The sequence below is a fragment of the Camelus dromedarius genome, chromosome X, assembly GCF_036321535.1.
Source record: "Camelus dromedarius isolate mCamDro1 chromosome X, mCamDro1.pat, whole genome shotgun sequence".
NCBI lineage: Eukaryota > Metazoa > Chordata > Mammalia > Artiodactyla > Camelidae > Camelus > Camelus dromedarius.
Window position 1 is genome coordinate 28,501,794 of NC_087472.1, and position 144,179 is coordinate 28,645,972.

Here is a 144,179-nt window from a genome sequence, read left to right on the forward strand (position 1 = left end):
TTCATATTCCCAGTGTTAAACCTTCAGAATTCCACCTAAAACCAAAACCTATATTTCAAAAATAAACTTTAAGGTTGTTTGATGATCAAAGAGTTCTCCATCAGCCATACTGACATGATGAGAAGAAACTCAAGATATTTTGGAGGTCTTGGCATAACTTCAAAGACCGATAGAACAGAATGCAGAGAACTTTTCCAAGTTTTGGAAGGCAGCAGTTTGGCTGAGACCCACACACACTGAAACGAGAGGCTTCCTTGAAAACATTTAAAGTCTTTTTCCTATTTTGGAATTCTAAATTATGGCAAAATCCATATATGCTTAAAACTCAATTCTGCACCACTTTTTTCTCCCCAAGTTTCTCTCCGTGTTAACACTTCTAAACGACTCCTGAGGCATTTGCAGTAAGCATTTCAATCAGGTGGCTGATAGTCCCTCTAAATGCTGTTTCAATATATTCTGAAACGAATCCCTTTCATCTTTATCTAATATATTTGCCTTTGTTTTGCAGAACGCAAAAGGTGAAGCAATTTAGAGATTTGGGGACATATCGCCAAACAACCTATAGTTCAACTGGTGTCGCTTTGCAAGATTTTGGTACCCAAAGCAGCGGAACCGGGATTTAGCATCCTTCCTCTGATTCATACATTTATCAAAGCAAGCGTTCTGCACGTTTGAACGTCGTCTCTTCTCTACCCAACACCTCCTCCCAGCCCGCCCCCTGGTTCCTTCCCACCCTCTACCTCGCCCCCCCCCCGCCCCCAGCCTGCGCATGCGTCCTAAGAACCCCCTACACTCGCGGCACAAGCTGAGAGTATTGTCGGGGGCTATTCTCTCTCCCAGGAACATGGCGGCGAGTCAGGGAGGTGGTGGTAACAGTGGGGGCGGCGGTTGTGGTGGAGGTGGAAGCAGCGGTGGCGGTGGCGCGGCCGGCGGGGGAGGTGGCGGAGCAGGAGGGGGAGGCGGCGGCGGCGGCGGGACCCTGGTGGTGCCCATCCCGGTACCGAGTCTTTTCGGTCAGCCGTTCCCCAACGGGCCGCAGTGGAACCCGGGGAGCCTGCAGCCTCAGCACACCGTGAGGAGCCTGGACCGGGCCCTGGAGGAGGCGGGCAACTCAGGCATCCTGAGCCTCAGTGGTAGGAAACTCCGAGACTTCCCGGGCAGCGGCTACGACCTGACGGACACCACCCAAGCAGGTGACAGGACGGGGAGGGGGAGGGGCAGCTGGGCTAAGTAGGGGGAGGTGGGGGAGTGGGTGGCTGCGTGGCTGCGTTGTTGGACTCTGCTGGCCCCGGCGGGTGCGCGGGGGCGGCGAGACTGACAAAGTCGCAGCAGCCAGTTCAGAATGTGTGGGGCAGGGAAGAGAATGATGGGGGGCGAGGGGGGCGGGAATGCTGAGTAAAGGATGTATGAAAACCGGGTGGTTTGTGAGGGGTGAAAAAGCATTATTGTTAAAGCTAGTTTCCCCAGTAAGGGGTGGGGAGGGAGGTATTGACACCTTCCTGAATGCACTTCTTCCAACTCTCGTGGATGTTCCCATCTTTCCTGGAGGGAAAAAAAGAAGACAATACAGAACATCATAATCTTTACATATTCCTTAAAGGCATAGGTGCCTGCAAGAATGATATATCCCTTTTTCTAGTACAGCAGCAGTATTGCCGCGATTTTTTGTGTCTGTTGCCTTATTTTGTTGTGTTTTAATCATCCTGGAATATTCTTGCCTTCTTACCACCTATGTCTTTAAAGACTGAGAATTTTCTTTTTCCTGATGTTGAGGAGGTAGTGGTGGCAGTGGTGGTTAAATTAGTATTTGCTGCAGTGGCAAATTAAATCATCAATCACTTATGTGTCTGGTTACTAAGGAAAAGAATCCTTGTTTTGAGATATGTTAGGGTCTTAATTTTTATAGCAGATACAGCCAAAAATTTTAAGGGCATTTTTGAGAGGAAAATTAACTCCATTCTGTTTGGAGTTGTGGGTTAATGGTTTATCATTTTGGATGAGAAATTGGCTATTGTAATGTTCTTGGTATACTCTCTGGTATTCTTTGTTTTGGATGGCATTTTTTGTTATGAACGAACACTCTTTCCCCTCTTCCTTATAAGCCACTGCTGATTGTTTTAGATGTGTTTTGGTTTGATGAAGAGCTTTTTGCTTTTCATAATCTCTAAGCGTGTTATTTATGTGCGTGCTTTCATATCCTTTGCTGTAAGAAATCATGGATAAATTATTTTAATAGATTTAGTGATTTTGAAACAATATAGTAAGTAAATTCGCTCATAATGAAAAGTAATAAAAGATATTTTCAGAATAACACTATTTCATTGTATTCTGTTTCTAGATATTAAATCAAGGTATGTGTTGGATGAGTGTAGGCAGAGGAGGAAAACCTAAAATTGAAGCCTTCTGTTCAATTATTCTCTTAGGAATCATCCTAAGAACTATGAATGCGTAATTGATCAATGATTTTGTATTTTGGAAAGCATGTTTGAGTATTTACTCCTTCACTCTGAACAGATTTCCTAAACAATATGTTCACATATTCTGGAAGGATATTATACTACTTGGTATGTTCTTCAAAGGCGTCAAGAAAAATGGTTTCAGACTGCATCATTATAGGGATATATTGTTTTGTTTGTTGTTCCTTTTAACCTATGAGGGATTTCTGTATCTGTAGGACAGAGTTTAAGCATCCTGTCTTGGCATTCAGGGCTTTCACTGTCTGGCTTCAATTTATTATTGCAATGTTACCTCCTCAGATGCTCCTATGTAGAACCCTCTGTTCCAGCTAGATCAAATCCCTGTCCCTCAAATGTATTTTATGAATTTCTGCCTCGTTTTATAGGTCCTCCATATGCTTGAGATCTCCTTTTCTCCACCTATTTAATTTTGTTCAAGCTCCAGCTTTTCCAAGAAGCTGTCTCCAGCTCCCTTAGGCTACAGCAATCTCCTGTTTCTTTGAATTCCCATGGTACTTATTGTCTTTACTGCTTACCTGCTAGTGCTGGCTTTATTTTCTTTTTATATTTTGCTTGCCCTGAGAAGACGGAGAGCCCCTGAAAGACAAGGAATAAGTCATATACTTGTTCAGTTTTCTCATTATACATTGCTTACATTGTACTTGATAATATTTTTCATAAATATGAATATCATCTTATGTGGTTATAACCTTTAGCTTTTAAGCCTTCAGTTGGCTTTTTTAGGCAAGTTTTAACACAAACCAGAGCCATATTTGCTCTTAGTAAACATTCATTCATCATAAACTTTATCAGTGTCTACAGTTACACAGGATTTTTGAAATAATTCCACCTCCTTTTACCTTTTTTAAAGTTGAATGTGTGTTCCTTGTGAGAACACTTCAACATTTAAATGCGAAATCTGTGGGTGACTCATTCACCATTCATTTTTGACCAAATTCAGCCTTGAACTAGTTAGGGGCAATATTCTTTTTTTTTTTTTTTTTACTTTTTTTATTGAGTTATAGTCATTTTACAGTGTTGTGCCAAATTCCAGTATATAGGGGCAATATTCTTGTTTGTAAAGAGACTAGTATCCATTGTATATAAATGAAGGTAGATACACTGAAACTGAAGGAAAATAGAGCATGTTTGAGATTAATACATACATACATATATACACACAAACATACAAATATGTATACACAATATATTCTCCGTTTGATGAAAACAGTTCTGTTTGTTGATATTGTTATGCTTAAAATGACTCTCAGTGGGATGATGTTTCAGTACCAAACTGATTAGTTAGACAAGAATATAATGGTTTATTGGGTTGGGAAGAGGCTGGAGGAAGGGAAAATAAGTAGAAGCTATTTGTTAATCTAGGTGTGAGGTGGTGAGAATCTGGGTTAAAACAAAATGATATAAGAAGGGGGAATTGATAAATTTCAAAGGTAGTGGGAAGGCTTTTTGTATTGTTTTGCTGTTCCGTACATACACATAAGACGAAAAAAACCATTGGTTTTCCACCTTGTGTGCATGTTAAAGTCGTGAGGGATTTTTTTTTTTTTTATTTAAACTATGCCTGGGCCCCACCCTAGACCAATTAAATCAGAATCTCAAGGGCCAAGTGAGCTGCTGCTTCTTTTTTTTTTTTTTTTTTAAAGTATTCCTAGGCAATTCTAATATGCAGTCAGGGTTGAGAAACTCTAGCTCATTTTTTAGGCACTGAAGAAATATTTATTGTTTGAGTGAATGAGGACATTGATAAAAGTTTAGTGACTAACCTAAAGCCACTTGTCAAGAGGGTCAAAACCAAAGCTAAGAACTAAGTGTTCAAGTTCTAGTTCAGTATTTTTTTAATAGGCTTCTGTGAAGCAGAGACTTATTTTTTTCATCACATTATGTCTGTAGCGACTAGAAACTTATCAGGAAGATATAGTTTCTCCAGTTCCCTTCAGTAACGCTGGTTTACATTTAATACTGTTCAATAAATTTGCATTAAGAAAATAGTGCCCTTAAAACATGTAGCAGCAAAATCTTGTTTTCGTTATTAATAGTCGTCCAGTGAGGGAAAATGGATAATAGGTAGCTGTTGGCAAAGTTTATCTTTGGTATCTTTTTACCTCTCTTTGAATTTCTGGTGTTTGTTCTTCACCTGTCCCCTCTCTCCTGCTGCCTCTTTATTTCTTTTTCCTTCTTCATCCTCATTCCCCTTCCTTTGCTGGGATGGGAGCAAAGCTAACTAATTATGGCAGCCTTTCCAGGCAATTAACATTTAAAAGGGAGAGTTTGCTAATTTACTTGAATCTCTAATTGGTGGTTTGTGCTCGCGACCTGTTTTGAATTGATATGCCTTCTAGATGTTTCTTGATTAAAATCCTCACCCATATAAAGACATAAAAACATGGATCAGAAAGTTGGTAACCCATTTCAGGAAAGTAGCTGACTTTGGTTGTGATGTCTTGTCTTTGATGGTCTGTAGGTAGACTTGGCAAGACAAAGGGGAACTGCCTAGAACCTTTTAGTCTGTCTGATACTGTGATAATTTATTGACTTTAAGAGAGCGTGAAAATGATTTTAATGGCTACCCCCAACAAAGTCCTGACTTTGTCACCAGTGCTACAAATAAGTCTCAGTCTACTTAGACCGCTGTTCTTTCTGCTTCTTCATACCTCTTTATGTCTGTAAACAATAGGTCTGTGAAACAGATTTAGGAATTCTTACATACATCAGATTGTGCTGTGCCCTGGTTAATCACATGTTTTCCTGTAAACCTGGAGTCAACTCTAGCATTTCCTACATGTGTTGTTTCACCTCTTCAACTGTGGGGCATGGTGCATTGTATCAGCTTGTAAAATGGAGCCAGATAAACTTCACAGCATCTGATTTTGTTACATAGGTGAAGGCCATCTTAGTGCATTCAGTGGAATAAGCTTGTGATTTTGTGGCCTGATTCAAATATCTGTCTTGCTTCATGTGATATCTTACTGAAAAACCAAATGTGAAGGTTTTTGATGATTGACTCATTTTAATTGTTTTAGTTGAATTTGAGTTGCTGAATCTTGTAGTGATTTTATTCAGTGATGAATTCTTCTATAGCATAAATAGTTGGTTCTTAATTCCTTTCTTTTGCAAGTTCACATTTTAAAATAAAATGTCATCTTAAGTTGGAGGGTACACTTCTCATTAAAATAATACCATTTATATAACTCTTTATAAATTCTTAGCACTTTCATATATATTACCTTATTGTAGCCTAATAATAACCCTGTGAGCTTGACAGAGTGCATAGTAATTACTCCTTGTTGTTGAGAGAGGTTGAGTGATTTGCCCGAAGTTAAACGGCTAGTATATAGCAGAGTGTGGGTCAGAAGCTAGGTTTTCCAACTCTAGCAGTGTTTCAGAGTGATTTCCATTGTAATACTTTCTCTTCTAATAACAAAGCTATTATGAAAAGAAACACTGCTAATAAATAGTTCATTTAATCTGAAAGATGGATGCTTATTTAACTTCATAGATTATATAGTTTTTGTAGTGTAGTGTGTTTTGTTTTGTGCATGGTTGTTTGCATAACTTGTCTTCATGCCCCTCTGATGGTTTTAGTATAGATTCATTAAGCAGGCTTTTATTGAACTCCCACTTTGGAAACATGATTACAGTCAACAGGAAAGAGACATGTTTCTTTTTCTTGAAAGGTTTATAAAATAGGTGGATATGTATAGTACTATGTGCAACAGTTAGAAAAGAGCTATAATATATAACAATATTCAAAACTGTATACATTTATAAACTGTACAGATAAGTGATATGGAACTGTGGCATAAGACTTAATATTATTGGGGGTTAAGTTAGTTTGAGTAAGTTTCCTGTAAAGTTAGGTATTTGCTGAATCATGAGGTGAATGGTCAGTATAGGATCAGGTTATGATTATGCAGGAGGGACAGTTGCAGACTTTCAGGGGAGAAATTGTACAGATACAGAATTAAGAATGGCATTGTGTGTTAAAGGCCGATGTTAACTGAAGGTTCACTCTTATTTTCTCAAACATACTTGGAGACTGAAAGGAGGGAGCTGGTGGAGAGTTCAGTGTCAGAATGCAAGAAGTGGAGGAAGGATCTTCATGGATGGGGGGAATTGTGGGGTGGGTAGGAGGGATGGGGAGCTGTTAGCAATGGGAGGGAGGAGTTACCTGACTTTTGCTAAGGTAAAGGGGACATCTAGGGACGTTAATGTCTTAAATTTTAATCTTAAAGATGTCAGGCAGTGTCATCTGGGAAAACAAGTTTGCCACCATAGGAAGAGATACTCAATAGAGCAAAATGCTTTAAGGAGTCATTATGGAGAATAAGCCACAGTTTAGAATTATACTGTGTGATAAGCAGCTAAATTACAAAAATTGCTTTTGAAAAATTTGAGCTTACCATGTTTTCTGAAAAAAAAAATCATGTATACTGCATGACAGGTAAAAGAACAGAGTAGTTTATTGGAATATTTTAAAATTGGGGTTATAGAGACATTTTGCTTAAAGTTTAAAATTTAATATTTTGATTTAGATTATTTGTATTATACACTCTGAAGCACTTGTTTAATATCAAAAGCATAAAGATGAACAAAGTCTAGAACCTTATTGACAACATGAGAGATGATATTAGGGACACTTTTCACAAATAAAAGTAATTGAAGACTTAGAGCCTATTGATTTCTTGGGAGGTGGTGTTTAAGTTCCAAGGCATACAGTGAAACTTTGCAAAAGGGCATATCATCCTCCTAGCCCATCCCAGCAGCGCACTCTAAGGGATACTTAAACGGTGTGAGGCCCACCCCCATTGTACAGAGGCTGTTTATCATCATGACCTAGAAGGGGAAATATTTTAGTTTTCTCTACACTTTGTGGGTATTTGGGTACTTCTTGAAGCATTGTAGTACTCTTATAATCAGTTCTCTGAGCAGTTCCAGAAAGTTTTGTTTGCTTCCCTTTTACAGAAAAAATAAACAAACGAAAAAACAAAACCTTATACTCCAGGGAACCATTTAATGTAATAAAAGAAACCTGTACAAGTGAGTTTTATAACAATAATTTGTATTTAGTCTGTTAAGGGTCTAACTTTTAATCTTTACATTTCTCCTGTTTCAAATAAATTATAAATTGATAGCATTCCACATACAGAATACCAGTCAATGGACTGTTATGGATAACTAAATAATGGATATTATCTAATATATTTTTTGATATGAAACTTTTTAAAAAAAGTTTTGTTTCCAAATAGGAAAGTAAGTCCATCCCTGTTTGTGGACATTGTTAATCTGTGTACTCTTACAATTTGTGACAGACAATGTTGTCACTTTTAAATTAATTACTTAAGTGTCTTTCAGTAGAATTTTATGTATTATATTAAGGATTCAAGATGACAAGAAACAAAAATAAAATAACTGTGCCATAAACTCTTATTTGAACTCTGTGGAGACTAGCCAGTTCTAGAGTGTTTATGAATTTGGATTTCACTCAAAAATGGCTTTGTTAAATGATTATGTCCCTAAGAGACTAGAATGTATAGCCTAGAATTTTCCCTGTCTTAAAAAAAGTTATTACAATATGTAAATCCTTAATACTTTGAGCTAATTGGTTGGCATGTCTATGTCAATGGGAAATCAGTTACTTTTAAAGATATTTATAAATTAAAAGTAGTAAATTGAACATAGGTAACTGTCTCCTTAACCTATCTTGATGAGTATGTAAGAATAGATTTGTTGTATCTATTTTATGTAAATGGACAGGTGGTAAAGTTTCTGCCTTAGAGGAATTTATGATTTCATAGTGGTATAAAATTAGTACTCCTATCTATTAAATAGGCTAAGTCAGTGGTTCTCAAGGAGTGGGAGGATTTGCCCCCAGGGAATATTGGTAATATCTGGAGACGTTTTTGATTGTCCCAACTTGGGGGACATCTTAGTGGGTAAGGGCCAGGGATGCTACTAAACCTCCTACAAAGAACAAGACTGCCCCACACAACAAAGACTTGCCTAATCCAAAATGTCAATGGTGCCAAGACTGAGCAATGCTGGGCTGCAGTAAGGTAAATATCATAAGTGAAAACAAAGCAATGTGCATGAGGGAGAGATGACATCGATCATGTTGGTAGAACATCAGAGAGGGCTTTATAACGAAGATAGAGGATGGGCCTTGAAGGGGAAAGGATCAGATTTTATACTTAATCATAAAAGGAGGAAACTGCATGAATATTGACATCCCAGAGTCTCTTCAAACTCAAAATGTCAAAAAAAAAAAAAATCAAGTCTTGTTATTGACCCTAGGCCCCCTGGTCTCCCAGACCAGAAATTTAGGAATTATTCTTGACTCTTCACCTTCCCTCATGCTCGGTATCTGGCTAGGAGTTAAGACCTCTTGATTATAGCTCTTTGAATAGCTTTCAGATCTGTTTCCTTCCCGTCTATTCTCACTGCCATTGGTGTTGTTCACGTCCTCCTCTCCTCATCTCTAACTGGGCCTATCAGCAGTTTTCCCAAATGATCTCTACCTCGCTTTCAGTTTGCAAGTCCAGTTAGTCCTTCACACTGTAGCTAGAGTACTCTTTCTAATATGCAAATCTGATTGTCACTTGTTCCTACTAAAACACCTTCAAGCCAGTAAGTCAGCTCCTTAATAATACATTGCTTATTCCTTGTATTGAACATTAAAAAAATGTAAAAAAGCTAACACATAGCTCTGCTTTATATAACTTTATGTATAAGTAATATTAATTACTTAATATTAGGTTGCTAAGATTCATCCAAATTGTTGAATGAAGCTGTAGTTCATTCTTTTTGATGGCTGCATTATGTTTCACAGTGTAGCTGTACCACACTTTATTTATTCACTTTCTCACTAATGGCCATTTGAGTTGTTAACATATTTTTGCTTTTGTGAATAGTGCTGCTATAAGCATTATTGTACATGTCTCCTGTTGTACACGTGCAAACATTTCTCTTGTGCATATACTTGGGAGTGGAATAGCTGGGTTATCTGGTATTTCAGTGTTCAACTTAAAGAGATAATGCCAAACTGGTTTACAGTTTATATTTCCATCAATGTGTATAAGAGATCCTATGAATTCATACCTCCTCGAACACATAGCATTGTCAGATTTAAACATTTTGGCCAAACAAGTTTAAGATGGTAGTTCAATGAAACCTTTCTTGATTTACATTTTACTGATCACCAGTTTTGTTAACATATCTTCAAATGTCTTGGCTACCTGGCCATATGTGTTTCCTATACTGTGAAATAATTTATTTTACCTAGTTTTTATTGGGCAAAATACTAATATTATACTAATCATTTGTCGATTTTGTATCTTGTGAAAATCTTCTCCTAGTTTATAACCTGTCTTTTTGATTTTTAAGGAGCCTTTTGCTGAACAAATGTTCTAAATTTTAATGCAAGCAAATTTATCAGTCTTTTATAGTCACTGTTTTTTTGTGTCTTGTTTAAGAATGTGTAAAATATATTCATCTATGTTTTTCACTAAGAGTTTTAAAGGTTTGTTTTCGGTGTTTAAATTCCTCATCAATATGGAATTGATTTTTACGTTTAATGTGAAGTAGAGGTCCAGTCTTATGTTTTAGCACATAGATTATCTTTTTCCAGATCTACTCCTGCCTACTTCTTTTCTTTTTGACATTTTATTGAGATATAATTTACATGCCAAAAATTCACCCTTTTAAAGTATATAGTTTATTGGTTGTTTGTTGTACACTCATTGCAGAAATAATTTTGGAATATTTATATCACTTCAAAAAGAAACCCTATACCCATTAGCATTCCCTTGTCATTACCCACTCCTCCCCTCCCAGTCTAGACCTAGGCAATCACCAGTTTGTTTTTTGCATTTATAGACTTGTTGATTCTGGACAAGTCATATACATAGATTCATACAATATGTGGCCCTTTGTGACAGTCTTCTTTGATTTATCGTAATGTTTCAGAGTTCATTTATGTTGTAGCATGCATCAGTACTTCATTCCTTTTATATCTGAATAATATTCTATTGTACATTTTGTTTATTCATTCATCAGTTGATGGATAATTGGGTTGTTTTCATTCTTCGGCTATTATAAATACTGCTATGAACATTATGCAAAAGTTGTTGTGTGGATGTGTGTTTTCATTTCTCTTATGTATATATGTAGGAGCAGAATTTCTGGATCATATGGTAATTCTGTGTTTAACATTATGAGGAAATGCTAAATTATTTTTCAAAGTGGCTACACTATTTACCATTCCCATCAGCATTGTATGAGGATTCCAATTTCTTCATATCCTTGACAACACTTGTTAACTGTATTTTTGTTTATAGTCGTCTTAGTGGGTATGAAGTATGGTTTGGATTTGCATTTTACTAATGGCTAATGATGTTGAGCATTTTTTCTTTTGTTTATTGACCATTTTATACCTTCCCAAGAGAAATGTCTATTTAGAATCTGCCCATTTTCTAATTGAGTTGTCTTTTCATTACTGAGTTATGAGTTTTTTTCTTTTTTTTTTTCTTCTGTACATAAGATCCTTGTGACATATATAGCTTGCAGATATTTCTTTCCTATTCTGTGGGTTATCTACTTAGAAACACAAAATTTTAAAATTTTAATGAAGCCTGTTTTATCAGTTTTTTCTTATGTTGCTTGTAGTTTTCATGTCACATCTAAGGAGCCATTGCCTAACTCAGGGTTCTGAAGATTTACTCTTTTGTTTTCTTTTGAGTTTTATACTTTTAGGTCCTACATTTACACGTATTATCCACTTTGAGTCTTTTGTGTATGGTGTAGGATCAGGGTCCACCTTCAGTCTTTTGCATATGGATAGCCAGTTGTCCCAGCACCATTTATGGAAAGTATCTTTCTTTCCTTACCCAGTTCTCTTGTTGCTTTTGTTGAAAATCAGTTGACAATAAATGTGAATGTTTATTTCTGGACTCTCAATTCTATTCTGTTGATCTGTATGTCTGTTCTTACCCTGATACCATTCTATCTTGATATCTGTAGCTGTGTAGTAAGCTGTTTATTAAGTTTTGTAATCAGGAGGTGTGAATCTTCCAACATTGTTCTTTTTTCCTGATTGCTTTGGCTATTATGGGGCCCGTATGAGTTTTGGGATCAGCTTGTAAATTTCTTCAGAAAATGCAGCTTGGGATTTTGATAGGATTGTGTTGAATTTGGATCAATTTGGGCAAGTTTTGCCATCTTAACAACATTAAGTTGTCTAATCCATGAGTATGGGATTTTTTTTGATTTATTTGTATTTTTAGTTTCTTTAACAATATTTTGTAGTTTTCCTAACTTTTTATTTTTTAATATACTATTGTAAATGCAAGTTTTTTCTTAATTTCATTTTTGGGGTATTCATTGCTAGTATATAGAAATATAGTTGACTTTTATATAGTGATCTTTTTTCTTGCAACCTTAACTTGTTTCTTTCTTCAAATAGTTTTTTAATGGATTCATTAGGATTTTCTGTATAAAAGATCATGTCATCTGCAAATACAGTTTTACTTCTTCCTTTTGAATCTGGATGCTTTTCATTTCAGTTTCTTGCCTCATTGTCCTAACTAGAACTTCTAATATAGTGTTGAGTGGATATGGTGAGAGTGGACATTCTTGTCTTGTTCCTAAATTTAAGGAAATGCATTCAGTCTTTCACCATTAAATATGACATTAGCTCTGGTTTTTTCGTAGGTGCGCTTTACCAGGTTGAAGAAATTCCTTAAACAAATTTTTTTCATTGAAGTATAGTTGATTTACAGTGTTGTGTTAGTTTCTGATATACAGCATAGTGATTCAGTTATACATATATAGTCATTTTCATTATAGGTTATTACAAGATGTTGAATGTAGTTCCCCATGCTATACATTAGGACCTTGTTGTTCATCTTTTTTATATATAGTAGTTTGTATCTGCTAATCCCAAACTCCTAATTTATCCCTCCCTCCGTCTTTCCCCTTTGATAACCATAAATTTGTTTTTTATGTCTGTGAGTTTCTTTCTGTTTTGTAAATATGTTCATTTGTATCATTTTTTTTAGATTCAACATATAAGTGATATCATATGATATTTGTCTTTCTCTGTCTGACTTACTTCACTTAGTATGATAATTTCTTGGTCCATCTGTGCTGCTGCAGAAATTCCCCTTTATATCTATTTTTTGAGTTTTTTTAAAGTATAAAAGGCTGTTGGATTTAATCAGATGCTTTTTCTGTTTCTGTGTCTATTGAGAAGGTCTTATGGGTTTTGTCTTTTATTGCATTAGTATGGTACATTACATTGATAGTTTTTTAGATGTTATATCCACCTTGCATTCCTGGCCTACCTACTTTTCATTTTAGTCTCATACTGCCCCTAAGCTTTACAATCCAGCCTACCAAACTACATGCTGTTCCTTGAAAGTGTCATGCTGTTCCATGTTTTCATGTTATTTCCCCCCTTATTGTTAATGTCCTTCTCCCTCTTTTCCACCTTGTGAACTTCTGTTGATATTTTGTATCCCAGATCAGACCTTTCTTTATTATCTTTTCCCTTTCCCCTCATCCTCTACATATAGTGATTACACTATACCTCTAATATAGCATTTGTGATCCTTTATTACAATTATTTCTCCTGTTGTAGCATTCTCCATCAATTTAATAACTTTTCCAGAAAAAAAGAACACTGCCGCAATAAGCACATACATGGATCTTAGAAATGTTAACAGAAGAAAATGTACATTGTAAAATCAAAGAAATGATAGTTGTTTACATTTGTCTTTTTATTGATTTTGGCATTCTTTGAGTGTAGTTGCTTTGTTGCCACTTCAACATTTCGTACAGTGTGTGGTACATAGTATGTGTTTAGCACATTTGTTCAATTCAGCCTGCTTCTTAGCCTGGGTGCCTTTTCAGTTCCCTCGACAGTTTGTCTCTTTCCTTTTCCTCTATGTTTTCCACTATTTCTCATGTATGTACCTGTTCTCCAGTCACATTGGACTTCTCATTGTCTCTCTTTTTGTTTTTATTGTTTTATTATATTATTTTAAAAAAGAAAAACTATCAGGAAGAAAAAGAAATAACAGCTTTATTGCTTCATAAGCAGAGATATGATTATTAAACTTTAACAGTTGCAAATTAGCTGTAGTTTTTGTATATTGTTATATCATTGTATATACCTTTATTTTAGGATAGTTGACTGCTTTTAAATATTTAGGTTAATTACTAAAATAGATTTTTAAGTAGTGTTTATGACATTAAATAATATGTTTGGCATTGGAAATATTAAATTATAGAATGTTTTGAGGGTTAACCTGTTACTTTAATCAATTCCATCTTGAAAATCTTATTTGTAGGTGAAGTCCAGGAAAAACTGGGAGATGAATGCCCTTTTTGTGATTGTGTTTAGCTCTAAACAGTTTAAAATTGTTTTCACATGTCTTGGTCTAGTTTTCTTTTCTTACCTTGGTCTGCTGTCTTCCATTTGCCATGAGCCCTCACAAACGATTGCTCTGTATGTTCACTGTTTCTCTTGTGAAAGGCCTCATCACTTCCTGACTGAATATTTTCTCAACATTAATCTGTGTAATTTTGTTGCCTTAAAAATCTTTCCATTATAGTCTTTTGTAGACTCTTTCAAGTTGTTCTTCCAGAGAGTTTTCTTTATGCCACTCTTCCGCTGAAGAAAAGTGTTTTATAACATGATTTTTAATGACTGCCTAATAGTCTATTTTAAGTATGTACCATGTTTTATTTAACCATTCCTATATTGTTAGATGTTTAAGTTACTATTTAATATGAATATGCAGCCAGGTGCAGTTGTGCTCCTAGCTTTACATTGCTTCCCCCAAGAGGAATTGAAACTCCTTGAGGGCAGATAATGCTTTCTATACAAAAATACCCTATAGTGTTTGGTTGACTGCTGTGTCTCTCTGCAACAGTTAATAGTAAAAGCTTGTCAAATTTCTAAACTTAAAATTATGGGAAGGTGCATGACAATTTTATATACCGCCTTCTTGTTCTATCTCTGTGACTATAAACTAAGAACGATTTTGCCACGGTATCTTGGTGATCTTGCATATCTCCACATAGGCCACTTAGGCAAGGCTCAACTGCAGTCTGACTTAAATCTTGGAGAAAGACTCTCTGATCCTCCCTGATACAAGGCAAGATAGATAGGTGACATAAGGTCATATCCTGTCTACCTCCCTATCTTGTGGGAGGCTGCCTCAAGGCAGTCTATTTTCTCCTTCCCTCATTCTGCTGAGACATGGGACATTCTTTTGGGTACAGCTGTGAGTTTAAAATTGCAAAGCTGCAGTCTAGAGTTGACTCCTCAGTGACAGAGCAATCCATTGTGCATGCTGTCTGTCATTTGGTCCCTCCCTCCAGTTTGGTTTTGTCCTGTAGGACTAGGGACATGGGGAACTGACACTGTACTGGTCATGCTTTCTCTGTCTGTGTTAGTAATACACTGTCTGAATCCATTTGGTCTCACTGGTAGCTGCCAGTGTGCTGCTGTGTTGGAGCCACTTGACCACTAAGATAAACTAATGGGGTTTTCTTTGGTCTGGTTTGTGGGATTTCTCATTACTTTGTAATGAGTTTACTGTAACTTGCTTTTAATTTCAGCATCCAATATTTAGTGCTTTGTTGTTAAATAGCTCAAGTAAGGATGATCCTTGCTGTGTAAATACAGTATTTTTTTAAGAGGCATGGTATACTGGCTATAAAATTTGTCTTAATCTTGATACATCAAAGATGAAGCAGTTAGTTTTGTTTAGCATGGTAGCTTGGACTTTTTTTTTCTTTTTTGTTAACCCTCCTCCAGGACTACTTTTGTTTTGGAATCCAAAGCCTACTAGAGTTATCTTGGAAAGTCAATTTGATGCAGACTGCCCTCATATTACATTAGACTTTCCTTTCTCATGCAGTAGAAAGGTACTAAGGTATCATAATTAATGCAGATAAAAGGTATACTATGTAATCGTCCTTTGGTATCCACGGGTGATTGGTTTCAGGACCCCCCAGTGGATACCAAAAATCCATGAATGCTGAAGTCCCTTGTGTAAAATGGCCTACAATTGGCCCTCCATATTTGTGGGTTCCCCATCTGCAGATAAGGGGGTCTACTGTATAAACAGATCCATTTGATTTTCAGTGACTAGTTGACATTGACCTAGGCAGAAAGAACATCAACATTAGATTAATCATGCATCAATTCAGATGTCTTAGAGATGGTCAAGGTAACATGTTTTGTCATTGCTTACTTCATTAATCAGACTAATTATAACAATTCAGATTTTATAGTTTTTGTATTTTGCTTTAAGGAAATAATTTAGATGAAAGCTTGATTTTTTACATTTAAAGTTGCATACTTTCACAGTAGTTTGTATTTAAAAATTATGACATAGAGTAGGAAAGCAATAAAACATGACAGCATAGTGATAGATGTTTGGTAGCAGACTGAGTTGTACCCCATAAAAACAAAATAATTGTATACAATACCAACTTATAATTAGCCTATAACTGTCTACAGATGTTATTCTTATGAATGGGATATATATCTTATGTGTGTATATATATATACATATACATTCAGAAATTTACCTTCTGAAGTATAATACTTTTAAAATAGTATACTATTAATACTGTTTTCTTAAAACAGAAGCAATCCTTGCTTATTGTAGAAACTTTAGAAAATAAAAGTGTAGAGAAGAAAATACAAGTCATTCCTCACTACCAACCTTGAGTAAGCATTAACATTTTGGTATGTTTCCTTTTTACTGCCACACTCATCATCTTGTACATACCTGTAGGTCTTTATATGTATATATATTGAATGTATAAAGTGTACACTTTAAAAGGAAACAATTGGCTCATACTGTGTATATAGTTTTATATTTTGAGTGTTCTGGTTATTACCCTGTGAGCATTCTTATTTCTATATTAAGAAATCAAGTCTATAATATCATTTTTAAAGGCTACAAGATATTCCACCTTGAGGGTATACCATATTTTAGTCTTTACTTATTGTTGGACATTTAAGTTATTTCTAATTTTTTCCTCTTTTAAATAACTGAAATGTACATACATTTTATGCATCTTTATCTGGCTTCAAAGATTTCTAAATATTGACTTATTGGATCAATGGGTATGAACATTTTTAAGGACCTTGATTCATATTGCAAAATTGCTTTCTAGACAGGTTACTTCATTTTGAATTCCCATCAGTGGTATATGGGGAAGTGCCCAATTCAAAGTTGCTTTGCCAACACTAATATCTTTAAAAACCCTTGTACTTGATGAGTGAATTATAGTGTTTTATTCTTTACATTTATTTTGATTAACAGTGAAGTTGAACATATTTTCATATACAACTTGGTCATTGATAATTTTCATTTTAGAATCTGTTTATGTCCTTGGCCCAGGTCTTATCTGTGAGTTGATGTCATTTTGCTTTTTAACATACTGTAGTTTTCCTTTCTTTTTATGTAGCTAAACCTAAAAATCTTTTCATTTGTGAGTTACTCCTTTATTTGATACTCTGAAAGTCTTTCCTCATTCTAGTACTGAGTGACTAATCACTAAAGTGTTTTTCCAGTTTTTTTATGGTTCATTTTTCATGTTTATCTTTTTCTTCCATCTGGAATTTATTTTAGTAAAAGTTATGTGATGAGGCTATAACATTTGTCTTTTGAAAATAGAAGTTTTTCAAGAACTACTTAATAAATAATACTACATGGAGTCAAAATGCCAAATTTACAGTATAATAAATTTTATAGGGGTTGATATATAGTACCATTCTCAAACATCACTTTGATGTTTGAATGTCATTACACTGCATTATTTCTTGGTGAAACTGAAGCACTTTGTAGAATTTCCTACAGACAACTGTACATAGAGCTTCCCTCCCCCCCTTTAAAAAAATAAAGTCTTGTCCTTCCGTGTGGCTTAATAGTTGTGTGACTCAGAGTCCTTTTCTCACTGAGCATGCATGTAATCCGCCCTCTGGTTAGCAGCTGTGGTTTCTCCTTGCAGCATCTGTTTTTGTTTGCACCCTTGCTTCTCAAAGTCCCTGTGCTCAAAAAGAGCCTTCCATTATTGGTTGTTGCAGGTCAGTGAGGTCTGCTTTTATTGTTTCTCATAACTGTTGGCTTTGAAGCAGTTTTTGCACTTTTTTCTCTCCACTGTACTTATGGTTAGTATTTTAACTCATCATGGAGTAGCTTAGAAATTCTGTGGGCTGTACATCTTACTCATTCAACAAGGCTTCAGTGTTATAGATTGACTTTTCAGTATCTTGTCCCGAATGACAGCACAACACCCTTCTAGGGAGTACTGAATCAAGAAATCACCTGTCTTTGCAGAGGGCATCTGTTAAAAGCAGATGCCAGAGCCATGGGGTTGTCATTTCACATCAGGCTCCAACATCAGAGTCTAATACTTCAAAGACACTCTCCATGCTTGCAATGGCAGACAGCTGTGGTGCCTCCTGTTTTCTTGTTGCTTTTGTTTCCAGTCCTGAGATTTATTTTAGATGGAGAAATAAGGAAGCATTAGTTTTTGAGAGCATATTAATCCGATTTTTACACAATGTAACTGCTCACATTTGAGTAATACCAGTTACTGAAGAGCACAAAAAGTTTAATATTTTATTTTCATGTTAGGAAATAAGTATTTTAGTTGGTTGTTTTTATGCACTCTCCTAAAGAGTGCACTCTCTGGCACATATTTTCCATGTCATAAGAACTGAATACAATAGTCAGTTTCCATCGCTTTATTTTGTGCCTTTATGAACATTGCATATCATTAGGTGCAAATTGATAATTTTCCTTTCATTTCTGTTGCTTACTTCCTCCAGGGATTGTACGTTGTTGCAGAATGTTTACTCTTTTCCAATAGCTCTCAGGTAGTGAGGAGCAGTAATTAAGTGATTTTGGCAATGTTTTATAGGTAATCATCAGTAGAATTAGCATATAGTTCAGATACAATCTAGTGCTTATCTCCTAAATAAATTATCCCTCCTTTTCCCGTCTGTAGGAGTCCTGTAAACTCTGGGATATACCCCAAGGATGATGAAGTATTGGTCCCATCACAACAGCTTTGTAAAAATCCACAATTTTAGTTAAACTAGGTAGGGATGATTTTTTTTGTGTGTGTGTACATAGTTCCTTTTGCTGAAGTGTTATTATCTAAGCAGAATAGTATTTGGTGCTAGAGTGGAACAATAATTGGGATTGCTTAGGGTTGGTGCCTGGCTGGCATTTTACCTACCTTAACACAGGGTACCTAATTCATGGGACTTAATGGAACTTTGAATGAATGGCACAGGCTGTGAGTCAAGTCAGAATGCTGCTTGGGAAATAAGAATGAGACATAAAGGTGAGAATCGGGATTTGCCTCCCTCAGTCCCAGACTCTTAAGTTCAGGACCACAGAGGATATGTTGCTTATGATATTTAATTATTTTACCTTGTATATTTTCTGCGGTGAGGCTGCAACTTCTAATCCCTACTCAATAAGGAAGGTACATGGTATGATTGGGAGGTTTTCCATGGGTCTCATGTTTCTGCACATCTTGCAAGTGAGGTACTAACTGTCCTTTGTTCAGGACTATCTTTTGAAAGAGATAATTTCTTTCTCCAGAGCGAGGGACAACCATGCTTACTATCCAGTAAAATAATATCTCCCTTTGAACAAAGTGCAGACATGTGTACTATCTGCTATAAAAGATCTGGGTTCTCTCAGCTCAGAGTTCCTTTCCTATAATGTGATGTATTGCATGTGCAGGTATCCATCTATATCCATATATGTTGCTCCTCTGGGATTTGGGGGCCAAGGGGATCTGATACAGACATGCTGCTCATGCCACTTGCTGTGCTGTGAGTAATAAAGTGACTCACAAAGGAGTCTCATGCCTTCTACTAGCATCCATACAACTGTGTTAAGCTAACTTGTTGACTCACAAGTAGGCTAAAGTCTCAGATCCTTTAAAGTTCTTGACAGGTACTCAGCACAATGGTTTTGCCTATAAGATGTTACAAGAAACTTGTTTAATTTTCTTTAATCTTTGTTTATTGGCTTGGTTAAAAATATTGAGAAATTAATAAGGGTTCACTGTTTAAGAAGCCAAGAAAGCTGTGTGTTGGCTTAGACTAAACAATTCTGAAATGGTAAATTGGGAACAACTGAGAACTTTATAATGGTGTTCATTATTTTCTTAACTAAAAATTGGGACTTGAAGTTAGATTTATGTTCTGCTTCCTATTGTAGGAAGAAACCTACAATATGAATGTAGTTACGAAATTTAGAATTTCTCTGACCCTGCTTTGTGGTTCGAGTGGAACAGAATGTTTGAAATCTGGGACAGGAAATCACAATAGTGTATTGAAGGAATGGAAAAGCACACATAGAACATGGACTTTGAAGTCACATCTGAGTTTGCTGTCAATTATTACTAGTTTTTTTTTCAACATTGGGCATACTGTTCAATCTGTCTTTGATTCATATGTATGAGGAATAATACCTCCTGTTATGAGGATTAAAAATTATGCAAAGCATGTGGCTTTCTGATCTAGCATATGTGGAGGGTGTATGTTTGTGTGTGTATGTGTGTGTGTGTATCAGTTGCTTCAGTTCCACTTAGGTCATTGTAGATGTGAATTTAAAGTTCGGATTTCAAATTATTTCTCCACTTAACTTCCATGTTTCTTCAAGCAGAAAATTCTGTATCTCTGTTAATGATGAGGCTGTGTTCCAACAATGCATTTCATTGTTAGTTTTTCCATAGGTGAAAATGTGACAGATTTTCAAACATTATCTAGGATTTTCTTTAAAATAAAAGGGACTATAGCTATCTATATTAGTAAATGTCACCCAAGTAAGACTCACATGTCTTTATTTTAGCAGTTTGTGTCAGAAGCCATACAGCCTTTTGGACACTGAATAAGATAAAACTATAATTAGTACTATAATTAGTAGATATAATAGTATACTTTCTGAAAGTCTTTTCTATACCTTGGCAGAAATGCTAGCCAGTGGACTAGGAATTTCCCTGGGCGACAGATGGACCTGTCTGTGGCTCTTGTGGCTGCAGCTTGGGAGGCAGCAAACATTTCCATTCCATCTGACTCCTTTCCTCCCTTCTCTAGCTTCCTTGACCTCTGAAGCTTAAGAGTGATACAGAACATAACTTAGATCAGATTATTTAAAATGATCTATTAATGTCTCTAACAGCTCCCAGCAGTTTTACAAGGAGCGATTTGAAAGAAGGCAGGAAACAGTTTGTAATAGTCTGTCTGCTGTTGAGTTATTGCCAATACTTTTTGATATGATTTATGATAAAAACCAAGACAAAAGAAAAACAGTTCATTTTTTTCAGGAATAAAGATGCTTATCCCTAAGGATACTAATTAACTGAGTTATCACCTTACTGCTTAAGAAAAAAATACACAACTGCTTAATTTTAAAAAATTTCATTGCACTATACACCAGAAATTGACACATTGTAACTGACTGTACTTCAATTAAAAAACATTTTTTTGCAAGCATTCTTTCATTAATTCTGACAAACTATTTTTGAGAAATATGTTTGTTTCCCATGGCTGCTGTAACAATTGACCACAAACTTGATGGTTTGAAACAACAGAAATTTATTCTTTTATAGTTCTTGAGACCAGAAGTCCAAAATAAGTCTTTTGAAGCTAAAACCAGGTTTCAGCTGGGCTGTAAACCCTCTGGAGGCTCTAGGGGAGAATCCTTTCCTTGCCTCTTCCAGCTTCTGGTGACTACTGGCCACATCACTCCATTGTCTGCCTCCATCTTCATGTGATCTTTTCCTCAATGTGGCTGTGTCATCTCCCTCTGTCTCCTATAAAGATAAATGTGATGGCATTTAGGGCCCACCTGGATGATGCAGGATAATCTCCACTGCAAGATACTTAATTACATCTGCAAAAATTTTACCAAGTAAGCCTACATTGACAGGTTCCAGGAGTTAGGACCTGATATTTATGAGGGCTACCATTAAGCTTACTACAGGAAGATAAGGAGCAAATTTTAATTTCTTTTTGTTATGTGTGTGAGAAAGCTGAAACATCTTTATAATTGTCTTTTCCCAAGTCCTATTTGTCCCCAAAGAAAGCAGACTTTAAAGGTGTTGTGAAATGAATCTCCCCTTAAGTAATAAATTAAGTTTGTTTTCCCATCTTTAGATGGATTCATATTAAATGAAATACCAATTTTGCATGTATTTCTTGAGTATAATATGTTCTTTATCAGTCATATTATTCTAGTTGCTTTAGTGCATGTTAATTAAATGATTTTTAAATACAAAATCTTCCTTATGGTTTAATTGTATATTACAAGGTAAAAAATTTAAATCAGAGTTTAAATTTTATCCATTATATCTATATAAAAGTTAATTTTCACTTTTTTGAAGGAAAATATGAGATGCTGTTAGTGTAAAATAGTTCAAGAAACTAAAATGCAGATTGTTTTGTGTTATTGCCTATCTTTGCTTCCATAGATGTATTTTTCTTTTGACAATGTTATTCTTTTTTTTTTAACCCAATTCTTAGAAAGGATGTTTATACAGATTTAAAATCTGAAAAAATTTAGAAGATTTCCTTAATTAGAGGCTTTATAATAGCTTGAGTTTTGACTTTATTATGCTTTACTTGATTTAATTCAGCTAAATTAGAATAATAATTAATTGTGATTTTAAGTGGTGTTTATTAAATAAATATAGTAACTTATTCAGAAAATAGTTTATGAATGCAAATTTAATTAAATTCCCTAAGGAAACTCATAATATTACTTTGTAATTTAACTAAATAATCTTGTTTTGGAGGGCAAAGAACATAAAGCATCACACAATAATATATAAATTATTAAATTAATATATTGATATTACTTAAATTATTAAAACCACTCATTATTAATACTGGTATTTTGGCTTTTTCTCCTGTTACTTCTTTGAGCACTCTCTTTACTATGGTTTTTGTGTTTTCTCTTGACCGTTATTTTCAGTCTTCTCTGCTTGCTGTTTTTTTCTCTATTCAGCTTGTAAATGTTGGTCTTGTGGATGGCCCAGTCTTGAACTTTCTTTCTAACTCAGTAAATACTCTGATTTTAGGTAATGTCTTCCATTTCTGTGATTTTTATGGTACTAACCATAATCTCACAACTTTCAGTTTTATATATCCATCCCAGAGCTCATTTCTGAGATCTAGAATAATCTGATTAACCAACTATTTCACAACCCCCGATTGGATCTCTTTCAGATATCTCAGTTTATACAAATATAAAATTGAACCCTTGATTCTAACCTCTGGTTCAAAAAACAGAACAAAACCCCACCAACAAAAACAAGAAGAACAATCCTGTTCCATTCCTCACTCTTCTGTTAAGTAGCATCATTTAGTTGTGTAGGCCAGAATCCTGTGTGCTATCCTTGATTATTACCTCTTATTTATCCCACATAGACAGTCACTTGTCCAGTTCCTGTAAGTACTAATATTAAAATACATTTCAAATTCTGTCTACTTTTTTTATCCCTATTCTTTTAAATCTTATTTATTTATTTATTTTAAAGTTGACATAGTCAGTTACATTGTGTCAATTTCTGGTGTACAGCATAAGGTCCCAGCCATATATACACATACACACATTTGTTTTCATATTCTTTTTCATTAAAGGTTATTACAAGGTATTACATATAATTCCCTGTGCTAAACAGAAGAAATTTGTTTTTTACATAATTTTACATATAGTAAATATTTGCAAATCTTGAACTCCCAAATTTATCTGTTCCCACCCCCTTTCCCCCGGTAACCATAAGATTGTTTACTTTGTCTGCAAGTCTGTTTCTCTTTTGTAGATGAGTTCATTAGTGTCCTCTTTTTTCTTTTTTTTTTTTAGATTCCACATATCAGTGATATATTGTATTTTTCTTTCTCTTTCTGGCTTACTTCACTTATAATGATGATCTCTGGGTCCATCCATGTTGCTGGAAATGGCATTATTTTATTCTTTTTTAAGACTGAGTAGTATTCCATTATATAAACACACCACAACTTCTTTGTCCAGTCATCTGTCGATGGACATTTAGATTGTTTCCATGTCTTGGCTATTGTATATGGTGCTACTATGAACATTGGGGTGCATGTATCTTTTCAAATTAGAATTCCCTCCAGATATAGGCACAGGAGTGGGATTGCTGAATCATATGGTAAGTCTATTTTTAGTTTTTTGAGGAAGCTCCATACTGTTTCTCATAATGGCTGCACCAAACTACATTCTCACCAATAGTGTAAGAGTATTCCTTTTTCTCCACACCCTCTCCAACATTTATTGCTTGTGGACTTTTTATTGATGGACATTCTGACTTGTGTGAGGTGATACCTCATTGTAGTTTTGACATATGGGTCAATGGAACAGAACAGAGAGCCCAGAAATAAACCCACAGACCTACAGTCAATTAATCTTTGACAAAGGAGTCAAGAACATACAATGGAGAAAAGACAGTCTCTTCAGCAAGTAGTGCTAGGGAAACTGGACAGCAGCATGTAAATCAGTGAAGTTAGGACACTCTCTCACACCATATGCAAAAATAAACTCAAAATGGCTTAAAGACTTAAACATAAGACAAGACACTATAAACCTGCCAGAAGAAAATATAGGCAAAACATTATCTGACATAAATCTTAGCAATGTTCTTCTAGGGCAATCTATCCAAGCAATAGACATAAAAGCAAAAATAAACAAATGGGACCTAATAAGCTTACAAGCTTTTGCACAGCAAAGGAAACCATAAGCAAAACAAAATGACAACCTATGGAATTGGAGAAGATATTTCCAAATGATGTGACTGAAAAAGGTTTAATTTCCAGAATATATAAACAGTTCATACAACTTAATAACAACAACAAAAAGAAACAACCCAATCCAAAAATGGGCAGAAGACCTAAACAAGCAATTCTCCAGTGAAGACATACAAATGGCCAATAGGCACATGAGAAAATGCTCAGTATTGCTGATTACCTATTCTTGTAATCTTAATGCAAGGTACCATCATCTATCTCTAGGACCACTGTATTTTAGGAGTACTTACTAGATGTTATACACAATAACAAACTGGGTGTACTTTTGTTTTTAGAATTTCAAATAACTGTGAGCAATAATTTTCAACCTCCGGGAATCCCAAGTTACAAGAATAGGAGATATAACCTAGTTGTAAAAGAAATATTCTAAAAAGTAAAAAAAAAACCAAAAACCCTATGACTTAATTTTTCCCCTTCGGTACCTGGTTATCTCTCTTCTTTTTTCTTTTTTCTTTTTTTTGGGGGGGGGGATAACTCAGTTTTTATTTATTTATAATGGATGTACTGGCGATTGAACTCGGGACCTTGTGTATGCTAAGCACATGCTCTACCACTGAGCTATAACTTCCCCTGAGGAATTTTTCCCCTTCAGTAGAATTGCATGGTGCTTGGGTGTCCAGAGGAGGTGAGCCAGGAAATTGAGAAATTTCTGTTTCAAGTTCAGATTTTGGTTTCTAATAATTCTGTCTATCCTTTTATTTAGTTACTCGGAATCTTATGATAGGAAGAAGAATCCAGATTAATTTTATATTATGTAGTCATAACTAATGTTTTCTTTAGCCAATTATAAAATTTTGCATTAGGTGAGTGTGCATGTGTATACACACGTATGTGTAAAACATGTTAATTTATATATATTAATATTCTGAATAGGGAATTTACTATATTGCTAAATAAATAGATTTTTATTCCTCAGAGTGAGGAAGTTGATTATTGATAGGAAGCTGTTCTAATGAGGGCAGACCAGATGCTAAATGAGATATAGTGGGCTAAACTATACCATAGATGTTTTCCTTGACAGAGATAAATGACATTCTTTTTAAATTTTCATTTTATTTATTTATTTTTTAGCACACATATAGATATTTTATTGAAGTATAGTCAGTTTACAGTGTTGTGTCAATTTCTGGTGTACAGCGTAATGCTTCACTCATATTTGAAGATACATATATATATATATTTGTTTTCATATTCTTTTTCACCATAAGTTACTACAAGATATTGAATATAGTTCTCTGTGCTATACAGTATGAAATTGTTGTTTATCTGTTTTATAAGATGACTGGATAAAGAAGAGGTGGTATATTTATACAATGGAATACTATTCAGCCATAAAAATGACAACATTATGCCATTTGCAGCAACATAGATGGACCTGCAGATTGTCATTCTAAGTGAAGTAAGCCAGAAAGAGAAAGAAAAATATTGTATGATATCACTCATATGTGACATATAAAAAAAGAAAAATGAACTTACTTACAAAACAGAAACAGACTCACAGACATAGAAAACAAACTTATGGTTACTAAGGGGGAGAGGGTAGGAAGGGATAAATTGGGAGTAAATGGCATTCTTATGTTTTTAACCAAAAAGGTATTATGTAGCATAAGCAGAGTATATTCCTATGACAAGATAGCTAATTTGACAATTGTTCAAGCAGTGGTTCTTAACAGGAATAGGGGGATTTGTACCACAGGAGACATTTTTCTACCACAACTAGAGGGTGTTTACTGGCATCTACTAGGTAGATGTCAAGGATTCTGCTAAATATCCTACAATGCCCAGGATAGCCCCATGTAACAACTAGTTATACAGCTCAAGAGGTCCATAGTGCTTTGGTTTAGAAACTCTTTTAGGGTATTTTTTAAGCGTGCCACATGTGTTCTAAGTATTTTTCAAAATTTCATGTAACAAATAAACCTTTAATAAAGGTATAATGGTCATAATAATTCCATTATTTTATTTTTGTGAAAACTTAAATGAATGGAAGTATATTTGTGTGTACTTGGAATAATTCAGGAGAGGAAGGAATCAAGGGTGCATGTCAGCTTTCTGGCTTGAGCAGCTCACCAGAAGGATGTTGGTGATATTACCTGAGATGAAAGAAACAGATGTATGGAAGAGCTTCAGTTCAGATTTTACACTTGTAGAATTTGTGGTGTCTGAGAGATACCAAGAGGAAGTCCTAAAGATCAGAACATACGTGTTCAAATATATCTTTAATTTGAAATTTGTTGATATATGAATACTAACCCTGGTATTGGAGAGAATCATGTATTAGAGTGTATATCTTAAGGAAAGAGTACCTTATGTCACAGCCCGTAGGAACACTAACATTTGCAGTATGGGTAGAGGAGAATCTAACAAGAGACTAAGAAATAACCAGGGAGACAATAGGAAATGATCCAGAAGTGTAGTCTTTCAAGAGAAGAGAAATATTTCCAGATTGATGAGGGGTTGTTAATAGGGAGGCTGTTGGTGACCTTGGTGAGGGTGAGAGTGAATAGAAACCAACTTACAGTGGGCTGAGAAGTCCATGGTAAGTAAGATATTTAGTTATGTTGTAGATTTACTAAGTTTGGCTGTCAAGGAGGAAGGGATGAATGGAGGGAGATATGGGATCAGGGGAGGTTTTTTTTGTGTGTGTTTTTAAATATGAGAGAGAATTCCTTAGTGGTATTTTAAAAGATAATTTTTAAATATGTTGAAGTATATCAAGTACAGTTTGTTATTAAAACAAACTTTCTGTGAGTATATTTCTGTATATTTTTTTGCCTTCAAGGTCACGGTGGATAATATTTTAAATACTTTCTTTAGTTGCGTGGATTCCAAGCAATTCAGCAAAAGTATGAAAGTAGTTCTGTTAATTATCATAGATATAGGTGTATGTTTGACACTCAAAAATTACTTTTGTTTTTCAGATCTTTCAAGAAATCGTTTTACAGAAATTCCTTCTGATGTCTGGTTATTTGCACCTCTTGAAACATTAAACTTGTATCATAATTGCATCAAAACCATTCCTGAAGCCATTAAAAACCTGCAGATGTTAACATACCTTAACATTAGGTAAGGAAACAATTTTGGGGGAGTAAATTTTAGTTTGTTTGTTTTTTTGTTACAATTATAATCCTTTTAGTTGCAAAGGACTGTGTTTGGTTTAGCTATGTAGCCTGTATCGCAACAGTATCTTATTTGTATTTTTTATATGTTCCCATTACTGTATAGGCTTTTGGTTTTGCTCTTGAGAGCAGTGCTTCTCAAACTTTAATGTGCACAGGAATCAGATGCAGATTCTGATTCCATAGGTCTGCAGTGAGACCAGCATTCCTAACACTCCCTCCACCCCCAGTAATGCCCATGTCTGCTGGTCCTTAGATCACTTTGAGTAGCAAGGCTTTAGATCAGAAGTATTTTACTGAAATTATAGCACCACAATAAAGATTTATTTATGTGCATCCTCAGTTAAAGTAAAACATTATAAAGACATAGTTCTTTATTGTTCACACTCTTGTGACTTCTTGTTGCTACTTCAAGGATGGATAAATTGGGATGGGAGTATCGGAATGTTAGGAAGTTGATGACAGTTGATGGTAATAATAAGCTGTTTACTGTGTGCCAAGCGGTGTTACAGATACTTTACCCATGTTACCTCATCTCATCTTCACAACAGCATTTTGAGATATGTGCCATTATTATCCCTGCATTGCAGATGAGGAAACTGAAGCACAGAGAGGTTAACTATTTGCCTAAAGTTTATATATATTGCAAGTGGTAGAGCTAAGATTCATATCAAAGCAGCAGTGTGGCTGTAGAACTCTCATTTTTAACTATTACCCTATGTTTATAATAGAGGGAACATTTAATAAGTATAAGGGAAAAAATTGCCCAATCAGATGAGTAGCATTGAATGGAAACTCATATATTGTGACTGAATTTTAGAATCATTTTCTTACTTTTCTTTTTTGTTTTGAGTTGTAAGGGATAATTTCTTCCACCCTCCTTAACAAAGTTACTTGTCTAAATTCTCATATAGGAAAATAGTAAATATAATATACATAAATAGTAATGCTCCTTTCTTTCTGTGATATATTAATTCTTACATATGTTTCCCCTAGTGGTGTCACCTGGCAGTACATACAATTTTAACTGAAACCATTTTAAACCTTAAAATGTGTGAGAAGAATTTCCTTCCATAGATGTTGGTCCTTTGGGTTGCTCCTTTCTCTGATTGGGTACATGTCTCCTTGGCTGGCTTGGGAGAGGTTTAAGGAAAGTGAGGTATTTTTAAGTTTTTGGCTTTGTTTTTGTTTTATTTTGTTCTTTTATAGAAAAAATGATTTGTCAAAATTGAATTGCATTTGTATATTAACATGTATGGTATATCTTAAAATAGTTTTTCTAAAACTTTCTTTGATTCTTTCCCATTTTGATATCTAAAAGTTGACTCCTGATTTTTGTTTACTGTCATGAAATTTCTGAACACACTGTATTGAAATAGCATTTGTTCTAGTGACTGACTTCCTTTGACTGTTTCTAAAACGTGTCATAAAAGTGAAGATTGATGTCTTATTAGCTATGTATAAAGAAATCAGATTCTGGAGAAAGCTGGCTGCTAACTCAATGAACCTGCTTCTTAAGGGAAGAAAAGAAGCCAGTTTTAAAACTTTTTTTGGTCTGAGGGAGATTAAAATGAGTTTGTTTGTGTCATTATTTTTCCTTTTTATTTTATTTTTATTTTGGTAAAAATATCTTGAGAAACTTGTAAGGTGATTTTTCAGCTCTTTCTTTCTTCTTGTATACTACCTCCTTTTTCAGTAGCATCTGCAGGAAGGTCCCTGTGTGCCCCAGACAGACCACTTTCACAAGGATCCTACTTGGTCCATAAAGTGTCAAGGGTTGTGACAAACTCCTAGCATATTTGACGTCCCAGCAGTCTGGCCAGGATTGCTGGTCTAGGGGTAGTGTCCCTTTTTTTTTTTTTTTTTAAGGTCTATATCATGTGTTTAAAGCCAATTTAGTGTTTCTGGACCTCCTCTGCAGGCATAAAATGAGGTGAAAGATCTTGAAGTCCCCCATTGGGGTAACATTGGGCTTTTGTTGCTGTGCATGTTACACAGAATGCTGGGTGCAGGTCTATAAATGTCACTTTGAAAAGCAGGAAAAATAATAGCTAATTGCTAATGAATGCTTGATAGTATGTAAATGTAATGGTAAATTATATATTTTGGTAATAGGATTGTCTTAGTCTGTTCATGCTGCTGTAACAGAATACCATAGACTGAGTGGCTTATAAACAACAGAATTTTATTTTTCACAGTTCTGGAGGCTAGGAAGTTCAAGATCAAGAAGTGCCAGCAGGTTTGGTGTCTCAGGAGGACCTGCTTCCTGATTCATAGATGGCTGGCTTCTCACTGTGCCCTCACATGGCAGAATGAGCAAGGGAGCTCTCTGGGGTCTCTTTTATAAGGCCACTGATCATCTTCCAAAGGCCCCACCTCCAAATACCATCACATTGGGGATCAGGTTTCAATATTATAGTTTTGGTGGGAAGGACACATTTAGTCTATAGCAGGGATAATTTGGATCAGTCTACTCTGGGATATAAACTTGACCAAAATTAGTTTGAGGGTAAGGGACCTAGAGCCAGATTGCCTGAATTTGAATCCTGGCTCTCCCACTTACCAGCTCTGTGACTTTGAGCAGTTTACTTAATCTCTTTTAGACTGTTTCTTCATCTGTAAAATGGGCATCATGATAGTATCTATCTTCCTAAAGTAGTTTGTTGTGAGGGTTAGTCGAGGTAATTCACATGAAGTGCTCTGAACATAGCTTGGCACATAGTAAGCACTCAATAAATGTTAATTGTCCTTATATTTAAATGTATCCACAGAGACAGGAATGTTGTATTAACTTTGAACTGAGATAAAGGTGCTAGTAGGCTGTTCTACCATAAACCCGTAACAAAGGGGAAGGGCTTAGGGTTACTACATGTTTTTAAAGATATAATCTAAATTCTTTCATAAATTTGAACAGAGTACATGCAAGTTTATCCATGAGCCTTTCCCTAGTTAGAGGCACAGAGATATTGAATACAGTAAAATTACGCCAGAGGGGAAGGTTCTGGCATTCTCTAGTTTAGAAGAATGATTCTGCCTTTTGAGGATTGGTGGTACGTAGGACAAGATCATGGGTCTGCTGTGCCTGGGCTTAACCAATTTTAACCTTCGTTTTTTAATATGTATAATGGAAATAATAATACCATCTGTCTTGTGGGGTTAATGTGAGGTTTAAATGAGAGAGTGCATGTAAAGATTTTAGCCTGTTACAAACTCATTAAATGATAGTTATTATTTAGTGAAAACTTCTTACTTACTTTTGAGGTGATTTCTTCTTTTTCAACATAGCATGTCACATTTCAGACATATTTCTCATAATGAGACTTTCTTATTCTTTTCAGTCGAAATCTTTTATCAACATTGCCAAAATACCTATTTGATCTTCCCCTTAAAGTTTTGGTCCTCAGTAATAATAAACTGGTATCCATTCCAGAAGAGATCGGGAAGTTAAAAGATTTAATGGAATTGGTGAGTAAAATAGTTGCATCGATTGTGTATAACATGCATAATACATGCCTTTATATTTTAGAAGATTAATTCCTTTATGGAATTTAACTGTGATTTAAAGAAAATAACCTGGTATATGCCTAAGTTCACTTCAGTAAAATTTTGAGGTACCATTGCTTATGTCCGATTTTAGCTCACAGCTACAATAAAAGCCTGGTTGTTCCTCAGTCCTAGTGAGGTCAGAAGTCTTGTTTACAAATCTTAAGAAATGCTTTTGAAACGAATGAGCATTTGTCTATCCATTGCGTGGGCAGTAAAGGTCTTAGACCAAGAAAAGATAAGGGTTTTTTAATTTTTTTAAGGTTTTACAGAGCATTTATGAAAGCCTCAGAGAAAGGGGATAAAAGAAGAGAGTACAATGCCTGCAAATTAAGTAGAATTAAAGAAATAACTTTTCTGTCCTATATCTTCATGTGATTTTCTTTTTTTTATTGAGTTACAGAATCTTCATGTGATTTTATAACACTTTCGGGACCAAGATAAATGGAAAGAGGCCATTATATATAATTGATTATAGAAATATAGGAATAATTTAAAGTAATTTCTTTGAACATAACATTTTAGTTATTAAAGGATATTGAACTCTGAGAGGAATATAATCAAATCTTCAAAGCATTGAGCTATTTTCACATCTGTTACTTCTACCTCACACAGTATATACCGTGCTGTTTATTTTTGTTTTCTGTTTTATCTTGAGTAATGCTTTCCAGATACATAGATCTTTAAAACTGTTCAGAAGTATGACTTTTGAATGTGTGGAGGGACAAGTTTTCTTGAGGAACTTATGTACAATTTTATAATGGGAAATTAATGTGCAAATAGAATGTAATGAACAGAAATTTCAGGAATGTCTTTTTAAAAATTCATTAGAGAATACCTGCACGTGCAATTGAACGCAAGGAAACTTTCTTGAACTTGGTATTGTTATACCTTAGAACCACAGAATTTTAATGTTGTCAGTGATCGTATAAGTGATCAGATATAACCACTTCCTAATGCAGGAATCCCTGACACATCTAGTTGTATATTTTCAGTGATGAACAAATCTTTGTGTGTGTCTCTGAGGCAGCCCTAATTCTCTTTTGCAGAACTCTTATTTGTTTTCTTTCTTACTTTGAACTAAAATACATATCCCTACCATTTTTATCTCTTGGTCCTAGGACTGCCACGTGAAGAGGTATGGATAGTGACATCTTTTCTTCCTTCAGATATTTGTAATCTCTTGTGTATCTGCTTTCCATTTACCAAACCTGTTTTTTACCAGACCTGTTTTTCTGTAGCTTAAATATCTTTATTACTTGTATTTCTTTCTATACTTTCTATATTTCTATTCTTTATTCTTTTTTATTTTTCACTATTTCCATCTTGAAAATATCCCTTTTTATTAAGGTCTCTTTTAATGTTATACTCACAGCTGAACAGAAGATGCCAGATGTGATCTAACAAATTCATAATAAAAGGGGACCATTACTTTCTTTGACCTGGACACTTAATATTTTTAAAGATTTTATAAATGTTATACTTTGAGTCTATGGCTCTGTAATTTCTTTTTCTTTCTTTTTCATTCAGTTTTTGGCCCTACGTTCTAAATTATATTACATGAGATAGTTTTTGGATAAATGAAATTTCAAAAATATTTAGGATTTTTAGATTTAGTCTAGTATTTTTAAATAGAATACTAAAAAATATAGAAAATCATTATGTCATTAGACACTATAAAATTATTGTTCTTTAAACTCTCAAAATCAGTAATAGTGGATAGATTCTGTTAGGAAGGCTAGTTGACGATTATAAACCACATAATGAATTTGTTTGAGTATTACCTGTCACTGGAACATTTTTCCCATGACACTCTTCTATAAGAATGTGGTAGCCAGCTACAGTGAAGTTCTGTCATTAGACCTAGGAGATACTCTCAAGCCTCTAATCTCCAGCAGAGTGTTTTGTAGAGTACCCATTGGTGAGTGGGTCAGTTTCCTGTGCCTGGGTTTATTTCTTCTGGAATGTGATAGCTACCTATCAAATTTCTATGGGTTTTCTGTATAGAAATCTTCAGTATTAGACACCTTCAGAAAGAAGCCATATTATTTATTTTAAAGGGCATTTTCCCCAAATTTTATTACCTATCTTTTGGATAATAACCTATACTCAACACAACAGCAAAGGTGATCCTGTCAAAACGTAAGTCAGATCATATTATACCTCTGTGTAAAAGTTTCTGGTTCCTGCCCACACCTCTGAGTAAAAGACAGTCTAACCCCACCCTCCATCCTAGTCTTCCCCTTGCCCACTTCCCTCTAGTTATATTGGATTCCTTCCTGTTCTTAGTACGTCAAGCATTCTCTCCTTAAGAGCCTTTACGTTTATTGTTCCTTCTTTCTGGAATATTCCTTTCTTGTATATTGGAAAGACTCATACTCTCACCTCTGATAATACTGCTCAAATATCAGCTCCTTTATGAAACAATCTAAATTGCTCATGTCCAGCCACTACTACTAGCACTGCCATTGTCGTTTATCCTGCTCTTTTTTTTTTTTTCCCATGACACCTGGCAACTTCTAGCATATTATATAATATACTCCCCTTGCTGGAATGTAAGCTGCATGAGGAGCAATGAGGGTGGGAATTTTTGTTTGTTTTATTCATTGATGAGTCCCCAGCACCTAGAACAATGCCTGGCAAATAGTTTGTATTTGGTAAATACTTGTTGAATGAAGATGCCTTAGATATAGCTTGAAAGGAGTATGTAGGATACATTTTTAAAATCATCTGTAAGTTAGATGATTAGATATTCTTTACTATTCTTTATCTTTTGAATTTGCCCTCTTGCCTTTCTTACTTTCCATAAAACAATATATGTATGTGTCATTTGTCTTCCTTCAAGCTAATGTCATTTCCACTGAAAGTTGGAAATTGGGGGCAGTAGCAGTAGAATATGAGTATCATTTGCAGTATGTCTGGAATGACTGCTGCCAGAGAGAGATCTTATTGCAGATTTTCCTTTTTTGTTGATGTGATAATAAGAAAGGGAAGGGAGAGGAGAGCACAGTTAATTTAAGCTCTTCTTTATCCTCTTATTATGGAAATGTATACTGTTTACCTTTAAACCAGGGCTTACATTTTAACTTAACCCTGAGACATTTCTGATTTACATCTCCTAGAATGTCTTTGGGTTATGATGTGAGCCACACAACATTTTGAGTTTGTAATTCCTCATATTTTGTATCCCTATGAGAAAGAAATTTAGTTAAATCAATTCTGACCATGATCCTTGGTTCTCCATCTCACGTCTGTAAATCCTCGACTTTCTCAGCTTCTGCCGAACCGAGTATCTCAAAACAACTACTGTAATTGACAAATTATCACAATTGATAGCTGTCTTTTATTTTACCTCTGAATGAAGAGCACCTAGATCATCCTTACTTCTAGTTTTAGTTGGTGAAAGGGGTCTTTAGTTAAGATTTTCCAAAGGCTGACTTACGTAGTACAAGTTATAACCTCACATTTTTGTGCAAAAAAATTCGTGTTACCTTTGCTGAGTTGATTTCATGATGTAATATAATTAGAAATCTGCCAGATAATCCATGTTTAGAGAAACAACATTAGAGGTAACTTGCTAGCTATTAGCCATGTGCTTTAATTTAAAAATTGAAATATATCTGTATTTCTCAGTTTCTTATAATTTTATTTTCTTGTTTTCCATAGGATATTAGCTGCAATGAGATTCAGGTTCTTCCCCAACAAATGGGGAAATTACATTCACTTAGAGAGCTAAATATAAGAAGAAATAATCTTCATGTGTTGCCAGATGGTAAGATGCTCACTATTTCTACTGACATGAATAAGAGAGTAACTATGTAAAATTTAATTTAATTATTTTTCATTTCTGAACAGAATTAGGAGATCTTCCCTTAGTCAAGCTGGATTTCTCTTGTAATAAAGTGACCGAAATTCCAGTTTGTTACAGGAAGCTGCATCATTTACAAGTAATAATTTTGGATAACAATCCATTGCAAGTACCACCAGCACAGGTTTGTAATAAAAAAATGATACTTATTTCTTATATTTTTATTCAGAATTATATGTTACTGGTAAGCCAAAAAACATCAGAATTAGGAGTCAGTTTGATTTTGAGGTATTATTGTTGTCTAAAACAGTTTTTCTGAGAAGTGACTTTTTTCACCTTGGTAGGTGTTTTAGCCTAGCTTCTAGAGAACAGGATTTAGAAAACACAGACATCAACTTCCTGCTTGTGAACTGATGGTTCTGGTTGTCTATGTTATTTTGAAAGGATAGACTATGGAGTCTCTCTGCTTCTGTCCTACTCAGGTATATATCCACTTGAGATTTATTGTGTGATTGATTGGAACACATTTTTAGCACTGATAGGTGGGATCATAAGAGAAAGAACAAGATACAAGTGGAAAAGTATTAATCTACACTTTTAGTTTGAGGACTAAATCCATGTGGAATCCACTAAAGTGGTAGCAAAGGAATGCACTGTGCTCTAAGCCCATAAGGACAAAGAATGACAGAGAAGAGGACAGGAAGGGAGGGATGGCAACAGAATTTTGGAAAATGGAAAATAGGTGGAATAGTGGTGATTAGGGTTTCTACTTGCACTGGACAGGAGTATCTGGCTGAGGAGGCACATGGTAGTGAAGTGCCAGCCTGAACTCTACTTCCAGGCTGTGTGTCCTGGCACTGGGTTTGTATACATCCAGAAGATGAGTTACCTTTTTCTTCCTACAAGGGTACATTCCACTCATTGCAAAGGAGGTACCTTTTCTAAATTCAAATAAAAACTGGCTGGGATCCTGATAGTAGCTGCTTTAGTAGGATGAGAAAAGCTGAAACTTGTGTCTGCTATAGGAGAAGGCAAAAAGAAGCAAATTGATTTTACTGTGTTAAATCTGGTGATGTCTTGAGTATTTCTTCGTTGATTATTGGAGGAAACACGTAATTCTGAATATAGGGATGAAAGACTGAAAACATGAAGGTCTGTTACAATATCTAAGGCTGTGCTATCCAGTAGAACTTTCTGGATGATGGGAATGTTCCATAATCTGTGATGTCCCATACCATAGCCACTTGCCACGTGTAGCTACTGAGTACTTGAAATATGGTTAGTGCAGCTAAAGAATCACAATTGCAATTTAATTTTATTTTGATTAATTGAAATTTAAATAGCTTTGCATGACTAGCGGTTAACATATTGGACACTACAGGTATAAGATTTACACTCTCAGATTCTTGCCCTTAGCTCTGCAGCCGCATGGCTTCCCCTCACTTGCCTTAGCAGAAGCCTAGGGTTGACTCTGAGAAGTAGGTAGATTTTCTCAGATTCCTTTCTTCAGCTTAGTAGCCAAATGAGTATTGCTCCTTGCCTCAGCATACGCCTGGAGTTTACTCTAAAGTAGCTCTGTCTGCTAGCACTTTCTGTGGTGATGGAAATGTTCTGTATCTTCACTGTCCACTATGGTAGCCACAGGTGGCTATTGAGTACTTGAAAGTATATAGTGTGACTGAAGAATTGAATTTTTAGTTTTATTTAGGTTAAATTTAAATTGAAATAGCCACATGTAGCTAGTGGCTACTGTATTGAACAGCATAGCTGTAGAGAGACTCAGCCAGAGTCGAGGACTCCAGGTATAGTTATGGGCAGGTTTGAGATCCCATACTGAAAACTGAATGCGTACACACTGAATGTTGGGACCCTTCAGTAGACTTCTCTTGCTTGGCTCCCAGAGTGCTTGCAGCCTGTCTTATATATCTCAGGCAGGATTGGTGGATTTCTCTCTTGGTTGATTGAACTAGGAGAAAAAAACCCTATAGATACACTGATCATTGGCAGTCCCCTGATGAACTGTGTAGTCCCTGTCTGATCACTAGACAGTGAGGCTCACTATTTATAAACTTCCATCTCACATACAGAGCTTTCATTTGACTTCTTATTGTTTCACTTTTGAAAATAAACAGACAGCCACGGATCACTAGACATTGCAGAAATAATCTCTAACATGAAAGGCAGAGACCAAAGCACTGAGAGGCTTCCATTGAAACAAAATGGGTCACATTCATAGCAGTGGTAATCAGAATGACTTCTCAGTAGCAGTGTGGAAAGCTGGAAGTTGTTAGAATGATGCAGTCAGAGACTGAGGGAGTATTTCCTACTTTATACACTCAAACTATCAGTCAAATGTAAGGTAGGAAAAAGATAGTTTCAAACATGCAAGTTCTCAGAAATTTTAGCCTCCTGCACCCTTTATTAGGAAGCTAGCAGAGGGGTCCTATAAGAGAATGAGGGAGTCGATTAAGAAAGAAGAATTCTTCATGTCCAAGATTGACAGGTATGCATAGACCTAGAGAGCAACCAGTCAGTTTGGAATGGGGGATTGTCTCCAAAAAGAAAATAGAAAAAAAAGAAAGAAACTGATAGGTGATGTGTTTATCAATATGGAGAGAGATGTTTTACAGTTCTGTCAGAGTCAGGAATGAATTAGTAATAGGCATACAGAAGATTATGCAAAGGGAAAAATGGGGCAATTAGTCACTTCAGGAAAAACAAAAACTTACATGAGAAAAGAAATGTAATCTCACTAACTTATGTAGTTCATCTGTGAATATTTTCTTGGTCATAATATTATAAATATGAGATTTTGATTTAATGAAAAATTATGACCTACTTACAATAATAGCAAAGATTTATATAGCACTTACCATGCTCCAGGCACTATGCATTAACTCTTTTCTTATAGCAACCCTATAAACAAGTACTGTCATTATACCTCATTTTATGTAGGAGGAAACAGAGGCATAGATGTTTAGTGACTTGTCCAAGGTCACATGGCTAGCATCCTTGGCTTCAAACCAAGGTAGTCAGACTCCAGAGTCCATCCTCTAACAACTATGCTATGCTTCTGAAGAAGTATGTTTATATGAGTTGATGAGGATTGGCGATGGGAGGATGGTAGTGGTGGTGTTAATGATATGGGATGGTAGTTGTGGTGATATGAGAAATCTAAGTTCTCATCTTGCTTAGTAAGACCTCAATAAATAAAATCTATAATTGAAAAATTAAAAAAGCACCTGAAGCATATTATTTATAAACATGAAGGTATATAGCAGAAGCCAAGTAAAAGATTTGAATATGGGGACTGCATCTTAAGATTGAAAGAGGTGAAATGGGGGAATTAACTTTTTGTCAACAGTTTTAGAATTCTCTTTGATTTTTAAAACTATATACATGAATTATTATGATATAAATTAAGTTTACAAAAGAAAATAATTTACCAGCATTTAATTCGGTAATGAACCATAATTGTTTTAATAGGATACATTTTATTGGTAATGTATTTATATTCTAATAGCTCAAAAGTTTTAAATTTTTCTTTTAAATGCAATTTTTTAATGGTCAGATCAGATCTGCTACCTATTAGATTTAGCTAACAAACATTCTTCTTTATACCTGGGATGATAATTACATTTTAATGTACTTTTCCTACTGCTTTCTTTGTTGATTCTTTTTGTATGTGTTGCTCAGTTATGTTAGGCCATAAAATAAAACATTTTTAATTCTAGTTTTTAAGAAATATTTATTTGATAACACGGTGACTGCAGTTAACCTTTGGAAAGCTGGCTTTTTGTTTCCCTACTGCTCATTGTCTATCTTTTTTATGTAGAGTATTTTCTTTCACATAGTATTTTTTTCCCCATTAATCCTTTTCTTTATCACCAATGAAAATAACTTTCAGGATATTATCTTAGTTGAGTTGAGTGTTCAAAAAATTGTTTCATTCTAACTGACCTGCTGTCACACCTTTGAACAAACTCATTTTTCCTGTATTTAGATTCTTTTGATTAGCTTTCTTCTAGTGTTTAGACCAAACGACTTAGTGGTTCTGATGAGATTACTTTTAAGAATTACATGGATTTTTTTTTCTTTTCTCACCACTACAATGAATATATTTCTTTTTGCTTTTTGTTTTTTTTGTTTGTTCATTTTTATTTATTTTTTATTTTAAAATTTCTTTTGTTTTTTATCTCTTTGCTTTTTTTTTAAGGCAAGTTTCATGAATTGTAAGTTTTATATTGTTTAGTGGTTTGTACATTGTTCTTTTAACACAAATACTTTAGTGAAATACAGAAAAATGAACTTATTTTTTCTAATAAGAACAGAGACCATAGTAGAATTTTAGTTGGTGTCAGTGTTGTCAGTTATTTTTCAACTGGAATCAGAAGTACAAGTTATTTAAATATGCAAAGTATCTATTGTGATTGTGGTGTCTCAGAATAATTAGAGGTCATTAAAATGTAAAAATAAATTGGTAGATGACATTTATATTTGGACCTATATAATTTAATCTTTTTCTGTTGTTTATTGACAGATATGTTTAAAGGGTAAAGTACACATATTTAAATACTTAAATATCCAAGCATGTTGTAGAATGGATAAGAAACCAGATTCTCTGGATCTTCCATCGAGTAAAAGAATGCCCTCCCAGCCTCTCACAGACAGGTAATGTAATATTCTGACAGTCTCATTTCATCATGATTATGCCTTCTCTTTCTATAAAAGATATTGATTAATCTTGAATGTACTGAATATATTTAGGCTGATTGGCCTAGCGTTAAAATCAGTAATTGAAAAACAAACAAATAAAAAAGTCAGTAATTGGCTGAAATGAAATATCACCATCATACAATGAACTTCTGGTATATTAGGATAAATTTGGAATTTTCTCAGAAAATGTATTATTAAAGCTTTTAATAGTAAAATGTAAACATTTGACATTATAATGCAGAAACACTATAATTTCTCAGCACTTGACAACTGTTAATTCAGTCCTGCGATCACTCTATTGTACATTTGTAATAACAAGTAGAATTTGACTTTGAACTGAGGTTAGTGGAAGAGCAAGACATGTGGGGTTACCTTTCACCTTCATGTTCTTTATGTCTGGATCAAAAATGATTTATCATTGGTGTTCTATATGATACTGGTGTTTTTCTCCTTGTGAGATTTTGAGATGTTAGATTTAATGGTCTGTTTTTAATTCATCCTTTTGAGATGTAGGTTGATCTGAAAGATTTTATGAAAACATAATTCCATCCAGTAGTAAGGAAAATAATTTGAAGTTGGATGAGACTACAGAAAGGGAGACTATGCTCCTGCTTAAAATATTTAAAGGCTTGCCATTGTATTTATGACATAGTTTAGACTACTTGGAATGGCAGTGTAGTAAGCACTGTTGTTAACAGTACAAGTTGTTGAATTCCCAAATAGGACTTTTTTTTTTTAATATTTCTGTTGCCTTAGTAGAATTAAATATCTGAACATTAAATTTAGTTACTAAAGATTATTTTGTTTAATATTATGAATGATAGTAGACCACGCAATTCTATAAAAATTAGACAATTCATATACTAATCTCTATTACTCTGCTTTATATTTATTTAAAAATTAATTTACTTTAGTAACAGCATTCATTATATTAGGCATTCATTTATTTCGCAAATATCAGTTGAGTGTCTACTGGTAGGTTCAGGGTATGTTTTGTTGAATGGCATACACATTGGTCTTGACCCTCGTGGAGCGCACATGCTAGCAGAGGAGGAGTCAGTCAGTAAACAAAGCAAGAAAATACACACACACCACACACACATGTATAATTTCAAATTGTGATGAATGCTTTGAAGGAAAGGGGATTGTTTCAGAAGTATGGTCAGGGAATGTGTCTTTGGGAAGGTGAGGTTTTAAATCAGGATCTGAAAGGAGCAAAGCCTGCTGTGTAAAGAGGGAGGGGAAGAGCATTTCAGAATGAATGACATGTGCAAAAACCTTAAGCTAGGAAGAAACTTGGTGTGTTAAAAAAAAAAAAAAACTGAAAGGAAGCCAGCATCGTGGTACAAGTTCATTTTGGAGAGGTAGTCATGGCTTAAGTCCGTGTGGGGTCTTTGGAGGCTGTGATAAGGAGTTGAGTTTTACTTAAAGTACAATAGAAAGTCATTGGGCAGTTATAAGCAGGGAATAACATGATTTGAAATATGTTAAAAAAAACTATTTTGGATCTTATAGAGAGAATAGATTGGAAGTAAACAAGAGTAGAAGCACAGAGTTAAGTTGTTGTGGTACTGCCAAGAGATTGAGCATTATTGCAGTGAGATGAAAAGGAGTGGACAGAGTTGATATGTATTTTGGAGATGGTCTCTACCAGTGCTGACGGATAGAAATGCAATATGAGCCACATAAGTATTTAAAATTTTCCTACCCATTAAAAAAGCAATAAACAGGTGAAATTGATTTTAATAATACATGTTATTTAACCCAATATATTAAGTCATTTCAACATATAATTAAATATAAAAATTAGTGAGTTATTTCATATTTGTTTTCTTCCTTTTAAATCTTTGAAATCTAGTGTGTATTTTACATCTATAGCATGTCTCACTTTGGGCTAGTTACATTTTAAATGCTCAGTGACTATATATGGCCAGTGGCTTCTGTACTGGACAGTGCAGGTCAGTAGAGTTTATTTATGAGTTGGCTCTTGGGTGTGCTAATCTTACCCACAGCCAGTATTGAATTACTAAGAAAGTTCTCATATGTACTTTCTAGTTTCACATTCATGTCCTTGGCTATATGGTTCTTATTAGAATACTCTTGCATGCCTCGACTACTTCGTAAACTCTTTATTCTACATAGATAAGCATTACAGTAAGTATGCTTATCATCAGCTTTTGGAGTCAGACATAGTATACCTGTGAAGCTCTTCTCCAAATCTTAATAACTGTATGTCCTTGTGTCACATCGCTGGCCCTCAGCTTTCTTATATGTGAAAAGGAAAATAATCATATGGATGCTGTCAAGATTAAACAAAATAATGTATATGGGGTACTTAACACAATGTCTTACCCATAATAATTCCTCAACAAATAGCTTATTATTATAATTGTCATCTATTACAAACACACCAGTGTATTTTAATATAGTACATGGGTGTATTATTGTGCAGTGGAGTCAGATGGATTTTGATTCTAATCATGGTTTAACCTCGTAATTCCTCTGTGGCCTTGTGTAAGTTATTTAATCCCTCTGAGCCTGTTTCTTTATTTAAATGTTAATAATACCCACTTCATAAGCTTGTTGTGAGAATTAAATGTATGCTTGGCAATTAGTTCAATAAATGATATTCAGTAAATATCACATTTCCCCTTCAGAAGTGAACTTTTATAAGCTTTATTATTTTCATTTGTAAAAGGAAATAATAATGCATAAATTGTATAATGTAAAGATTATAAATAAAACATGAGGTGCGCCTGGCACAATATCTAACATAATGTAGACACTTAACAAATGCTAACAATTACTGCCTCTTTTCATCCTTCCAGATTAATCTCAAATGTCACTTTCTTGGGTGAGGCCTTTCCTAACCTTACCAAGGCAAATTAGTTGATCTCTCTTTTCTAATAGCACTTTATATTTACCTTTGTCATATTCTTCAAAACATATAAACATACTCTCTTCCCGTCTGGGCTGAGAACCCTTTGAAGCCAAACATTTTAAAATTCATCACATCTCACCTCAGGAGTTTAGTGTAGTACCTGACACTTGGTAATAGCTTCCCTGACTTTGTTGATATACTCCTGAAAAGTATAAAATGAGTATTTGGGGAAGAAGTATAACATAGTGATTAAGATCAGGGACTTTAGTGCTAGATAATCTTGGGATCAAATTTAGACTGCCATTCGCAAGTGCATGGGCAGTTTGTTTAACCCCTCTGGCCTCAGTTTCCTCTTCTATAAGATGGGGAAGCACCAATTCCTGGCACATAATCAGTGGTCAGTTGAATGTAAGGTAATTTTGCAAATTAAAGGGAAAAATATTTTGCAACCTGGGAGGCATACTGTAATTCAGAAATTTGCAAAGACAGCTCTATCCTCACACCAAAACAATTGTTTATTCAGTGCTTTGTAGACTTTTTTTTACCTTTTTTCTCTTCTTAGTTATTAAATGGGCATTATTTATAAAACTAAAAATATTTTTAGAACTAATGAAGAAGAAACTGTATGAATCAAAGTTTAAAAATATTTCAGCATTCTACGGTGAAATGTGTCAAACTGATGAGAAAAATGGAAAGGTCTTTATTAAGATGATTTTCTAGCAGGGATGTCTGCTTTTCTGAATCTCTCAGGAGAAATAATAGGCTATTGTTAACAATTTTTACAACAGAGCACATGAAGAAAAAGTTTTATATGAAGGACACAAATAAAGTGTTTTGTATAATCTGATATTTTTCTCCTCATGTCTTTAAGGATCTTAAGCATCAAAAGTATATATTCTGTGTTATTTAGGGAAATTTTAGGTCAGTTCTGTATTATCCATATAAGAAGAAAACCCTAACTGCCATTAGAATTTGTATTTCCATAGTATGGAAGATTTTTATCCAAATAAAAATCATGGCCCTGACTCTGGAATTGGAAGTGATAATGGAGAGAAACGATTATCTACAACGGAAGTGAGTCTTTTCTATTGTTCATCTGTTTTATTTTAAAATTTTATTAGAGCTTTGAAATAGATGGATACTTGCACACACTTCATTTATTTTGCTTAAAATATCATTGCATTTTATGACTTCAAATAAAAAAAGGACATGCACATTTTAAAAAGCAGAACAGTAAACCTTATCATTACTAATTTTTGATTTGAAAACTGGAGATTTAAATCAGATATTCTATACTTTATATGTGAAATTAAAGCAACTTAATTCTTATCATATATTTAAAATACCTCGTTTTTACTTTTTGCTTATTCCTTTCAGCCATCAGACGACGACACAATCAGCCTTCATTCTCAAGTCTCAGAATCAAATAGAGAGCAACCATCAAGAAATGACAGTCACTCAATAGGAATTAAACCTGATTCTCAGAAAGGTAATTGATATGGTGTCTGGTATTTTTATTTCATGTTCATAGCCCTTATTAAAAATGAGTATTTTATTAAAAATGGGCTTTGAAAAATAATAATATCTTTGGCCAACTCTTTTATTGAGAAAATATATTTTTTCTAAGCACTACAGTGTCAGAGCACACTGTTTACTATTCATATTTTCTAATAAAAATTAATCTATACTTAGACCAGGAGGTGTATGATTTTATTGATCCCAACACAGACGATGTAGCAGTTCCTGAGCAAGGAGATGCACATATCGGATCATTTGTCTCTTTCTTTAAGGTAAAGAAAACTTTGTACAAATATTAATAGTATCTTCTTAATCTCATAAAAGTAACCTATACAATTTAAAATGATAACTTTTTTTTTATATAAGGGAAAAGAAAAAGGTCCTGAAAAATCTCAGAAAAATGAAGAATTGGGAGATGAAAAAAGGTAAGCACACATGAATTCTTAATTTGAAATGTCACTTATTAATACCTGGAATATTCATTAGATATTTCTACTTGAAAGAATTTTTTTTTGTTCATTTACCTGTTAAGTTCAGATAGTTAATTTGTAAATATTTCATTTGTCTGCATTCCCTAATTAAACAAAATTATAGTAAGCATGTAAGCTGAGTGTAGTATGTACGCTGTTTTCCCCCCATAAATGTAATAATAATGTCCCCTGTTATTATTACCAAGGAAGACTGTACCTTCCCATACATTGTCCCATTTGAGCTATTTAACAACTCTTTAAAACAGATGGTATTGGCCTAATTTGACCAATAAGAAACTGAGGCCTGGAGTTTCAAATGTCTGTACTCAGATATTCTGACTTTTGGTCTGATACACTTTCCATTTCATCAGACAGGTTATGTTAATTATAAGGGTGTTTACTTCTCTATTAAAATAGTTATACTTTAGGTCTTTTCTGTATCATTTATCTTATGAAATGGTGGAATATGACCTACCACATTTTTCAGTCTCTCCTTCAAGTTGCTTCATAGCTGCAGGAAGGAGCATTTGTTGGATACCTCCTCTGTACCAGAATCTGTGCTACGTGCTTTCCCATGTTTCTTATTTAACCTTCGCTAAATCCTGCAGGGTAGATATTGTCCACATGTTTATAGATGAGGAGGGTGAAGCTCAGAGACTCTAAAGTTTCTTGTCTAGAACCACTTAGCTAGTGTTCATTAGAACCTAGAGTGCGAAACTAGCTCTCTCCTATCCCCAGATTTTTCTCTTTTCTCCACATTGTACTTCCTCCAAATGACCTTGCTGGTAACTTTTTAAGGAGTCATCAGTTAATCTCTGGTACCCATAAGGAGATGGAATGCTTTGTCTTGTACTCCATATTTCACTCTTCTCGTACTTTCTCACCTTATCTCATGAGGACAGTTCATCAGCCATGAGTGGCATGCAAGATATGGTAAAGATATAGTGTCAGGTTTGATACTGTTTTTAAAATGAAATACCTTTGGGATAAAATTACTAGAGTTTGCAGAACAATTTTAAAATTCCTTTGTTCTTTCTGAATGATAAAAATTATATATTTTAATGAATATTGTTTTGGCAAATTTACCAGTCTTATCTGAACCTATTTTGTATTTCCACTACTTAAACATTTTACACAGAGATTTTAAAAATCAAAATGAATAAACTGATAAAAGCAGAGTAGTTTGATAAAACGAGAAATTTTCATAACATTTTCTGTTTATTTCTAAAGATAGACTAAATAGAGTACTGCACTCCTTATTATACTCAAGACGGGGGAATATGCATTGCTAAATTATTCTTACCATTACACATTTCAGAAATTACAAAATGGTAATATAGATTACTTCGTTAGCCATTGATTATATTAATATAACCAGTATGTTACATTTCCTATTGAGTAGAGAGGCTAGATATGTTTTTATATTCCTTAAATAGTCTTTGCTTCTTACTTTAATGTTTCAAATATAAGGACATTAAGATTTTAGCTTTCACATGCTGTTAAAAATAAAAAATGGTTTCTATTTCTGGAAGCTGGCATAAAATATCACCTGCCTTACTTTTTGGATAACCTTTGTGTCACCTTTCAGACTTGGAAAAGAACAGTTATTTGCAGAGGAAGAGGATGATGATTTGAAGGAAGTAACTGATTTGAGGAAAATAGCCGCTCAGTTATTGCAGCAAGAACAGAAGAACAGGTATTTTTTTCAGTAATGAGATTTAAATAGACAAATTTTATAATCATTAAATCTGAGTATTTAAAGATTATGAAGTAAACAGTAAACAATAGGACCATCTTAAGATCTATTTCAAGGAACTAACTACTAAAAGACAATAGGAAACACTTAGAGGAGAAATGTAAAGTTAGCAGAATACTTTATATTCACATAGTCGTTGTATTTAATTATTGCTTGGCTGTCTTTTTTTTATTCCTGTGTGCTAAATAATAATAATTGTTGATACTCATCTTAGCTCACAGTAGCATTAGATATTTTATAAGCATTTTTCCAAGTATATGTCTTAAATATATAGTGTACTTTTTATCAGATTCTGAATTATTTGGGATATGCATAAACTCCTTAAAATTGAATTGAAATATGTAATGATTGATTAAATCATTATGTTGACATGAAGGTCACAGGGTAACTTTCGTTTATTTCTTTTTTTTTAAATAACTTTTTTATTGATTTATAATCATTTTACAATGTTGTGTCAAATTCCAGTGTAGTGCACAATTTTTCAGTTATATGTGAACATGGTCAGCGAGCATTGCTCCCTTTGGCTAGGCTTTCTCCAAATGCATGTTATTGGCAATGAGGAGGACATTATGTTAATGAGTATGAAATCAGTGCAAGTCCATTTTTAATACAGAAAAAGTTCTTTGCGCTACTGAGAGTTAGCTATTATTGCCATCTTTATGTACTGAGAGTGCTACATTTATAGTTTTGAAATAATCAGGAAGGTGAAATGTTTTTGTTTTGAGAAAATTAAAAGAATAATTTTGGTGCATTTAACATGGATAACTAAGAAGTATTTTACTTACTTATTCAAAGCAGTAAATGCTTATGGGTCATATGACCATGTTTTGGGAAGTTTGGAAAAGCATACTGGCATTTGTTTAAAGATGCTTTGAAAAATAATTACTATTAAAACTTATCCAGTGACAAATGAGTGGTTTTTAGTGGCCACTATTTTAAAAAATCTGGGTATTTAAATATTATCAAATAAACAGTAGGACCATCTTAAGATTTATTTCAAGGGATTAACTACTAAAAAACATCTTTTTTTTCCGCACAGCCACTGCATTTATAGAATTAAAAACCAGACTAGAAAACATCACTCATTTTTATCCCTTCTGTATCTTATGTATCCTCATTCCCAGTTCACATTTTTCTTCTGCCATAACTTTGTCACCCTTCTCTGTGAAGTTTATCTTCTAATCTTTTCCTATGATTTATTTCTAATGGACCCTTTTTTTTTTTACTGGCTACTTAGACAAGGTTGTGTGTGTTTCCCCTTCAGTATAATCAAAGTATTGATTGCCCCCATAGTTTAAGAGGCTTGATTAAGCAAGTCACCACCTACTCTGTGTAGCTTAAAAATTAGTTGAATTTCTATCTCCTCTACCTGTCGGGTGAAAGAATTGCATTTATAAGGACAGAGAATATTAATTTTATAAGAACCCACAACAATATCCATTTCACTCATTGTGTTAAGAATAGCATTTGAGTGCATAATTTTAGATTTTAACATTGCCATGTATACCATTTCTGTATTTTCAATTTTCCCCTGTTGTGTTAGTTTTCCATCTATCCTTCTGACTTAAATTATTCTTTCTAGCCTAGATACAACATCAAGTGATGTTTCATAGGTCTTGTTTTTGTGATAGTTTTGTAATCAGTGCAAAACAGCATCTAGGACTGCCTTGTACATAGTAGGTACTCAGTAATACTGTTACTTATTAATTGATTGCTTGAAAATTAGAACAAATTTAAAGCTAGTCGGAACCATTGATTTAGTTAATATATTTCCTCTACATAACTTCTGTTATTTTTTGAGATGTATGCAAAATTAATTTCTGTCTTTCTCTGACTATTTCTCTTCTTCATCCTCCTTTTCAGATGTTAGTGCATACAAATATAAGATCTTTTTGGATTAAGTATTACTATGCAGTGACATTAATGTTGTAGTAATTATGTGTAATTTTTGAAGGCATTAAAATTTATGATATCTGGTCATAAAGTAAGGAGCACATTTTACTTTTAAAATTTGTAATCTATAGACAGATTAAATTAGATCCCTAGGCAGTTCTGTTATTGGCTGAACTTAAACTGATCTCAGAATTTTTTAATGCTGAATCTACTGTTTTCTCCATTAAATGATCTCATCCTTCCTTCTAAACTATGTTGCTATTGTTTACATCTCTTAGATGTAGATAATTAACATTTATTGTTTACTGTTATAATACTTAACTTTAAGTGAGTCCAGAAAGTAAAAAGTAATCTTGTATAAGGATATATTTCTTAGAGGATTTGAGTTTTTATATCTTCTCTGGTTGTAGATTTTCCCTTTCACACTGTATTGTGCTTTAGATTCCAACTTTATTAATGAAGAATCTGAAATGCTATTTAAGATTGCAAGTCAACCAGGAGTTGTAACATTTCTTTTTAGGCTTTAACATGATCATTGTAATGTTTTTTGTTTGTTTGTTTTTAGTCTTGGTTTAAAATAGTTTATCTGAGGTAAGATTATCTTTGTATATCAGGAAGTACTGCCTAAGACTCCTACTTTGTAGACTTAACCACTTAACTGTTTCTTAGCTCGTTACTAGTCGAAGGAAAATGCAGTTAGCTCTCAGCTAAAAGAACCCATGCATGTACTCCAAAATTATAGACAATTTAAAAACTGCTTATGTTGAGTTCAGTGATGATTTTCTTAGAGCAGTTTTGATACTTGCTTAGTTCATACTACTTTTAAAATTATCTTTGATTCTTTAAGAAAGTTTATGCTAGTACTTGGTGGATGAAACAATCCTAAGAAAGTAACAGGAGGATATTGCACAGAATTAATACTCAAAAAGGGTGGGAGAAGAGATCAGCAAATAAACCACCAAGTAGGTAACTTGTAAGTGTTCAAAATCTGAAGCCTGGTTGTTTAGAAGACTGCTCCTTCTTTTTCTGAGATACACAGATTAAGCTACTTGATATTGACAGTTTATTGTTAAGATTTTAGAAGCTAATCTTTATCCCTGTTGTCAAAATATTGGATTTTTTCTACTTGTATTTGAGTGTATTGAAGTCCCCCTGAATCAGTGACCTTGCCTATATTAAAATAGCTGTTCCACAAATCATAATTTTATCTTCACTATAATTTATGAAATTAAGAGCTTTTATCTTAAAAAAATCATTATTTTAAAATAATGTTTACTTTGTGAATTATTTAGCCAATTCCTCAAATTTCTACCAACCCTGCTTATGTATGTTAGTATCAGAGAAGTGGCTACAGGTCTTTCTTATATTAATTTTCTTATTATGTGGCTTAATAAGTAGATATTAAAATTTGTTTGATTATCAGTTGACTGGTTCACACTGCATGTGCATTTCTGCTAACTTATTCTATAGTATTTTCTATTATGTCTTTCCTTTTAATAATTATTTTATTTGCTTTTAGGTGTGTCCTGAGAGTTTTTACTTATTATGGAGAGATATGCTTCAGAGTACTATGTAATATAGCTAAATTTTAAAAACTAATTATGAAAAGTTACATTGAAGTATAATTAATTAAGGATCATGGAAAGCAAAATCAGATTTTGAGCAGTTTATTATTTTGGTTTAGGATTACAGACATTATGTATGTTACCTTTTCATGTGATTTTTTTTTTTTCTGATCATATGAACATTCTAATTTGAGGAACATCATGTTAACCTCTAGCTTGTTATAACTAATTAGGTAGATTTCTCAACCCTTAAAATCTATCCATTCTTCCTTTTCTGCTTGCTTTACTAATGACTTCCCTGTCCTCTCCCAAAACATCTCACTTCTTCCATCTTTTGGTTTGGTTGATGTACGTGAAATGTGAATACAGACGGAGGCCTTTATGTTATAGAGCGTCATTCAGTGAAAAACTCTTCCAGAGGACCAGAGCAGCAGGACGTGCATCAAGGTATCTAGAGTTTGTGGAAGCCTTAAGTATTAAGGGTCTAGGTGGATGCAGTTAACTAGTCTTTTACTTAAAATACAGTACTGGTACCTGGATTAGGGATATGTGTTAATAATCTAGAAAAGATATTTAGATACAACGCATTTATTTTGACTTTGAGTATCACAGAGTAAAACATTAAATATTAATGTATACTGCAAAATTTTACGTAGGAGAATTTTCAAGTACATAAAATATATTTTATAGGTAAGTAGATCTCAACTTTTTTTTGTGCTCCTATATGACTCATACACATCAGTAATCGCAGCACTAGTGAGTGTGGTATGGGGAGAATTGAGAATTTACTATAGTGAAGGTCATTGTAGTTTGACCCCCCTCCCTGGGGAATAATTCTGACATTCCCCCCAGGATAGTTTGCACTGCCGCATCTCCTTTTTAAATTAAAAAAATTGTTTTCTCCTCTAGTTTTATTGAAATGTAATTGACATACGGCATGGTATAAGTTTAAGGTGTACAGTATGATGATATGACTTACCTATATCATGAAATGATTATCACAAGAAATTTAGTGAATATCTGTCATCTCATATAGATACAGAGCTAACGAAATAGATAATTTTTTTTCCCTTCTGATGAGAACTCTTAGGATTTACTTCCTTTTTAAAAAAAAAATCACTATTTAAGGATTTTTTCCTAAAAGTCTTAGGTGTTTTATTACCTAAATTCTTCTGCATTTGGGAATTCACTACAATTTTAGTGCCTGCCCATACAAAGAAGAATAAAGGTGTCATTAACCTCAAAATTGGTGCAAAAATATACTGCTTTGCCTGTGGTACTTTTCCTTTGCCCCTCAGTGTGACCTCTGGTAGCCTCTACTAAATCCAAGCTAGTGAGGAAACTGGAGTAGCACAAATTGGCTTCTTTATGTTAACCATCTTTTTGTGATTGCCAGCTTATATTTGTTTTATTATGTATTTTAGTAGTCAATATGTAGCTTTAATTTTAAATTCCTTTTTTTCTCTATATTCTTTTTATAGTTAACATCTGAAAATGCTAATTTGAGTAAAAGGCAGATATTTTACTCCTTAAAAAACTAAACTTTAAAATTGAAAATTGTTACATTTATATACTAAATAAATATTAAGAACTCTTAAATGTGTAAGTTACTTATATTAAAGAAAGATCATTTATAATTCATTACTTACGATTTTGAGATTACTACTTAGAATTATATAAAATTGTGGATAAATAGTTCGCTCATGCAGTAGTGGTTTATCGTTCTTTATTTTTCTTTCTCTTTTTTTTTGTTTTCTTCAAATACTGTTTCATTTGGTTATTAAAAGTTTAATAAACTTGTGGACTTTTTTTTAAGAGTTGAGCTTTAGCACTGGCTTTACATTTCGAATTAAGGTTTATTATTTGGCTTTTGGCAAAAAGATTATTTATTACATCAGTGTGATCCTATCATTTGCTATGCTGGGAAAACTAAATCAATTGTGATGGTACCTAAACAATCTACATCTCTTTATCTTCTGTCTCAGCCGAAAGTTAGATATGCACAGGGAAATAGCATGTTAGACGATATCCAAGCCTTGAGAAAAGGTTTATAAAAGAAGATACATGGAAGAGTTGGTGAGCTTCATTTCTTCATAATAGCCAGTGTGCTTATGGGCATCTGATCTAAATAATATTTAAATATTGTTTTCTAGCAAAGATCTTCATGGACCAGATGCAGTTTATTATGGAGATCTTTTATATCATGTGTGTACACTATTCTATTTAATATATTATGGAATTAATGTGTTGATTTGCTTCTAGGATTCTTAATCATTCAACTTCTATCGCAAGAAACAAGCCAAAACAAACCATGGAATGTGAAAAGAGGTATAAAATACCTTAGTTCTTATATTTAATATTTTATAATGAGAGTTGATCCTTTGACAGTGATGTTCCTATATGTGGGCTTTATTTTTTTTAATTGAAGTATGGTTGATTTATAATTTTGTGTTAGTCTCTGGTGCACAGCAAAGTAATTCAGTTATACATATATATTCTTTTTCATATTCTTTTCCATTATGGTTTATTATAGGATATTAAAATATATTTCCATGTACTATATAGTAGGACCATGTTGATCTGTTTTATATATGGTAGTTTGTTTATGTTAATCCCAAACTCCTAATTTATGACCCCACTACCTTTCCCCTTTGGTAACCAGAAGTTTGTTTTCTATGTCTGTGAGTCTGTTTCTGTTTTGTAAATAAGTTGATTTGTATCATATTTTAGATTTCACATGTAAGTGATATCATGTAGTATTTGTCTTTCCCTATCTGACTTACTTTACTTAGTATATAATCTTTAGGTCCATCCATGTTGCTGCAAATGGCATTATTTTATTCTTTTTTATGGCTGAGTAATATTCAACTGTATGTATATATATATATATGAGTGTGTGTGTGTGTGTATACACACATCTTCTTTATTTATTCACCTGTCAATATACATTTAGGTTGAATCCATATCTTGGCTATTATAAATAGTGCTGCAATGAACATTAGGGTGCATGTATCTGTTCAAATTTGAATTTTCTCTGCAGGGTCATGTGGCAACTCTATTTTTTTAGTTTTTTAAGGAACCTCCATACTGTTTTCCACAGTGGCTGCACCAACTTACTCACCAGCAGTGTAGGAGGGTTCCCTTTTCTCCTATATGGGCTTTAATTGAATATTTGTTATCAATTTAATATAACCAGATAACTTAAAGTAATGTGTTACAGGATAAGTTAAATTGACCTTTGATATGAACAAATCCCAAAATGCTGATTTGATCTTTCTGTGCTTATACCTGCATTTTGTGTTGTTAATAGAATCATTTATCCATTTAGCAAATATTTATTGTATTACTGTTACTGTCAGGAATAGTGTGTTTCTTCATCATTGATTGTATTTACTCTCTATGTTATTGTTCACTTTTTAATTTCTTTTCATTTAGGTTTTACTAAATTCCTCTCTGTGAATACATAGTCTAAGTCCACATATATAAATTCCAGAGAACTAGAAGACCTTGAGTGTTTCCATTTATTCTTTTTGGTGGTTTGAAAATTTGCATCAGACTCAACTCCTGAGTCATTCCTATGGAAGTGTAAAAGTCCAAGGCTGGGATGTGGGTACAGAAGTATACACAGAGAATTAGCATTTGCTGAATGCTTGTTATATGTATACTGCTCTTAGTGCTTTAGATGTATTATTTCATTTAATCCTGGTACTAACTGTGAAGTTGTTACTATTGTCATCCCCATTTTATAGGTGAGAAACTGAGGCTCAGAAATTACCATAGCTTGTTCGAGATCACACAGCTAGTAAGTGGTACAGTGAGAATTTAAACCCAGTTTGTGTAGCTCCAGAACCTCAAGTCTTAACATATGATAACAAGAATACTTTGCTTCCTCCAGATTCACACATTTCACTGATGTCTTTTCCTAACTACTTCACAGTCCAAACTGAACTTATTTTTCCCCAAACCTAACCTATTTCTTCTGTATAGTTTGCCTGAGTGAGTGTGTCACTATTTATATAGCCATCCAAGTCAGCAACTTTGGAATTATTGGAAATTCATTTCTCTTATGCACCCTTCCCAATCCATTGAGTCATAGAAAATTACAGCTTCTTAACATTGTTCGCATTTATCCCAACCTCTCCATTCCTATTGCAGTTATGTTGGTTTGGGCCCCATCTTTTCCACCTAGATTACCATAACAATCCCCAGACATATCTCCTTTCTTCAGTTTGGCCTACCTTTAAATCTGTTTTCTATACTGATGTAAGAGTGATGGTTCTAAAACACAAGCCTGCACTATGTGACTCCTGTTTATTATCTTACCTTCTAATAGTTCTTTCTAACTTTTAGAATAAAACTTAAAATGTTTGGCTTAACCCACAGGATTGAAGTTAGTTTCAGTCAACCTGGCTTGAGAACCTCATCTCATGTGTTCTTCCATTTTGCGCCTAGGAACAGTATTCTTTTCTTTATTCCAACATGGTTTCACATCTCTGTGTTCTGTATCCTGGTGTCTCTGCTGGGATTGCCTTTTCTTTCTCCGCTTTTCACTTAGAGTTTTATGATTCAGTTCAGGCATCTGATGACTTTTCATACCCAAATCTAGAAACATTCATCTATCTCAAATTTCATTTAACTGGATTTAACCCACTCTGTCCCTTTTTGAATATTGATTCTATTATCTTACATATTTGTTTTCCTTCAAGTTTCTGTTATTACTTTCCCTCTCAGTTCCTTTCATTTCCATCTTAAGGTTCCTTACCAGGTTCCTAACATTCTCTTGAGGAAGCCCCAACGGCCCAAACTTCAAAACTATGATATCCAATCCTGGCTTTTCCTTCACAGAACCTTTTTCTTATTTCAGAACAATCACTCAATTTCTTCTTCAAAAACAAAACAAAAAATCTTTTAGTTTTTTCCTGATTATAAGAATAATGTAGTTTTATTGTTGAAAAATTGGAAAATTTTATCACAAAGAAAAAAGTAGGTAAACATTATCTGTTATCCTGCTCCTCAGATGACAAGTCTTGGTATTTTGGTATTTTCCCTTTAAACCTTTTCTCTATAAATGTACATGAACATTTGCATGTGTGTACATGTATACACATACACTGCAGAGTTACATTACCTGTTACCTACCCAGCACCTCCACTTGGATGTATTATAGGTATATGAAACTTAACTTTCCAAAACCACACTCTTAATCTCCTTACTTGTACCTCTAAACCTGTTCTTCCTGCATTTTTCACCATTTTAGGAAATGTCGACTCCATCCTTCTAGTTGCTCGGCTCAAAAACCTCAGTCATTCTTAACTTGTCACTTTCTTTTACACCCCATAACTAACCCTTGAGCAAATCTTCTTGACTCTACCTTCAAAATATGCCCAGAATCTGATCACATCTTACCACCTCCACACCTACCAGCCTAGCCCGAACAATCTCTTATTTCAGTTATTTTAGCAGCCTCCTAACAGATCTCCTTTATGTCCTTGCTTCCCTTTAGTCTGTTTTCCAAAAAATATTAGATTGGTATTTTTAGAATGTAAGTCAGATCATGTCAGCATTCTCTACTAACCTCCCATCTCCTTCAGAATAAAAACTAGAGTCCTTTAAGGACTTGTGAATCTCTACATTATTTAGTTCCCTTCTGTATTCCTCTCTTGCCTCACTCTTCCTGCTGGTTAGTTCTCTAGTTATACTGGCCTCCTTGTTGACTCTCAGTACACCAGGCATTTCCCATCCCCTCAAGGCTTTGTCCTCTGCCTGGAATGATTTTCCTCCCAGATAACCATATGGCTTATTCCTTTGTCTTCAGGTTTCTGTTCAAATGTCACTTCACCAGCAAGAGGCTCCCTGAACAACTTATATAAAAGAGCATGCCTCCCCCACTCCTTTTGCCCTTTTCCCATAACCTACTTTATTTTTCTCCACAGAACTTAATACTGTCTGACGTTGTAAATATGCACTTTTTACCATCTGACATTCTGAATATATACTTCTTTATTTGTTTATTGTTTGTATTCATCACCCCATCACCCCCTGGGCACACTACAGTGTTGATTTTTATCAGTTACTAAGAGAAGACTATTTGAAATCTCCAACACTAATTGTGGATTTAGCTTTCTCTTTAAAGTTCTATCATTTTTCCTTCATATATTCTGAAGCTGTTATTAGATACATAAATATTTAGGATTGTAATGTCATCTTGGTGAATTTATACCTTTGTCATTATAAAGTGACTTTTAAAATATTTCTGGTAATACTCTGTGCTCTGAAGTGTACTTTTCTGATATTATATAGTCACCTCAGCTTTCTTTGGATGAGTGTTAACATGATATATCTTTCTCCTTCCCTTTATTTTTAGCCTATTCGTGTCTTTATCAAGAAAGTGGGGTTTTTTGTAGTTAAATTTTGGTAGCATCTTCCTTTTCTATCAAATCTGACAACCTGACTTCTCATTTCAGTGTTAAGATTGTTAATATTTAATGAAAGTATTGTTATTAATGGATTTAAATCTACCACATTATTGTGTTTTTGTCATAGCCATTCTTTGTAGCCATCTTTCCTCTTTTTCCTCCTGTTTTTTGAATTATATTTTAAAGTTCCTGTTTATTTTCTTTGTGGACTTATTCGTCATAACTTTTTGTTATGTTAGTGATTGTTTTAGGGTCTAAAGTATAATATTTAACTTATTGTAGTCTACCTTGAAGTGCTATTATGCCATTTTATGTATCAACAGAAAAGTATACTTCTGTTTCTTCCCTTCTGGCCTTTGTTGTATTGTTGCCATACGTTTTACTTCTATGTTTGTTTAAAACCCCATATTACATTGTTATTATTTTTGCGTTAAGTAGTCACTTGTTTCTTGAAAGAGAGTTAAATGATCAGAATAATGTCTTTTACCTTTACCTCCTTAGTTACCATCACCACTGCCCTTTGTTCCTTTGTGTGGCTCTATATTTCCATGTATATCATTTTCCTTCTTCCAGAAAGAGATATTTTAGCATTACTTTCACTGCTGGTCTGCTGATGCGGAGTCCTTTCAGTTTTTGTATGTCTGAAAAAGTCATTATTTTACCTTCATTTTTGAAAGATACTTTGCTAGTATAAAATTCTAGGTTGACATTTTTGTTTTCTTTCGGTACCTTCAGAGATGTTTTTCTACTGTCTTCTGGATTGCATTGTTTCCTGTGAGAACTCTGTTGTCAGTGATTCACTAAACTCATTGTGTTTTTTCTCTGGCTGATTTGTACATTTTCTCTTTATTATTTATTTGTAAGTAATTTGATTATGATGTATCTTGGTATAGTTTTCTTATATTTCTTTTGCTTAGAGTTCACTGAGCGTCTCAAGTTTGTGGATTTATTGTTTTGATGAAATTTGTAAATTTAGGGTCCTTATTTCTTTTTTTTTTCCTGTTCAGTTTCTTTTTTTTTTTTTTTTTTTTTTTGAGGTATAGTCAATATATAATGTTGTGTCAATTTCTGGTATACAGCACAATTCCTCAGCCATATGTGAATATACATATATTCATTTTCATATTATTTTTCACTGTAAGCTAGTACACAATATTGAATATACTTCCCTGTACTATGCAGTATAAACTCTTTATATATTTTATATATACCAGTCAGTATCTGCAAATCTTGAACTCCGAGCCTATCTCTTCCCACCCCCCTCCACCTTGGGGTCCTTATTTCTTTAAGTATCTTTTCTATCACCTAACCTATTCTTCTGGAACCCCAATTATGTGCATATCAGGCCACTTGAAGTTTCCTACAGATCATTGATGCTTTTATTCATTCTTCTTCAATATTTTTCTTGCTGTATTAGATTTTTGCTAGTTCATTTGCTATGTCTTTATCTTCACTAATAATTTCTTATGAAATGTCTAATCTGCAGTTAATCTCATCCAGGTTATTTTTTTATTTCAGATGTTGTACTTTTTATTTCTTCAACTTCAATTTTTACCTATTTTATGTCTATCATGTCTGTACTTAACATGTTTAATTTTTTCATTTAGCTTCCTGAACATTGACTAATTGATTGCCTAACATTGAAAACTTTACCTTCTTGGGTGCTGGATATTATAATATTGTTATAAATCTTCTTGAACTTTGTTCTGAGATGTGGTTAAATTACTTGGCTATAATTTGATATTTTGGGGACACAGTTTTATGACTAGTTATGTGGAATCAGTGCTGCATCTAGTCTAGGGCCAAATTTGCCCACCCTGCTGAGGCAAGACCTTTCTTAGTACTCTAGCTGATTTCCCATGAACTGTCAGATTTTCCAGTCTGGCTGATGGAAAATGGTACTACATAGTCCTCTGTGATTCTTAGAATTATTCTCCCTAATCTTTCTGGTGATTCATTCTTTTGCGTAGTGTAGTTTCCTTACATGTATGATCAGTGATCAGTAGTCAGCTGAAAATTTGAAGGATGCCTCTGTAAAGCTCTTAAATTTCTTTCTCTGTTCAGTGCTCTTTTCTTTGTTACTTTGTCCTGTTAACTCCATCTGCCTTTTTCTCCCTGGTTCCCGACTTTGTCTCCTCAGTACCCCCTTGGCTCTGCCTTACCTGCCTTAGTTCCCCCTCTTTGGGCTGTACCCTAGAAACTCTCTTCCTGCTGCAACCTGACTCACTTGTGGCGTTTGCCTTGTTTGTTACCCATCTCTATGGGATAAATATCTTTTTTTCTTTGCCTGATAATCAGTCTCAGAAAGCATAATTTGATATATTTTTGTCTATTCTTTTTGTTTTTCAGTCAGGGTATATATCTGGTCACTGTTATCCTACCCTGGCCAGATGCAAAGTCTAATTTTTACCTTTTATGTGCTTAATCAGTGTTTACTTTTGATTGTTTCTTCCATGTGTCCTCTCCACTCCAACATTTAAAAAATTACTGCCCATGTTTTTCAGATGCTTATGTGATTTCATCTTTACTTATATTTAAATTCTAGTGTTTTTCCTCCCTCCCTCCTTCTCTCTTTTTGCTCACTCCCTCTCCTCCTCCTTTCTTTTTCTTTCTTTCTTTCTGTGTGTATTTTACAGTTGGTTAACCAGTTTTCTCAACACTGTTTGTTACTTAATTCATCATTTTCACAGTGATTTTTAATTTCATTGTTATCATAAGTTGTTATACTTGTGGTCAACTACTCTTCTTCCACAGAAAAATCTATAGATTCTGGAGTGACTACTATTTTACTATTGTAATTTAATAGAATATATGTAATTTCCTAATAGGGAAGTCCCCTTTATTATATAACCTTTCTCTTCTTGGTCATCCATTCTTCCAAATTAACTTTGAAACTTTTAAAATCAGGTTTCTAAAACAAGTCCAAAAATAACTTCTTGGATTTTTTAAAAATTAAAGTTTATTTCCATTATCAGTTATCTTGAAGGAAGAATTATGCCTATAATATTTAGTATTTCTGCTCAAGAACTTTCCAGCTATTCAAGTACTTTACTAGACATTTGTAGTTTTTTTATGTAGGATTTGTGCACGTCTAGTTAAGTTTCTTCCTATAGGTTTTCTTTTTTCAACTTTTTCTTCCTTTTATAAGTGAGATTTTTCCAAATATATGGTATAATTTATTATAGTCGATATGTAGCGAAGCTGTCAAATTTTATATATTTTTCTGTAACTGGTAACCCTACCTCTCTTAATAGGTTTTTGGTGCTTTTTACACTTGTGCAGTCATATTTTCTATAAACTTTGAAAATTTGTTTCCTTGTAATTTTTAAATGTTACTTCTTTTCTTACTAAACCGTAGAGAAGTTCCACAACAGTGTTGAAAAATAGCAGCTCTAGTAGGCATTTTGTTTGTGTTTTTTCCAAAGTAACTCCTTGTTCAAATCTGCCACCTAACAACAGCATGCTGTCTACCTTACCACATAAAAAACTAGATGAAAAGAATTTCTACTATAGCCCTGTGTGTCAAAATGAAAGGTTTGAGGCTTATCTCATAATCAGTAGTTCTGTAGACAGAAAAGAATTACTCTCCTAAGCACTTTGACTTTTAGACAAAAGAAATTCATCTAAAGAAGTTAGGTTTGCTTTTTTTTTAGTTTTTGGTAATGACTTTAATGTAACAAAAGTCCTTAGAGTAGCCCTGTGCATGGACTGATATTAAATAAGTCTATTTTGATGTTTTTTTAAGGAACATAAGTTATTTGGAACTTACGTTTTTGTCAAATTTAAGTTTTATGTTATTAGTTCAAAGTATAAGCATTGGTAAATTCTTTAGATTTCTGGTTAAAAAAAAAAAGATAACTTTATAATGTTATTTTATACCTAAAGGTAGTTCTAAATATTTTAACATATTAAGACATCTTTAATTTTTTTAGTGTCTCAGCAGATGAAGTTAATTCACCGTTATCACCCCTCACATGGCAGGTAAGAAGAAATTAAATTACTATTATATCTAATATTTTGTAGTCATTTATTTAGTTAAAAGAAATCATCTCATTACAGTCCTTAGAGAATCAGAAGGATCAAATAGATGAACAACAGTGGCCAGAATCTCAACCAATAATCTGGCAGAGTGAAGAAAGGAGGCGGAGCAAACAGATTAGAAAAGAATATTTCAAGGTACTTAAGTTTTGAAATTTACTTTGTAATTATTAGTTTTGATTTTTATCCATTTTGTTTTACATTAATACGACAAAATGTAACTAGTTAAATATAGTGGATGTGTTATTTTATCTTGATTTCCCACATGTGATAAAGGTATGTGATCCAGTCTTTTCCATAAAATTTCAATAATTCAAAATAATTGAGTGAATAGATCAATGTGAATTGTGATTTGCCAGATACTTTCCAAGAAAGGTGGATATTTGCTACACTGCTAGTTGTAGCAATATGTAATAATATTTTAAAAGAATTACCCAAAAAGGTCTTTCATTGGATTTGCTTCAGTAAAGGACTGACTCATATTTACAATTAGCATTTAAATGTTTCTTTGTAAATAAATGCTGTTGATGTGGTTCTAAAAATGCCTGAAAACATTTTCCCCCATTTTCTTTTCTTACTACCTCAATATATTTCTTAGAATAGTCTTTTAGCTAAATTAAAGGTTCAGACTATCTGAATTATCTCAGATTTCTAGTTAGCAGGGTTTTAGTGAAATTTCATTGTGTACACCTTTGTGAATACTGTAATGTTGTCTATTTGTGGTTAAGGTCTGCTGTGTTTGTAGTAGCCAATCATTGGAATTGGAGTAATCTTTAATACGAGTCAGAATTCGTTATTCGAATTTCTGACTCGAGTGAGCAGTGCCAAGAAGCTCCAACAAGCTCCTGTACTATGAATAGCAAACTTTGTTGTCTTTATGAACCTTATCTGTTTTCCAGAGCCTAGTTTTATCTAATAATAAACATATCTGATATATAGTTCTAAGCTAAATTATAGGTAATTTGACGTTTATATCACTAATAAATAGGATCATATTTCATGCTTTTTTCAGTTTGGTAAGAGTGGGTCTCGATCCACATTGATCTATTTCCTTATTATGGTAGTGTAACATATATTTGGAAGTAGTATGACCAAAACAAAAATGTTATATGTCTAGTGAGTCTGTGATAAGTTTACTCCTTCAACAAATAATTACTGAATTCTTTTAATGAGCCTTATGTTATATGGTCAATATGAGATAATAAAGAAATAGAAAAGGAAAGGACAGTCTAAGCAGAACCCTGGTCAGTACCCTTTACAAATCTGCAGTTATATTTACATTCTGGCATTTACTAATTTAAAGTCCCCACTTAGGTTAGGGGATTTGAACAAAGGCACTAAAGGAAATTTGTTAATAGATAAAAAAAACTTGATGAATGATTGATGATGTTGTAGAAATTTAGGTATTTCTAACTAATAAAAGAGTTTTGGTATTTATTTGCTCTATAGTATAGTCAAAAGCATACAAATTCTGACTTTATCAAAATACTTACATAGCACTTAGTAAGTGCCAGGTACTATTCTAAGTACTTTACAGATATCAACTCATTTAATCTTCATAACGACTCTATGAAGTAAGTGCAATTAGTATCACTCCTATCTAACAGGGGAATAAAGGCACAGAGAGGCTCAGTAATATGCTTCAGGTCACTTAGCTATTGCTATTTTATCAATTGCTAAGAGATCAAGTGAAATAATATTCAAAGTGTCTTAATCATCATTCAACAAATGTTGATTTCTTCTATGGTTAATAAAGTAGGTGCTTCAGTCACTGGGAAATGTTCAGGAGATATGTAGTTCTCCTCAGCAGTCAGAAGATGTCAGTATTAGGACACTAAAAAAATTGAATAAGAAAATTTTTTCCTAAGATGTTAAAAAAAATTCTAAAATTGAGGTACTACTCTCTAAATGAAGTCAAAACTGTTACTCAGATTTGCCAGTATTTTCATAATTTAAAATATCGATTTCTATGAAGTGTCTCTTTCAAAAAGAAAATTTCTCTTAATCACTTATTTCTCAAGAATCAAAAGGCTTATTCATAAGATATGGTATTGAACTTAATCTAGATTTATAGTTAAAGTATACTACTCTAGAGATATGTATCGAATTATCACTAAGCTCACTCAGTGATGGCTCCTTTAGTTTGCTGTTATGAAACATACAGAACTTTTGTGCAACTTTACCTTAACACATATAAATGCCTGAACCATGGGATTTCTTTGTGTCCTATGGTAAATTATTCATGATGCTGTTATTGAGAAGATTTATTGAAAGTGAGTGTGTGTCTCTCTGTGTGTCTGTGTTTGTGTGAAATTCAGCTCTCCAGCTTCTTAGTTCCTAAGACTGATTTTGGGTAGTAGGTTTTTCAGGTAAGCCCCTGAAAATAAGTAAAAAATGTTTCAACATAATTAGCCATGTTATGTGAGTAAGAAGATGAATTCTCAGATTATATGAGTAAGTAAATCGTTGTAGGAGAGTTATAGTAATCCTTTTAGACTTTGGCCACTCTTACATAGATTACTATGTTAGTAAATAAAATTTAATGTCATTGTTGCTGAAATAAAATCAGTGTGTTTCTCAATGTAAAGGTATTCCAGGAAATACATTACTTTGTTAAAATTTTTTACAGAAATTTATTATTTAATTAATTAATTATAATTATTATTATATTATATTATATAATATAACTATAGTTATAATAAATAATTAATATTAATTATTTGAATAAGATATACAACAAAGTATGAAAATCTAACCTTTTATTGGTAATGTTCAGTGTAAATTCGCAGCTTCAATTTCTTATAAGAATGGTAACACATACATTTCTAAATGCATTTGATGATTGATTTCTAAATAAAAAGTTAAAAAGCGTTAGATTAACTATACCCAATTAATTTTAAGGATTATTTGATTTATTTAAATGCCATATATATTTGTCTTTCAAATGTATCCCATTACTTTTGTGATAAAAGATTATAATGACTCTTAACTTACATATCTGATTTTGTAAATATAGTACAGTATTTTAAATTTAAAGACGAATACTGAGAAAAATATTTTTGTGTATTTTTTCTGACCATGGTTAATTTTATACTGGTATAGGGAAGCCAATTGGGCTTGTGAAATAACCTGATTTGTTCCAAGTCAGAGTTTGTGCACAAGTTAGTGTCTCTTGTGATATAAGCTTCAGAGATGAACTGACCTTTTTGTTTGTGAATTGGCCTTTATTTGAATTTATATATAATAAAACTTAAGTTATTCAGACTAATAATTGAGCACAGCTGAGTTGAATTAGTAAAAACTTAAACTTATGAAATATTTTAGAATCTATGTATATATTCAGATTTGGATTTTAAGACCATTAAATATGTGCAGTAATGCAAAACTTAGTATCTTTCTAAGTTGTCATGTGTAATGGATATTTTAAATTAGAATAGCATTTGAGTGACAGTAATATAAGTCTCATTATCTAAGTTCTTTTCTGCATCATACTCTGTTTCTTTATCAATTATCTGCTCACTTTTCTATGTCCTTACTATCCTTTACCTTCTGTCTTATAAATGTGCTCAGACCTCTACCATTATCTCTGATTTCCCTTTCAGCTGTTGCCTTATCTCTTTGCTTTCTTCTCGGGCCAAATTTGCCATTCCTAGGTCTCCAGTTTCTGATCACTCCTTACACTACTGCAGTCTGGCTTTCACCTCCATTGAAATAGCCCCTCACTAGAGCCTAACACGTACCTACTATAGGCAAAATCCAGCGTAGCATTTGACAGTGGTGACCACATCTTTCTTCTTGAAACTGCTTTCTTGGTTTTTGCCTCATTTTCCTTCCCTGATTTTTATGTTTTCTTTTTGATGTTCCTGGCTAACTTTTCTTCTGACTTTTCTTCTACTTGGTCTCAGGATCTTATCCCCTTTTATTATTCTGTCTGAAGCTTTTTTGACTCCAGATGTCTCATATTCTGCTGGGTCTAAATTTACATCTTATAAATTAGTTTTCTGGTCTCCAGACCTATGTTTCGAATTGTCTGGATGCTATATATTTCAAATTCAATATGTCTTCCCCTCCTGCCCCACCACCGTTGAGCTTGCTCCTCCCCTCTATTCTGTATTTTAGTTGTTAGTGGTATTATCCACCCAGGCCCCTAACCTAAGCTCTATACCTCAGTCCTCCTTGATCTTTCCCTCTTTCTTTCTCCTTACTAATTGGTCACTAGGATGATAATTATGCCTCTTTCCCCGATTCATCACCTCTTCTCCATATCTACTGACCTTTCTTTTGTTGGAACCCTCATTCTTTCTTGTTTGGGCAATTGTAATAATTTCTTAATGGTTCCCCTTTCTCTAGTTTCACAGTCCTTAGAGAAATCCCTGGCTTAAAATTCTTTATTGGCTCCCCATTATCAATAACATAAAGTTAGGACTTTTTAAAAACTTCATAGCCATCCTTACCTCTTTCTCTAAGTTTTATTACCTGCCACAATTCACTTTCGTTAGCTACTCTTTGTTTTCTGTGTAGGCTGAGCTTTTTTATTCCTTTGTGCTTTCCTTCTTCTGAGCATGCCCATTCTTTTATTCCTGGAAAATTCCTACTAATAATTCAGTCATTCAAGATTTAGGAATGAGAGTATAGTACAGTGGTTAAGGGCCTTGGCTTCAAAAATCAAATCACTTTGGTTCCAGTCCTTACTTAGATTTCTACTAACTGAATGACTTTGGCAAATTACCTAATCTTGCTGAACTTAATTTTTTTTATCTTCAAATGATTTCAATGGGATCATCCTTCACAGGATTGTTTTAATCATTGAATTGTTTAATAATATAAAGTACCTTGAACAGCACTTGCCACAGAGTACACACTTCATAAAAGCTTATTATTCATTAAAATGTTACTCTTTTATTTCATTTTTTGTTTGTTTCTCTACCAGTCATTTTTATCAGGTGTTAATTCTCAATTAGGATTCGGAAGGATTCAGCAAAGATCGGGGCAAATAAGGTCATGGTCAGGAATGCAGGCAGCATCTTCCTCTTCAGTAGTACTTGCATAACTGCTCATGTTTGGGTTCCTTGTAAGAAAAGCAGTAGTTGAAAAGTATGTAAGCATAGAAACCCTAGTGATGCTCCCTTTCTTCACATTGACATACTCGTAATACTGGTAGTAACCTCTTTGAAACGCTCCAACAGTGCCTTTAGGGGTGAAATCCTGCATCAACATCCAGCTTGGGCATCTCCCCTCTTTTGACATCCATGAGTTTCATCTCCTTCACTAGTATGACTGATGCCATCCTGGGGTCCTGGTGTTCACTGTCCAAGTGTCATTCTTTTGTTGAAGTATAATAGAACAAGAACAAGTGCCATCAAGGACATCATGCCTAAGGATGGCAAATATGTTTATTCACACATACCAACTTCATTTAGTGGCTATCTGGACCATTGGGTTGAAAACATATTGAGGCTATGTCTGGGATCAGCTGAAAAGAGCACTTTGTCATAAGTCATAGGAGAGACAATGGAGGAATTTAGGTCTTGTATTTGTAATCCCTAATACTGCTCATCCTCCAGTTTGTGGTTGAGCTATCAGGTAGGTTATCTATTGTTTCAAGATTTGTGAAAGCTAAAGCTGCATAAGGGGGCCATTAAATAGAACTTTGAATGCCAGGCAGAGAAATTTGTATAAAATCTGAAAGTTAGGTTTTCTTCAACAGAAGAGTTATGAGTTATTTCCGGTGAGAAGGAATCAGAAGAACTTTAGTGGTTGTCATACTGTATTTCCTTGATTCTTGATCCTATAAATGAGCACTTTTTTCACATTCTAGCATTTTTGATATTAAGCAAGTTACCCCTTGCCTCAGTATAAAATAGATAGTGTTTACCTCAGGGTTGTTAAGAAGATTAAATGGATTAATACATGTAACACACTTCAATCAGTGCCTGGCATGTAGTAAGCAGTAGTATAAGTGTTAGCTGTTATCACTATTACTGTATAGTCAATATATACATTTAATTAGTATTTTTTAACCTAAAATTAGTAGGTTTCTTAAAAATGGATGACATTTTTGAATGGTGAGATTACGACTAGGTGTGAGATAATGGCACCTAGAATAGAATAGTAGTTGAGAGAACTCAGAAGAAGTAAGTCTGAGAGAGATTACAGAAAGAATTGACTTGACATTTTTGTTTATAAGGGATTAAGAAAGAAGGAAGATTTAAGACAACACTCAGATCGCAAACCTAAATGAATAGGAAATAAATTGGTTTAGAAGGGAAATGTTACTTGATATATGGACTTAGAACAATGCCTTGTACATAGAAAGTACAGTTTGTGTTAGCCATTAGTAAGTAGTAGGACTATTTAAACTCATTTGTAATTAAACAGTTTAATTTGTATATTTTACATATGATTTACTTTTTATATATAATTCAGATAATTTAGTAAAAGTACCAAAATGTGAATAACCTCATATATAATTTACTAGTTAGAGAATTCATATGTTCAAGGAAAAATAAAGTATGTGCTTTAAATATTTTTCAGTATAAATCATCAAGGAAGAGTTCAAGTGGCAATGAAAATGATGAGGTGAGACAAGAGGGTAATATTAGCAGTTATTTAAAATATTTACGTTTCGCATGTAGTTGGCTTAATCAAAGTAAAATGTGATCAGTTTTTCAGTTTGTTACTGATTTAATGCATGGGTTTTCTCCAATAATGAAAACAGAGCATCATTATACAAGTATTAATTTAATCATGCAGTATCCATTTGTCCTTTGTAGTTCAGCTTTAGAATTTTACTAACATTCATCTTAAAACTGTAACTCATGAATTTAAAATTTTTACATTTTCCTAGCTTTTATCTTCCTAAATCAACCTGGTGGGTCAGTTGAGATTTTTTTTTATTTGGAATTTGTTAGTCTCTTTTCACAAACTCTGTATGCTATTTTAACATTTAAACTTAGATTTCTACAATTTGTGCATTGCTATAAACTTTTCTACCTCATCATTTTAAGCTGTGCAGCAGCCTGGCATTTTTGAAATGATATCATCTCATCACCATATATTTAAGTTTTGTGTATTTTTGTTTGGTGGGATTGGTAGTGAATTTGATGTTGGATACTTGGCAGGGCTTCTGAAAACTTTAATTTTAGGAAATATGATCACCCCCAAAACGTTTGCTGTACACTAAACTAGAGGTTCAGCTTGGCTGTTCTCTCTGTCTCTTTATATTTTATATCCACTTTGGTCCTGCCTGCTTCAATATCTAATCAGTTACCATGACCTACTTTTTTTTTTGATACTGACGTACTTTGAATACATTCCTCATCTACATTTCTGCTATTTCTGCTCTAGCACAGGCCCTTATCATTTCTTACCAGTAACTGCAATAGCATCCTTGCTTTTCTCCCTTTCTCTGGTCCATTTTCCTCTCTGCTGCCAGTGATTGAAAGAACATAAATATGATCAGGCCATTTCCTTGCTTAGAACCTTTAGTGTCTCCTCATTACTGAGAAAGTAAATTCTAGGTCCTTGATCAAGCTCCTGCTTACCACATCAGCCTCAACTCATGATTTGCCCCCCTTTCACCATACTCTCCAAAAACATGGAACTGCAAGGTTTTCTGCACTCATCCTTTCATTTATTGCTTGTGTGCCTTTGTCCTTGTTGTCCTTTATCTTGGAATATTGTTCCCTTCTTTTTTTGATAAACATTTACTCGGTTTTTTACTTTCTCAGGAAACTTGCCTTCTCCCCCAGCCCCACCATTTCCCTGAGCACCCTTTATCTGTGCCCCATAATATGCCATGCATGGCTCTATCATTGTACTGAGAAGGTTGTTTTACCTGTGTAAATGAATCTGTTTTCCCCCTAGGGTGAAAGATCCTTGAGTGGATGATATTTTACTAAATTTCAGTATTCCCAGAGTCTAGCACAGTGTCTGACATAAAGCAGGTGCTCAAGTAATCATATGTTGTATGATGAATACATGTCCTATGTGGTATGCGTATTCAAGGTTAAATGTTAAGATTTTTGTATTTGTTTATTAGTAGTCATTGAAAAAAATGGACCATTTAGTATTATCTTATGCAATTAAATTCTTTGTAATTATTTCTAAGCCTATTTTAGATACACATAATTTTCCAGGTAAACACTATTATTTGGGGTGATGGAATTTTTGCATGCTTCCATGTACCTGTCTCAGATTGTAATATATTGTTGCCATTTTCTGTTAGGAATTAATCTTGACTCATGGATATTTTCTAAGACACATAGAAAGGTTTTTCATTTGTGATATTTAAAGGAAATGAATTTATAAGAAAATATTTGATGTGAGTAGATACTACTTCTAAAACTTTAGTTTAAAGTGCTTATGAATCACCTGGGAATCTTACTGAAATACAGATTCTGATTCAGTAGGTCTTGGGTGGGGCCTGAGATTCTGCATTTCTAACAAGCTCCCAACGATGTTGATGCTGCTGGTCCACAGACCACACTTTGGCAAGGTGATAGATCGTATTTTCCAGATTCTTCTTTAGTAGTTGATCAGAACAATTTTCAATTTTCCTTTTTTATGTCTGAATCATCATTCATATTTTAATTTCATCTTTCATCTTTTTATTTTTATATTTTAGCAAGAAAGTGATAATGCTAATATGTCACCACAATCTCCAGTGTCATCTGAGGTACAAGTTCTGTTTTTAAATGTGTTTACATAGGTTTCTTTGTCTCTTCTCTCTAACCTCATCTTTCTTTCTTTTTTTTTAAATGTAATTTATTCATCCATATTTAAAAGGTTGATTTGTGCAAACCTAGCCTATAAAAAAACTCTAAGAACACCATATCTTTGTACAAATATTCATAACGAATATCCCTTAAGTTACTTATTGGAAAATGCCTATAGATCACAGAAAAGAATTCACTTCATATGTTTTTTATGTTTTATAATTTGATTCATATTTTGAAATAAATAACAGCTTTCAAATTTTCAATTTGAAAAAAAATATTTCAGCATTGTGCAATGGCCTTTGGTTTTTCTCATAACCAATTAGGTCTGAAAGCAATGCAAGAAAAACTTTCCTTTTTCCACGAGAAACATCCCTGCAGTGGGTTGTTCCTATCGACAGGAGGGTACACATTTCCTAGCATCTTAGACCTAAGAAGGGATGTGAGGAAGAAGGGGTAGATGAAAATTAGTTTCTGAGATCTCAACCAAATATTCTGTGGTTTAAATTGTTGACTCTTCTAATTTAGTTAAACCTGTTGCTTCACAATAAAAGATAAATTTTTAAAAATTCTAAATAGTATCTCTTCTATTTCAGATTACCTTACTTAGTATTCTAAAAGTGTATTGGCATTAGTAAATAAATGATTATGCATTCATTTGGTGAGTTCAGGACTTTGTCTAAATGTTTGGATGATCCAAATTCACTGTCTAACTTTGGTTAATTAGACAGTATTTCATTTTGCATAGATGGTAGTAATTTTTTTAAAAAGCCAGGATACTTTGTCTATTGTTTTGGATGAATTACATTATAAAACTTTTAAATGGACTTGGGCATTAGTTTTATAAACGTGTTTCTGAATTATTTATATGGCAAGTAAAATGGTTTACATTCTTTTAAAAAATAATTTAAATTAGGGTATCCTAAAATTAGTCTTTGTCACATGCTTTTGTAAATCCTTTCTTTTACTTCCAAGTATAACAAATATAAGTGATGACTTATTTACATAGTTGCTTTATGATTTTATGATCTATGCTCATGGGGAGAGTGTTAGTGTGTTTTTTCAAATAAATTGTATTGCTTTTATAATACATTTTTGCTTACATTTGGATAAATGAGATTTTTGTCTGAAAGTTCACAATACCTTAACCGACATAATCAAGACACACTGTGAGGCTTGTAAATGGATAGAGTAGTGAACGTGTGTTTTAGTACCTCAACTGACGTTCAGCTTGTACTGAATATCACATGTTAATCAGAAGATTCAGAGAATCAACAGAATTATTATTTCAATTACATCTGTGAAAGGAAAATTGTAAAAACAATTAATATAGTGCTTTACTATTAAGAAAGTGCTTGCCTGTACTTTTAAATTTAAGAGCAGTCCCATGAGCTTGATACTATCCTCATCATTTTACAGCTGAAGAGATAATTAACTTTTCCTAAAGATTTCATTCAATATATGGTTGAGAAGTGACTAAAGCCCAAACTCGAGCTACTTCACAGTTGTGTAGATTAAATAAGATGTTAGTAAAATGATATATATTTTTTTACGATTTTATAATTTACAAAGTGCTTTCTTTTAGTTATCTCAGTTAATGTTTACAACATCCTATTTCAGAGATGAAGAAACAGTCACAGACAAATGAAATGTTTTGCTCAAGGCTTAGCCTAAACTTTCTAAGTTCAGATGTTTAAAATATACCACAGTTCTTTCCATAGCACACTAATGTGTGAAAAGCACTTTGAAACAATGTGCATTCAGACAGGAGAAATAATACTTTATTATCTATTGCTCAGCAGCCCCTATTAGTATCAATATGTATATTTGCCTCAGATTATCCACTAAGTGTCAAGTCCACAGTAGATACAGAGTGTTGCTAATTTCACTTATCTTTTCATTGAAGTTTATTTCATTTTGGGGGACACTTTAACCTGGTTCTTCATTCAAAAAATAGTATCTGTTTATTTTATATACTTTAATAATTTTCTTTTTCATCTTCCTTATACTATGAGAGAGAAGTATATAAAGGCTCAGGTCAATTAGCAAATATTTATAAACCTTTTAAAAGTGAAATGTATAAATTTGCGTTGAAAATGCAACTTACCCTTCTCTACTCCACTGATTAATCATGGAAGAAATAAATACTTTTCAAAATTGGAATGGATATGAATAACTGCCTTGATTATTTTGAAAGAAAAAAGTTTCTGTTTTTTTTTTTTTTTCTGTTTTTAGGAATATGATAGAACTGATGGTTTTTTACATGGCCCCTTTGGCTTGAAGCCCAGATCAGGTAAATAAATATTCTGCAAATAAAATTTATTGGTTATATATGAAACAACAGTTTCTCAGCTTAAATGGGATTGATTCCATAGTTTTAAGTACACATAGATTCTTTCCCCTCTCCTAAAAGTAATTTTCTCTTAACCTTATTTGTCTTTCCAATTCCCATTCCCCATTTCTTTCTTCCTCTTTACCTTCAAGCTCCTGAAACCTCAGCTTTTTGCCTTAGATATACTGCAGTCTTATTTCTACTCTACTGTGACTGCTATTAGACTGACCACTCTGCCAGCAAACCAAACACTGTTTGAAATTATAGCACTCCATTATATTGTGGTTTTAAAAGGGGATCTTTTCGCATTTGGCAAGCCCAAAAGAAAGTGGATCCATGTTACTTGGCAAGGTATTGAATTATAGTTTTTATTCCTGAATAACTGTTATTGACCTTCAGAAATAATTTCCTTTTTCTTTAAAGATAATAAAGGCTGATTTGTGTTCAATAATAATTTTTAACCTGGATCATAAGTTTCTAATTACGTATGTTTAAGATCATGTATAGGTGGTAGAAGTCATTACACTTGTCTTCCCTGTTGCTTTCAATTATGCAGATAAGTAGATTTCAATTATATTCTCTAAAAAATATTTAGAATGTATTAATAAGTAATAGTGTTTTATGTAGTTTTGTACTGGTTCTTTTTATCATGCCTCTTTCCCCACCGATGGTTGATCCTTCCTGTTAGCTTTGTAATAAGCTGGAAAATTTCTGTTTTTATAGCTTTTAGCCGCTCATCACGCCAGGAATATGGGGCAGCAGATCCAGGTTTTACAATGAGAAGAAAGATGGAACATCTACGGGAAGAACGAGAGCAAATACGACAACTTCGCAACGTAAGTCAGATTGACCTTTCACATCTGCTTTGTGAGATGAATTTAGCTTGGAAAATTAACAACTCTTTAAAATTTTGGATTATGTAACGATTAGTAATATAAGTATGTAGCATAGATATTTAGGTAGAATATCTGTGATTTATACCCATTTCTTTTATAGAATCTCGAATCCAGGTTAAAAGTAATTTTACCTGATGACATTGGAGCTGCACTGATGGATGGGGTTGTTCTTTGCCATTTAGCCAATCATATAAGGCCACGCTCTGTAGCTAGTATTCATGTGCCATCACCAGCAGTGGTAAGTTTTGTCTACAATTTGTTAGTTCTCTAAAGGAAGATAGAGCTTCTTGAAACAGGTTTTAAATAATGTACCTCAATAAATTTAATTTTCAATATCGATTAATTTTGTATAAATATGCCTGAAAATATACCTTTTTTTTTTCTTACTTTACAGCCTAAACTGAGCATGGCAAAATGTCGAAGAAATGTAGAAAATTTTCTTGATGCTTGTAAAAAGTTGGGTGTCTCACAGGTAATTATTTTTCTAACAAAATGATCATTTAAATATTAATTTATTACATGTGTATTGGATTCTTCTTCTTCACAATAGGAATGAATAATGCTTTCTGAATGTGAAAATGAATGCCTTCCATTGGTACCTTCTATTGAATTCCAGCTTTAACTGTCATGGCTATCTAATGAATGTTTTTAAGCTGCTTTTAAAGTATTATAAAACAGCTAAATATATGGAAAAAATTTACTTATTATACACATCATTGAATAAACGTAACTTAGTGGCCATATGACAGGTTGGTTGCATGCCATTGATATTCTTATTTTTCCTGATAGGGGACATTTGGACTCCATTGTTATAAATCCATGGCTAGAATCTGATTTGCAGATTTGCATTCAAGGTGGATAGCATTTTTATTTAAAGTGTCAAATTAGAGATCTTAATAACATGGTAATATCTCACTGAATAAACTTTGACATCTGTAGAAATAGGCTTATGTTTCATGTAATAATTTTAATACTATACAATTAATAAAGCAATATTGTTAATGTATAATGAAGATAAAAAATCAAAATATTGCTTTTTTGGAGAACATTATAAGCCTAACATCAACATGTCTGACTGTTAAGAAGGCATGACATTATTAGCAGATCACAATCTAGTTGTACTTTTTTTCCTTTTATTTTTTAAAGTTTATTTTTATTGAGAGAGAATTGACATAATGTTTTGTAAGTTTAAGGTGTACAGTGTGTTGATTTGATAACACTTATATATTGAGTTGTGTTTGTTAACCTCTCTTTGCAATTGTGTCATAATATGGTATACAAATTCTACTTTAACCTCTTTCTTCAAGTGAATAAATATAAGTTATGTAGAGAGAAACGTTGAATTACTGTGTAATGTGGAAGCTACCTGCTGTTCTCATCTAGTTACTTCTCTATGGTTGACATGTTTTAAAAATTTGATTCTTAAACATTTTTATGTTTTTTTTTGTACTCAATCTCTTAGAAAATAGAGAAGTTAGGAAGGTTTTTTTCAAGTTATTATTACATTATATACAATTTCCTGTTTTGTCATTTTTTAGTTTTAAGAGTTTTCAGGAAGGGTTCTCAATAACCATTTATTGAATGAATGTACATTTTACAGATGAGGAAACTGAGACGCAGAGAAGTTAGGGAACTTGGCCAAGGTCACACTTTTAGTAATCAATGGAGCCAAACTATAAACCCCAGTGTTCTAATTCCAGAGTCCACCCTCTAACTTGAATACTCTATTTCTGTTCTTTTATTTGAAAGAAAAGATAATCCAACATATCCCTGACACCTTCTTGATACATTAGAAAAGGAGGATAAAAGGGAAAGTCTTATGAAAACTATTAGCATACTCTTGTCTTCTCTCTCCAGCTTGTTCTAGGGCAATGTTAGTTCCTCACCCATCCTCATCATAAGGGGGGGCTATGGAGGGACCAGGCATCGACTCCCATTTTTGAAACTCTGTAGCTGTTGGCCATGAAGGAAGAGTTTTATTTTTAGCTTCGATTTGTTTTTCCCTGACTTGGAAATGATAATATATTGTTGATTTTTTTTTATTTAAATTTTTTTGTTTGTTTTAGGATATTTTTGTATTTTTAAGTTTTAGTGAAGTATAATTGACATACAATAAATTGCACATAAATAAAGTGTACGGCTTGATAAGTTTTGACATATCCATACACCATGAAATCTTCACCATATTCAAGGTAATGAACATGTCCATTACCTGCAAAAGTTTCCTTGTGTCCCTTTGCAATCCTTTCTTCCTCAGGCAGCCACTAATCTGCTTTCTGTTATTACAGTTTAGTTTGTATCTTCTGTATGGAGTTGTATATAACTGGAATGCTACAGTAGGTACAATTTTTTTTTCTGGCTCCTTTTACTCAATATAACTATTCTAAGACTCATAAATGTTGTTGCATGTATAAATAGGTCATTCCTTTTTATTGTTGTATAGTAATTCATTATATGAATATACCACAATTTGTCAGCCCATTGACCTATTGATGGCCATTTATGTTGTTTCCAGTTTTAGAGATAACTACAAATAAGGCTGCTATGAACATTTATATACAAGTCTTTGGATATATGTGTTCTTTAATTTTGGTTAGATATGTGGGAGTGAAGTGTAGGTGAATGCTTAACATTATAAGAAAGCATAAAACCCTTCTCCAAAGTGGTTGTACCATTTTACATTCCTATCAGTAGTGGATGAGAGTTCCAGTTCCTCCATATCCTCAATAACATTCAATATGGTCAGTGTTTTTTTAATTTTATCCATTGTGATAGGTGTGTACTAGTTCATCAGTGTGGTTTTGATTTACATTTCCTGAAGACTAATGTTGTTCATCATTTTTTCAAGGGCTTATTTGCCATTTATATGACTTCTTTTATGAAGCATCTATTCTAATCTTTTGTCTCTTTTTTAATTGGGGTTTCTTATCATTGAGTTTGAGATTTCTTTATAAATTATAAAGTCCTTTATCAGATGTGTGATTTACAAATATTGTATCCCAGTTTTTGCTTTGTCTTTTCATTCTCATTATAGTATCTTTAAGAGAGCAGAAACTGTACATTTTTATAGTAAAATTTGTCATTTAAAAAAAATTGATTGTGCTTTTGGTGTCAAACCAAAGAAGTTTTTGCATAACTTAAGGTCACAAAGATTTTATCCTATATTTATTTCTAGAAGTTTTATAATCTTAAGTTTTACATTTAGGTCTATAATCAAATTTTAGTTAATTTTTGTATATGTTGAAAAGTATGAATTGAAGTTCTCTTTATTTAAGGCCTGGGATTGGGCATACACATTTTTTAAACATTATTATTGAGATATAATTAACATACCATAATTTCACCCATTTAAAATGTTTTTAGTATAGTCACAGAGTTGGGTAACAGTGTAAGTGTAGAATATTTTTATCAGCCCAGAAAGAAACCTCTTACCCATTAGCAGTCCCTCCCCTGTTCTGTCTCTATAAATTTGCCTGTTCTGGACATTACATATTAATGACATCACATAATATGGAGTCTTTTGTATCTGGCTTCTTTCATTTAGTGTAATGTTTCCAAGCTTCATCCATGTTGTAGCATAAAGTAGTACAGATACACCCAGTTTTATTGAGTTTCATTTTATTGTGCTTCACAGTTACTGCATTTTTTACAAATTGAAGGTTTGTGGCAACTGTGCATTGTTAGATGATGATTAGCACTTTTTAGCAATAAAGTATTTTTTAATTAAAGTTTGTGTTTTAGACGTAATGATATTGTACATTTAAATACTACAGTATAGTGTAAACATGACTTTTATATGGACTAGAAAACAAAAACTCACGTGGCTCACTTTATTATGATACTCGCTTTATTTTGGTGGTCTGAAACTGAACTCCCAATATCTCTGAGGTCTGCCTGTACTTCATTTTTTAGGTCCTATTCCATTGTACGTAAATACCACAGTTTATTTACCATTCATCAGCTGGTGGATATTCGAGCTGTTTCCACTCATTGTTTATTATGAATAATGCTGCTATGAACATTCATGGACAAGGTTTTGTTTAAACACTTGTTTTAATTCTCTTACTTAAATACTTTGGAGTGGGCTTGCTAGGTTCTATGGTAACTCTATGTTTATCTTTTTGAGGAACTACTAAATTATTTTCTAATTTACATTCTCACCAGCAATGCATGAGGGTTCTAATTTTTCCACACCTCACCAACAGGGATTATTGTTTACCTTTTTGATTCTGGTCATCCTAGTGGCTGTGATTAGCATTTCCTTAAAGGCTAATGATGTTGGGCATCTTTTTGTGTGCTTATTGACTATTTATATACATTCTTTGGAGAAATGTCTTTTCAAATCCTGTGCCCATTTGTTAATTGATTTAGTCACTTTTTTATTATTAAGTTCTTTATATATTTCCAGATACAAGTTCCTTATGAGATATATGATCCTAGTTGCTGAGAGTTCTTATCAGGAATGGATGTTGAATTATATCAGTACTTTTTCTGCATCTATGGAGATAACTTTTTTTTTTCTTTCACAACATTGTGAACTACATTGGTTGACTTTCAAGATGTTAACTCAAACCTGGACTCCTGGGATAAACCACACTTGGTCATGACAGATTTTGTTGTTGTTATTTTTATGTTTTGGGGCTAAATTTGCTAAAATTTCGTCTAGACTTTTTGCTTCTAAGTTAATGGAGTTATTGGCTTTGGTTTTCTTTTTTTTTTTGATGTCTTTCCCTGGCTTTTGTGTCAAGGTAATGCTGACTCCATGGAATATGTTCAGAAGTATTCCCTGCTCTTAGTTTTCATGAAGATTTTGAGTAGAATTGATATTATTTCTTTATTAAATATCTAGTTAAATTCATTATTGAACTTTGAACCCATCTAGGCAAGGGGTTTTCTTTGTGGGAAAGTTTTTAACTACCATTTTATTTTCTTTAATAGATATAGGGGTCTTCTAGTTTCCTATTTCTTTTTGCATGAGCTTTGGTATTCTGTGTCTTTTGAAGAATTTGTCCATTTCACCTAGTTTGTCAAACTTATTGTCATACTATTGTTTATAATGCCCCCCTTATTATCATTTTAGAATTTGTAGAATCTCTTGTGATATCCCCTCTTTTATTCCTGATATTGGTTGGCAGTTTGTGTATTTTCTCTCTTTTTCCTGATTAACCTAGCTAGGGGTTTATGAATTTTAAAGAATCTTCTCAGTGAACTAATTTGGTTTCATTGATTTTTTTTTTGTATAATTATTTTTTTAAATTTTATTGTTTTTCTTTCTCATCTTCATTATTTCCTTGTTTCTGCTTGCCACTCTTTTAATTGCTCTTTTTCTAGTTTCTAAACTGGAGGCTGAGGTCATTGATTTGAAACCTTTTTTTTTTCTTTTCTAATATATACGTCAGTGGTTTTTTTTTAATAAAAAAGGAAAATAATAGGAGGGCAACAAATGTTGCAGCAAAAATGTAGTGAGAAGATAGTTTTTGAGAACTCTTTTGATAAATGGGATATTATCAGTAGTATTTGGTGATTGAGTTATGAGAGTAATGAAGAATAAGATTACTATGATTCCTAGGTTTATGTTGAGAGATTGAATAGTGTATTACTGATTGAGGTATAGAATACAGAAGGGGAAGTTAATTTAGTGAGGAAGTCGTTCTGTTGTGGACGAATTGATTTTAATATGTCTCTTGGGCATCTGTTTGGCTGTATCAAGTTGACATTTGTATCTGGAGCTCAAGAGAGAGATCTTGGCAGGAAATAAACATTTGAAAGTCATCAGGATGGAAGATGCAGTTGTTACTATTTGAGAATAGGGGCTCAGTCTTGCCAAGTCTTCCAGTGTTTCAAGAAACACTGGATTTTTAAAAAGTAATATTTTTAGATTTGTAAAACATTGTGCTAGCCAACTAAAACACAATTATGGACCAGATGAGACCTGTTGTTTGCCACCCACTCTGTCCACTGCTAGCTTATTTTCCTGAGAAGAATGAGTGTCCCAGCTGAAGCAGTGGACTGCATCATTTCTTCAAAACTGCCACCAAATTTATTTGATGTTGTACACATGCATGCAAACCCTCAGTTAAAACCCTTGCAGTTTTTAGAAGGCTTTGAGAATACCAAGGAGAAGATACAGTATAAGAAGAGAAGCTGGTGAAGACAGAACCCTTGGAAACATTAAGGTTGTTAGAAGAGGATCAGTGAAGGCTAATGAAACCTAATGTAAAGTTGTTTCTAAACCCTCTTTCTCATAGAGTTGTGAATATCAAATAACACATGTGATGTCTTAGAAGAGGAGGCAGTTGTTATTTATCAAATTCTAGACTATTGGAACTAAGAAGCAACACAACATCACTAGAAGCTGGAGGGAAGTAACCTTAAGACAAAAAAAGTACTGAAGTGCTACATACATCACAGACCACGGAACCTCATAATTGGTAGAAAGAACGAGAGTGGCTAGTTTTGTACAGGACTCAGCAGTTTACAAAGTGCTTCCGTAGACAGATTGTTCTGTTTGTTTCTCACTCAGTCCCGTCTCCAGATGAAGAAACAGAGTCTCAAGAGAATTTTAGTACCTTTAGTACTTCATATTGTATGACCCTTACATCTGTTGGATGGAAATGTACTCTTTCTGCTCCAGCATGAGAGCTTAGGGAACATCTAGCACCACCATCTCACTTTAAAATATTTGCTTATTATGTGGATCAAACCAACCTCAGATCAAAACACAGACCGTAAAATAGAATTCCCTACCATAAAGGTCTATTGAAACAGACATTTTAGAATTAGAATTTAATTTAATTAGAATTGTGTACTTTTTACTTGAAGTTCTATTGAAAGTATGTTTTAAAAACCCAGTTCTGACTTACTCAGGCTTTGCTGCACTATTAAAAAACAGATGTTCAGATACCATTTGTTTTGTTTTTCAGGAAAGACTTTGTTTGCCTCATCATATTTTGGAAGAAAGAGGTCTTGTGAAAGTTGGTGTCACAGTTCAGGCTCTTCTTGAATTACCTACAACCAAGGCATCTCAGCTTTCTACAGCTTGATATAACATTTAAAAATCATAATTGTCTAGTTTCATTTATTTGAAGTGATTTCAAAGATCTCAAATGTATGAATAAGGATGTCTGATCGAAAATGATTTTATTAGATCAAGCCTTAGGTTTAAGGAAAATTCTGTTAAAACATCAAAATTAAATTTTGAATTTCCCATACTTCTTTTGGGGGAAAACTGGATCAACCCAATAAGAGTTTGTGTTAAATTCAAATTCTCTTCTTACTATGTCAGTTGATAATCTTGATTATTTTTCAACAATCAGATTAATACTAAATTTAAAACATGGTTTCAATTTAATAATCACATTAGGTTTAATTTTTTTTATATCATAGCATACTGGTAAACATCTGGATAAGGAAATCATTTTTTTACCAATTTAAAACAGTTCTATATTTGAGTTATTTAATATACTTGTAATCCTAGTTTATACACAATTTCTTCAATCTTTGGTCTTAGTTTTCTAGAAAAAATGTGAGTAGAAAATACAGAACTCTGGCTTTATATTAAATTCTTTTAGTATTATAGGTTGGTGCCAAAATATTTTCAGTTGTACTGTAGATTGTTTACATGTGAAGTGCCTGTGTAACTGATGACTCATATAGTCTTAAGCATTTTTGCAATTTCTTTTTATGTATTAATGGAATCAATGGAATTTTAAAATATTTTAGTAGATTTTGTAAGTTCAGTAGTATGTGAGGATAAATATGCCTCACATTGTGACATTTGTGGTTTTTATTTAGTCCATTGCAGTTTTCTTAAATTGGTTGTTTCATGTTGTCAAAAACAATGTTAATATGCTTAATTTATGCTATTTAATTTTGCAAAACTTAATCATCTTTTAAAATGTATTATTTGAAGAGTATTTTATTTCTGTATTGAAAATGTTACACAAAGCAGTAAGGTTTTTGAGAACTAGCAAAGTACTTAATTATCAAGGACATTTTGATAAAACTGCCAAAGTTTGGGTTTTTGTCTTGACTTTCAGGAACGTTATTACATCAGTATGCTGCCTTTTGTTATATTCAGATTCAGAGAGCAGCAATTGAAGAGTAGGTTTTTATTTGAAATCTGTCCATTTGTGGATCCTGTAAATCTTATGATCCTCAATTAACAAGATGTTGAAATGAACACAGACCATTCTATAAATCTTTTCATAAGTATACGGTGTAACATAAAGTCCTTGTTTAATTTAGAGGTGGATAAATTTATGTTGGTAGTAGTGCAGATATTTTTCAAAAACATTACTGTAATGAATAACTCAATTTCCTATAAAAGAACCTTAGTAAATTACTTTTGTAGTAGTCAAGCAAGTATCATATCTTAAATATGTGATTATTTGCACTTGTTACCTCTTAATATGGATGCAACTTACTGAAAATGTTGGCCTGGGTATTTCAAAGGTATATATGAAAGGTTAAAAACTATTGTGCCAAATGATATAGTAAGGGTTGGTTTAGGAACAACTCTGCTTTTTTTTTTTTGATCAGTTGGCATGAAGCCATATAATTAAGTTTTGGCTTTAGGATACAGATGTGTTCTTTACATTTCAAGGGTCAAATTGGAGCTTTTAAAGAATTAAAGCTTTTATGACTAAAACATTTAAAAATTAAATTATTAGTAATTTATTACTTTAAATATTTGAGCTAATTAGTTACTATTTTTCAGTTGGATCTTAAAAAAAAAAAAAACCTCATTGACATAATCAATCTCCCTAGTGAAAATTTGGGTAATAAAGATAAAAAATGACAACTAAATATCTTAGTTGTTAGTTTTTAATGTAAAAATTTGACAATGTTACAAATAAAGTGATCATTAAAAGCTGCAGCAATCATTCATACTACTTGCATAGTTATGTTGTAGGATTCCTCTTGTTAATCAACCTAGATGTTAATTATTTTACAAGTATTTTCATGTTTCATATCATTGAAATATTTGTGAAATTATAGGCCATTTCCTTTTTGCATTTCACTTACTTGTCAATTAATTATTACTTTAAAGAGAAAATACACCAGAAGCTCTGTAGCATTCTTTACTGCAAAGCAAAATTCCATTTAAGATAGTCTCTCTGAGGTACATACAATGGCAGTTTATTTACTGTAATGGCAAAAGGCAACACCACCTCTATGACAGTTTCACAGCATAGTCCCCAAGAATATATTATATCAAGGCTCTGATGTATTTCTTATAGTAGTTTTTAAATAAGTGTAGAATTTACTCTAAATGGTTTTTATGGTTCTCATATATTTACTTCATCAGTTATTGAATTAAGAATGATCATCATTATTTGAATTGGATTTGTGATTTGAAGAGGGTTAAATAGTGAAACTAAAATATTTTATTAGGCCCTAAAACATGCAGTAGATAGCTACTTCTGCTAAGTTTTATTACTGTATGGCACAAGAAAGAACTGATGTTGGATATGTTAGAATTGAAATAAGGAGTAAAAATCATTACCATTTGTTTAATAATTATCTTTACAGAATGCTAGTTTATTGACTTTTCTAACTGAATTTTTTGAAGAATTCAGAAATGTTTGTATTGGTCACAGATCTATCATGATTGATTTTCTGACGCATTTAAAAATAAATGGAACACTAAATGTATATTACCGATGCAAACTGTGGATAAAATTGAACGAAAAAATTAAAGTCTGAGATTTCTTTTCTCCCTTTCTACCTCTTAACATCACAGCATCCATTTTTTTGTAGGTATTTGACAGATTGTGTCTGTGTTCTCTAGTATGGAAAAATAGACTTCAGGAGGACATTCAAAGTAAGTTATTTCAGTCTAGATTCTCTTTACATCATGATATTTTTAGTAAGTAATGTTTTCTTTAAAAAAATGATTTCCTAGGATGTCTTCACATAACGATGTCACCATTATATAAGATAGACTCTGTATAACATAAATGTCAGATAAAACTTTACATAAAATAAAAGCTAAGATAGGTCAAATTGTGATTATTTTTATTGTAGATTTTAATGGGAGATATATGACTGAATTACCCTTAAACTGTTTCGTAAAAATTTAATCTTTCATTTTCAAGTAATTCTGATTTTTAAAACATTCACATGTTTTATTAAAATGACTGTTATTTATTCATGATTGTTATTTATCCTAAAAGTAGAGAAGTTATTTAGGTAATAATTAATAAAAGTAATATCACCTCTGTTTTCTACTTACTCACCCGAAAGTCTCAGATTTAAAGAAGTACTTAAGTAAATAAATATTTGGCATAAGTTGTTTGAAAATTATTCTAAGTTTATCACAGAATTTTGAATTGTCTTTAGATAATGGTACTGAGCTTGTTATTTGCTTTAGTAAATTTTTATATTCTACATGGAATGGTCATAAGGGTCTCAGGAATCTATTGCAGTGTCCGTAGCACTCTGAGAGACTAGGTTCCCCTTAATTCCTTACTGTATATTAGATTGATTTGGAAATGTCCAGATGGCTTCTGTTCCTTAAGGTGTAATCCTTTCTATTCATGTGTTTTAAAACATGAAAAAAAAAAATCCTTCTGCTTACGGTGTTTAAAGCTTAGATTTTCCACCACAAGTGTGTGTGTGTGTGTGTGTGTGTGTGTGTGTGTGTGTGTTTAATGCAAGGCTCCAGCTACTTTAGTGAAGGAGAGCCTTACTGTATTGGAAAACAAGAGTTTAGAAGCTATGAGAATTCTGGCATCAGTGTTAAGAATGGAAAACTGCCAGTTGAATCATTTGAAAGTTACCAAAACTTATAAAAGGGAAGATTCTTTAAAATGTGATCTTTTAAGAATTTTAAAGAAGTTATTGCATACTATATTTTGCATTCTCAAATATATAATTTTGATTACCCTGCCATTTATAGTTAGTAATAAATTCATTTTTACTGTACTCGACTATATGCATTAAGTACCTACCTAAATAGGTGAGACATGTATTAGTTATGTACATTATGTAAGTGCGGAGAAGTAGATTTTTCAGATAGCAAATTGAATTTTCCAGAACTTTGTTCAGATACCTCAATCACTTCTAATGCAAAGAAATATGAAGTAATGCTGTGTAATTTATAAAGTGGTAATTAAAATTATACCTTAGGGCAGTGACTCTTTTTATTATATATGTTTCAGGTGTACAGCATTATAATTCAACATTTATATATACACTACAAAGTGATCATTACCACAAGCCTAGTTACCATTCATCACCGTACAGTTTACCCCCTTCACCTATTTTGCCCTTCCCCAGCCCTCTTTCCTTCTGGTAACCACTAATCTGATCTCTGTATCTATCAGATATTTGTGTTCTTTAGATAAATACCCAGAAGTGGAATAGCTGAGTCATAAGGTAGTCCTTAATTTTTTGAGGAATCTCCATACTGTTTTCCACAGTGGCTGCACCAATTTACAATCCCATCAACAGTGTACAAGGGTTCCCTTTTCTCCCCATTCTCTGAAGCATTTGTTGTTCTTGTCTTTTCAATAATAACCATTCTAACAGGCAGATGATACCTCATTGTAGTTTTGATATACATTTTCCTAATAATTTGTGATGTTGAACATCTTTTCATTTGCTTTTTGGCCATCTGTATGTCTTCTTTGGAAAAAATGTCTATTTAGATCCTCTGGCCATTTTTTAATCAGGTTGTTTTTCTACTGATGTTAAGATGTATGAATTCTTTATATATTTTGGGTGTTAACCTTTTATCAGATTTGGAAATACCTTCTCCCATTCAGTAGGTTGCCTTTTCATTTGGTAACGGTTTCCTTTGCTGTGTGGAAGCTTTTTAGTTTGATGTTGTCTCATTTATTTATTTTTGCTTTTGTTTCCCTTACCTTCGGATTCAGATCCACAAAAATATCACTAAGACTGATGTCAGTGAGGCTACTGTCTATTGAAATTTATCACTTTTCATGCTTATATTTTACAAGCTGTATTTTTAAAGTTTACCTCTCAGTACTACATTTGTCACTGAGTATTCATTTCTGCTAGCTGGACTCAACAGTCATGTTTCTTTGAAAAATCATTCTTTTTATTTTGAATGATTATATATTACATTTGCATAGAGAAAATTAACATATCTGTTCTGCAGATTTGTAAAATACTCTATATAGAAAACAATGTATTTCATTAAATTTTATATTTTATATTTTAGGAAATAATTTATTTCTAAAGCAGTTACCTTTGAAATCTTTCTCTGTGAAGTTTTAGACTATTTCATGTTAAATATAATGCTTTTATGTTTATGATTCTATTGTAGATATAACATTAATACAGCTTAGAAGCTCTGGTAATTTTTTTCTGTGGAAATGTTAATCAAAAGTATTTTTTAAAAACAAATTATAAAGTACTGGGAAATCTTTCACTATTTTCTATACTTGTTTCTTGGTGCTTTTGATATTTGAAAAATATATTGGTAAGATTTAATTGATCTTTTACTTTGACTTAGTTATTTCCAAATTCCTTTTCTTTGTATGGAGAAGTTTCAGGTGATAAATGCAAATGGAAATTTTTTCTTTCCCCTAGATCTTTTCATAAACCAAGGTCTCTCTTTAAAGTTGCTTTTGTACTTTTAGCCTGGTTAATCTGCAGGAATCAAAGAGGAGACTACCACAAATGATCTTGTTTTGCTCTGTGGCCTAGACCCAAGTGTTTTCCAGCCAGACTTGATAAAATAAGGTTTTGTTTACAAAGGGATGAGGTGGGACTCTAAATAGTAAGATCTAATATTTAGTGAGTTCTTATTATGTGTATATCATTGTACTGTATATTTTCAAGCATTATCTAATGTAATCCTCAGAATAACCATATGAGATGGGTACTGTAATTATCCCAGTTTTGCACATGAGGAAAATTTGACCAGAGGTTAAGTGATCTGCCTAAATTTTCCCATTTCATAGATGGAAAATCTAGGATTCTAAGTCTGTGCAACATCAAAGAATGTTGATTCTACTACATCATCTATAGGAAATATAGTTCTTTTTTCCTTCTAAGGAATTAATTGTTAGACATCCTTCATTTGCTTATTTTCGTAGTTTAAACAATATTTTCTCTGTGGCCTATGTGTACATTTCTTTTCTGTACTTACATATTTGCATTTTAATTATTTTTCTTGTGTTGAGAAATTTGATGAGAAATTTGAAATAATAAACATAGGTACCATGGCATGTCTTAACACTTGAGTTGTAAAGCACTCATGAAATACTGAGTATCTATTACTTGCCAAGAATTGTGTCCTAGGTGCCTGGTATGCACTGGTCAATAAGACAGATATGTATACCCTGAAGGGGCTCACAATTATTGCACTATTCCATATAGAGTGCCTTGTTTAAGAGTTCTGCTTTCTCAGCCTTCTGTGACTCTTAAAAATGTTAAGTACTTTACAGAGTTTATCACTAACTATTTGATTTGTAACTCACCTACTCTTAAAAATAATAAGATGACTTGCAATAAAAGTAATCAATGAATTGTATTCAGTTGAACAAGAGCCAAGTAATGAATGGGATGATGGAACAATTACAGCAGAAACTGAGACTCAAGTCAGTTACTACAGTTTTATTCAGAACTTAACTCTGAGTCTCCTGCCAGATAAGAATTACATTACTATATCAAGATCATTGTTTCCCTAGGCTTTGGAGATCATTTAGTATTACATTTACTGAACCTGGCCTCAAACACGTTCATACCCATAGAAGTATAAATGTTAATATCCATTCAACTGCTTATGACAGGAAATAGCTAATCATCTTTGATTTTTTTAATGTTATTTTTCATGTTCAAGTCATTAATAAGACTTGTCACCTTTATTTTTAGAATACATATCAACTCTGTCTCATTCTTTCCACCTCCACTGCCAGGACGCCAACCCAAGCCACCATCATCTCTTGTCTGGACTGCTGCAGCAGACTCCTAACTGACCTTCCACACTTGCTTCTCTACTTCACACTCCACATGGCAAACTCAGGTGACCTATTAAAGCCATGAATTATTACGTCATCCCTGTACTTAAAATATCTCACTTATAATAGGCCTGGGCTTACCTCTCCAGTTCAACTCTACCTCTCTTCTTACGGTTCACCGTGGTCCAGCCACATAGGTCTCCTTTCTGTTCACTGATCTCACCAATGTATCAGGGCCTTTGTATGCTGCTGAAATGCAATTCCCCCATGGCTGGCTTCTTATTATTCAGCCTGGAAGTCTTCTCCTCAGAAAGTTCCCCCCCTATTATTTTATAACTTAACACCCTGTTTATTTCTTTCATAGTACTTTTCAATGTGACATTTTATTTTATGTGTTTATAATACTGCCATACTAGATGGTAAGGTTCATTAGGGCAGGGATCTTAATATGTCTTGTTCATTACATACCTTCAGTCAGTAACACAGTGCCTGGCACCTAGTAGGAATTCAATACAAATATGAGTTATGAATAAGTCAATTTAATTAATATCCCCAGATAACTAAATGAACCTCTCCTCCCTTCTCACTGAACCTAACAAATCCCAAGTCATCATTTATGTTCAGGATTTCTTACAGCTCCCTTTGTCAACTGCCTCCCCTCACATTAGTTTAAGCTTCCTTTTACACCCTCTCATACACAATTTAAAAAATTATTTACCTAGTATTTGTTCAGTCAATGAACTATATATCAAAATAACCTAAGACTACATGAAGTTACTTAGAAATGTTAGAGATGGGGTCATTCCTACCTATTCCAGTTTTAAGATAGTGTTACAGTAAAGGCTGTGAAGAAATATTAAACCCTGGGAACTGTATGTAGATCATTTAGCGTAGTTCATAGATGGCTCCAATCTGTATATTCACAGATCAGAAGTTTTTCATCAAGTTATGTAAAATTCTTATGTAGTTACTAAGTTCCCAATTGCATGAAAACAGAGAGGTAGTAGTCAAAAGGAGGCCATTTGTGTTCTTAACAGAGCATTTTTGAGAGGGAGAGAGGATGGAAGAGGAGAGGACAATTTAGAGGAAGTATTTAGAAAACTGATGAATTGTAATCTTGGAGAGAGAGGGCTTTGAGAAATGGGATGAACTGTACTGTGATTCCATCCTGCCTAAATTATGCCTCAGAATTTAGAGTAAAATGTTTTCCAAAGATTGGAATTTCCAATGATTTAGATAATTCTTATGACAGATCTTCCTTGGAGATTTTAAGCTTTGGCACAAAGTTTTAAAGGGTTCCAACTTTAAACTTAAAGTAGTTAATTAATAAATTAATTAATAAACTAATAAAATGAACTGTAATTGGTAGAATGATTAGTTTTCCAGTAGGACGGATTCTGGAATCTGTAAAACATGGGGCTCAGTCTACATTGTGCATTGGTCTTGTCACTGAATGGGATCAAGGGAAATGTAATTATAGTAATGATAAGTTGAGAAAGACTAATTACTAATAATTTTTTTCACTTGATTAAAAATGTGAGTGAGCGCCTATCTTGACCTGTTCCACAGATTATCATTTAACTAGATTAAGTTGTGATTAGATAGATATGACCAAGCATATGTCTACATGTCTCTAACTTGGAAGGTTGGTGAACCATCAAAGAAGTGTTTTGTTCACATCTCTTCATTAAGATAATTCATTCTACAAAGCAATTGTCAATAGATACTCTATTCAAAAATATTAGCCAGTGGTGGTAGATAGAGTTTGCAGGTGCTGCAAAAAAGGCTGTGAGATTGTAAAGGGGGCTGATTTCCTTATTGCAGAATGTGATGCCAAAGCAGAAATATTACTTGATCTTGTACTATAGTTGGTACAAGTTAGTACAAGTTTAAAATGCCTTATATTTATAACACTTTTAAAATGTGATCTGGGATATATTACTATATTTTTATAAAGGCAATTTATTCAGAAAAGGAAAGATTATTGGTCAAAGTAGAATTCTCAAACCTACTTTGATTACAAGGGTTTAGCAGAGATAACAGAAAACCAACCAAGACATGAAAAGACTGGATATTGGAAATAGTGGGCATAGAATATAAAATTAAAATTTAGAAAATGTTTAAAGAAATTAAAAATGGAAATTGACAGTTTGACAAAGGACTATAAAAAGGGCCAGGCAGATATTAAAAAAAATCATCAAAATGATCTACAAATTAAAGTTATAATCACTAAATTTAAAAACTCAGTGAACAGATTTTGGAACATATTGGAGATAGCTGAAGACAAAATGAAGAAGAAATTACCTGGAATTCATCATAGTGAGAAAAAGAGAAATTTAGACATGGAAGATAAATGGGAGAACATCTAATCTTTGTGTAATGGGATTTCCAAGAGGAGAGGTGAAAGAAAATGGGTGAGAGTGAACAGTTTAATAGATGAAACCTGAAATTTTCCAAAACGGAAGAAAGGTAACAATTCGTAGATTAAAGAGCCCAACAAATCTCAAGGAAAATAAATAGAGGCCACTATTTACAAACCTTGTGGTAAAATACAGAATACCAGAAGAAGGGAAAATGATAAACCACCTAGAGCGAAAAGAGCTACAAAGCATCAGTGATTATGCTGGTTGCTTATTTCTCCTAAAAAAATGAAAGTTAGAAGACAATAGGATAATATCCTCAGTATCTGATAGAAAATCATTATCAACCTAGGATTGTATAGTTAGAATACTTTTAAAAATTGAGGCCAAAATAGTATTTATAGACATGTAACAACTAAGATTGTTTACCACCCATAAAGTCACATTAATTAAAGTTTTAAAGGAAGAACTTTTGGCAGAAGGAAAATGACCTGAAATCGTCTGAGATTTAAGAACAAATGATAAATAGGGGTAAAGGTAAATATATAGGTAAATCAAAAGAAATACTGATTCAATTAAATAATAGCAACAATGGCTAAAGACTATATAGGATACAATTAAAATACCAGACCATATTTAACGTATCTTGGAATGAAGATGCGATTTCAGTTAATGTTCTATGATGCTTTTCTTTTCAGGAGGAGGTAAGGTTTTTTTTAACTTTCGACTTTAAACATGCATGAGAAAATACCTAGGGTAACAACTAAAAGATTAAAGAACAAGTATTTTAAAATAAGAGGGGGAAATTGCATGAGAAAAAAGTCAATTGAAATGGGAAGATGATGAGAGAAGCACTTTCATATTGATGGAGTGAGGACATCTGAAAATCCACTCCTTCACAGAAGAAATGGGAACACAGCAAAATTGTCGAAATTAACTTTTTCACAACTCTGAAAATTTACCAAAGGCTTGCGACAATCCAAGGAACACTTATTTATGAAAAACAGCTGAATGTCCGTAAAAAAAAATAGTGAGCACTGTCAAATTTTAACTTGCCCTATTCCCATCCTGTTTTCCTGAGCTCTGGGATAGCCTTGAAAATCAGCAGCCTCAGGACCATGTGTAAGCTGTAAATCACTGCAGCCTGGCAGACACAGAAGGGAACAGAATTGGTTTGGAGCTCCCAGATGAGCTTCCTCCCCAGAGAAATGTCACCATTTAACCTTATGGGCAGTTCCCTTGAAAATCCTCATTATCAGGACTGGCCTTTATTTGACCTGACTCTTGACTTGCTTAATGAGGAAAACCCTGTCTTCAGGACATTTTTCATTTAAAAAAAAATAAATAGAGGCAATTGTTTAACATCACATGTCCTGAGGGTGCAATAATATTTGGGGCAAACAGACAGAAGGCCAAAAAACTTAAAAATCTGGGGAACGAAATGTCCATAGGGGTCTTTGAAAAGTTCTGACATATTCCTAGGGATCTAGATGACCATGAATATGTGCACATCTGAGCATATACCCAAGAAAGAACTGCGAAGACCACAGTCTCTTCTCTGGCTGACCTTAAAGCTCTGCAGAAGCAGGAAATAAAGGCTAAGGTGGGATTGTAAACTGCCAAAATATTGAAGGCATTTTTCAACAAATCATACCTCAGCAAAAGATCAGAGGCTTACTAGTTTGAGGTGTTTAAGGTAATCTCTGTTTAATCATTAGCTGACCACTAACGTATCTGAACAGAGACTTCAATGGCCACAAAAACCAAAGAATATAAACTCTAAAGAATTAGTTCAGAGAAGTCAGTAAACCAATAGCAACAACAAATGGTGGCAATAACAAATTCTGGGGAAGGAAGAACTGATTTCCAAGTTGCCACATTATATTATTTAAAACATCCAATTTTCAACAACAAAAATTTACAAGATGCAGAAAGAAACAGGAAAATATGGTACAGACATATAAAATGTAGTCAATACAAACTACCCCTGAGAAAGCCCAGAATTTTGATATACTACACAATGAATATAAATAAGCAATTATAAAAATGTTCCAAGAATAAAAGGAAACCATATCTCAAGAATTAAAGGAAGTTTGAGAATAGTGTTCACCAAATAGAAAATATCAATAAAGAGAATTTATAAAGTAGAACCAAGTATAAAGTTTGCAGTTGAAATGCGTGATTCATTAGGGGTAGGCTGAAAAGTACATTTGAGCTGGCAGAGATAATCAGCAATCTTGAAGACAGGACAATTGAGAGGTGAGGAACAGAAAAAAAGATGAAAAAATTAGTTGAAACCTGTGGGACACAATTAAGCATACTGACTTACACATAAAATTTCCCAAATTTGATGAAAACATTAGTCTACACATCCAAGAAGTTCAACAAACTCCAAGTAGGATAAACTCAGAGATCTACTCAAAGACAGATTATGGTCAAACTGTCAAAAGACAATAAGAGAAACTTGAAAACAGCAAGAGAAAAATGACTATGTACAAGGGGTCCTTAATAAGAGTAACAGCTAACTTCTCATCAGAAAGAATGGAAGCCAGAAGGCAGTGGGATGACAAAGTGCTAAAAGAAAGATTCAATTAAAAATAACTAGCAAAATTATTATTCCAAAGTGAAGGAAAATTAAGATTTTTCTGAGATAAAAATAGAATTTGTCACTAGCTGACCTGCCCTACAAGAAATACTAAGACCTGAAATGAAAGGACATTAGACAGGAGCTTGAATCCACATGGAGAAATAAAGAGCACCATTGAAGGTAACTACATAGATAAAAATAGAAGTCAGTATAAATGCAACTTTGTAACTCTTCTCTTACCTGACTTGAAAGACTTCTGCATAAAGCAATAATTAGAAAACTGCGCTGTTGGGCTTATAATGTATAAAGATGTAATTTGTATGACAATGATGGAACAAAGGATGGGAGGGACTGGGAAATATTGGGGCAAATTGAATACTATTGAAATTAAGTTGGTACTAATCTGAGACTACATTGGTTTAAGGTTAGATGTTAATTGTAACTCTCATGACAACCACTATGAAAATAAATAAAAATAGGTTAAAAGAAACTAGGGAATGAGAGTGGTACACTAGAAAATATCTATTTAAGAGAAAAGAAAGGCAGTAATTGAGGAACAGAGGAACCAAAAAGACACAAGATAAATAGAAAATATTACATTTACATTTGTAAATACAAAACCACAGTAAGATACCACTTCATGTCCACTGGGATGGCTATAATCAAAAGGACAGACAATAAGAAGTGTTAGTGCAGATGTGGAGAATTTGGAACCATTGTATATCGCTGGTGGGACTATAAAATGGTGCAGATGCTTTGGAAAACAGTCTGACAGTTCCTCAAATGGCTAAATATAGAATTACTATATGACCTAGCAATTCTAATATATGCCCAAGAGAAAGGAAAACATATATCCACACAAAACCTTGTACATGGATGTTTATAGTAGTATTATTTATAATAACCAAAAAGCAGAAACAACCCAGATTCATCTATTACATGATGAATGAATAAGCAGAGTTTTATATCCATACAATGGAAAGTTATTAGACAGTGAAAAGGAATGATAAACCTTGAAAACATGCCAAGAAGGCAGTCACAAAAGACCATACACCATATGAACTAACCATGAGTCAAATCTTCATTGAATGGAGGCATATTAGCAGGAATTGGTAGTTCCACAACCAAAGAAGGTGTGCTTAGAGCTGGATGGCATGAATCAAGGTTTTCACAGGCAACTAGATGTGTGAGGCTCTAAAAGTAGCCTGAAATGAAGAGAACACTGGTCCTGTCACTTACCCAGAGCTAAATTGGATGTGGGAGAAATAGCCTCTACTTGACAGTATGGCGAGAGAAGTATTATCCAGAGTTAAACCTGTTTAGATCCGAGAAGAAAGTTGCAGTCAGTGAAGGAGCTTAAATTGTAGCACAGTCTGTTAAAATACAATGGAGATTTTAAAAGTATAATGGAGAGGTACTTTTCCCCTGACTGAATCTACCACTGATCTATCTTTATCTTTATGGTAGATTCGGTCAGGGGAAAAGTAACAGTTGTTAGAGGAAGAACAGACAGCTGAATGGGACTCGATGAAAGATGACAGGGATGTGTGAATTAAGCTGCTTGACAATTATAAGAAATCCTGGCTTTCCCCTAGTGGATAGTGTCAAACAAGTGTAGGTCCATTACACTTCTGAGAGGATTTGTGTCTTTGCTGGATCCAAGGGAGGGAGTTATTATTTGGCTTGAATTCTAAGAGGTCTGGCTCATAGCTCTAAAGATTCTGAGTAGATGTGGGGTTCTCATCACCTCTTTTTCATTTCATTAAGTCTTTTGAAGAATCCAGGCTAGATGTTCTATGGAATGTCCTACATTCTGGATTTACCTTAATTTTTTTGTTATGATTAATTTCAGGTGAAACATATCTAGCAAGAAGATGACATGAGCAGTGTGTGTAATTCCCACATCATCATATTAGGAGGCACATTATGTCAAGCCATTCCATTATTGTTGAGGTTAAGCTTGACTACTTGATTAATGTGGTGACCACCAGTTCTGTCCATTGTAAAGCATTATTTCCCCTTTGGTTCAGTCAGCCATAGCTTGAGGGTGCACAGAGTCATTTGGTATAAACCATGGTAATATATACCGAGCAGGGATGTGAGAAACAGGCAATAAGCCATGTCTGGTGTATACATATAATCCATGTACAATATAAATTGATGAGCTGTAAGAAGAATTGCTTATAGGAACATATACCAGGGAGTACTTATTTCTGTGTGCCTAGGGTGGGGATGGTGGCTGTGGAGGAAATAAGGGAAAGCTGTGGAGCAAAAGTAATATTTGAGAGTTGGATCTTCAAAGATGAGTTAGAGTTAATTAGTGGTTGGAAGTGGTGAGGGCATCCCAGACTGAAAGGAAAAGCATGAAGGGAAAAACAAAACAAAACAAAACAAAAATAGAGGCCTGAGATTACATGGTTCAGCTGGGAGGAAAAAGCATCTTGAGCATATAAGATGCATAGAAATGAGTGACTGGAGATGAGGTTGGAAATGTAGACTAGGATAGGTTATGAAAACCTCTGAATTCCATGCTAAGGAATTTAGCCATGATTCTGTAAGTAGTGAATGCTAACGAAGGTTTCTAAGCAAAGGGATCTTCATTTTGGGCTTTTAGAGAGATGTATGGATGGCAGTGTGGCAAAATAAGAGGGAAGATTGGCAAGAAGTCTGAGAGACAGGTTTTTGTGAGTAATGATGAGGGCACAGACTAGGTGAGTGGCAGTGGCTAGGAAAGGAAGGGACTGGTATGAGAGATTTTTTTAGGGATGAAGTCAGAAGTTGATCAGAGGCTACACGTAGGCACTGGGAGAGGAAGTCAAGAATATTCTAGGCTTTCTGACTTGAATCATTTTAATGGTGATGCCATTACCAATATAAGGAAGGTAGTAGAAGAAGCAGATTTGGGATAGGGGAGATAAGTTCTATGTATATTGTATTTGAGTTACCTAAAATGTACAATTATCTGTTGTAGTTTCATTTGATTTTTTCCTCTTTTTTATGAAGCTTTTTTTCCTCCATTTTATTACATATTTCTGTTTGGATCACAGGGAGTAAACTGGAGTGATGTGAACAACACAAATTTCAATTGGGCATGCAGAAAGCAAAATATTTTCTTTGACCAAAAGATAACCAGAAAGGAGTCAATTGTTCCCTGGGCTATACATTGGCAATCTGATTTTTGTGATATCTGAACAAGCTTAGATTGTTCTCAAAGGATTTGTGTACCTGTTCATTGATGTGCTTTATGAAGTGACTTGAACCATTTAATCTCTCAGTCAAATGAGAAAATCAACCCACAGTTTAATACTTAACTTTTAAAAATTTGTAAGGCTTAATCAGATAAAATGTTTCCTTAGAAGCCACGGGTTTGTTATACTAGTCCCAAGCAAGATAAATCAAGTGTTTTTTCCTCAAATTTCTTTGTTTTTCTGACAAAGCTGTTTTTATTTATTATATCCAATTCCACTGAACTCTCTAATTCAATAGATGCTAAAAATAAATCCCCTAGAGGAGAAAGAAAATAATGAACAAAGAGAGAAAATAAGCCAGCAGTATGACATGGAGCTGCATGCACAGCTGGCTACACACCGATAAACCACCTCCACGAAGACTGGGTTCTGAAGAACATTTCCTTAATTATGGTCACAATCTGTGCCTTCCAAGAATATGTGCAGGCTTTGAACAAAGAGAAGACGTTAGTAGCAAGGTCTTTATTTTTATTAGAATTTTTCAGGTCATGACATATAAAGATGTCTATCTTATATATTCCTAGGAGAGTAGGATAATAAATCTTTAAGCTGTAAATGGTTGATGATTTTGAAAATATTTTTAAATGGAAATGATAGATTTATGAATCTAAGTAAAACCTCAAGATTTTTTGGATGCTCAGGAGTTTCAAGGTGTGGGTGTTTCTCCCCCTTTTAATTCAATGCAAGTTCCTTCTTTTGGGAGTTCCACTGCCAATTTCCTCCTTGTTTAATTTAAGTTATATTGTGTAATTGACAGAGTTTATAACTCAAGCTTCCCAGATGTATTTTGTTTTAATGTTTACTCTGGACTATCTCCTAGTTTTTTCTAGTCTAAAGATTGTCTAATGTAATTGTGATTCTGAATGTTACTTGGGGTGAGAAAACAAAGATTGAAGCACTTTAATGGGTAAAAAAGAGCCATAATACTTGCTTGCCTGTGCTTAATATTTTCTTGCTTATAACTTAGCTTTCTACTCTTGTATACTTCCTCTGTTGTGCCCCAGAATTTCACAATGATTCTTTATCTTCCAATCTGCTAGGTCAACCTTGTCTGGATTAGGAATTAAAGAACAGAAATTAGGAAATGAAGTATAGAATGAAGAATCTGCAGGAAAAGCAAAGCAAAGGGGGAAGAACATCTGGTACCCTAAACAAACTAATGAAGCAGACAAACACGTATCTTTGGTACCTTCTATTTGCCTTGTTCAGCTTCTCTCCCCACCGCCACCATCCTACTCTTGCTCTTTCATCCCCTTCCTGCGTAGCCTGATCTTCCTTTCTAAAGGGCCTTGCCCTTTGCTGGTTTGCCAACTGTTTCCTCTATGATAGTAACAGACACATCTAAAAGTATCCTTCACACATGCATTTTCATTTTTCTAAGAGTATATTACTGAGTAGAATTCTTTCTAGGTCCAAGAATGCATTCCTAATGATTTAATGGAATTTGCTTCACCATTTGTATATGGGTGTACTTTGTGCTCCTAACTTTCATACTTCTTACTTTCATATTTCTTGCTTCCTTCCCGAACTCCATTCTTCCAGCTACCTAGTCTGACGAGGCTTTGTACATGTTCAATTCCCAGAAGATATTGCTACTTTCACCAGGATGGTCAAAGTGAAGTGTGGCAGATGGTATGAGGAGAGTGGACAGTACCTAAGCATACACACGCATACCTGCACACATACGTGTGCAGGGACGGGCTTTACTAAAAGTTACAATGCTGGTCTCTGAGGCATAAAGCCTTTTCCAGTCACTATGAATAACAACACAAGAACCTGTCTCACAGGGGATGACATCTGCTTGACCATTGCATTCAGGAAAAGAGTATCTTATTTTTTTCAGGAAACTCTTCTTGTATCTATTATTATTCTTGGATTGTTTTCGAGTAAAATATGACTATCAGATCTGTGAAACAGGCTTGAAAATAACCTTTTTTTAGTTACTCAGAAACTATTTAGCAAGTCTCCCTCAATCTTTCTCTCTCCTTCTCTCTCTCTCTGTATTCCCTCTGAATTAGCTTTTCTCCCCTTTTCCATGGCAACAGTATGTATTTGCAGGGATAGAAATTATTCCCTATTGCTTTAGGAAATGATAGGAACTAACTAAAATGGCCTTGGGGAATGTGGGAGGGAAAAGAGAATACATAGAGGCTAAATTCTTTTGAAGGCCACTCTGATTATAAAGATGGACTGGGGGTAAAAAAAAGAGAAAAAAATTTTAAACTTGCCAGACCATGCGGTCATCATCTGCTTTAGTATGACGTTCATCTACAATCCCTTTGGGGAAAAAAGCAGCTTGAATGAATAAAGGTACAGATGAGATTATTACAGGCATACTTCGTTTTATTGTACTTTGCAGATACTGTGGTTTTTACAAATTTTGTTTGTGACAACCCATCACTGAGCAAGTCTATCTGTGACATTTTTCCAACAGCATGTGCGCCCTTCATGTCTCTGTGTTACATTTTCATAATTCTCAAAAATATTTCAAACTTTTTCATTACTGTATTTGTTATGGTAATCTGTAATCACTGATCTTTGATGTTACTATTGTAATTATTTGGGGGCACCATGAACCGCACCCATATAAAACAGTGAACTTAATCAATGTTGTGTTTGTTCTGACCGCTTCACCGACCTACAGTTCTCCCATCTCTCTCCTTCTCCTTGGGCCTCCCTATTCCCTGAGACACAATATTGAAATTCGGCCAATTAGTAACTGTGCAATGGCTCCTATGTGTTCAAGTGAAAGGAGGAGTCACATGTCTCTCAACTTTAAATTAAAAAACTAGAAATAATAAAGCTTAGCGAGGAAGGTGTATGTTGAAAGCTGAGATAGGTTAAAAGCTAGGCCTCTTGCACCCAACAGTTAACCACGTTGTGAATGCAAAGCAAAAGTTCTTGAAGGAAATTAAAAGTGCTACTCCAGTGAACACACAAATGATAAGGAAGTAAAACAGACTTATTGCTGATTTGGAGAAAGTTGTAGTGACCCAGATAGAAAATCAAACCAGTCACAACATCCCCATAAGCCAAAGCCTAATCCAGAGCAAGGCCCTAACTCCCTTCAATTCTGTGAAGGGTGAGAGAGGTGAGGAAGCTGCAGAAGAAAAGTTTGAAGCTAGCAGAGGTTGGTTCATGAGGCTTAAGGAAATAAGCCTTCTCCATAACATAAAGGTGCAAGGTGAAGCAGCAAGTTATCCAGACCATCTAGCTAAGATAATTAATAAAGGTGGTCACTCTAAACAAGAGATTTTCAATGTAGATGAAACAGCCTTCTGTTGGAAGAAGATGCCAGCTTGGACTTTCATAGAGAGAAGTCAATACCTAGCTTCAAAGCTTCAAAGGACAGGCTGACACTCTTGTTAGGGGTAATGCAGCTGGTGGTTTTAAAATGAAGTCAGTGCTCATTCTGAAATTCCTAGAGCCCTTAAGAGTTATGCTAAATCTGCTTGTGCTTTATGAATGTAACAGCAAAGCCTGGATGACAGCTCATCTGTTTACAACACAGTTTACTGAATATTTTAAGCCCACTGTTGAGACTTATTGCTCGGAGAAAAAGATTCCTTTCAAAATATTCCAGTTAATTGAAAATGCACCTCATCACCCAGAAGATCTAACGAAGATGTACAGCAAGATTAATGTTGTCTTCATGCCTGCTAACACAACATTCATTCTGCAGCCTATGGATCAAGGAGTCATTTTGACTTTCAAGCCTTCTGATTTAAAAAATATATTTTATAAAGCTCTATAAAGCTATAGCTACCATACTGATTCTTCTGATGGTTCTGGGCAAAGTGAATTGAAGACCTGGAAAGGATTCACCATTCCAGATGCCATTGAGAACATTCCTGTCAGGAGAAGAGGTCAAAATATTAACATTAACAGGAATTTGGGTAAAGTTGATTCCACCCTCAGGGATGACTTTGGGGAGTTCAAGACTTCAGTGGAGGAAGTCACTGTAGATGTAATGGAAATAACAAGAGAACTAGAATTAGAAGTGGAGCCTGAAGATGTGACTGACTTGCTGCAATCTCAGGACAAAACTTTAATGGATGAGGAGTTGCTTCTTATGGATGAGAAAAGAAAGTTGTTTCTTGAGGTGGAATCTACTCCTAATGAAGATGCTGTTTAGATTGCTGAAATGACAACAAAGGATTTAGAATATTACATACACTTAGTTGATAAAGCAGTGGCAAGGTTTGAGAGGATTGACTCTAGTTTTGAAAGAAATTCTACTGTGGGTAAAATGCTGTCAAACAGCATTGTATGTGACAGAGAAATTGTTCATGAAAGGGAGTCAGTCGATGCAGCAAACTTCACTGTTGTCTTATTTTGTTTTTTTTAATTGAAGTATAGTCAGTTTACAATGTTGTGTCAATTTCTGGTGTACAGCATAATAGTTCAGTCATGCATATACATACATATACTCCTTTTCATATTCTTTTTCACTATAGGTTACTACAAGATATTTAATATAGTTCCCTGTAGTATACAGTATAAATTTGTTGTTTATCTATTTTATATATAGTAGTTAGTATCTGCAAATCTCAAACTCCCAATTTATCCATTCTCTTTGCCTCCTGGTAACCTTAAGTATGTTCTCTATGTCTGTGAGTCTGTTTTTGTTTTCTAAATAAGTTTATTTGTGTCTTTTTTTTTTTAGATTCCACATATAAGCAACATCATATGGTATTTTTCTTTCTCTTTCTGGCTTACCTCACTTAGAATGATGATCTCCAGGTCCATCCATGTTGCTGCAAATGACATTGTTTTATTCCTTTTTATAGCTGAATAGTATTCCATTGTATATGTATACCACATCTTCTTTATCCACTTTTTTAAACTCTTTTTATTGAGTTATAGTCATTTTACAATGTTGTGTCAAATTCCAGAGTAGAGTACAATTTTTCAGTTATACATGAACATACATATATTCATTGTCACATTTTTTTTCACTGTGAGCTACTACAAGATCTTGTATATACTTCCCTGTACTATACAGTATAATCTTGTTTATCTATTCTGCATATGCCTGTCAGTATCTACAAATTTTGAACTCCCATTCTATCCCTTCCCATCTCCCTCCCCCTTGACAACCACAAGTTTGTATTCTATCTCTATGAGCCTGTTTCTGTTTTGTATTTATGTTCTTTTTTATTTTTAGATTCCACATATGAGCGGTCTCATATGGTATTTTCCTTTCTCTTTCTAGCTTACTTCACTTAGAATGACTGGATAAAGAAAATGTGTTATATTTATTAAATGGAATACTATTCAGCCATAAAAAACAACAACATAACGCCATTTGCAGCAACATGGATGTCCCTTCTTTATCCATTTTTCTGTCGATGGACCTTTAGGTTGTTTCCATGTCTTGGCTATTGTATATAGTGCTGCTATGTACATTGGGGTGCATATATCTTTTTGATTTAGAGTTTCCTCCAGATATATGCCCAGGAGTGGGATTGATGGATCATATGGTAAGTCTATTTTTAGTTTTTTGAGGAATCTCCATACTATTTTCCATAATGGCTGCACCAAACTACATTCCCACAAATAGTGTAGGAGGGTTCCCTTTTCTCCACACCCTCTCCAGCATTTATTGTTCATGGACTTTTGAATCATGGTCATTCTGACCAGTGTGAGGTGATACCTCATTGTAGTTTTGATTTGCATTTCTCTGATAATTAGCAATATTGAGCATTTTTTAATGTGCCTATTGGGCATTTGTATGTCTTCACTGGGGAATTGCTTGTTTAGGTCTTCTGCCTATTTTTGCATTGGATTTTTTGGCTTTTTGTTATTAAGTTGTATGAGCTGTTTACATATGCTTGAAGTTAAGCCTTTTTCAGTCACATCATTTGCAAATATTTTCTCCCATTCCATAGGTTGTCTTTTTGTTTTGCTTATGGTTTCCTTTGCTGTGCAAAAGCTTCTAAGTTTAATTAGGTCCCATTTGTTTATTTTTTCTTTTATTTCTATTGCCTGGGTAGACTGCCCTAGGAGAACATTGCTGAGATTTATGTCAGAGAATGTTTTGCCTATGTTTTCTTCTAAAAGGTTTATATTGTCTTATGTTTAAGTCTAAGCCATTTTGAGTTTACTACCATTATATTTTTGATATTCACCCATGGTAATACTTGTAACTCTTCTTTATTTTAACAATGATATATGATTACATAGTATGAATGTACACAATTTATTTCTTCTTTTACCTCTTCATGGATACTTAAATTGTTTACAGGTTTTCACTGTTTCAGACAAAGCTGCAATGGACATATTTTATTGACTATATGTGTAAGAGTTTGTCTAGGGCAGCAGTTCTCAAACTTTTTGGTTGTACTCTTAAAAATCATGGAGGACCCCAAAGAGCTTTTGTTTATGTGAGCTATGCCTATTTGTATTTATTATATTAGAAATTAAAACTGGAAAATTTAAAAATATTTAATTATGAATTCATTTGAAATGATAAATATCCATTACAAGTTAGCACAGTTATTTATTTTATTTAAAAAAAAACTATATTTTTCAAAACAACAAGACATTTGGTGAAAGAAGTAGCATTTGCATTTTTGCAAATCTCTTTACTGTCTGGTGTAATAGAAGAGAGCTGGATTCTCTTATCTGCTTTTGCATTTTCCCTGCTATGATGAGTTTTTCTTGTTGAAATATAGGAAGAAAATCATTTCTCACTCACATATGGAGTTGGAAAAGGCAAGAGTATCTTATTAGCCATTTCAGATAATTGTGGATATTCTTTGATAATACACCAAAATTTGACAAGTGTTAGTTTCTTAGAGGTTACTTCCAATATGGAATCTGAAACTGTGTCAGTGAATTTTTTGTGTTTTCATGCATGAAAAGTCCATCAGTATATCCTCACTTTGAATATTTTTTTACCCATGCATGACTTTGTAACATCATGCATTGATCATCTGAAAAATATTGCTTCACTGAGTTACGCAGATCTTCCAAATATTGACATATTTCAGGATACAATATAAAAATATTACATTTGTTACTATAATCATTGATCTCATCAGGAAATTATTCATGTTTTGGAAAGCTGTCAAGCTCATGGTGGCAGATACAAGTTTTCTAAAATTCTCATTTTTACTTAAGAACTTGAATTTTATAATTGGGAAGAAATGCTGTCAGTTGTTTTCCTTGAAGTGATAAGCTCACTTTGTTAATTATAGAGAAAATGTCTGCCAAGAACCAAAGTCTGAATAATCAAAGTTTCTCTGTCGGTTTTTCTTTTATGTAAAAATGGTGTTTTATGGGTTATAATATAACCCCTTATCTTACTGTATTAGCAATATTTGTTTACATATCTGTTTTCTATACTAAATACTAATTTCCTTGACGGGGGGAAAGACTGGGTCTTATGTTTGTATCTAGAGTATGCAGCTCTTGGTTTTTCAGTGGTAGGTGCTCAATTAACATCTATTAAATAGAAATAGAAGAATACAGGAAGACAACCAACATAGACAATTTCAGGTCATGTGATCTTGAAAAATGCACTTTTATTTTCCTCATTTGGAATATGGGATGAATGCTTCCTATTCTGCCTGTCTCAGTGGTTTCTTACGAAACTCACATGTAAAAATAAATATAAAATGTAAAGTCATGTACAAATCTGATGTGTTCATACTGTTTTTCAAATATCAACTACTCTAGAAGCTTAGTACCATGAAAAACTAAGAAAATGACAGAGGAGAAAAATATTAATTATGTCATAAAAATTAAAATAAATACCTTTTAGTGTGTTTTGCCTTTGCAATGCTGACACCTTCCTCCAACTGTTCAAATTGTTTTAATGAACATACAGTAAATGTTACAGGGTTTTCTTGAAAAGGAAAAAGAGGGAAATGCAGATATTGCTTACCATTTCCAAATGCCTCCTATAGTCCAAGTGATGTCAGCATTCCCTTTGTTCTTGTTTTAGTCAATTCTACTTAAAAAGAACTCATTCAGAGATAAGAAATGGAAATGCAAAGCATAAAAGGGAAACTATTAGGGCAAGTTCCCCATTTGGTTTGAGACTCATTTCCTGAGCGTGTGAAGGCTTATAGTCACATGAGAAGGCAAGTGTAATAGTTCATTTCTATTTTGTTAACAAAGGTAACTGAATATTTTTGTTTGTTTGTTTGTTTGGTTGGTTTTTTTTGAGTGGGAGGAAATGTACTACAGTAGTTTAATGAAATCAGGTAGATGTAACACCTTGAGAGAAAGGAATTCGCTATTAAAATCTCAGGTTTGTAATGGGTAGGGATCCCAGGAACCAGAATATAAAAGGAGTGAGGTTTATGTGGAGTGAGGCTGACCTATCCTACCTGACTAAAGTTAAGTTTCACGAGAGATCCAGGGGAGATATTTCCTGATTATGTTCTGATATCACCTCTATATTTTTTCCTGAATTTTTATACTCTCTTCAGCTACCCACAAACTACTGACTATCCTCTCACTTCTCAAATCAGTCCATGATTGTCTCCATTTTATTTTCACTTTCCTTCTGCTATTCTCCTTTACTCCTTTCGCTTCTTCCATGTGTGCCCTTGTCTAAATGTTTATAGGTAATACATATGTGATTCTGTATGTGAATAGATATATCTATATAAATGATGAAGAGAAACTTGTAAGCACTATATAAATGTTTTGAAATAAATGAAAGCAACATCCAATAGTAATTTGCAGTTGGATAAATTATACTCGCTATTTCTGTTTTCAATTGATGATTTAACTGATGATTGATGCCTTCAATAATATATCAGTATAGAGCATGTCATAGTGCCAATCTGTATACAGGCTATTTCTCAGGGATTATTCAACTCATTCATTCATTTAGAACATACTTACTGAGTGCTTAATTGAGTGCTCAAGTACTGTTTTAGGTACTTGGGTGTCACCAGTGAACAAAATAGATAAAAATACCTGCTGTATAGTGCTTATGGTCTAGAAGAGGGAGACAGGCAATAAATGCCAAAATAGCCAATTCATTCATTCATTCATTCATTAACTAAATGATATTGTATATTAGAAGGAAATGCATGCTTTGAAAAATACAGGAATAGTGGATGTGCTCTGTGTGTGTGTGTGTGCGTGTGTGTGTGTGTGTGTGTGCGTGTGTGTGTTTGGTACAAGTTTCAATTCTAAACAGTGTGGACACAGTATAGGTCTTACTGAGAAGGAGACATTTGAGAACCCCAAAGGAGCAAGTCAGGTGCTGAACCAGACTGATCTTTTAAGGCCCCTCAAATCTCACTACAAAGGTTATACCTAGTTTGCCTATGTGTAGGGTTGGTCCCAATTGTAAGCCATGTCAGGGTTAAATCTAGAGAGCACCATTCCTTTCTCTTTCTGAGAGTCTGATTCAATAGAAGACAGAAGCCTCAGAAGGGCATTAGTTCTTGTACTATTGTGTAATATATAGGAAGACAACTTTTATATTGACAATACCTTCATACATTCCAAGAGTTGAAATTTCAAATATATAGCACATGGCAATTAGATCATAAAAATGCACCTTGGGATACACTACATAGTTCTCCAAAGAATCTAACTTCACAAAATGAAGTGGTCTGAAAATGAGGACGAGTATCTAGTGCTCAGCCAAAATATTTCTCTGGTGACATAAGAATTAGGGAGCCAAGAAATGCATCACCCACTCCAGATTTCTGGCTTCGCCCCAGGAGTCTAAACATTTCTTTCCTGAGAAATACCACTTGAATAATGTCTTGGCCTCTGGACAGGATACCACAAAACTGAAACTGTATTGTTCTTATTTCAAGCTGGAGTCAGGGCTTTTATATGTTTTAAATTTATAGGTTTTTTGCACTGTGGTAATACAGCTGTATTTTGGATAATCTGGGAAAATTCTGAAAGAGAAAATCTTAGAGAAAGAGCAGAGACTATAGACCCCATGGAAATTGTAAATACATTCTAAAGAGTTATACGGTGTAAAAAATAAAAATAGAAACTCAAATCCAGGCATACCCTACCAGAATCCTGAAGCACAGCTATTAAAGCAAGACATTTACCTAGAGAAACAGAAAATAGGTCACAAGACATAAGAAATGTATTCTGAGGGAAATGCTGATGAACAATATTCATCAACCCAAAGAAGGGAAGTCTGAGGGCTAATCTAATAACTGTATTAAAATATCAATAAATCAGATGCAGAGGATAGTCAGTAAATAGTCTCTTTACTCTTAGATGATTAAATAGACTTAAGAAAGGGCATGGGAGTTTTTTGTTAGACCTTAAGGAGGAAACTTGATTGTGTAACACTGGAAATCAATCCTGAGGAAAGTTGTGGAATTTTCTCTCTAAAGAAGTTTATAAATAGGAGAAAGTCTGATCTGTCTATGATGGTTTGACTATAGCAGCAAGGCCTAGGAACCCTAAGGATTCCTCTGTAGTATTACATTTGGAATCATATTGTCTTTATATAATGTTGGAGTGTACTGGCATGATTTGCATTTAAATTATTGGTTAAGTGATTTTTTAAAAAAATACTGTTGTAAATAAATTATAAGCTTTAGTAATTTTTCTCTCATTTCAAAACATGATGATAATCTGAGTAATATCTCAATATGTTTCTTTACTGTGTTGGTAATAAATTTCATTGGTGATGATTCATATTAATATTACTAATTCTTGGAAGGAGGAAAAATAATGTGAACTATGCCAGTCCACACAAGTTCTGTTACTTTAAGCATTTTGTGAAAGCAAATGGTATTTATTTGAATAATGTTCTTTCCACAGATATCATCAAGAGGTTACCACATTTAATATTTTTTCCCTATAAGTTCATTTGCTTTTAACCCATATTACTCTTTCTACATAGGTCTTATAGAGACAATTCACAAGGAGTGGCTGGATCTCACACATTTGGAAAGGTAAGTTTTAATTTTCTTAAAATTTATAATAAACTTGTATAAAATAAATGTATTTGTAATAAAGCAAATTTTATTTTAAAGTTTTTTTTGAGGATTATTAGAACTGGATATGACTTTGTAGGTCATCAAGCTTATTTTACTGTTGAATAAATTGAGGTCCTGAGGAAGTGAAATTTGTAGCCAATTTAACAGTGATAGGATTAGGGCCAAAACTCAGATCCCCTAACTCACAGTCTAGTGCTCTTTACAATACACATCACTAAATCTTTCTCTGTTTTGGTGGTTATTTGTCTGGTGAGGTGTCATGAGTATGAGTATGTTTGTGAGGGCTAAGACTCTACTGGTCCATAGAAATGTGACAGGTATATGAAAGAGAAAGATGATTCGGAAGATCATGTTCTTTAAAATGAGGGACATAGTAAGGGTACCATAGCAGAGGGAGACTCACACAGAAGATATTACTTATGACTTTAGAGATGAACTTTTTCTTTTGGGACTCTTCTAGAATAAGGAGTGAGGAGGAGAAGGGAGAGATACTAACTTACCATGCATGGAAATGCAAAAAAAAAGAAGGTTGATATCATGGAAATTTGCCTCATTAAATATCATAGATGATAGTTAAGAAGTTAAATACGGCATACATTGGTCACAACAAATCCCGCCAAACCTTGCGAAAAAGAGTGTTCACAGCTATTGAATTTTTTTCTAAGGTGTTCATAGTAAGTAGCATCTATGTAGCTTGGAATTAGAGCCTGTCTGTGTCATTAAATATTTGAATGAAATAGCCAACGAGAATTGTCAAGCAGTGTGGCATTCTAAAAGACTCATGGTAATGTAGAAGGCCAATAACACTGATACAGTAAATGAAAGAAAAGGTGGATAGCTCAAATTTACACACAATCAAACTACCTTGTCCTAAATAAACACTGTTTGCTAGACTCATCTCAAGTCCTCCCTTCCTAGACAACTCAAGTCCTCCCTCATATTTTTCTTGTGGGACCAGAGAGGATGGGTCAGAAGAAAGATAGGGAATACTTTCAGTAATCCAAGGAGAAGATAATGAGATCTCCTATTTATCATTTATTTCCTATTTCTCATTTAAAACTACTCAGACATCAGCCCCTTGCTGAAATCCATAGCCTGGGTTTCCATAGACCCATATGGAAAAAAGGTTTCCCTCCATTATAATATTTAGTAGATTGTATCATAATTGTTTCTTCACCTCTCTACATCCCTGGACTGGACTATGAGCTTCTTGAGGGAAGGAAATATATTTTTATGCCTTTCCTCTAATTTAGATTTTCCAACCTTTAGGAAGAAATGGAAATGATAACTGCTTTTCTACACTTGCTTCCTTACAATCCTTTATTCTATCTTCTGGGTCGCTGAGATTCTGCAGTCCACTCTGGCGTATGGAATTGATAAACAAGAGAAGGGATCTGGTCATTGTTATGTAATGTTTGGGACTTATAATTATCTGCGGGTGTTACATCCTGAGACACTCTGCTTCATTTTCTCCAAAGGAGGGGCCTCTTTTGTATCAACAGTGGAACTTGAGGGATTTCTGTTAAACATTTACAGAAAATTGTTCCTCTTAGTTAAAAAAAAAAATGTAGGAAGCACAGTTGCCAACTGTGGGAATGAGGTCTTTGGTGGCTTAGCAATCCCTACTTTCCCATGTCCCTCCCTTTCAATGTCTTTTCATTATGCTTATCTTCCTTCTTCTAGGATTTTGTTTTATTTCATTCATTCGTGCATCTATGTATTCGCAACTTCATTCTTTACACATCACTAAAATGTACCAGTCCTAGTCTCTCTATACTTTGCAAAATACTCAAGCTAAGAATGAGGCATACTGTGCAAATGTGAAAGACCAACACATACCTGCTTCCTTTCCACACAGACTTCTTGAGTACTTTATTTGAATATCAATGGGTTTTCAAGAGAAAATAATTCCTGTTTTGGGAGCTTGTCACAAAGGAGTGATACCGAATTGGGACTTGTAACCCTAGTAGGTGGCAAAGGGTAAATCTTAACAAGTAAATGGACAGATGGAGCTTCATTTTATTCAACCCCTGCCTACCCTTCTGATCAAAATCTTCTATCGGCTAATTCACACATAGGCTTACTGTGCACCAGACACATAGTAGGTGCTTTACACATATTCATTTAATTCTCACTACAATCCTGTGAAGTAAACCCTATTACTATCCCCATTTTAAAAGATGAGGAAACTGGGGCATAAAGATGTTTAGTACATTCTCTAGGTTGACACAACCAGTAAATGATGGTCCTGAGACTCAAACTCAGACAATATGAACTCCAGATTTAATGTTCTTAGCTACTACACTAAGCTCTGAAACTGTTATGATTAAGTATGTATATCTGTATTTCTTTTAGCTATTCTGTGTCTTCTAAATGTGTGTCACGTGTATATGCTAGAGACCAGCTTCAGAACCAAGGAAAATGGTATGCAACTTTGCTGTCAACATTTAACTATAGTACAAAAGGATTAATGAGGAATCTACCAAAAAGATCAATTGAAACCAGTAGTTACAGAAAATCAGTGCAACAATTTTGTGACAGAGGAATGGAGGAAGATTTTTTAAAATTATTTTTGACACCTTAATGAGGTATAATTGATTTGCAAAGAACTGTATGTATTTAATGTGTACAATTTGATAAATTTGGAGGATTTTTTTTGAGATATCTTTTGAGCCCTGAAATTATGAGTCTTTGAACAACTTTCTCTTTGGGAAAATTTTCATTTATTGCCCTCTAGTTGTCACATGAGCACAAAAATTTTTTAATTGGTCTTCAAACTTGAATAGAAAAGAAAGAGAATGAGGTGTCTAAAAGTAAGAAAGTTTCATATTTCAATGCAGTAATGCCACCATCCAGGCAAGGAAAAGTTCTAGAAAGAGCTTTGTAAAAACGAGTCTTATAAATAAAAGACTGTGTGGCTTTTAGAAGCTTAGCGATTAGCAATGTAGTGTTAACATTGCTGAAACTTTGACTATTTAAAATAGAGTAAGTTAAAAGAAAGAAGATTGAGTTAGTTCTGACAGGTTATCCTGTGAGATAATAAGCTTTTGTAATTGAGAATAAAGGACAGAAAGATTAAAACCAATGAACATCATTTGCTTTATCTAGTGTATCCATGTACATATCATTAACTCTCAAATTTTATCTCTAGTACTGTACTATCCCCTACGTTCCAGGCTTATGTATCCAGCTGGCTACTCTGTATCTCTACTTGAAAGTTTAATGAGCAACTCAAAGTTATCATGTCCAAAACTGAATTCTTTATTGCCACAGCAAGCCTGCACCTCCCTCAGTGTGCCTCCTTTCAATACGTGGCACCACGATTTATTAGAATCTTGGTGTCATTTTTGATTACCCTCTCTTTCACATCTAATCCTTTAGAAAATCACATGAGTCCTACCTTCAAAATATATTCAGAATAGGGCGCTTCCCATCATCATGTGCAAGCTGTCATCATCTCTTTGTTAGAAACTTGCGAAAATGTATTGGCTAGAAAATTGCTAGAGAGCTACTTCCTTTTCATACCCATCCAGTTTATTGTCTACTCAGCAACTGGAGTTGTCTCTAAGGCATAACTAATTTCATATACTCCCGGGTCAGAACCGTTTGATGGCTTTTCATCTCACTGAGAACAAAAGCCAAAGTCTAAAATGCCCTACGGGGCACAACACAAACTGTCCCCTCTTCGTGTGTGACATTTCCTTTTCCCACTTTCTTCCTTGCTTACTCTGCTCCAGCAACAGAGGCTTCCTTGTCAAAACCCACTAGTCTTCAGGGCCATTGCACTTGCTATTCCATCTGCCTGAAATACTCTCTATTTGGTTATCTTCCTAACTGCCTCCATCCTTTTATCCAGATCCTTCCTCAGTGAGGGCCTTACTGATCATCCTTTCTAAAACAGCCTTGTTTCCTTACTCCACCCGTCACTGTTTAGCCTCTTATCCTGCCTCTTTTTTATGGCATTTATCATTACCTAATACTTTTGCTTGTTTATTTGTTATGGTCTATCTCCATTACTGGAATGTAAGTTCAGTGAGGGCAGGAATTTGTTCATTCACTGCTGTATCATGATTACCTAGAACAGAACTCAATTATTTGTTGAGTACAAGACTGAGTGACTGAACGAATGAATCACTAAATGGCAGTAATCTAGGGAGAAAGTAGGTCATAGTCTGAGGAAAGAAAGAAAACATCTCTTCAAAGATATGCTACCAATCTAAAATATAGTTCACAAGACCATCTCAATATTGGTGTAAAAGATCCAGCTGTTCTCTGTTTAGGTGATACAGCCACTTGGAAGTCAAATGTTAATATGCAGTAAATCTGATCCATAAAATCTGTGGTTTTCTTCTAAATTAAATGCAAAGATTAATAGATGAGATGGTTTTGAAACTGAGTGTAACAACTGTTTAATCATTTTAAAACCCACACACCACTAATAGAATGACAACTTGAGAGAATTACTATGCATTGTTGATCTTTATTTCTGCTAAAATGATGCTGTACCCTGGCTGTTAGGAATTTTCTGCTGTTTATCCAGTCTCCAGCTGGGACTTAACTTCCTAATTTTATTAAGGCTCAATCCAAGGATACACATGTGTATGCTCTGGTTTCCTGTTAATAGTTCATTAACAACTTCATTACGTGTTTGTTCCTGTCTCAGTATTATCAAGAGACAAATCAGGAAAGATTGTGATGTTATGGTGAAATTCTATATGATTGTTTCTATGAACTCTTTTGATTGAAAAACTGTTTATTGTATAACACATTTAGATGTTAAAGGAGATATGGGAGAGTTGTTTTGTAACTTGTATTCCTGGAAAAAAATTTAGGTAGAAAAGACTCATCTGGAGAATGGCCTAGTCTGCTTTAATACATTTATGGAAAAAAGGCTTTTTACCATGTTTAATCAATTATTTTTCAAAGGATTCAAATAAATTAAAGAGTATTTAATACTAAATAGCAGTGTGATATAGTGGGAACTGATTTTTATATAGGCTGTTACTAAATGACCTTGATTAGATCATCCCTGCTTTCAGGGCCTTGGTTTACTTGGCTGTAAGAGGGAAATAGGCTAGAATTTTTAGATTTGTTTCAGCACTTCAGCAGTGAACATGATAACGTGAACAGGATACTTTCTTATCCTTGAGAGTAGGAATATCAGTTCTCATGATATGATTAATAAAAATTTTATCTTGATAATTTTTGAATCTAGATAATGGGTAAATGCAATTTCATTGTACTATTTATACTTTTATGTATATTTGAATATTCTTAAACAATAAGAAATTTAGAAATAATTGATGAATAAAATGCTTGAGAGCAGATAATATACTATATTCAAACTGATCTTGTGAAGTCTATTTCATGTCTATGCTGTTTCCTTCCAGTGTTCTCTATAACATTTATATAAAATAGCAATCTCTCTTATGATCATTTCAAAAGCAGTTTTCTTCAGCTTTTGGGGACTGTGCCAAGGTTCAGACCAGATTAAAAATATCCCCACGTACAGATTTTCAATGTGAGGGTGTTCATTTATCAGAAAACCAACAAGAGTTTCTCACAAGCATGATATAATTTATATTGACTTGGCAACTCATAACATGTACTTTAGATTGGCTTAATTATCTGTACCTCATTCTTAAATCCAAGTTGATTTTTTCCCCCTTGCCACCCTATACATTGCCAGGTCTTTCCTGGAAGATAATATGGCAGACTACATTGCAGTAAGAAAGTGTCTTTTGAAGTTGAGCAATCCTGGGTTCAAATCCCTATTTCAACTGTTTCCTAAATGTGAGACCTTGGAAAAGTTTTTTAACTTCTCTGAGCCTCAGTTATCTTTTCTATAAAATGGGAATATCAGTAGTAGTATATACATCATGGGGTTATTATGAGGACCAAAGAACATAATCATTAAACATACTTCCTGACCAGCAATTTAAATCAACATCATCAAACTGTTCTGTCATTATTATTTTTGTCGCTTAGTTATTTGCATTAGTAGAATAAAGCTGTGTGGAAGAATTTTTTTTTAAGGGAGGAAATATGGCTGTTTTGGTTACCTTCGTTAGAAGTAGTCAGGACATATCTATTGAACATCTGCAATACTCTAGGAACTGGATTTATAGAGGCAAGTAAGGCACACTTCCTGCTATTAAGGAAATCACATACTAAGGGGAGAAACTAGACATGTGAAAGCTTAAGAGTCAGGGCTAAACTTAAAGGAATAACAGAGTAGGCAATTGTTGGCATGCTGAGATTTAAAGGGAGATAAAAACAAAATAAAATCAAAACCAGAAACCTCTGTCCTATCACTATATCTGAAACAGCAATAACATCTTTTTCTTTGGAATTTATACATTCTTTGATTTTTGGATTCCATGTGCAAATGCCTTTGGGAAGAATAACACATTAAGTAATATCAATTATACTTTAAAAAGAATTGAAGTATACACACACACCCCAGAAACTAACATTATAAATCAACTGTACTTTAATTTTATACACACACACACACACATATATATGTACATATATATATTTTGGAAGTCTTGTTACTAAGGCATGATTGATTAAATCATTGGTGATGTGCTAGGAACTGGGACAAAGACCAAATGTATCAAGAGTGGCAGTGGCTCCCCAACCCATCTCTGCCTGAAGATACCTTTTTCACTACAGCACAGGTAGAATGAGTTGTTCTCTCCTCTGAGCAACCTTAGCTGCCAATGATTCTATCATAGTGTACTGTTCTTATCACACGGTATTGTAATTACCAATAGTTTCTAGTTTCTATCCCTCTAACTAGAATGTGAGCTACATGAGACAGTACCTAACTCACCTTTGTACCGCCAGCATCTAGTGCAGTGCTTGGCACATGATTGCTCTATAAAACCTTTGAATGAATGTGAGTGAGTAGAAAGCAGAGGCTGGCCCCGCTTGCCTTCGACAGTCCGTGGGTCTGTGTTTAAGTGTGTTTGGTGTTAGTCTGGGGACTGGATCGTGGATCATGATGTTGCTAACTGTATTTCCCAACTCATGTGGATTTCCTGAGAATCTCAGCTCTGGTGTCCTGCTGTTGAATCTGTGGTCATCTGGAGGGGAATTCAGAGTTCATAAATTTAAAATTGGATTTGGAGGAACGCAGGCAGTCTAGATGTCCTCTGTCTTACGGCGTGTGTTCTTTATAGGACACTGCTTTTCTGAATATACGTCAACTCTACAAAATAACTTTTGAAATCAATTTTCTGTAATGTTAAGACTTTCAAAAATCCCCACAACACCAAGTAAGTTTGACATTTGCCTGAAAGTTTAAAAACTGTTCTCAAATTCAGAGAATTTTTTAAAGTACCATGTGTATACATATAAACTAAATAGTCAATGGTTATTTTTATTTATTTAAAAAATATTTTTCCTGTTCATGGTTATTTAATGTCTTTTAACATTACAAAGGAAATAACACTTTGGGACATTAGATAATGCCTTTGCTGATTACCTCACTTGAACAGCAGTTCAGTAATACCCATTTCCTGTTTTGATAGTTAACAGCTTTACACAATGAAAGAGATATCTCAGTCCCTGCCAGTCAACTATTTTACCTGTTGAGATATCAGGAAGAACCCCAGCAGTAGTGTGACTCTTCAGGAAGAGCTCTGCACGAGGTGTCTGGTCTACCTAGGTTTTAGTTCTTTTGAATTTTTGACTTCTGGAAAGTAATTCAACCTATTGAAACTTGATTGATATCCATTTGTAAAACTGAAATATCTACTTAGCTATCTCAGGAGGATAATGGATAAAATAAAGTAAAATATATGTTCCTGCTAAAGAGCCCAGGGATAGTACTTGTCTACCTTAGGCCCATCATGGCTTCACTTCTCGGTGTCAGCCTAAGTCTCAGTTCTGACATAGCTCTGGCCCAATGAAAATCATTCTTTTTTAGCAGGTGGAAGTCTGAAAATAGCCTAGTGTGTGCTATGCCTCTGAAATTGATCTGGGCCCCTGGGAAAGTTTGTAAGCATCAGGCTTTAGCTTTTATCTCTTACCCTACCCTCTGCTATTGGCTCTTTCATTGGACTTGGGATGCAGTCTGGAAGCTCAGTTCTTCCTCTGTGTCTCTGTTGAAATTGGGGCCCAGGCCTTAATTTTTTGCCTAGTTTCTGCTGGCCCTCTTCCAGGGACTGACTGTTGATTGCTTGCAGAATCATGTGTATCATCTTGCCCAATTATCTCAGAAGAACATGACCTCAACTGTCCTTAGAAACTTCCCCAGCCTGAGGCTTGATGAACCTCTTCATTTCATGTCCCTTGGGTCACACTGACCCTGGCCTGCATCAGTGTGGGTTTATACCCTTTCTTGATTTTGGCGTAGACGAGCTTCCAGCTAGGGGGAGACTCTAACTAGTTTTTTCCAGTCTCCTTTCTCTACACCAATCAGGTTTACTCCCAAATTCTCTTTTTCTTAGCAGTTGCAACATGCCTTATATCTGGGGTAGAGTAATGAGTACTAAGGTACAAGCACACAGATATCACTGGCAACTTCTATTGATGTCACTAGAAAGCCATCAAATAGGACTTCCGGTATATTAAAATGAGTTGTCTTTTTAGTGTCTTTCTCTTCACACCAAGGACAAATCTAAGCCTATGGTTTCACTGATTAAGCTATCAAGTCAAAGTAGCAGTTCATGTCTAATCAACTTAAACAACTGAGACATGGTACATTATTGTTTCCAACTGCATTTTATTAACTATGCAGTCAGCCCTCCGTATCTGTGGGTTCTGCATCCACTGATAAGGAGGGCCGACTTACTACACCATTTTATATAAGGAACTTGAGCATCCATGGATTTTGGTATCGGTGGGGGGAGCCTGGATCTAATCCCCCACAGGAACCAGGGGATACTACTGTATTTAATTTATCGTTTGCATGTCTACAAATAAATGCACTGTGTTATTCCAAGATATTATTATACTTCTATTTCTTTGAACTGTACTCCATTATACTATAAAGTATAGTATAATAAAATATTTGTAAGGACCAGAAGATTTGGAGGAAACAGGAAGCTTGGAGAAAACTTTCTGGACAGTTTTTTTTTTTTTTTTTAAATAGAAGAAGATAAATGAGTTAATTGGAACTGTAATCACAGGGGAAGGAAAGAAGATTTTGAATCTAGATCTCATTTTTCTTAACATCATGTCAGCAAATTCTGATTATAAAATTCCTCACGTAGGCCTGATAAATAATTTCTGACAACAGTGATTGTGAAAAAGCCAAACTAGCTGACATCTGAAAAGCAGATACCAAACTCTAAACAATTCTCAGTTTCTTCACACCTTCAAACTTCAATTTAGGGGAGAGACATTAACTATGCAAATAAATAAAAAGGCAAAAAAAAAAAAAAAAAACCTTTGATAAAACATAAAGTTAATAGTGGAGAGAATACCATAATCCATGATCCCCTCTGAATTCAGACTCTTTGCTTTTTGTTTATTCATATATTTAGTGTGAAATATATCTTTGGTATCTGAGAGAAGTTAAGTCTGAACCTGTGTTTCAAAGCAAGGAAAATATTTTTTACCCATTGGAATGTTAGATGGTATATAGACTGGATCCAGTCTCAATTCATTCTTATTTTTAAATAAATCACTGTCATCATTTCATCTACTTTAGAAAAGCATCAAAAGTATCCTGGCTTCTTATGGCTTTGCATAGCTCCAGGTCATGGAGATTAAATCAGGGGTGGATTAAAAATTCCGGAGACTTAAAAGATAAGGGACAATTTGGTGATGATCTGAGTTTCTTTCTTTAATTTTATCTGAGCCAAAATAAAATTTTGTTTGGTTATGTAAAGAACCATTTGATAAACTTTCAACAGGAAAAAATATAAATGACACTTACTGAATTTTAATTACAACACCAAGGGCTTTAGAAATCAGGGAAACCTTAGACATCATCTAGTTCTAACTGCTAATTTTACAGATGAGAAACTGACCATTTCTGAAGGAAAATGCAGAATCGATTTTTGCTTGGAATTGAAAGTTAGACTAGATGACTTCTGAGGTTCCATTCAATAAATTTTTTTAAACTGAGGCCCAAAGAAGTTAAGGAAATTGCCAATGATCACCTCACTGTGGGAAGGAGAGCCTAGGGTAGATTCCAGGTTTCTGGATTCCTTGTCTATTTTTGACTCTTTTCATACTGTAAGGTATTTGAAACTCAAGACAGTGACGTGCTTTAGATATTGCACTCTGAGGGAACAACATAGTTCTGGCAACACATACTTACCTTTGGATTATCTTCTGATTCCTGATGTGGTGAGTCACATAGTAAAATAACATTAGCAGACTGAAATGCCCTATCAGGAATTAATTAAAAGGGAAAGAACATCACTCAGATGAACTTTGTGATTTCCTCTGAATCTTTTGAAATGCTGACCTGTTTCGAATGCAAATTTCCTCCTGCTGGTATGTTCGGTGGATAAAACAGAGCCCCTCCTATGTAAACTAAAGACTTCAGTTCTAAGGCCATTTAAAATCCATTAAGCTAAGAAGCTGTTCATTGAGACAGATTTCACTGTTATTCAAGAAGAATTTGATTATGACTGGACACATTATTCACTTATAGTAAGTCTGGAACTTAAATTTGCAGGAGAGAGTTTTAGGGATTGGAGCTAAGTTGTTTTGAATAATTATTTGTTTCACTTTCTTCACCTCTTTTCAAATGGGCTCATAGATCTCTTTTGTGGCAAAAATTGTGTGAATTGACATAATTTGGGGAAATATTGCAACTTTTTGCATGAAGCTAATTAATAGGTGTTGGATAATCACTGTAAGTAACATTATTGATTTTAAATTTTATTGTTGTTTTCTTATTAGCCTGTATTTTCTGTAAAAATCATACCTCTTATAAGCAAAACTGGTCCTATAGAAATGGTAAGGATAGTTGCATTTTAGAGTTAAGAGGTTTTCTGAGACTATTGTTTATGTGATTTTTTTTTCTATAAATGAGAATCTTCCACTTTGCAGTAACTTTCTCTCTTAAGCTCAGAAATAACCATATAGCTTCTCTAAAATGAATGATTTACGTATATATATATATATATATACACATACATATATTATATATATGATGTTTTGATTTAATTTATAGAACATGCATACCTCTATATATGGTGATTCCATTTATTTGTCTATTATAGTTACACATATAGGAGGGTTTTTTAAATAAAAATTCCAACTTTCACTGTTTTTACTCTGAAATGAACTAGCATTTTATACATTTGATGCTTATTTTCCTTTGAGAGATTACATAGTTAACAGTTAAATCTGACCATCACTTTTATATACTGCACTCATTTTGGATGCTTCTACATTTAGTTTTCTTTTTTTAATATATAAAAGGAGGATATATAAAACCAGAACGTGAATACAGGGTATTTATTAGCTGTTTTTGACCGAACTTTTATTAAAATATAGAATTTTTATAAAATTCAAGTCTTAAGTAAATTGCATGGATTTTTTTAAATTATTGTTATTTTATTATTACTGAATAATAAACTAATGACTAAGAGATCTGGTTTTCAGTTCTACATCTTCTCCCTATAACCCTGTGACCTAGGGTTGGACATCCCACTGTGAAGGAAAAACCGGGCTGGTCTGACAAGGTAACTCATAAGTCTAGGAATGTGAAGGAGAGGCTGGGCTGGGCTAACAAGTCTAAGTATTGGAATACTGATCTGAGTTCTGCTAGACTAACTTGTAAATCTAGGTTAATTAGTGTTGGTTTGCTGTTTATGTGCTTTTGCTAGCCAGCTGGATTTTCAAAGATACATATCTGGCTTTGGAATGTTGGTTTGCTGCCTCCCGCCTCCACTTTTGTGATGATGATGCTGCTAAAGCTGTTCCATGCCTATTGGCCGAATACCCCAAGCTTGTACTTTACCCTATAAAACCTCATGCGCATGTCTTGGAGGTGCTCAGAGCTTCGGAGCAGAAGCCCCTCTGAGCCCGCCGGCGTAATACATCTGAGTACTCCAACCCTCCGAGTGGTGCTTGTTTCTTGACTGGCCTGTCGTTTCCGTAACACCACCTCCTCTCCATCTTAATTTCCTCATCTGTAAAATAAGCCAGATGTCCTGACTCTGCCTAATGTGAAAAGCAATAGAAATGTTAAAAATGATTAATCAGTAGGATTAAACAACTATGGGATTCTTGTCTTTTTCTTTTCTTTTCTTTTTTTTTTTTTTTTAAGTACCAAGACCTTGCTTGTAAACAAAAAGCTGCTTTGAGGGGGTATTTTTTGAAAACTAGAGAAATATCACCTGTATTTTGCTACAACTGAAAGAGTGGGCATGGGTAGGTTGCTAGTTCCTTTTGATGTATTTTTCAGAGTGTCTTCAAAGAATTAATAGGAGGTGGCTCCTGGATATGGGAGAAGCGGAAGGCAGCTAATAACAATTGGGTTATTTTGCCACTATACTGCAGACATTTAATGTGCACTATCCCACTGAATCATTCCCTAGACCCCAAGTATTACTGCCTTCGTTTTATAGATAAGAAAATTAAGGTACAGAGAGGCGAAGTGTCTTGCCCAGATCTGTGTGGCTGCAATGTCTGTGCTCTTTCCATTATTTCATGCTGCTTTTATGGTCTTGTGGAGGCAATGCTGAGAAGGTTTGAATTATGTCTTCCATTCTCACTATGGGACCAAGACTTATACTGAGAAGATGGATTATGTACAGAGTCATAGAGTAGGTAGGCAGCTGCCTACATCGTATGATTTTGAGAAACCATTGACAGGTGCCTGCCCACAAATATCACCTTCAATGGCTTGTCACAGTCATTTTGCGTGATATTTTACCACTAAAATCATTACTTTGCTTCTTTTGTTTTTCTTTTCCAGTGAGGAGGTTGGGAGGACTTTCAAATGCACATAACCTTAGGAGGGTTCATGTGTTAAATCTTTTATTATTTAATACCTTAGCAGGCAGTATGGAATTGGAGAAAGAGCTCAGATTTAGGACCCAGGAAGACCTGGATTTGAATTCTGATTCTACCATGTCCTAGCTGTTTAATTTGCATGTGATACTTAATCTCTCAGAGCTTCACTTTCTTCTTGAGTAAAACAGAGATAATAATGCATATTCAGAGCCCCTTATTACAATAATAATAATATATTAAGCAGCTACTATGGGTAGTTGTGGTAAAGAGGGAAGAACATTGGAGTGGAAGTCAGGAAGTCAGGAGACTTGGTGTCCTGCCTTATCAGTTCCATTCATCTAGGTAAGTATTGAGCATCCACTATGCGTCATTCACTGTGCTAGGCACTGAGGGTCCAACAGTGAACAATTTGAAGTTCCTGCTTTCTTATAGCTTAAATTCTAGTTTTGTGCTAACCTAACTATATCCATATCCTAGTCATGTAAAGAAGGATTAATGTTCTTCACATTTTAGAGGTGGGAACTGATGGTGAAAGGATACAGTGGTGAGCAATAATCCCTGACCTCACTGAGTTTATAGTCTAATAGAGTAGAAATTAATCAGGCAATCTCACAAATTAATATAAGTTTAAAACCATTATAAGTCTTTAAAGGAAAGGTGATCAGTGCTCTAAGAGGCTTCACTTCAGCTTCTCTGAGCAAGTGACATCTGAGCGGAGATCTGAAAAATGAATAGGAGCTAACCAGGTCATCCTTCTACATGTCCTTATTCAGGTTCTTCTGGATTTCCTTCAGCTCTTTTATACCCACTTGGTTGGCTTTTGCAAACTTTCTCCTCTCTTTTTAAGCCTCCTACTCAGCTACTACACATTTATTCTCAGGAGGTGGATTTGCCTCCTATTTCACATGGAAAATAAGAGCCATCAGGTGTGTCTGAACCTCTTCTCCACCTACCTCACCATCTTTTGTGCACACATTGATTTGTATCTTTACCTATGCTTTTGGCCTGTCTCAGAGGAAAAAGTAGCCCTCTGTCAATCCAAGTTCAATCTCCCCACCTTTGTTTTAGATTCCATGCCTTCCTCTTGCTTTTTCAGGGATAACTTTTTACATAATTATCAACTTTCTCTTCTGTATTTTTAACCTCTTCCTCTCTATGAGTTCTTTTCTCAGCAAAGGGGAAAAAAAAAAAAAAAAGACCTTTTTCTTCACCCTTCCTTGTACAATCAAACTTCAGTAAAAAGTGGGTCCACACATATATTTACCATTTACATTTACCATTTACCACATACATTTACCAAGGCCACCAATTACTTGTTATTTCCAAGTGCAACAGATACATTTCAGTTCTTGCTTTACTCCTCCGTATGCTTTCCCTTGTTTGGCATGTGAGGCACTTGGCTTTTGAATACTTTTTCCTTGAAATCTTCTGCTTCACTAGTTTCCATGATATGTCTTCCTCCTGTCAGTATCATTTATTACCCTCAGGTTTAAGATCTGGAGGTAGGAGATGAGACTGAAAGTGTTGGTAAGGTCCAGATAATAAAAAGTGTTGATTGCTATGTTAGAGTTTGTACTTTATTTTATGGGAGGCAATACTGCACAGAGGTTAGGGCACAAACTCTGGAGCAATGCTTGCCTGGCTCTGAATCTGGTTCCATCACTTACTGCCTGTGGGACCCTGGGATAATCATTTAGCTTTTCTTTGCCTCAGTTTCCTTATTGGTAAAACAGGATGACATAGTACCTATCTCATAATGCTGTGGTGAGGATTAAGTGAATCAATACAGTGAAGTGTATATAAAAGCACATGGCCCACTGTAAGCATACTGAATTGTGAGCTATTATAAATTATCCTGTAGAGCAATGAGAAACCAGTGAAGGAGTTTGAATGGACATATTTGTGTTTTGAAAAGGTCACACTGGCTACAACATTGAAAATGGCCTGCATCTGACTTATTGTAAGGTGGAAAATGCATCAGGAGGTCATTGTAGTTCATCAGTCAAGAGATGGTGATGATTAGGATTAGGGTCATGACAGTGAAGATGAAGTGATATGGATGGATCACCAAGGTATTTAGAGAAGGGAATCCGTGATGTATGTGGGTATGAAATGATGGTTGAAGATAAATAAGAGAAAGGAATCTAGGATGACTCATCTGTTTCTGGTTTAGGACACTGCTTTGGAAATCATGCTACCGTTTGGTACTGGAAATAGAAGAAAGGGAGATGATGATAAGTCACATTAATGTTCTGAATATTAGTAATCCCCATGTGTATTCATATTCTTTGAAACAAAACTGAATTACATCAGTCATCAGTGTTTTGAAATCATGTATTGAAAGATTACATAGATATTTTAAGAAAATTTGTATAAATGGAATTTGTCACTGTTCTAGGGAAGATATACTTTCTTCTCCAGGCCTTTCTTTGATAAGTACAGATTTATTATTTACATAGCTTAAAAATATTATTGGTGACTGATATTGTGGAATTATCAAGATACCATGATGGAGCACTGGTAACTTTGTTTTGAATCAGGGGTCTGTCAGCTTTCCAAAATGAGAAGATTTCTGGAAATAACTCATTCAGAGTCTTAAAGTCATGCCAGTTTATTCATTCATTCATCAGACATTTATTGCCTACTCTGTGACAGACATTATAATAACACAAAAGCAGAGGCCATTTCTGCTCTCATGAACCTTACAATTAACCAAAGTTGATGGATATTATTCAAATAATAACAATGATAAATGTATAACTTTAAATTCTAACTACTTTGAACGGAAGTTTCCAGGGGCAGTATATTATGAGCTAAAAGCAAAGGTTCTAGAATCAGACTGATTGGGCTGGAATACTGCTTCCTCCTCCTTACTGTCTGTGTGATCTTGGGTCAGTTATTTAACCTTTTCGTGTCTCAGTTTCTTGCATAAAATGGAGAAAATAAAATGAGGAGAAGTGAACTTGTCAAAGGGGGATAGAAAGATATACGAATATTCCAGGAAGATGGAACAGCACGTGCACAGGCTCTGTGGTAAGTTTACAGGGCACAAAATAGGAGAATGTAGAAAAAGCATCTGTGGAAGTAGTCAGGTGCCACAATACTTAGGGCCTTGAGAACCAAGTCAAACATTTTTATCTTTATCCCAGCATAAAAAGGAAGCCATGAAGAATTTTTAGTAGGGAAGTTGCATAATCATATTTGCATTTGGAAAACAGAAGGAAAGCACTCTGCCTGCAGTGTGGAAATTGAGTAGGGCCAGGGTAAATTCAGACACATGTATCAAGAAACTATTGCAATCGTCCAGGCAAATTATGATGGTGATTTGAACTGGCATGGGAGGGGAGACAGATATAAGGAGTTTCATGGGATGTACTTAAAAACATTAAAACAAACAATCAAACAAACATAAGCTAGAATGAAAGGAGATGATGGGAAAATCTGTTTTCTCATCTGTATATAAGCCATGGTGATAGATGGTAGAAGCCAAGTATATTTTGTGTTTGTATACGTTTTGTATACGTTTATACATGTATCTCATTGTCTTTTGGTAGTAAGTATCAAGAGAATCAGGAGGGCCTAGGAGTTCCTGAAGAGCATCCTGCCCACTTCTATGGAACGAAGCAGGGTTGGACGGTAGGAAGTATTAGTCATTCTAACTCTCCCATGGATGCTCACAGGAAGACAAAGCCATGCTTCCATAGGTGTGATTCTATACAAGTAGTTCTCTTTTATCTAGGCATGTTTGACTTTGCTTATCCAGCACTGATTAGTCTCTAACTATGGAATCAGCCATCTCCTTTATCTGGAGCTTTTGCAGGAAGAACAGTGTACATTATTTATGGAATTAGTACTGATTCATTGAGAGGAAACTTAAACCCTAGGGCATTCTGATAATATCCAAAGCATGTAGGATGAGCTGTCAACATATAGAAAATGTGGAGCAGCCTAAGACTGAAAATATGTAAGTGCACCATCAGAAAGAACGTCATTCAGAAAACTGTGGCAGCAGCTCATGGTGGTAGAAAAAGTGCTGTGGTACCTGAGAGCGGCTCATATTAGCAGAATCTCCAGATGGCCAGAGAGAGTTCTCTAGCACTTATTTGGGACAGTAGGACTTTGAAGTATCAAAGGGGGACGTTGAATTGTTGTCACACTGTATTTTGTCGCTGTGAAAAGTTTCCACTTTAGCAGTTTGTGGTTATAGTATTTAGAAGTGGGATGGTTCAGCATGATTTTTTTCCCCTTAGGTTGGAGGCTTTAACCAAGGAAGTGCTACATAGCTTAAATGTAACCCTTGGAAGGAATGAACTTCTGACTCAAAGGCTATGTAGAAAATGAGAGGTTGTACTGTATAAGCAAAGTGCATACTTTGATTACTTGGAAATTTGGGCTTAAAAGATTACGAATTTTTAAAGGATTTTATACACAATGCTAAATACTGTTCTAATTAGGTTTCAGGCTCTCCTTGAGTTAGAAAGTGGTTTATTTTGCTGTCATATAACTGTCTGGAGGTAGCTAATCCAGGGCTGCAGGAAGAGTATGCAGCTTTACTGCATGAGGTCAAAGGTCCTGGACTACTCCAGACTCATTCTGCCATACGTAGAGTGTTTCTCTCATCTGCTTGATCACAGGTGGCTCACTGCCAGGACTATGTTCTAAGCAGCAGGATAGAGAAAGGGGAAACGGGGAAGAGGAGAAATGATCCATTCTCTTTAAAGGCATGACCCAGAGACTGGAGATAATACTTCTGTTTATATCTTAGGCAAGAACTTAATCACATATCACAGTAGCCTTCATTTTGTGTGGCCATGTGCCCAGCTAAAACATGAGGGTTTCATTACCACTGAAGGAGAGGAGAATGAATATTAGGGGACAGCTAGTAATCTCAGCCAGACCACCTCCAAAAAAGATCTTACCAATTCACATTTCTGCCAGTAGCCTAAGAGAAGGTTCACATTTTATAGTAACTATTTTGTCTATTAATTTTTGCTTAGATTATAATTAATTTAGCTGTAAGTTTATATAATTTGATTTTTAAAGGTTTTAGTTTCTGAAGTAGTTTTAGGTTCTTAGCAAAATTAAGAGGAAGGTACAGAGATTTTCCATATACTTCCTGCCCCCACACATGCATAGCCACCCCTATTATCAATGTCCTCCATCAGAGCGGTACATTTGTTACAAGTGATGAATCTACATTGACACACCGTAATCACACAAAGTCCATAGTTTCCATTAGGGTTCATTCTTGGTGTTGTATAGTCTATGGGTTTGGGCAAATGTATAATGACGTGTATGCATGATTATAATATCATACAGAGTGTTGTCACTGCCCTAAAAATCCTCGGTGCTCTGCCTAGTCATCCCTCTGCCTCAACTGATGTTTTTACTCTCCCCAGAGTTTTGCCTTTTCCATGATGTCATATAGTTGGAATCATAATGTATATTGCCTTTCCAGATTGACTTCTTTTACCTAGTAATATGTACTTAAGTTTCCTCGACATCTTTCCATGGCTTGATAGCTCATTTCTTTTTAGTACTGAATACTATTCTATTGTCTGGATGTACCACAGTTTATTTATCCACTCACCTACTGAGGGACATCTTGGTTGCTTCTAAGTTTTGGCAGTCATGGATAAAGCTGCTATAAACATTTGTGTGCATATTTTTGTGTGAGCATAAATTTTCAACTCCTTTAGGTAAATAATTTAAGGAGTATGGTTGCTGGATCACATGGTAAAAGTAGGCTTAGTCTTGTAAGAAACCACCAAACTTTCTTCCAAAGTGGCTGTACCATTTTGCATCTTACCAGCAATGAATGAGAATTTCTGTTGCTCCACATCCTTGTCATCATTTGTTGTTGTCAGTGTCCTGGATTTTGGCCATTCTAATAGATACGTAGTGAGTAACTTCTTTTTCTTTTCTTTTTTTTTTTTTTTGCTGCTCCTTCAGAAACTTGAGGGCAGGGTACTCTGTGTCTTGCTTGTTTTCGTTTCTGCAGCCTTGAGTGCAAAATGGATGCTCAGGAAACGTCTGTGAAATGAAGATTTGGATGGATGCCTATGTCAGCGTAGGATGGATGGATGTCCATCCATGGATGGATGTCAGCACCAATAAAGCAATCAAAAGCACCAGCCATAAAAATAGAGACTCTGAGGTTCTATTTTGATAAGAAGATTCTGAAGTCATTTAGGAAACGTTATCTAACCCAGGCTCAAAAGCAGCTATCAAAAACAGTGAGAAAGAGGGTGAGAAGGCAGATTTACCACTTAAGATTATGAAGTGGATTTAGAGCTTTTAAGCAAATAATTATAAAGAACCAGTTCCCTTAAAGCAGGAAATTCATTTTTATGAAGGACAATCACTCAAGTGAAAAATAATAAAGCTCTGCCCACATACAAGTAAAAAAATTTTTTTGTCATAAGCACTTTTAAAAAGTAAACTTAAAAGGTTACAAAACTGGTCTAACCTTCAAGTGACACATGGAAAATATTCTGAAGCCAAAGAACTAATTAAAATGTATTGAAAAGAGAGAATGCTAAGGTATTTTAAAAATAAGGACAGCCAGTGATCCTAAAATATATTTATTTCCACTTAATGGAAAAGTGAAAACATCAGTAAGAAAGAGGAAGAGAGGGAGAAAATGGAAAAAGAAAAGTAGAGAGAATAAAAAAAGAAGAGGGGGCCGAGAGAGAGGGACATGAGGGAATAAGAGCCTGAAGGATGAAATAGGACCCTCCACTGTCTGAGTCTCAAATAGGCTACCTATCTAAGCCAGAATACAAATCATCCTGCCTAGAGGTATGTACTTACTGGAACCCTTTGGGAGCATGTGCAGTTATATTGTTTGATCCCTCAGTTTCCAAGTTTTCAAAATACAATCAAGGCTTTTTTTCCCATTCTGTATTTTGAAATTGGGACTAGAACCAGAAATTCTGGTATCCCTTGATTCAGTTCTTCAATTGTGTTTCTATACCAACAGCCAGATTTTTAAAATGCTTTATAGAAATACAGCTAAAGTTGTTTCTGATGACTTTTGCTACAGAAGACAAATTTAGAAGAAAAAATGAAATCTCAGATTGCACATAAAAAGTAAAGATGTTCTACAGTCTGGGGAAATGGCAGGTTTTTTAAAAAATAATATTTCTTTGGAAATGTGAGAAGATGGAGATAACTTTACAAAACAATTTGAGCAGATGGAAAGTATTTACCGGTGAAACTAAACTTTGATAGTTTCTAATTGTCTCAGAAATATATTCTACATTGGTATGGTACCCTTTGATAAGTACAATCCTAAAATACTCTGGCCTGCATCCCTCAAATAAGAACACTCACTGTTACTAAACAGGTGTAACAGAAGTCCAAGGAACAGCATGGTCAAGCCTTTATGTGAGATGTTCTTCATTCATGTTATCACGATGGAAGAAACGAGTGGTTTTCTCCTAGCAAGAGTACCTTATGTCCCTTCGTAGCAGACTTCTCAAAAGAGTTATTCATATTCATTGTCTCCAGTTTTCACCCTTCCATTCTTTCCTGAACCCACTTCAATCTGAGTTTTGCTTCAGACTTTCCACTTACTCCCTTATCAACATCACCGATTATCTCCAGTTTGCCAAATTCAGTAGACCATCCTCAGGCCTCATCATACTTGGCCTAACAGCGGCTTTTGGCATTGTCTAGCACTTGAAACATTAATTTTTTTTTACTAGAAATAGTTGTTTCTTTTTAATCAGCTATTGATGGTGTAATAAAATAAATTTAAATGGCACCTAATTTAAACATTTAAAATAGTTCATTGAAGGTTAATCTACAGCACAGTATGTTAATCCTAATTGTCAAAGTAACGCCCTTTTTCAAGAAAGATGAAATAGAGGCATGATCAAAATTATGACCAACAATTTGGGTTCATCTGGACATTTATAGATGACTATCCTGGCAGGCACAATGTTGAAAAATCAGTCCATTTGACTTAGAAATAATGTTTAAGATAAAAAAGAAACACTATGTACATTTCAGAATTGACACCTGAAATTAAAGAAAAATATCCACCAAATATCACAACAGATCTTTTAATGACTAATTTTTTTTAACATTAAGATTGTTGTTCTAGGGGACACTTTGTCTCTTTGAACATTTAACTAAATGTTCAATGTGTTAAATAATTTACAGGGAGAAATAAGTTTTGTGTTCTGTACAAATTAAAGGACCCAAGAATATAACCCCCTCCCACCACCCAAGCTCAAATTTGCAATAGTCTCAGCAGAAAATAAACAGTTCACAATTTAAACAGAATTTATAGCATTACAAAAATTTACAGGACTCCAGATTACAGTGGCAGAATTGAATGATCAGAATGTAAAAATATTTGTGCAAAACTGCTTTTATTGTTCTTACCATTTAATAGAGATAAAACCTATGAACACACAATGCAATAATGTAGAAAAACAACATTGAAAATAATTCTATCCTTGAAACATTTTCCTCACTTGGTTTCTAGGACACTACAAACTCTGGGTATTTTTACCTCCTTGGCCTCTCCTTAGTGTCCTTTGTTGCTACCTTCTCATCTCTTTGGCCTCCATATATTGGAGGGTCCCACATCTCAGTCCTTGGTCATCTTTTCTTTATGTTACCTACACTATACCCCAGGTGACTTTAACTCTGTAGCTTTAAATATTATCTATATGCTGATGACTCTCAAATATGTATCTATAGCTCTGGTCTCCCCCTAATCTCAAGAGTCAAGAGTCAAGTGTCCAACTGCCTACTCATCTTCTTTCCTTGGATGTTTAGTTATGCAGTTCAAACTAAACCACCCAAAACTGAACTCTTGTCCATCATCCCAAGGCCCCATAAACAGTTATTCAGTTGCCCATGACAAAACTGGAAGCATCATTCTCTGCTGCTCCATGCTCAATCCATCAGTAAAATCGTATCAGCATCTTCACTGCTGTCACCTTGGTCCAAGTCACCATCAGCTCTAACCTGGATTATTGCTTCTACTGTTTCCTTCCATACAGAGTAGCTTTTCAAATCTAGGTTATATCACGTCACTCTACTCACAACTATCCAATTGCTTCACATTTTAGTATAAATAAATCGGAAATTCACTACCATGACCCACAGTCAGCCTATCTTTGTGACATTATCTAACCTTCTCTGTTTCCTATTCTACTGGTCTTGCTATTCCTGGCACTGCTAAGCTGATTCCCTCCCCAGGGCTTTTAAATGTGCTGTATCTTCTACCTGGAACCTTCTTCACCTGTATCGTTACCTTGTTCACTCCCTCACTTCGTTGAGGTCCTCAAGGTTACTTTTTCAGAGAGGCATTCCCTGACCACCCTATCTAAAATGAACCCTCATTACTCTCTTTCATATTATCCTGCTTTATTTTTCTTTATGCAACCTTGGATTATCTGATAGGTTTATTATCTGTCTCCCACACCAGAAAGTTAGTTCCAAGAAAGGAGGTTCTTTGTCTTGTTCACTGCTTTATCCCCAGTGACTGGAACAGTACGTGGCATGTAGTAAGGTTTCCAGAAATAATCGTTGAATAATGATAGAAATATTTATGTTTTTATTAACATTCTTTCCCATAACTGATGGCACTATATATTACCTAATACCATATTTTCACGTATTTACAGTTTATACCTTATGGACATTAAAGAACGTACTGGTAGAATAACCTTGAAGCAATGTAAAATCTGCTATTGCACATTTTCTATTGCTTTTACTTAGTATGGAGGGGGTAGGGCACACTCTATTATTTACTTTTAAAGTTGTTATGCAAAGTGAATGCTTTGGGTACACAGTGTTTGCTTGCTAACAAGTATTTGGGAGCATCTGGAAATAAGGAGAAGGGTGTTGAACAAAAGAGATTGTTTTGCTAGTCTCAGAGCACTGGTGCCTTTCAAGATACTGCGTTGCTCTTCAGCTGCGACTTCATTTGAATCGAATGTAAGGTATATTAAATAATAACAATTTGACCTGTTTTAAGAAATTGATGACTGGGGGATTTTTTTTTTAAAGGGTTGTAAAAGCTTGTTGTTGCTTTATTGGATGGGATTATAAACTAAAAAACTCTGATCTGCCCAGATTAGAAGCAGATTCTGAAATGTGTAAACTGATTCATGAACTTACGCTATAAACCTGTCATTTGCTATGGTAGCTCAAAACCAAATTTTGTAGCTTTCACAGTGCTTCAGGATACTTGCTAGCTGAATGAACTCAGGATGTCATACAGGAAATGATTAAAAAAAAAGAATTAGGAAATAAGATGATTACTTATGTTTTATGAGATTTATTGAATGTATTTCATAAACATCAAGAAACAATGTTAGTGTGTAATGTTGGCAGGATGCAAATATAATCATGATACGTATAAATGGGTGTTAAAGTGGTATTTGTGAGAAAGACGTTCTATCTGTACTTCATTTGTCTATGGTGATTTTCATCATTCAGCATGTGCCTAACTTCTTTGTGTTTTTGTGGTAGGAAATGACTTACTCTTGACTAGTGCGTCTTGTCTGATGAATAGTCCTTTTATGTTTGAAAGTACACAAAGTGATCTTCAGCATTCTTTGTAAACTACTCCACTGCAGGAAATATTATTTACTAGTTATTATCTAAACTTGATTCAACTCGCCAACAGTTCATAGGCTGATTGTACTATTATTGAGCTATGTACTGATCTCAGCATGTTGTCAGATCTCAAGATCCGACAGGTTCTAGACGTGCTCATTGTGATGCTGAGTCCTGGCTATTCTCTAAAAACTATGATTAGGCATTTGCATATGTTGGGTGGTCTCCTTGGAACAAGATTAGTTATTCTGGAAGCCAGTGCTTTTGAGTCACATCCTGAAACCATGGATGGATACACAGCAGATTAACCGATGAAACAAAATGATATCCCAGGTATAACTTGTATAAGAGGAAATTCAGCTGCACTAAAGTGAGATTGAAACATAGTATCATATGTTAAAAAGAGCATAGTCTTTAGAATCAGACATACACATCTTTTTTTGCTTAAATTGTATGAACTTGAGTAATTTACTTAAATTTTCTGAGCCTCAAGCAACTCATTTGTAATATTGAGATAATAATAGTAGTAACTATCAACATTTGTAAGACTTAAATGAGCTAATCCATATCAAGTATCTGACACAGAGTTTGATGCCTGGTAAGTGCTTAATAAACTATATTCCCTATTATTATTATTTTCTAAATTCCCTGCCAAAATTAGTGCTAGAGCCCAGAGCTCCTAGTCAATGCCTTCTCATGTAAGACCATAGAAATTTATCATTTCACCCATAGACAACATTTAAGTCTTTGCGATCACCCTGCTTTTCCATTTTTCTCTTCTCAAGCATTACTTCTCTTCTGTTTTCCCATTTTTTCTCCTAGTCCTATTCTAATTGCTTTCACTGATTTTTTTTTTTAGATATTTTAAGTAATGTAAACAGAAAGTATCACATTTTATAACACTGATTTTTTTCCCCTATCCAATGGCAAAAGAAATAACACGGCCATACTTCTTTTAGGTGTTGTTTTTTTAAGAAACCACTTTAGTGACATTGCAAAATTCCATTTGTAATTTTCTAATAGATAATTGTTTGTCTTTGCAACTTGGTCACTGCCTTTATGAACAAAACAAGAACCTGTTGTCATTTCAGATTCTTTGGAAAAATCTTTTTTTTTCTTTGTCGAGGTAGAGAAGGAACTTTTCTACAAAACCATATTATGTAAGTTACTGAGTTATTAGCCTTAAAACATATTTCTGCTCCTTACTTTTTTTACCTTCCCTTTCACTTTGGGTTGTGCCAGCAAGTGGGGTCTTGTGCCCGTTGCATCACTTCTCAAAGATCCAATTTTACTGATTGTAAATATGTAATACCAACCTTTTACACCTGCAGATTTGTTAAAATAATTCAACACATTCTTTGTAAACTATAAAAAGGAAACAAGTGTAAGAAATTATTATTACTAGGACAAAAATCAGTAAAGGTAGCTAATGGATCAACAAGGGTGTTGGAATCTAGAGGTTAATAATAAGTGCCTAGTTATGAACTGTGCACAGGTCCATTTTCCTGGATTAGTTGGAGCAAATGTGTAGGCTGGAGCAAGTCGTTTTCAAGTTTTTGCTTAGAAGTAAACCCCTCTCAAGTACGTAAAGCAATTTTTTATCCTCTTTCACTTTCACATACATTACCTCATTTAGTCTTAAACATAAAACTGCCAGACTGGTGTCATTACCTCCATTTTATAGATGGAAATTGAGTTTTAATTTACCTCCAAGCACATTAGTGGTTGAAGCAGGACTGAAATCCAGGTTGATATTTATACTATTATGCCTGTATTATAGAAAGCTCCTCAGCTTTATATCTATTGGTTTACTCAAAGATTAGTTCTGTCAGCTTTTACAACACCGTACTATGATTCAAAATTTGCTTTTAGCTTTTAGTTCCACCCATAACCTCTCCTGTCTTGCAACTTGTAGAATCTGTATCCTGACCCACTGGCTGTTTCAGGAATACCTATCTTTTTTTTTTTTTAAACATTTTTTATTGATTTATAATCATTTTACAATGTATCAAATTTCAGTGTATAGCACAATTTTTCAGTTATACATGAACATATATATAACTCATTGTCACATTTTTTTCTCTGAGAGCTACCATAAGATCTTGTATATATTTCCCTGTGCTAGACAGTATAATCTTGTTTATCTATTCTACATTTTGAAATCCCAGTCTAACCCTTCCCACCCCCCGCCCTCTTGGCAACCACAAGTTTGTATTCTATGTCTATGAGTCTGTTTCTGTTTTGTATTTATGTTTTGTTTGTTTGGTTGTTTGGTTTTTTTAAGATTCCACATATGAGCGATCTCATATGGTATTTTTCTTTCTCTTTCTGGCTTAATTCACTTAGAATGACATTATCCAGGAGCATCCATGTTGCTGCAAATGGCATTATGTTGTCAGTTTCCTATCTTTTTTTAGTGTACTTGATTATCAGACAGAAAGGGAAGTGTTAGAGATTTTAATTAATGTCTTTAAAGTGGAGAGGAGAAAAAAAGAGGAGCTGTGATAATTGCCTATGATAGTCCATTTCTTGAGAAACCATATTATTGGTAAGTACCTGGAGTTTCTCCAATAATGCAAGGATTATCCCAGCCAGCTCTTAGAATGAAGGGATTATGTAACATGGCTTTGAAGAGGTGGGCAAGTGAGGCTGAAAACAGGAAATAGTTTTAGGCTTGCCACTTCAAAGGATATTCTTAATGGGAAACTGTCTAAGCAAAAGTGTTGTGTGAAACAGTGCGTAGAAACAGGAAGCTACTTTCTACATTGATCTTAGGTATGGAGAATGCCTCATATAGTGGTTATCATCAAAGGCCCTGGCACTAGACTGTCTGGATTCAAATCCAGATTTCACCACTTATGGCCTGTAGTGACTTGCAGGAAGTTGTTAAATTTCTCCTTGTTTCAGTTTCTGGTCTCTAAAGAGGGAATAAAAATAGTACATACACCCAAGGCTGTCTGTGAGTATTATATGAGGTTATGCATGTTAAGTGCTTGGCACAAGTCAGTGCCTGGGATGCTGGGAATGCTAACTAAATGGTAGAAGGTATTATTATTATTATTATTATTATTACAGATATTATGACTCATCACTTGGACCTTGTATCTTGGACAAGATTTAGCTGGAATAGTATTTGGCAAAAAAAAAAAAAAAAAAAAAAGGTGCTCAGTGAAGGTTTATTGAATTATTACTCTGCCAAAAATGTCATGATGATAAACTGTGTGGTGGTGTTAATGATGTGGGTGATGACAGAAAGTTGAGGAAGGTTTGTGGGGAGACTTCTGGTAGGATAGGTGTTGGACAGGCTCCTTATAACAAGAAGATTTATTTGCTAGTCAGTGGAAAGGGCTCAAGAGAGCTGGTTTTCAGTCCTAGCTCTGCCACCAGTAAGTTGTGTGAGTTTGGACAACTCACATTCCTCTTTGGGTATTTCCTCATTTTAAAAAATAAGGAGTTAAGACCAGATGAGTGGTTGTTAACTGTGGGCTAGAGGTGGGAGGATATCAGAAACTTTCGAATTTTGTATGTCTGAGTTTCCATTCCTCATCTTCCCTTTGTCTTTAAGTCCTTTCCCCTCTTGTGAAAAACTCTATCATTCCTAGTAACCATATAGTATATAAAGCACCTCATTGTTCTAGTGACAATCCTTTAACCCAGAAGCCAAGGAAATAATTATCTTCAGTTTCCTTTGGGTAAGAAAGTCTAGGTGGGGCACTAAGTGTATTTCAGGAACTCCTTTTTTGGGTTTGTAGATAAGTGACTCAGAAAGTCAGCTATCTCATTTCCTGCCTTTGCTTAAATGTGTTGGGCTGATCCAGGAAATGCTATTTGATAGCCTGAGTCAAATTTCAGTAGCCTATAAATAGACTAGAAGTGAGGTATTTTTATCTCTTTACTTGGCATTTATGCTGTACGTGACACAGGGCTATGAGATATTTGAGGACAGATTGATAGTGGAGAGAGAACTTTAAGATCTCTCTGAGAGCATTTTAAGGGAAGCCTGATTGTCTTAGTCCTTACAGGTAATAAGAAAGGATTTCTCTTTGTCAGACCTATTCCCTTGGATCCAAAAGTACCCCATGTGTTCATCTCAATCTATAAGATGAGCTCTATGGCAGAAATGTGGTCTTCTGTTGAACAAACCTACTTACTACTTACAGATGCCTAGGAAGGCAGCAATGAGCTGGTGATGGGGAGGAAGGAATAGAGGAGAGAAATTCATTGGACTTTAGTAAGAGAAAAGGCATCCTCTTAGGATTTTATGGCACATAAGAAAAGAAATACCATGGTATTGACTTGGCCTGGATAGCTAGTTGAAGGAAGTCTTAGATGCTGGAGTCCCACAGGAAAAGCTTTCATAATCTTTAGTCAAACATGTGGGATCCAGCATAGTATTATGGAAGTGCACGGGACTGGGAATCATGTTTGTCCTACTTCCAGCTCTATTACTAACTCTGATACTAGTTGTATAATCTTGGGCAAATCTTTTACTTCCCAATATATAAAGGGGGATTGGACTAACATTGCCTCCAGTATACTTGCTGGCTCTAAAAGTTTGATTCCAAGATTCTATTATGTAATTATTGAAGCCTACCAACATGAGAACATGACATATGGGCCAGGTAAGATGAAGAGGGTGGGCAGGGAGAGAGGGTCACTCCTGGTTAATTAATTTATGTAGGAAAAAAGAAAGGCAGTCCCTGACTGTTAGGGTAAGTGACCTTTAATCCTTAATTTCCTGCGAAATTGTTGGTTTTAGGAATATAGACTGAAAGATAAGCATGGAACTGGAAATAGTGATTTTTCATTGAAAGGAGAGTATTTTTTGATTGAGTATTTGGAGACATGAATCCTTTAATTTTGAACATTAAACAATATTCTTCAATAATAAAAAGATAATTAAACTGTATTCTGTGGCAGTGAAGTGCTGTTTTAAGAAAGAGGTGATAAATTCTGATTTATCCTTTAAAAGAGTCATTCTTGCTGTATGTGGTATGAAGTGTGGTTTGGAGGCAGGAAAGACCAAACGAGGAGGTCCCTGATGATGAGATCCTCAATTTAGGAAGGGGTAGTGATAATGGAGAGATTGGTTGGGAGAGGGAGGAGTTGAGGAAGACTCTCAGCTTTCCAGTTTGGGCAACTGGGAAGATAATGGTGCCATTTACTGACATACAGAATACAGGGAAGAGTAGAACAGATAGAAGAGCAGATGATGATGATTTAATATTTATGAAGAAATGAAGCAAAGTTCTGAGTTATCTGAGGCTTTGCCATAGATTTGGAGCCTTCTCAATATTCAGATAACTTTCAAATACATTTTTAATCTCAGAAATGAGTATATGTATGTATTAGTGTGTCTTCCTTGTTGCTAGGGGAGGGGATTGCTATGGACACTAATGATATCATCATTCATAATTCCCCTTGTCAATCAATAAGAACACTTAAGTAGGTCTGGCTCAGTCTTCAGGCTGGAAGCTTTTTGAAGTCATCTTATCCATGGCATGTGATGTATAGAAAGTATGTGTGTGTGGGATGTGGTTGTTGGGGGTGGGGGTGGGTGAAGGGATATGTTTGTTTCTTTTGCTTTGTTTTTGCTCTTATAAGAAGGATGAAACTAAAATTCTCCCTTTCCAATTATGTTGGTTCGAAACTTGTTTTTTGTTTTGTTTCTATGGTTCAGAGGGGCCCAGTTTTCCCCACTCTTGATAGAAAGCACACAGACAGTTTCCAAATGTATTTTAATCACATTTAGTCCTTTCTGAAGTACAATAAAGTTAAATTTTATACTTATATTTTAAGTAAAAAACATTTAAAATATATGTTATATTTTTCTCTTCTTAGATTAGAAATTTCAAGATATTAAATTTTGGAGAAATGGCTTTCGTTCATTTGGATATCAGATGCTTATATACCCTTCTTATTTGCACAGCATTTGGCTCTACTTTGTGTTCAAATGCCGAGATAAAAGGTAAACAAACAATGGAATAGTTTCAAAATTAGGGATATTAACTGTCTTTTCAACCTACTCTATAAAAGTGTATACTAAATAGGTGGATTGTTATTGGAAATATTTCAAGAAGTCCATACACAAAAGATATGCTCTTACTAGTCGGCCTTATGTATAAGGTAACTGATGATAACAAACATTTTGTGGGATAAAAGCCAAACTAAAAGACTTTCCATACCATTTCTAACAAATAGGTTAATTATCTGAAACTTCATTGCGGAGGCCCCAACTAACTGAAAACTTTTCTAAACTACTATCCTTAACTTTTAAGACAATTACATAAATTTTAGACATACAGAGATTTAAATAAAATTGAAAGATAATTACAGAATTATTAAATCATGTCTAATAAACTTTCTTCATTGTGTAAGGTAATTAGAACAATGCATTCAACAAAGATTTCTCATCCTGAGTTGAAACAGAATTGTCATTTCATCCTGAATCGAGAACTTTATTGGTTCGTGGGGGTCCCATTTCAAATCATTATTTGTGCCACCAGTTCATCTGTGGATTGTTTTCCTCACTCAATAAGTAATATTAAGGGAAGTATTAAAATGAATAATAGGGCAGGAATGAGAGGAAATTATTAGCAGATAGGCAACATGAGGACAGTACTATAGTACTACTAGATTTGCTAGTAGGAAAGTTTATAATTTGTTTGTTTTAAATCACCAGATGGGACAGCCATTGCCTCCCACTGCCCCCTCCCTCAAAATAAAAAGGGGCTGTTTCCTGATGTCATTCTACTCGGCTGCCTGCCACTTTTTCTTGAGTCTTTCCAAAGACTGGCTCTGGTTTGCAATACTCTAGTTGGCTAGAGGATTCAATTATCCAGAATGCATCAAAAAGATCTTCCAGTTCTCCTAATTCTTAAGGCACTTAACCATAGTAGCCATATTTTATATTTTCTATCCCTTTTGTGTGTGTGCCATGATATATGCATATAGTAAACAATGGATTAATACTGACTGATTCTTGCTATTAGAGAGAGTTATATAATAGAGTCTTCCCATCTAGACCACATTCTGGTCTATATGCCCACAGAGATAACTCCATGTTTAATTTCTTGTTTCCATGAAAACTTAGTACCTAGCTAGGTTAAGTCACATTTTGCATATGTGATTTCTTAAATAAGGGACAACTATATAGCAGTAATCTAGATTTTTAAAAACAGCTTTATTGAAATATAATTTACAAAACATAAAACTCACCCTTTTAAACTGTACTATTTAGTGATTTTTAGTATATTCACCAACTTGTATAACAGCACAATTATCAAATTCCAGAATATTTACATCACTCCTAAATGCATTCAGCAATCACATCTCATTTTCTTCTCCCTCTAGCCCCTAGCAATCACTAAGTGATTTTCTGTCTCTATGGATCTGCCTATTCTGATATTTCACATAAATGGAATCATACAATATGTGGTCTTTTGTGATTGGCTTCTTTCAGTTAGCTTAATATTTTCAAGGTTCGTTCATGTTGTAGCATGTACCAGTATTTCATTCTTTCTTATGGCTAGATAATATTCCATTGTATGGATGTATCACAGTTTATTTATCCATTCACCACTTGATGGCATATGAAAGTAATCTAGATTTAGCAATGTTTGTCATGAGATATACGAAAAAAGTAAAAATATTTTATTGATTTTATTTCAGTTAATCCTCCTCAGGATTTTGAAATAGTGGATCCTGGATATTTAGGTTATCTCTGTTTGCAGTGGCAACCTCCGCTGTCTCTGGATAATTTTAAGGAATGCACAATAGAATATGAATTAAAATACCGAAACATTGATAGTGAAAGTTGGAAGGTAAGCAAAGCAGGCACTTAAGATATTAGAGAGATTATTAGTTTTCTTGTGATTCCTGATGTCAGTATCTACCTTTATTCCTGTATCTCAGTAGCTATTCCTGCTGCTATCTCCTGTGCATCCTGCCACGTATATTTTCACCCCACCCAGGTACATTGGAAATACAGGAAAAAAGAAAACTTGGTCCCATGGAATATGGACTTGAAGAGTACTTACACATTTTACCATCTTCTGAAGTTACTTACATACCTATATATGGGTCTTATATTTGCTACTGAGCTATGTGAACTTTTTCTCTGTAGAAATCAAGCCATATTATCTTTGTACTCTCCCCATAGAACACAGCATGGTTCTTTGCATATATTGCAGTAAGTGCTCAATGAAAGTTTACTGAAATATTAACTATATACAAAGTCAATAAGCACGTTCATTCAAAGATTTCTGTTGTAGAAGGCATTCTGTTATCTTCCTAATTCAGCTAGGTAGTTTCAAGGGACGATTCAAACCAAATGTTCATTGAGCAACTTTTTGTGCCAGGCACTCTGCTAGCTAGGTATCAGGAATAGAAGGATAAATGATATATGATTTTAGACCTTCAGGAGGTCACACACTTTGTCTGGTTTTCTCCAGTTACTTCCAAGATTTTATGTGATTCCTGAAGAGTTCATATGATATTTGAAAGGTGATGAATTATTTGTCTTGTAATATGCATGTGGTATGTGAAAATTATCTTTTGATTTCAAGATGGTTATAGCTCAAGTTCCTGCCATAGAGCCATTTTTCTTGGTTTTTCGGGGAAAATGAGATGTTAATATTCAAATGATCTCATCAAATGATATAATATGTACAAGTGAGCTCTGCCAGAAATATATCTGGGACATTTTATCAGATAATCATCAGAAATTTCTTAGCTATTAGGAACTCTCCAGGATATTAATGACTTCTTAGCCTTGTTAATGTGGCTCCTGATGCCATTATTGTTTCTAAGCTTGACTTTGTCTCATCTTTTTATCAAACAGACGATCATTACTAAGAATCTGTATTATAAAGACGGATTTGATCTTAACAAAGGTGTTGAAGCAAAGATACACACACTTCTGACAGGGCAGTGCACAAACGGTTCAGAAGTTCAAAGCTCATGGTCAGAAGCTACTTATTGGACATCAACACAAGGTTAAAACAAAGCTTTCTTTTTATGTTTAATAATGTCAGAACAGTCTATGTAGGAAGTAGTCCCTTAACCCTGATACACCAGATTGTATGTACAATTGAGAATGTGGCACAAAAAAGAATCCTTAGGAGTGGGTGACTGGCCTTTGTGAATTCTTTAAATCAGCAAACACATTTGGCAAAACCTACATCTTGTTAGGCTGATATAGTTCCCAGTTTGGGCCTCATATTAGTAAAATGGATATGAGTATTTACACAATAGCTCAGAGCATCTTAGAATTATTAATTTAGTACTTTGCCTGTGCTTACACTAGTACCAGTAAATGAGCCCTCAAAAATTTTTGATTTTGCACACTCCACTTACAGTGAAGTGATTTCCAACAACTTCCTTCTGGGGTATTCCTGATTATGTTGATTGCTAAGTGAAATGGAGAGGTCCAAGGAAATGAAATACAATTGCATAATGGTTTTCCAAATGATTCATCACCATGTCTTTCAAGCATTCACAGTTTATTCATTTCTTAGGAAATCTGGAAACTAAAATTCAGGATATGGATTGTGTATATTACAACTGGCAATATTTACTATGCTCTTGGAAACCTGGCATGGGTGTCCATTTTGATACCAATTACAGCTTGTTTTACTGGTAAGTATTTTTAACAATAAGAATTCCATATTAGGAAGATATCTGTCAAAATTAATCCACAGTATGAGTAACTGTATTTTCACTAAATTAAATGATATTTTTTCAGAGTTGTATTTATGATAAGGTTATTTAAAATTATTTGGGGTTTTCAATGGGAGTAAGTAGGTTTAGGCTGTAGCTAATAGAATGCACTCTATGGGTGATAAAAGGAATGCAATAATTGTTTCTGTACTGGATTAAATTTTGTATCTTTTAGATAGATGGAGTTATAACCTAAAAAATTTTGGCATATTTCATATTCTTGCCTTTTAAAAAAAGCTATTAAAACTGGATCCTTTTTCTGACTCTTCTACTTTTGTTAACTGTCACGGAGGCTTTATACTTAAAGCCATCTTGAATCTTCTATCTCCTTCATTCCTTAATTGTTTCATGGTAACACTGATCACCATGATCAACACTGACGCTCCTTTGCAAGGTCTCACATCTGTTCTTTACTTCACATCTCTACTGTAAGAACTCTTCTTTAGACTTACCTCATTCCACACCTGGATTATTGCCATAGCCTCCCAAATTTATTATATTTTTAATTGAGGTACAGTCAGTTACAATGTGTCAATTTCTGGTGTACAGCACAACGTCCCAGTCATGCATGTATATACATATATTTGTTTTCGTATTCTTTTTCATTAAAGGTTATTACAAGGTATTGAACATAGTTCCCTGTGCTATACAGAAGAAAATTTTTTTAAAAATCTACTTTTATATGTAGTCATAGCCTCCCAAATGATGATCTTTCTGCTTCTAGTCTCTCCTATTTGTTCTGCACACTGTAGCCGGATTTATCTCCCTATTCTGCTATTTTCATATGCCATTCATTTGCTCAAAAACCTCCAGTGGCTATTCATTGCCTCCAGGATAAAATCCAGGCTGCCACTCATCTCTGCCTCACTATATCACTGCCTTTCCAACATTACCTTCTACTATCAGAATGTTAGTATGAATGAATGTTAGCAAAATGAATGTTCCACTCCATTTAGATCCATCTCTACATTTTTTTCTCACCCATATTATGATCTTTTATGCCTTTGTGTGCACTGCTATCTAGAATACCATCTGGCTGTCTCTGTCACTAACTTATCCATCCTTCAAGGCCCATCTGGTACTCAATTTCGTTAACTCTTTACTGATCACATTAGTTTCTGTTCAGTTTTTCTCTGAACTATTACTTATTATAGCTCTTACTCATTGTCCAGATGACCTTTAAATTTTTGTCATACATGTGTGTTTTGTCACCTCTCTTAAATTTTTAAGAGATTGATAGGCACGGCCAATTTCTTATATTTCTCTTGACTATCTCTGCTGTGCTATGCCCATAGTAGATTATCACTAAATATTCATTAAATGAATATACCAAATGATAATAGCATTGATAAGTTGATAGATAAGTATCAGAACTTACACATTTTTAAATACCAGAAAAAACAAAAGAGGACAAAGTGGTACTCTTTGTGAGTTTCAGGCCCAAATTATGGTGTTTTTCTTTAGAAAATCGTAATATATAAGCAATAAGGTATAAGCTATTAACAGTCCTGAGTACTGGTTTCTAATCTATGCACTGGCATCATTCAACTTAATGGTCTTGAGTAAGCAATTTCCCTTTTGAGGGGGTCTCAGTTTCCTCATCTGGAATTGGATGGGTCAATTTTTAAGGTCTAGCTAATTTGTCCATTAATTCAACAAATGTTAAGCAATTATTAAATGCCAGACATTGTTCTAGGTAAAGAGAATAAAAGTGTAAATAGGACAAAATCTCTGTCCTCTTGTACATCGTAGCTCATGTTTAACATAACTTTATCCTCAGTAAAGTAGTGAAAGATAGATATTAACATTTTAGAGACTGGAAAATAAGGGTACTATGAGGCTTTCCACTGGCATAAAGTAAATCTGTGTATCAAGCCTAGAACACAAGTCTCCCAAACTCTAATCAGGTAAACTAACTCAGAGACTACAATTCTGCAGACTCGACCTAAAGTAAATACTTGGCATAATGTGAATTCAGTAGAGTCCAGATATTGGTACCAGGACCTTATGAGCTGCTAGATTGGCCTCATTTCAAAAAAAGATTTTGGCTGCTTTTACAGACAATATCACATTTTGCATTGTAAGCTATTCTTTAGGAAAATAAACCAGGCATTTGTTCCTTTGGAATTCAGTAGGGAAATTCCCCCTAATTCCCATTAGATTTGTTACTGGAAAGAGGTTAACTTGCAATGATATGGCACATTTCTTGCCTAGGAGAGTGGGGAATTAAATATTTACTTGCCAAACAGCTCTTCTTTTTCTTTTTGAGCCCATGTTGGCTTTTCTGAGGTTTATCTCTTCATGGATATTAAATCCTCAGAGGATTTTCATTCATTTTATTAAACATAAGAATATTTTGTAAGTCTGCTTTTAAATATGCTTTCTTCTAATAAGTTCTCCAGTACAATGTAAGAAAAGCAGTATCATCCAGGATTATCAATATAAACCCCACATTTTCTTAATAGGAATCTTATTCTTTGATTCACAAATTCTGTTGGTGAGTCAACGTAACCTAACTATAAGAGTAAGAATTTTTGCTTTATCTTTGAGATTTTGTAAGACTCCCACCAGATTGTAAATTCTGTCGCCTATGTCTGTTTTCCTTACTGTTGTAACCTTAGCGTTTATTATAGGATATGGCACATAGTTGGTCCTCAATAAATATTGCAAGTTATTAAATGATTTTTTATTTACCTGGTATCTTAAAATAATTGAAAATAGAACACCATGCTACTAGAAGATACTAGTAAACAACTCTTACAACATTTCTTTTTATAGGTATGAGGGCTTGGACCATGCAGTACAGTGTGCAGATTACATCAAGGCTAATGGAAAAAATATTGGATGCAGGTTTCCTTATTTGGAGTCATCAGACTATAAAGATTTCTACATCTGTGTTAATGGATCATCAGAATCTCAGGCTATCACTCCGAGCTATTTCATTTTTCAGCTTCAAAATATAGGTGAAGTAAACAAACAACTTCAAAATGTTTCTAGTTTTAGATCATTTATAACCATGTTAAAGAGAGAGAGATACCTACAGAAATGCTAAGCCAGAAAAATGGGGGCCAACAGAGCATAAAAGGAAGCACTGATTAAATATAAAAGTATGGAAGATAAGGAATTGAATGAATGTAAAGTATCATTTTTATTTAGAACTCACAATTTGTTTCCCAGCTTCAGAATCTGTCTGCTATACAGTATTTTTGTCTAGTATTAGTGATGGAGTAATTAGGGAAGCACTTATTCCCAAGCCTCAATAGGCAAATGATTGGATATTGTCTGAATCTGTGTTCTGAGTCCTAACAGTTACAAGAATGACAGGTTCTACAGTCAGCCATATCTGGGTCTGAATCTTGAATTTACCACTTTCTAAACGTATGACTTTGGACGAGTTACTTTAAACATGCTTCAATTTCCCTGTCAGTAAAATGAAGACAATAGAGGACCACCTCATAGATTTATTGTGAGACATGAATAGTTTATGACATAACTTTTTTAGTTGTGTGTCTGACACATCATAAGCTCTAAATAAGAATTAGCTGTTAATAAAAATAGTAGTAATTGTTGTGGTAGTTGTTTCTAATGCTGTAAAATGGAAACAATAACTGTAATGATTTGGATCTTCTAACTTTTGTACTTAAATATTTGCCAATATGTGACTTATCAAAAAGTAGTCCCCCAAATAACCAAGTTTCTTAATAAACTAATCTTGGTTGGCAAGCAGCTTTGGTTTTAATTCACATTATGGAGGATAGTCTTAAGCCACCTGATTTATCCTGGAGACTTTTGTCAGTAGATATCCCTAGCTTTTGATAAGAGCTACTGCTAAACTTTAATAACCTCCATGTTGAAATGGTCTCCTTTTAATTTTCAGTTAAACCTTTGCCACCAGACGACCTTAGTTTTTCTGTGAAGAATTCAAAGGAAATTAACTTGAAATGGAGCATCCCCAGAGGACCTATTCCAGCAAAGTGTTTCATTTATGAAATTGAGTTTAAAGAAGATGATACTGCCTGGGTGGTATGGACATTGTGATTACTTGGGAAAATCATGAAGTTAGCCTATTAAATAAAATAGCAAACAATAAGAACCAAAATCAGTTGCTATCAGTATGAGGAATAGAACATGGCATATACTTTTAATTTCCAGAAAACCAAATAATCTAGGGGATGAAAGAAAGATTCTTGCTGTCTGAAAGTTTAATCAATCATACCGATTTTAAAGCTACACAGGCCCTTAGAGATAATCTCGTCACTTCTTTCCAATATTGTGTCAAAAAATTAAAGTTGTCAAGCACATGCATAAGATGGATTGTGAAGAGGCCTCAAGTAACAAGAAACTGAAACAAAAAGCACAAAGAAACATAAAAACCACTTCTTGGGGAACAACCATCAGGTCCAAATTACCGTAGAGTCTGGCAGGGCTACTGGAGAATTGCTTGTAGCAGGGAAGAGGGGTAAATTGTGGAAGTAGGCAATGGTTGCAAGACTAATTACCCCTCAGCACTAATAATGTGGTGATGCCTTTAGCCCACGTTGTTATATATTAATTTTATTCATCGGTTTTTAATTTAGGGAGTGGTGGAGACAAGTAGATGAGCCACTATTTCTAATCAATTTGTTTCATATACAGATGAGAAAACTGGAAGTTGAATTGATTTATAAATCCCAAGGAAGTGAAGTGACTTAAAATCAAACTGCACAGCTAGAACGAGAATCCAAATCTTATTCCCAGTCCACTTTCACCTACACTGTATTATGCTGGTTCCCAAGAAAAAATATAACAAAAGGAAAGCTGTAATTTTGGATAAGAAAAATTCTTCAGCTCTTTGAAATACAAAATTGAAGTAATCACTTCAGTGATTTTTTTTTTTTCCTTTTGAGCTCATTCAGCCTATTTATCTTCATATCAGAAGGGGTAGTTTCATGTCAAGCCCTGAGCATTGTTGCACTGATCTTATGATGGTTAAGCAAAATAAGAGTAAGGGAAAAAAGAACCTTTGTGTTTATGAACTCTATAATCTCCATAGAAATCACATTCACGTGATGACTCTTTTTGCTAACTCAGTATATATAGCATTTTCCAGTTTATAGGATCTGGGGAATTTGACACTAATCCAAATACTGGGTGTCATAAACACCAAAACACCAAAACTACCTAGGAATTTTGTCCTGTCACACCTGTCCTTTACTACTAGAGATCCATTACCAGTACAGAAAAATTTAAAAATATAGATAAGGAAGAGAAAAATGAAAAACAAAACAAAAAAAACACCATACAGAGAGATAATCATGAAATATACCTTTCTAGTCATTTGATGCCTATATTTCACATAGCAAAACTCACTTTGAAAATGACAAATCAAATGGAATCTGGGTACCTGCTATTAGTTAAAATAATGGCATCTTATTTTTTTCTTGACTTTCAGACTACTACGATTGAAAATGAAATATACTTCACAAGAACATCAAATGAAAGCCACCGATTATGCTTTTTAGTAAGAAGCAAAGTGAATATTTATTGCTCAGATGATGGAATATGGAGTGAGTGGGGTGATGAACAATGCTGGAAAGGTATGAGATTAAAACAACAACAACAACAAAAAAAAACCCAAAAAACCAGTGACTAGAGTATTTCTAGCATTATTTGAAGAAGAAGATGCCTTACTGGATGCCATAGGTCACTACAGTTCAGTGACACTGGTTATCCAAATGATAGGATCAACTCTTCTTCATTATTTTTTAAATTAAAGTGTAGGGTGTAGTTGATGTACAATATTATATAAGTTACAAGTCTACAATTTAGCAATTCACAATTTCTAAAGATTACTCCATTTATAGTT

The 144,179-nt window shown here is 34.2% G+C and overlaps 2 protein-coding genes, 1 non-coding gene and 1 pseudogene across 4 annotated transcripts; 3 read left to right on the forward strand and 1 right to left on the reverse strand.

The window, feature by feature from the left end:
- The first annotated feature begins 820 nt into the window (after positions 1-820).
- On the forward strand, positions 821-79,707 carry LRCH2 (leucine rich repeats and calponin homology domain containing 2). Of its 2 annotated transcripts, XM_031446280.2 has the most exons (21): positions 821-1,193; positions 27,273-27,417; positions 30,809-30,935; positions 34,680-34,785; positions 34,869-35,005; positions 39,362-39,492; positions 43,405-43,492; positions 43,796-43,907; positions 44,111-44,208; positions 44,303-44,361; positions 45,995-46,102; positions 51,883-51,948; positions 59,969-60,017; positions 60,096-60,212; positions 66,609-66,653; positions 68,701-68,751; positions 71,027-71,084; positions 71,847-71,959; positions 72,120-72,257; positions 72,414-72,491; positions 78,943-79,707. In XM_031446280.2, the coding sequence occupies exons 1-21, from the start codon at positions 845-847 to the stop codon at positions 79,060-79,062; spliced, it is 2,295 nt and encodes a 764-aa protein (XP_031302140.2). In that variant the 5' UTR covers positions 821-844; the 3' UTR covers positions 79,063-79,707. The 2 variants fall into 2 exon arrangements, with proteins under 2 accessions (XP_031302140.2, XP_064338888.1); XM_064482818.1 differs by lacking the exon at positions 68,701-68,751.
- Positions 64,996-65,361, reverse strand: LOC105105251 (ATP synthase subunit f, mitochondrial-like; annotated as a pseudogene).
- Positions 69,075-69,204, forward strand: LOC116151106 (small nucleolar RNA SNORA35). The gene has a single exon (XR_004134890.1). It is a non-coding gene; the product is annotated as a small nucleolar RNA SNORA35 (small nucleolar RNA).
- Positions 79,708-134,459: 54,752 nt separating the features above from the next.
- Positions 134,460-142,423, forward strand: IL13RA2 (interleukin 13 receptor subunit alpha 2). Its single transcript, XM_031446669.2, has 6 exons — positions 134,460-134,582; positions 136,286-136,437; positions 137,457-137,610; positions 138,133-138,253; positions 141,113-141,297; positions 142,212-142,423. Exons 1-6 carry the CDS (start codon positions 134,489-134,491, stop codon positions 142,370-142,372), a joined length of 867 nt encoding a protein of 288 aa, XP_031302529.2. The 5' UTR covers positions 134,460-134,488; the 3' UTR covers positions 142,373-142,423.
- The last annotated feature ends 1,756 nt before the right edge of the window (positions 142,424-144,179 follow it).

Coding starts and splice junctions, on each gene's coding strand:
- LRCH2 (XM_031446280.2), top strand. CDS start 845: ATGGCGGCGAGTCAGGGAGGTGGTGGTAACAGTGGGGGCGGCGGTTGT. Junction 46,103..51,882: donor CAGCAAGAACAGAAGAACAG/GTATTTTTTTCA, acceptor ATTTGCTTCTAG/GATTCTTAATCATTCAACTT. Junction 72,492..78,942: donor AAAAGTTGGGTGTCTCACAG/GTAATTATTTTT, acceptor TTTGTTTTTCAG/GAAAGACTTTGTTTGCCTCA.
- IL13RA2 (XM_031446669.2), top strand. CDS start 134,489: ATGGCTTTCGTTCATTTGGATATCAGATGCTTATATACCCTTCTTATT. Junction 134,583..136,285: donor TTCAAATGCCGAGATAAAAG/GTAAACAAACAA, acceptor ATTTTATTTCAG/TTAATCCTCCTCAGGATTTT. Junction 137,611..138,132: donor TTATTGGACATCAACACAAG/GTTAAAACAAAG, acceptor TTCATTTCTTAG/GAAATCTGGAAACTAAAATT.